The 139862-nt window shown below is 33.1% G+C and overlaps 20 protein-coding genes across 27 annotated transcripts in view; 8 read left to right on the top strand and 12 right to left on the bottom strand.

The window, feature by feature from the left end:
* Positions 1-3098, bottom strand: part of LOC133309889 (iron-sulfur assembly protein IscA-like 1, mitochondrial) — a 4538-nt gene extending 1440 nt beyond the window's left edge. Inside the window, exons 1-2 of one of the 2 annotated variants that reach the window (XM_061510749.1) lie at positions 2827-3098; positions 1758-1895 (exon numbers count right to left, since the gene is read on the bottom strand). In XM_061510749.1, the coding sequence (XP_061366733.1) occupies positions 1758-1895; positions 2827-3038 (350 nt within the window). In that variant the 5' untranslated portion in view covers positions 3039-3098. The remainder of the gene's footprint in view (positions 1-1757; positions 1896-2826) is intronic. The other variant, XM_061510750.1, reaches the window with a different exon arrangement.
* Positions 3099-6213: 3115 nt separating this feature from the next.
* On the top strand, positions 6214-12878 carry LOC133309888 (cell division protein FtsZ homolog 2-1, chloroplastic-like). Its single transcript, XM_061510748.1, has 8 exons — positions 6214-6345; positions 6684-7416; positions 9024-9323; positions 9851-9941; positions 10483-10607; positions 11214-11306; positions 12307-12372; positions 12446-12878. Exons 2-8 carry the CDS (start codon positions 6766-6768, stop codon positions 12572-12574), a joined length of 1455 nt encoding a protein of 484 aa, XP_061366732.1. The 5' UTR covers positions 6214-6345; positions 6684-6765; the 3' UTR covers positions 12575-12878.
* Positions 12879-16488: 3610 nt separating this feature from the next.
* Positions 16489-19523, top strand: LOC133309884 (uncharacterized). 2 transcript variants are annotated; one of them, XM_061510743.1, is made up of 2 exons: positions 16489-17094; positions 19077-19523. In XM_061510743.1, the coding sequence occupies exons 1-2, from the start codon at positions 16580-16582 to the stop codon at positions 19180-19182; spliced, it is 621 nt and encodes a 206-aa protein (XP_061366727.1). In that variant the 5' UTR covers positions 16489-16579; the 3' UTR covers positions 19183-19523. The 2 variants fall into 2 exon arrangements, with proteins under 2 accessions (XP_061366727.1, XP_061366728.1); XM_061510744.1 differs by lacking the exon at positions 19077-19523 and adding an exon at positions 18762-18789.
* Positions 18392-26336, bottom strand: LOC133309883 (protein CIA1-like). Of its 2 annotated transcripts, XM_061510742.1 has the most exons (11): positions 26281-26336; positions 25938-26177; positions 25698-25844; positions 24872-25090; positions 24681-24742; positions 24416-24481; positions 24253-24324; positions 23424-23486; positions 22379-22448; positions 18817-18900; positions 18392-18707 (listed from the first exon to the last, which is right to left on the bottom strand). In XM_061510742.1, the coding sequence occupies exons 2-11, from the start codon at positions 26109-26111 to the stop codon at positions 18636-18638; spliced, it is 1029 nt and encodes a 342-aa protein (XP_061366726.1). In that variant the 5' UTR covers positions 26112-26177; positions 26281-26336; the 3' UTR covers positions 18392-18635. The 2 variants fall into 2 exon arrangements, with proteins under 2 accessions (XP_061366726.1, XP_061366725.1); XM_061510741.1 differs by having other exon boundaries at positions 25938-26288.
* Positions 26337-29376: 3040 nt separating this feature from the next.
* Positions 29377-32371, top strand: LOC133309885 (cytochrome b-c1 complex subunit 9, mitochondrial). The gene is made up of 3 exons (XM_061510746.1): positions 29377-29647; positions 29758-29805; positions 32015-32371. The coding sequence occupies exons 1-3, from the start codon at positions 29525-29527 to the stop codon at positions 32063-32065; spliced, it is 222 nt and encodes a 73-aa protein (XP_061366730.1). The 5' UTR covers positions 29377-29524; the 3' UTR covers positions 32066-32371.
* Positions 32372-34237: 1866 nt separating this feature from the next.
* Positions 34238-37371, bottom strand: LOC133309895 (iron-sulfur assembly protein IscA-like 2, mitochondrial). The gene is made up of 4 exons (XM_061510758.1): positions 37137-37371; positions 36253-36383; positions 36055-36163; positions 34238-34513 (listed from the first exon to the last, which is right to left on the bottom strand). Exons 1-4 carry the CDS (start codon positions 37302-37304, stop codon positions 34448-34450), a joined length of 474 nt encoding a protein of 157 aa, XP_061366742.1. The 5' UTR covers positions 37305-37371; the 3' UTR covers positions 34238-34447.
* Positions 37372-37519: 148 nt separating this feature from the next.
* Positions 37520-38747, top strand: LOC133309903 (glucosamine 6-phosphate N-acetyltransferase). The gene is made up of 2 exons (XM_061510768.1): positions 37520-37589; positions 38101-38747. Exon 2 carries the CDS (start codon positions 38140-38142, stop codon positions 38599-38601), a length of 462 nt encoding a protein of 153 aa, XP_061366752.1. The 5' UTR covers positions 37520-37589; positions 38101-38139; the 3' UTR covers positions 38602-38747.
* Positions 38748-40470: 1723 nt separating this feature from the next.
* Positions 40471-42502, bottom strand: LOC133309901 (pentatricopeptide repeat-containing protein At2g36240). Its single transcript, XM_061510766.1, has one exon. It carries the CDS (start codon positions 42468-42470, stop codon positions 40998-41000), a length of 1473 nt encoding a protein of 490 aa, XP_061366750.1. The 5' UTR covers positions 42471-42502; the 3' UTR covers positions 40471-40997.
* Positions 42503-43860: 1358 nt separating this feature from the next.
* On the top strand, positions 43861-47291 carry LOC133309898 (heme-binding-like protein At3g10130, chloroplastic). Of its 2 annotated transcripts, none has more exons than XM_061510761.1 (8): positions 43861-44159; positions 44253-44339; positions 44434-44504; positions 44960-45061; positions 45208-45312; positions 46375-46510; positions 46788-46897; positions 46998-47291. In XM_061510761.1, the coding sequence occupies exons 1-8, from the start codon at positions 43949-43951 to the stop codon at positions 47070-47072; spliced, it is 897 nt and encodes a 298-aa protein (XP_061366745.1). In that variant the 5' UTR covers positions 43861-43948; the 3' UTR covers positions 47073-47291. The 2 variants fall into 2 exon arrangements, with proteins under 2 accessions (XP_061366745.1, XP_061366746.1); XM_061510762.1 differs by having other exon boundaries at positions 43861-44153; positions 46998-47290.
* A 5825-nt stretch (positions 47292-53116) lies between these two features.
* Positions 53117-53863, bottom strand: LOC133309919 (uncharacterized). Its single transcript, XM_061510786.1, has one exon. The coding sequence runs from the start codon at positions 53813-53815 to the stop codon at positions 53336-53338; it is 480 nt and encodes a 159-aa protein (XP_061366770.1). The 5' UTR covers positions 53816-53863; the 3' UTR covers positions 53117-53335.
* Positions 53864-64152: 10289 nt separating this feature from the next.
* On the top strand, positions 64153-65331 carry LOC133309921 (uncharacterized protein At3g28850). Its single transcript, XM_061510788.1, has one exon. The coding sequence runs from the start codon at positions 64153-64155 to the stop codon at positions 65320-65322; it is 1170 nt and encodes a 389-aa protein (XP_061366772.1). The 3' UTR covers positions 65323-65331.
* Positions 65332-67613: 2282 nt separating this feature from the next.
* LOC133309907 (alpha carbonic anhydrase 1, chloroplastic) lies at positions 67614-69658 on the top strand. The gene is made up of 6 exons (XM_061510772.1): positions 67614-67683; positions 67974-68182; positions 68382-68488; positions 68708-68813; positions 69115-69297; positions 69521-69658. The coding sequence occupies exons 1-6, from the start codon at positions 67614-67616 to the stop codon at positions 69656-69658; spliced, it is 813 nt and encodes a 270-aa protein (XP_061366756.1).
* A 6146-nt stretch (positions 69659-75804) lies between these two features.
* LOC133309902 (uncharacterized) lies at positions 75805-77198 on the bottom strand. Its single transcript, XM_061510767.1, has one exon. The coding sequence runs from the start codon at positions 76993-76995 to the stop codon at positions 76126-76128; it is 870 nt and encodes a 289-aa protein (XP_061366751.1). The 5' UTR covers positions 76996-77198; the 3' UTR covers positions 75805-76125.
* A 10252-nt stretch (positions 77199-87450) lies between these two features.
* On the top strand, positions 87451-91015 carry LOC133309881 (F-box/kelch-repeat protein At1g57790-like). Of its 2 annotated transcripts, none has more exons than XM_061510739.1 (3): positions 87451-87568; positions 88498-89614; positions 90465-90862. In XM_061510739.1, the coding sequence occupies exons 1-2, from the start codon at positions 87537-87539 to the stop codon at positions 89594-89596; spliced, it is 1131 nt and encodes a 376-aa protein (XP_061366723.1). In that variant the 5' UTR covers positions 87451-87536; the 3' UTR covers positions 89597-89614; positions 90465-90862. The 2 variants fall into 2 exon arrangements, with proteins under 2 accessions (XP_061366723.1, XP_061366722.1); XM_061510738.1 differs by lacking the exon at positions 90465-90862 and adding an exon at positions 90875-91015 and having other exon boundaries at positions 87469-87568.
* A 1175-nt stretch (positions 91016-92190) lies between these two features.
* LOC133309880 (heterogeneous nuclear ribonucleoprotein Q) lies at positions 92191-98366 on the bottom strand. Of its 3 annotated transcripts, none has more exons than XM_061510735.1 (10): positions 98244-98366; positions 96834-97856; positions 96613-96729; positions 96221-96361; positions 95914-96087; positions 94295-94502; positions 94015-94190; positions 93257-93342; positions 92894-93078; positions 92191-92679 (listed from the first exon to the last, which is right to left on the bottom strand). In XM_061510735.1, the coding sequence occupies exons 2-9, from the start codon at positions 97287-97289 to the stop codon at positions 92937-92939; spliced, it is 1500 nt and encodes a 499-aa protein (XP_061366719.1). In that variant the 5' UTR covers positions 97290-97856; positions 98244-98366; the 3' UTR covers positions 92191-92679; positions 92894-92936. The 3 variants fall into 3 exon arrangements, with proteins under 3 accessions (XP_061366719.1, XP_061366720.1, XP_061366718.1); XM_061510736.1 differs by having other exon boundaries at positions 96834-97314; positions 98244-98304; XM_061510734.1 differs by having other exon boundaries at positions 96834-98305.
* A 2214-nt stretch (positions 98367-100580) lies between these two features.
* On the bottom strand, positions 100581-102655 carry LOC133309916 (replication protein A 14 kDa subunit B). The gene is made up of 3 exons (XM_061510782.1): positions 102559-102655; positions 101124-101385; positions 100581-100973 (listed from the first exon to the last, which is right to left on the bottom strand). Exons 2-3 carry the CDS (start codon positions 101380-101382, stop codon positions 100909-100911), a joined length of 324 nt encoding a protein of 107 aa, XP_061366766.1. The 5' UTR covers positions 101383-101385; positions 102559-102655; the 3' UTR covers positions 100581-100908.
* A 954-nt stretch (positions 102656-103609) lies between these two features.
* LOC133309922 (uncharacterized) lies at positions 103610-104953 on the bottom strand. The gene is made up of 2 exons (XM_061510789.1): positions 104080-104953; positions 103610-103981 (listed from the first exon to the last, which is right to left on the bottom strand). Exons 1-2 carry the CDS (start codon positions 104212-104214, stop codon positions 103835-103837), a joined length of 282 nt encoding a protein of 93 aa, XP_061366773.1. The 5' UTR covers positions 104215-104953; the 3' UTR covers positions 103610-103834.
* Positions 104954-105159: 206 nt separating this feature from the next.
* On the bottom strand, positions 105160-111247 carry LOC133309887 (signal recognition particle subunit SRP54, chloroplastic). Its single transcript, XM_061510747.1, has 14 exons — positions 110898-111247; positions 110740-110807; positions 110567-110668; positions 110044-110196; positions 109869-109946; positions 109270-109395; positions 109059-109161; positions 108763-108863; positions 107727-107864; positions 107503-107646; positions 107110-107185; positions 106289-106374; positions 106049-106174; positions 105160-105579 (listed from the first exon to the last, which is right to left on the bottom strand). The coding sequence occupies exons 1-14, from the start codon at positions 111196-111198 to the stop codon at positions 105472-105474; spliced, it is 1710 nt and encodes a 569-aa protein (XP_061366731.1). The 5' UTR covers positions 111199-111247; the 3' UTR covers positions 105160-105471.
* Positions 111248-112801: 1554 nt separating this feature from the next.
* Positions 112802-116818, bottom strand: LOC133309890 (rho GTPase-activating protein 5-like). Its single transcript, XM_061510751.1, has 5 exons — positions 116115-116818; positions 115197-115317; positions 114848-114967; positions 114424-114654; positions 112802-113735 (listed from the first exon to the last, which is right to left on the bottom strand). The coding sequence occupies exons 1-5, from the start codon at positions 116531-116533 to the stop codon at positions 113130-113132; spliced, it is 1497 nt and encodes a 498-aa protein (XP_061366735.1). The 5' UTR covers positions 116534-116818; the 3' UTR covers positions 112802-113129.
* Positions 116819-130414: 13596 nt separating this feature from the next.
* On the bottom strand, positions 130415-131960 carry LOC133309900 (probable small nuclear ribonucleoprotein G). Its single transcript, XM_061510765.1, has 4 exons — positions 131822-131960; positions 131693-131715; positions 130854-130975; positions 130415-130744 (listed from the first exon to the last, which is right to left on the bottom strand). Exons 1-4 carry the CDS (start codon positions 131854-131856, stop codon positions 130685-130687), a joined length of 240 nt encoding a protein of 79 aa, XP_061366749.1. The 5' UTR covers positions 131857-131960; the 3' UTR covers positions 130415-130684.
* Positions 131961-139862: the final 7902 nt, after the last annotated feature.

Raw genomic sequence — 139862 nt, 5'->3', positions numbered from 1 at the left:
GACTCTACGATGCCGGTTTCATCAGAGAAATAAACTACACCACTTTGCTAGCCAACCCGGTGCTGGTAAAAAAGCCAAGTGGGGCGTGGAGGATGTGCGTGGACTACAAAAACCTGAACAAGGTATGCTCCAAAAAAGCCTACCCTTTCCTAAGCATCGACCAACTGGTAGACAGTGCCTCCGGTTTCAAAATGCTTTCTTTTATGGATGCATATTTCGGCTGCAACCAAATCCCGTTGCTCAAAAAGGACAAAGACAAAACAACCTTCATCATACAAAATGCATCCTTATATTGAGCTTTCATTATTTATCTGGTTGGTATGCCAACCTTTTATTTTCTAATCAGACATTATACTCGCCTTGTTGTATGCTGAACTTTTATTTGTAATGGAAAGTTAGTTCTTGCTAGTTGAATCTTGACTTGTACTTGCCTTGTTTATGTATGGTTGTTATACGAATTTGTCCGCATTGCGCTTTTGACTGGTTTTGTGAGTGAAAGGTACTAGTTTCGCGACGTTCACTGGGGATGAAAACTTTCTCGTGTGTTAGACGTTCACTGGGGGTGAAAACCTTCCCAAGAGAAACGTTTGGCGAGGGTGAAAACCTTCCCGGGTGTTGGACGTTCACTGGGGATGAAAACCTTCCCAAGAGAAACGTAGGTAACACAAATTCACGCCATACTTCATCAAAAGCTTCATTTAATAATGCATATTCTCACCCTGACAAGATATCTGAGATTTGGAAAATAACAAACTACCCCAAAACAGGAGGGGCAAAATAGTTTCTTCACATGCCGATCAATGCCCGAATATACTATTCCGAAATGGAAGCATGAAGTTAGCCAATGTAACATCCCGATATTTGTACTCCAAATCATTATACAGAAGAGATATGAATAAAATTTTAGTTAAGCAATGTTTAAAAATAATATAATATAAAATAATAAATATGTTTTCACCTAACAGCTTAAGTATTCTGAAAAGTTTAATTTTCATGTTTTAAACCCTAAAAAAAAGGGCTCTTAGTGTGCTGGACCTGTACATAATCCAAGCTTCAATACTATAAGACTATTGGCATAAGGGAGTGTGTTAAGGAATAATATAAAATAATAAATGTGTCTTTATCTCAGTTAAAATTTTTAGGTTGAATTGGTTCTTCCTTACAAAGAATGTTTAAAGTGTTGAAATTGTAGGAACTTAGATAAAAAAGGAGACAAAGAGAGAACCATGTCTGAATAATAGAATATAATGTTGATATATGGTGAGTAATAGTTAGGAACCCATGAATGAAAGAGCCGAGAGATAGAATGGAAGAGAGAAAGAACGATCATTCTAACTTTGATATATGCTAGTATCAAGAATGATCGTTTACGGGATGGGAAGTTGCCACTGCCCGCTAATATGATCGACTGCATCTAGAATGGAGATGGGGCCAAACGTGACAAACACTTTCTAACTTTTCAATTGACTACGGCAATTTTTTAACTTTCTTTATAGTGATTATCTTTATGAAATGATGAATTTCTCCATCCAAAAGAAACCAATAGGATTGGTATAATTTATTAAGATTGAGACAAGAAAATTAATAATCTATTTTGGTCTAGATGGAGCAGTTTTGAGACAAAATATTAAGATGCCTGTTTCCCAATATATGAAATTGTTTATAAAGAGATTTCCTCACCCCATTTCCATGACAAGCACTATAAACAAAAGAAAAATACAAGTTGAACATAAAGAAGGGTTGAAGAAAATACTTACCTCAGTTTGTCATCTACGAAATCCATTTTAGTTCCAATGACATGCATAAGGGCCTTTGGATCAATCAACATCTTAACACCCTTATCCTCAACCAACTCATCAAATTTTCCTTTTTCATCTGTCAAAGCAACAGTAAGTCTAAGCTCAAAAAATCATAATGCATCCATCTCCAGCTCAACACAATTGAGAGGAATAATCAGTAGACAAAAATAACAAATGGTCAACAGGATCAAATTTTTTCAATGTTACTCATATTTGGGACATGACATTTTCGTACGAAAATAGATTTGCACCGAACCAAAGGTCATCTTTGAGTTGTACGTGTACCTATTTACCTTAGTATTTGACTTACATCAATGCATGCTCTTGACTGATGATATATTCATACTTAATGAGTCAAGAGAAGGAGTAACTTCTAAACTCTGAGTTAAGTAGGAGTAAGACAAAGGAGTATATAGAATACAAGTTTCATGAGACACGATTTAACAATGTTTTGGAGGTAAAATAAGACTAGAGTTAGCAATGTTTTGATAGATCTCAATGATGCTGACTGATCCATGTAGCAGACTTCACCAAATGGATTAAAGCCTTCTTGAAGTTGTTACTTAGCTTCTTAAGGTTCATTAATCATTCTATTACTGGGGCTACTTCCTCATTGACAAACTTCAAGGTGCGATTTATTTTATCATCTCAAATGTATTATTCCAATTTTACTACCTCACAAAGTTCTTAGTTCAGAAGATAATGAATTGAGCCCTTGTATATGCAACCAACAGCAGAAAGTGAACAGAAAAATATAGAAGACAGCAACAAGAAAACCATACTCCAAATCACCAATTCATCTAGTTTCAGATTGTAATAAGATATGAGTAAAGACAATAGCTAGAATCTAGCCGAAGCTAAATCAGTTATGATCAACCATTTTCCTAAGCTATATACCTCAGGGATTCCAAAACGAAAAAATCATAACTAATTCAGCTAAATTAAGAAAACAACATAAATTGGTAACTAATTAAATGAATATATACATATTTCTATCAAACACGGATAATAGATGATTACAATTTACAAAGAGTGTGTGAGGGAGAGACCTGCGTAATTGAGGGTGTAGGATAAGCCGTTACAACCGCGAGCCTTGACTCCGAGCTTCAAGAAGGGCCTCTGACGCTGATGTAACAACTGCCGTATTCGCGAGGCAGCTGCGTCAGTTAACGTAACGGCTTGACGTCGCGCCGCCGTCCCCATCTTCTCCGCTGCCGCGGCCATCGCCTTCGAAGCCATTGGTTCCACGTTTATTGTGCAATTCCTTGAATTTGAAGATGCACCGTCTCTGTCCTGTTCTATCCCTTAGCTGTTAGGATAATTTTGTCATTTCATTTGTTTCCGTTAAGTGCGTGGCCACCACGCTGTGACCGAGCTACACGTGTAGAACATTCGGGAATAAACCTATGTGCTCATGTAGTCATGTGGCCGAATATCACACAAGTTCGAGTCTTCCTTGAGTCGAATTGATCAATGAATTTGTAATTAAAAGTAATTTAATTCATGTCAAATTTGAATTAAACTAATTGTCATTTCTTTTATTTTTTAATGCAAGAATAAAATTAAATTTTGATACTTAATTGTATAATGATGCATGGATATTAAAAAAAAAAATCGTATATTACCATTTAAATAGAGCTATTAAACAGTTAAACACACATATATGAATATAAGTTTAAACCATCATAAAGATCTGATCGAGTGTTCTTGTAGGATCCTTATTAAATTTGTCACTTACCATTGGATATACATTATTATTAAACTTTGTTAATCTTTATGTGGAGACCTGTTTTTTTTTTATTATTAAATTTACATAGTGATTATGAGTTTTTATTTCTCCAAACTTTAGTATAATCAGACAAATTCATTCAAATATAGTATTATTTTTTTTGGTAAACAAATACAGCATTTTTTTAATAAGATAAATTTTGTACAAAAAAAACTCATATGATACTGATTTAGTGTTAGAAGATAACTTCTATGACTTTAGCATTCTATTATATGATATAAGATTTTAATGTTTCTAAGTAAATATAGATAAGTTATTTATATTCACTCCTAAAATACGATATTATTTTAGATTGAAAGACTAAAAAATTATTATAATTCTGAAATAAATTATAATTTAGAGTTATAAATTATAATCATAAAAATATATTAATTTTTGTCCCAAAATGACATCATTTTAAACTTAATATAGATAACTTGATAACTTATTTATATTGACTGCAGAAAAAATGAACTCATATGCTATACGTTGTCACACTAACACTACTTGGTATTAAAAACTATAAGATATTATACAATCAGGTTTTTTATGATCCCGCCCGTTCTGTTTTATTATGCATATCAAACATATTCTTAGGTAAAAATAAAAATAAAAATTATATTTATTTCATTTTGCATGAGATAACTAAATTTTCTACACATATAAAAGATTGATGAATCTCACTTCTTCTTTTTTTCTCTCCTCTTATTTATGGGTCTCACTTGCAATCTTATTTTTACAACATAACCTAACTACTTTTTTACAACATAAGAAAATTATTTCTCAAAAAAGTAATAATAAATGGAGATAAAGATTAAAAAATTAATTATTTTTTTAATCCAACGACTTTAACTGAATAAACTCAATTTTTTGTCCAAATGGTTTAGTTTGAATTAACTAAAAATATTTAAAAATTAAATCAAACCATTTGATGTATTTATTATTATTATTGTTATCATTATTATTTTCTCACCCCACCCAGACTGATCTATAAAACTGTATTCCCAGAGTGCTAAGCAAGTCCACTCGTCAAGACTCCCAAGTCCTAATCAGTCGCGGTCGATGTTATCGAAAAAAGACATGCATGTTCTGTATACAACAAAACAAAGAGCGCCAGAAAATTATTTTGTAAATTTAGTTTAGATAAGTTTTATACAATATATTATAAGGAAAAGTGTATGATATTTTAAAAGATATAAAGTTATGTTATTTTTTTTTTTTATAACAAAAGTTATGTTATTTTAAGAGAGAGAGAAAGAGATAGACAAAAGAGGTGAGAGAATTGACAAAAAAATAAAGGTGTGAGTCCTACCTCTTTGTGAGAGTGAAAAGATATAAGTTGTGTCATTTAAACGGATAAATATTTTTCCCTATATTATATATATATGGGTTTATTTTTTCTACAGTGAGCCCAAAACGACGTCATTTTGAAGCGAAAATTAAGGTATTTTTGTAATTATAATTAATTTCAGGGTTATAACAATCTTTTTCATTTTAATTTTTAAATCCAAAACGACGTCATTTTGAGTGTGAATGTAGATAACGTATCTACATTCACTTTAGAAACATTATATATATATATATATAGGGAAATACTACTCTCATTTTACATGAGGTAGTTATCTTCTTTTCTCTCACTTCGAAAATCGTACCCCTTCTCTTTTCTTTTTCTTTTTTGCTTTTAAATAGCGGGCCCTACTTGAATTCTCTCTGTAACATGAGATAACTACTCTCATGTTACATGAGAGTAATATTATCCATATAAATATATATAACGAGTTATTAATCTTATGTAACAAGATAGATATCTTATGTGGATAAAATAAAGTCGTTGGCTCATAATTTTTAAAAAAGAAATGAAAAAAAGGGAACAGATTCAATTACTATCAAAAAAGTTTATTATTCTTATAGTTATAATCAATTTAATCATCATTTATTTTCGTCAATTTAACGGTTATAATCTATTGAAAATTAATAATATTTATTGTGTCATATCTATTAATTAATTATTAATTACCAATAGATTATAACCGTTTGATTGACGAAAATCAATGGTGATTAAATTGGTTGTAAGAGTGTAAATTTTTTAATTGTAAATATATCTTATCCCAAGAAAAAATGGACATAAGATCCCATGAATGTGAAATATAAGACAATTACCTTAGGTGACATAAGACAACTATTTTCCATATATTATACAAAAAAATATTTTCGCAGTTAATGCAAATAAGTTATCTGCATTTACTTTCAAAACGACGTCGTTTTGGAATTAAAATATTAGAAATGACGTCGTTTTGGAATTGAAAGATTAAAAAATTATAATTTTAAAGACTATAATAATCCTAAAATAAATTAAAATTATAAAAATATCATAATTTTTGTCCCAAAATAACATCGTATTGAACTTAGTGGAAATAAATTATCTCCGTTAACAAAAGAAAAAACAAACTCTATATTATATGGCTCTTTTCTATGAGGTGATACCAAAAATAAAAAATTTAATGAAGTAAGTGTGCTTTGCACTTACAGATTTACTGCGACATATAATTAAAATCTAGAAAGAAGAAAAAAAAAAAAAAGATTGAAAAACCCTGACCGAATATTAGGGGTTTCCAATTTCCAATTCTGTCCTGTCTGCAGCATATGTTCATGAAAGGCACCTCACTACAAAACACCTTGCGGACCATTTTCATTTTAATTATCAACAAAAAAAAAAACTGACAGCTAAGAAGCAAGAAAGTGCTTCTTCTGAACAAAAACACATCCTCCATTTCCACGGTGAGGAGATTCTCTCTTCAACTTTCTCAGTTCTCTCTTCTTCTTACCTCTGAAATGTTGTGCATTTCATTTTCCTCTTTTGATCCTTCCAATTAACTCAGTGTTTACATTGTGGCTCTTGTTTTTTGTTGGTTTTCAGCTTCATTATCTACCAATTGTGTATTTCGTTCACTTTCATTAGTACTGCTAATACTATAACATACGTTACGAACTACCCTCTAGCAGTCCCAGTCCCAGTCCCAGTGTAGTGTAGTTCATTAATTTATTTCGCTCAGGCCCTAATATTTTGGGGATTCTTTTTTGTTTTACTTTGTTTTTATTATTTTTTCAATGAACAGGTTTTGAAAGAAAGAATTCAGGTCGAATTGCAACTTTTTTCTTACATACATATCAGTACTCACGAGTTTGGATACTATAAAAATGGCAACATGTTTTACACCTTCGAATGCTAGAAATTCAGCAGGGGTGCTGGCTGTTGTTGGAGGAAGAACATTGGCTGAGAATCACTTTAATAGATCATGTTTCTTGAAAATTCATGAAAACAAGTATGGATTTTCGGGTGGCAACAGAAAGTATGGTTTGTTTCAAGTGAAGTGTTCAGGTTCTCCCAATTCCCACAGCATCAGTCCGTATCATAATAAGGACCCTTTTCTAGATCTACACCCTGAGGTGTCAATGCTTAGAGGAGAAGGAAGCAGTGCATTGAACAGCCCGAGAACAAGAAAGGATATTTCAGGTGGAAATGTTGCTGAAAGCTTGGAAGCCACGTCCACTCCAAGTAATTACAATGAAGCAAAGATCAAAGTCATTGGTGTAGGTGGTGGTGGGTCAAACGCGGTCAATCGCATGATAGAGAGCTCCATGAACGGTGTGGAGTTCTGGATTGTTAATACTGATGTTCAAGCTTTGAGAATGTCACCTGTCATTCCTGGGAACTGTTTGCAAATCGGTCAAGAGCTTACGCGAGGTCTTGGCGCTGGTGGTAACCCTGAGATTGGCATGAATGCTGCCAAAGAAAGCAAGGAATCAATTCAAGAGGCTGTTTATGGAGCTGATATGGTCTTTGTTACAGTATGTTCAACCACTTTTCTTCAATTATAGCTTCTGCAGATTACATTACAGTTTTGCATTATGAATTTTATTTTTGGTATACTTCTAAACATTACGCCAGTTGACATGATTTATATGATCTGTTATAAATACCAAAATATTTGTTTGTAAAATCATAACTCAGAGTAGGATAGGGTAATATATACTTTGATAGAAAAATAAAGGATATGGTAATATACTGTGCAAGGAGGAATAGGCCACAATATTCTGCAAAGAAGTTATCACGGAAGTACACCTGAGGGCGTACACTGGTGTGGTGTAAATTTTTATTTAGCTCATTGTGAAGTTTTGCACTTTTCGCCTGCTGCCTGTACATTTGCTATAGTGGTATTCAAGTGCATGATCTGAGTCACCAGACCTTCATACCTTAGCATATATTGTTTATCTGTCAACTCATACGAATCATCCCTTTGGTCTTTTGCATTTCTCGGTGCTGCTAAAATTTGAGGGTATCTAAATTGTAACTAATGGATCTTTATCACATTCATTTTTCGATGTATGCTCTTAAATATCGTAGGACTGTTGGTTCGTTTTGTTGAGGGGGAACATTAATACGGGATGAAATAGAGGTTTATACTACCAAAAGAAAAGCGTCAACAATGTCAGGTTATCTGTCACTCCACACTCCTTCCCTTACATAAAAAGAATCTCAGCACGTCCCGTGTCAAAACTGATAAAACTTCTTAGAATAAACTGCAACATCTCGTATAATAATATAGCTTTTAGGTATGTAAAAAACTGCCTTGTACATCAACCACCGTACGACATAGTTGCTGGCAATTGGCTTCTCCACTTTCATTGGAAGCTATCATTTTACGATAAAAGGCACTTTGTCATTCTTTCATTTCTTTGTCCAAAAAATAAATTTCATGACGGGCTGCTACCCTTAGATTGTCAACTTATCTGAAAATTGCTATGAAGATATCATTTTCCTGGGATGTTGCTTTGAAATTATAAAATTTATGCCTTTTTTTAAGTAAGGAATTTACAATTTCAAATACTGTGATGGGCTGACACTTTTAGGTATATACCTAGATATTATAAAATCAAAATTTATTCTAATTTTAAAAATAATAAATGCTAGTGCTATATGTGATATTCTGAGAGATTTATAGCCTTCGAGGGGACAATTTTCGTAAACAGATATGAGATATGTATTTTATTTGGAATTTTACCATCAGTGAAGATATAAGATGATAACACAAATGGAAAAAGTATTGGAAATATTTGTCACTATTATGTTGTTGAAGTTCAAAATTTAGCTTATTAGGTTATAATATAAAAAAATTGAAATCTATGCAATTGCAAATTGCATGTATGCGATTGCTTTTTCATAAATTTTAGGAGGAAGATTATTAAAACATATATAAAATTCCAGTCTTTATCATTTTGAATTTTGATATACTAATTAATGCCTACACGAAATGAGGAACCAGCAGTTCTTGATCTTTGAAATCTTCGAATATGTAGATTTTTTGAAATTGGGAATGGGCATGCTTGCAATTCTACTAAATTGTTCATTATTGGTATATTTTGGTAAACTTGAGAATTAAAATTCATTTGTGCAGGCTGGAATGGGTGGAGGAACTGGCACTGGTGGAGCTCCAGTTATTGCTGGTATCACAAAGTCAATGGGTATACTGACTGTTGGTATTGTCACAACCCCTTTCTCATTTGAAGGACGAAGGAGGGCAGTTCAAGCGCAAGAAGGAATTGCAGCCTTAAGAGATAATGTTGATACGCTGATAGTTATTCCAAATGACAAGCTGTTGACTGCAGTTTCTCAATCTACCCCTGTAACTGAAGCATTTAATCTGGCTGATGATATTCTTCGACAAGGTGTTCGTGGCATTTCTGATATTATTACGGTATGGAATCATAAAGATCTTTGAACATGAACGAGTACCTTCCTGTTGTTACTTTGTTCATTCTTTTTTCCATCAAATTTTGATTGTAAAAGTGTAAAAGGAAAAGGATGAATGAAAAAGGGAACCTTAAGTATGTTGTTTCCTTTATTTGTTTTGACAATCCAATAGTTCCTACCTGATTCACTTGTGGGTGTTAAATTGTTTGATATGTCGGTTCAAAATTGTGTGTTGCCATTACTTTATTTTCTAGAATTCATTTTTTTTTTTTTGTTATCAATTTTGGATGCATGTAGACATAACATACTGTGGCTCTCCCACTAATAAGATGTCCTGATTATACATTGCCCATGGTTTAAAGCTGATGATGTGTGTCTGTAAAATCATTAATGCTCATTAACTGTTGGGAGGAGGAGTTCTTAACTGCTCTCAACCCCCAACCGGATTAGTCCTAAAGGATGAACTGGTTAGTAGAAATACTAAAAAAAACAAAATCATTAATGCTCATTAATTTTATTAATTGATTGCAGATACCAGGATTGGTGAATGTAGACTTTGCCGATGTTCGAGCTATAATGGCCAATGCTGGTTCTTCACTTATGGGGATAGGAACTGCAACTGGTATGTATGGAAACTGCAAATGGGGCTGCACTGCTACTCCTGAATCCTGATATTTTAATTGACCCAAATAATTACTCTGAAACCTCTGTTTTGCTTAATGAAAGTTGTATAATACATGTAGAGGGTAGTATGATACTCAAACTATAATACTATATATGTAGAAGGACAGCCGTATATATAAACTTACCATATGGTGTGCATATGTATACGCGAAGGATTGTACAACCAAAATTGTTTTATATGCATACGTAGCAAATCCAAACAATGCAATTTAAAGGTTGTAAAATTAACTCTCTCGAGTCTTGCCACACTGTAAAGTTCTGGAGAAGTACACACATTGATGGGGAATATGCTTTAATGGTCCTCAAAAATAAAATCTTACCTCTACCACACTTTCTGTTAACTTATTAATTATTAGAGTATAAATATATTATCCTTTGATTGGCACCTCTCTTTATACGGGGAAGAGCACATTCTTACCATGGTTACATATATTATTGAGATTTTGAAATTTATCTGGTGGCTTCTTTTTGTGTTGAAGGGAAAACAAGGGCAAGAGATGCTGCATTAAATGCTATTCAGTCGCCTTTACTAGATATTGGTATAGAGAGGGCTACTGGAATTGTATGGAACATAACTGGTGGAAGTGATCTGACCCTGTTTGAGGTAGCTAGCTATCCCTCTGGCGCTTCAGCTTTAACTTCGCTAAATATTTGTTTCATCTGTGCCCATGATATTTCTTTCTCTCTTTTTTTCTTCTTCTTTTAAATTCCTTCATTTTTTCCTCTGTTCCTTTGGAATTTGGATCATCTAAGGGCTATGGGAAATTGGTAGGAGCAACATGTGATGAATTAAGTTAGGATTTTTTCCCCCTTACATCCATGTGCCAAATTCCAATGGAACAGTTTCTTACATGATTGAGGTAGTTTTCCATGGACATGATATTTAAGCAAGGGTAGAAAATCTGAGGTTTATAAAATAATTTGTGAAAGACATCCAGCTCTGTCCAGCAATCCAGTTACTATAATTCTATTGTCTTACTTTCCTGACAAGCAATTCATGAACTTGGTTTTTGCTGCAAGCAAATGTTTGTTGGAGGCATACTTAGGCATCCATGCTGGGAAGCAAATAAATAAAATGAACTAGCCTTCTGTTGTTCTGAATTCTAAATAGCTACCTACTTCATGATCTGCTATCTATTATATTCATCATACTCTTTCTATTTAAGATGGTCCTTTAGTATGCTATAGCTTTTAATATTATCCTTTACAGGTTAATGCTGCGGCAGAAGTTATATATGACCTTGTGGACCCCACTGCTAATTTGATATTTGGAGCAGTAATAGATCCATCGCTCAGTGGTCAAGTAAGTTAAACTACGTAAACTCTTAAATATTATTTATATGAACTTCTATATGTTATGTCAATATTCCTTCGGAAATGAATTGGGCAACATCATCCCAGTCTAGCGTGTTCAAGACGCAGTCGATATACTGCAATCATTCCTGGATATAAAAGTCGGTATGAATGTGCTAACCAATAAGCAATTCATAAATAATTTTAAAATGGTTTCACTATAAGTTATCTTTATAAATGACTAGTCAGCCACCAATTTGAAATTCTAAATTCTTTAGCATATTCCCCTCATTCTGTTGTGTTATTTTTGTTAAATAAATATAACTTGTAGCTTTTAAAAGATCATCCAACCCAAGTAGCCACATTTATTAAGTCATCAGAAGAAGAAAGTGTCCTACTATCATGTTGTGTAACTCAACCTGTGAGTAATATTTATATAAAAGAACCAAAGATAATAATTGGTTGATTCGTAACTGGATCAAGATTAAATCACCATAAATAACATGTTTTTGAATACATAAACATGTATAGTGGCTAAAACCTTTTGTTTCTTTCTAGGAAGCACAGACTCCGTACCCATATTGGACACTTATGTACACTTCATGAACTCCCGACCTGCATTTTGCAATTTTTACTTTTATTTTTGTTTTTAATTTTTATACCATTACATATGGAAATACTACAATAATTAGACAAATGATACTATTTTACTATATCTACAATAACTAATGCTAACTCTTAAAACATTGATTCTGTCATTTAAGATTTGTACATTTTATATGTTTTTCTATAGTTGTGTCGTGTTCTATAATTTCAAAACTTGTCATGTCTCCATATCTATATTATACTGTATCCAGGTCCCATGTTATATCCGTACTTCCTAGGTTTCTGTTATGTTGCTGGCATTTAGGGTTGAATGCTCTTTAAACTACCATTTCTCAAAATTAGTTTATTTATTTGAATATATAGTATAATCGGCATGGTGAACCATGTCATTTGGTTTCATATAGGTAAGCATAACGTTGATTGCAACTGGATTTAAGCGTCAAGAGGAAAGTGAAGGGAGGCCCGTACAGGTATGATTAACTCAACCACCTCTCCCCTTCCTCTGTGATGTGCCCATAATTCTGGTTTTTGTCCAAAATGCAGGCCAGTCAACTCACACACGGAGATACCATTGGTATCAATAGAAGATCTTCCTCTTTCACTGATGGTGGTTTGGTTGAGATCCCCGAATTCTTAAAGAAGAAAGGGCGTTCTCGCTATCCAAGAGCTTAATACTCATTTCCTCAACTTCTTTAATCCCATACATTTCTTCACAATTGCATCAATTTTTATGGATACAAATAACATCGGTCTAGGTATTAGGTCCCCGTTTTGCCGTTTGTTAGTATTTTAGGTCCGTATTGTGCATACAGCTGTTCATGAAAGCCAAGTACTTTCAAAACTGTTTTAAGTTGAGGCTTGTTTGTTGGCATATTTGAATAAGTAGCTTGTATTTTTGTACAGAGAATATATCAGTAATGGTCAGGGCTTATTATAGATGCTTGGCTCGTTACCATCACTTGAAGATTATGATATGACAACCGAAACCGAGTACTCTAAACCACAGGCTTATAAGAATTCGTGTCCATGACTTTTTTTTCTTCTTTGTCCCAAAGGCAAAACCAAGAGCGTTTCAACATTCTCATAAGCCAGGAGAATCTGCCAACCAACAGACGTAACACAAGTGGGTCTGCAATAAAATTTCCCAACCTCGTTACTGATAATATCACGAATTATGACATCCAACTCCCTTGTCCCGTTTAAAATTATGGGCTTTTGATTAGGGTTCTCACTTTATAATAAGTTATATGAGTATGGTTTGATTAAGTTTTCAGTCCTTAAATATCTACTTTATGATTATTTTAGTTTATCAAATTATATTTAATGCTGTCTTTATATGGATTTTCCGGTCAAATTAGTTTGTTAAAAATTGTAGTGTCATGTTGAAAACTTCATTTTTGTGTGTTTCAGCTGGATCTGATAAATATCATCGTTCAAAACCAACCCGAGTCGGTCGAGTGGACTCAAAATCCTAACAAGATTCTCAAAATTTGATTTAAAAAATTCAGAAAGCTGGTCCTACACCGGTTAACCCATCCGAATCCGGTTGAATTGGTCCTTTTCCTATTCACAATTGAAATTCACCAAATATTTATCCTTTTAAATAACACAATTTATATCATTTCACTCTCACAAAGAGGTGAGACTTACACTTTTATTTTTTTTTTGTCAACTCTCTCACTTCCTTTGTCTATCTCTTTCTCTCTCTTAAAATGACACAATTTTACATCCTTTAAAACGACACAATTTTACATCCTTTAAAATGACATACACTTTATCCTTTGTTTAATATCAAATAAGTAACTATTTGTAATATAATAAAGCTTAAATTTATAATAAATTTTTTTATCTCTTTGTTTTTTACTTATTTAATATTAGATTAAAATAAGAATTTGATGTTTGTCCTTTTAAAGGACATAAATTATGTCATTTTAGAATAAAGATAGATACGATCAAATATTTTATATCATTTAAAATGACAAATATTTTTCCTATAAAATAAAGGGTTCGCTTTTTCTGCCGTTACTGCAGATAACTAATCTGCAGTAAGCCCAATACGACGTCGTTTCGGAACAGAAATCATGGTGTTTTTGTAATTTTAATTTATTCCAGAGTTATTATAATCTTTATAATTATAATTTTGTAATCTTTCAATCCCAAAACGACGTCGTTTTGAAAATAAATGCAGATAATTTATCTGCATTAACTGTGAAAATATTTTTTCCTTAAAAATAAATTATACAAATTTCTAAGAAGTCAAGTCAAAAAATTTGGCCACATCCATAATCACATTGGCTGAACACTTCCAAAGTTCTATTCCTAAATTTTCGTCTGAACCCACGTCAATTTGATTCCAATATCTCGCAGGGCCTAACAAAAACACACCATGTGATGTGGAGCGCAAGAATATGGTCCACCACACATTCGTATCAAAGCTTCATCTCGAGTTAACTGTTGATTGACAAAGGGACTTGATCCCCTTGTCAGTCTCAGTTTCCAAAATAAAACTCATTACATCTCAATTTAAAGCATTACGTTTACGCCCCCTAAAAAAAATGCATTGATCTTAGTATGAGATATTTACAATAAGGTTTGATTATCCTCACATGACAAATTATCTAATGCAACACACACAAAAGTGAGTGAGATTTATTAAAGAAAAAAGAAAAAAAATGGGTCTCACCTGTTTTTTTTGTGTTACATGAGATAAAATTGTATCATGCAACATAAGAAAAATATTTACCATATAATAATATCAGTTTATTAATACAAAATGTTGAAATTATATATTGATAGGTTTGTAATCTAACTACAAAAAACCAATTTTAAATATTTATAGACGCATACAGTACTCCAATTGATATAATTAAAATTATAGTGTAACCATTATTTACTTATAATAAAATCAAAATATGTACCTTCATCCTTTTAGATTAACAAAAGAACGTTAATTTTTTTACCAAAAAACAAGAGAACATTAGATTGGATTAAATATTATTTTTAGTAGAAAAAAATTCTACATGTTAGGGTTCGGTTGAAAATAAATGAAAAAATGAAATCTAATCTAAAAATCATATGTATTCTCATTTCTCAGGTCATGAAATGATAATAATTTTTACAAAAAATTTACTATAATAAGAAAATATCAATTTACCATAAACTATTTTTATTTAATATTTTTTAAATAAAAATATTACAAAAAATTAAGTAAAAAACCTCAAGTAATCTAATTACAGTTTTCACTATTACCCAAGCTCGGACAGTTCTTTCATTTTTTTAGATGGATCCACCTTTTGTGAGTAATAGACAAGCATAATGATTTAATAAGAGAAATTAAAATAGATAATTGTTTACCAAAAAAAAAAATAGATAATTAAATGTCACCAATTGGATTTTCTTTTCGGGGGATACAACCTGGGATATTTTATTTGCAAGTTGCTTGTAACTAATGGACAAAAGGATACGATTGACTAACAGAATAAATGTTGAAACAACTTATTGTAAGCTGCTCTCTCTATCTCCTTTTATATATATATATATATATATATATATATATATATATATATATATATATATATATATATAACAAGATCATTTAGTGTCAAATTAAAAATTTAACACATAATCTAATGGCTGTTAGATCAAGGCAAGATTAACTACTCTCAGATAAGATATCAAATTTTTTATTTGACACCGATATCAAATGATCTTGTTCCTATATATATATATATATATTCTCAACTCTAAAACAACTCGTTTTAGGATTAAAATTTATTTATTAAAAATCTATCTTATATTCCTATAAAATATAATAATAAATGTAAGATATTGATGTTCAACAAATATAATCATAGAGTCATCAAGTCATTAATGTTTTCAACTAAATATCTTCCATAGCCTTGTCTAATCATATATACTATTAAAAAAGAGATATGTACCATATGTAATCACTAATATCATAATCGAGACATGCATATAACCATCTAAAACAAGAAACTGGTGCAATTGTTATTTTAAAGGGAAAATAAGAATGGTTTTGCTCGATCAAATTAATCGATTAATAGATGAAATTTAAAAAAAAATAAAAAATTATATAAAAAAATACTTTAACGACCGCACAAAAATAAACAACCCCCTCCGTAAAAGAAATTATGTTCGGGTATTCAAAAGAGTAGGGTGTCTCATTAAAAACATGGAACAATATAAAGTATTCAAATTTTTTTTTTTAAAATAATGAAAATGATTGTAATAAAAATAAAAATCAGACCAACCAATATCACTGGTTGAGAGCCAAGATTCATGTATAGTTACGCATGCAGATCAACATCAACCTCACAATCCTCCAAAAATCAATCCAAGGAATCCCACTGGCCTCACTCCCTTTTTCTTTTTCTTTCTTTTTTTCATTTCATTTTGGTATTTTTCAGTAGTCAGCAAGTTAGAACTAAACCACACATAATAGAATCCCATATCAAACAAGACACGTACGTTTGTCACTTACCATAAAAAAAAGAGACTCTTGTGGGCGACGTGTAAACTAACATCCCACCCATTCCATCCCCTATGCTTTATTCCCCACTCTTCTTTTTCAAATCTGCTCTACACAACAAGATATCAACACACATCACACAGAAAACAAGACCACTCACCAATCCTCTGCTCTCTCTCTCTCTCTGCATGGAAGAAAACAACAACCCTTTCATGACTCACCAATCCTCTTCTGAATCTGATGACCACATTCCTTCTCAGCCATTGGACTTAAACAAACCCCACCCATCTAAAGATTTCAACATGGAGGAGCAAGAACAAGAAGGCCCCTTCAGCTATGATGATAGTGATAAAGATGTTACAAAAAAACCATCTTCTTCAAAAACCCTTCTCTGCAACAAGGAGAAAATAACAATGCATGATGAGTTGGTTTCGGTTTCAGCAGTGGATGTTGAGAAAGAAGGTATTGTGCCTGAGGCCATGGGAGAGGATAGTGGACGAGAGAGGCTGAAGAGGCATGGAGTTGAAGTAGCTGGAATGGTTTTGATTCCTGATATATGGGGTCAAGAGGAACTGTTGAAGGATTGGATTGATTGCACTGCATTTGATGCTCCTATAGTTCCAAGCAGGATTACGATGGCACGAGAGGCTTTGGTTCAAGAGAGTACAAGAGCCAACGCTGCTGGACTACGAATAGAGAACAGGTGTTAGAATTTTACATTTCTGTAATTCAGTTTAACGACAAATCATATGTTGATAATGGGTGGTTTTATTAATCCTGATCTTTATTTATATAATGCTTATTTTTTTGGTTAAGAATTTGATTTTCGTGGTTGTTGATTATACATTTGAAAACATAGCCAACATTTTGGAAATAAAAATGTATGAGAAAGTTCCTACATTTATATTTATGTTTACCGAATACTTTCAGCTCTCATGAATTTTGTTTGTTTGTTCAATCAATTTCCCAAATGTTTCTCCCTTATTTCCACCAAACTTCGACCATAAAATGTCAAATTCGAAGCTTTCAATGCTTAATAATGTTCAGCCTCTGGACAAACAATTCTCGTAGTTTATTAAAAAAAAAAAAAAAAAAAAAAAACGAAAAAACTCTTAGTTCAGATCAAAAGAAAATTTCTCGTATTCTTTAGTGATTAATCAATTCTAACTGGCAGCATACACGATTTCGACAAATGCTAACAATTTTATGTCAAAATGCCAAGGAAGCATTCGCATATTAACCTTAATGGACATCTAACTTTATAAGGATCAACATTGTTATTTATGATACTCATATCTTATGCACTAGTCCTTCATGTGTTGTATATATTGGCCTTCACAAATGACTTACCGGGGGTATATTAGTGATTAGTGAGTATCCTTCCTTTTCATTCCGTATCTATCAATAGGGCTATAGCTGAAGTAATAGGGCAAATTGAAACTAGTAAGTAGGGGTGTTAACGAGCCGAGTTTGTGTTCAAATGTGTCAGACTGGCCTTAGCCTGTTACCTATTACGAATATAATATCAGCCTGTGGCCTGACTCATTTACAAAAGATAAAAGCCTTGTTTAGCCTATTAGCCTGTTTAAAAAAAATAAGACAACAAAAATTTATCCAAACAAAATATACAATCAACAACACTAGTAATTCCATAAATATTCATAAATTTAATGTATATCCAAATAGCATAATATAAAACAAAATCATTTAAAAAGTCTGTTTAATTAATAAAATGGAATGAAATGAATTGAGAAGAGAGAGAGGGCTATCACAAGTAGTATAAAAAAAAAAATAATATATTAGGCAAGCCTGAGAGGCTCTAAGGCCGAGCTTTTGAATTGGAGCCTGAGGCCTTTTTATTAAACGAGCTTTTATACAAGTCCAAGCCTGAGTCCAACAATCAATTTTAGACATGTAAGCTCAGGCCTTCACGAGCCGAGCCAAAGGCCCCTGGCTCGTTTAGCACCCCTACTAGTAAGCATACTAATTCACTCTAGGCTAAGTAATTTTTTGAGCAATTCTTGAACAAAAATGTAAAGTTTAGTTGACGGTAATTACGATTTACAGTCACACTCCTGACTTCCCTAAAAAATACAACATTACATATCTGTTTTAAATTATTAATAAATATATTTAAGAGAAAAGAAAAAGAATATAAGGATGCCTGCATATCTAGCATTTCTACTATTATACTCCACCAGTATAAATTACTGCTACTGATACAGCAAATGTGCAAAAGTCGTATCACCACTGTGATACCAGCTCCCACACCTTGATTGTCCCATCATCGCTTGCAGAGGCTAGTAGCGGCTTCTCCTATTCAGTAAGCAAGAGTAGGCAAAAAATGTTAATTAATGTCACCAATTGCAGAGAAAGTCACTGAAAGCAAAGACAATGCTGGCAAAGTAGTGTCTGAGAATCTTACCCCAGGGCTCCACTGCACAGAATTTATATCCATGTCATGGGCCTTTTCCTTCTTCAGCATCAACTTGTACAGAGGACCACCAGCCTATGTTATAAGCAAGCAGTAAAGTTTGGTCAAATTTAACCTGTTTTCTTGATAGAGTGACATGCACCTACAATCTATAAAGCTACAAACTCAAATATTTGAAAAATCTTTTTGTTCATTTTGGTCATTATTTTCCTGCACAAATGCACAATCTTATATAAGTTTGAATTTTTCAGGGACTTGGATTTCAATGTACATAAGGATTTATCCCTTAATAACAACATTACAAACGTTGAGGTTCAAAACACCCACAGGTTTTCAGACGCCAAGAAGAGCAGCTAAACAAAAAGATCTTTTTCAAGTTCACAAATATACGGAGAAAATGAGAAGGTAGATTATTATATCAAGAAAAACATTGGAAACCAGCTGCTCCAGCTCGCCAGTAACCTTGAACAATAATGCAACTATGCAAGAACATCATGCTAATCTCTTCAAAATAAAACATAGTTCAAATAAAAAATTGATAAAGTTGCAAATACAGTCGAGTATAACTGTGTAGCTGGGTGTTCTCTGCATTTAAGTTGTGTAAAAAGAAACATTTGGCATTGGTTTGTCAAGTCTTTTGCCACTCTTGTCCTAGTGATAGCAAGTACAGAGAGATCAATATATTCTAGGTTTATCCATACGTTCAAATAGCCATTAGAATCATGAAGAGTCCATGATTTAAAGTGAGTGATTCTGCACCTGGAAAAGGAAACTTGTAAACGGAATACAAAGAATCTGATGCTTATCCTTTCTGTGAACTCTTCATGAACTTAAGACTAAAATGTACGAGGATAAAACATCTCATCTGGAGAGAGTGAAAATAATTATAGAGACCCACCCAAGACTAAGGTTACCGTAGGAAGCATTACTGTTATCTAACGCTGAATGATGAGGGGAATATTCCCAATTCTATTGCAAGCAGTGTTGAAAAAACCGGATCAACCGAAAACCGTTAAACCGGTCATATAATTGGTCCGACTTTTATATTGGATCGATCAAGTAATAGAATTGATGCGAATTGGTACAACCCGGCCGGTTTTAATTTGAACCGCATGGTTCATACATTTATTTTTTTTCTAAAAAAAGAAAAGAAACAATGTCGTTAGGAGAGATTATCTGAACCATGGCAATAAAAAACACAGCACGAAGAAGAAAAGGAGAAAAGGCATTGAGGTAGAGGTGGACATGGCGGTAGAGAGCATTGAGGTCAATGCCGCAGTAACCGTTGAACTCTGGGATCTTGAAGTATAAGTGCGAAGAAAGCAAATCTTGCAGCAATTCGTACAGAGAATGAAGCAGAGAGAAGCTGTGATGGCAACATGTTTTGGAGAACTGTGAGTAACCCTAGCAGTGACCACATTTGCAATCATATCTCCATTTTTTTTGGTATTTTGATGTTTCTCTCTGTATTGCTGTTTTGTTTGTGTGTGCTGGTTTGGGATTTTTTTTGTTGTGTCTCTGTTGTGAATCGGTGATTGAGTTTCAGAATTGATGGAAGTGGAAAATGGAATGAGAATGGTTTCTTTTTTGGGGTTATTATACATGGGTTTTCATTTTATCCTTTAACATAACACAACAAACTTTCCTACACTCACAACATTTTGTGGGGCCCACACTTTTTAAAACAAAAAAATAAATAAAAAATTATGGCACGCAAAACGAATCTCTATAACATTACACAATCACTTTTCCTACAACATAACTCTTATAAAACCCATTATACATTGCATAAAAGTTTTGGGTTTGGGATGAAAAAGAAGCATTAAGCATATAGCGGATTAGGAAAAAGTTAAGGGGACGTTTGGTAAAGGAAAAAAAAATTTTACCAGGGAAATACAATTACTAGGAATATGGTGGGAAAGTGAGTATGGTAGGAAAGTTAAAAAAAAGTTGTTTGGTAGGTCGAAATATTACCGGGAATAGTCTTAAATTTCCTGAGTCTATGTTTGGTTGAAGGTAAAATATTGATCGAAAAATGAGATGAAATTACCAAACTAACCCTTGACTGAATACAAAGAAGACTCTCTCTCTCTCTCCAGCTTTCTTTTAGCACGTTTTTTGAGAAGGGATATTTGTGTCTACTGGTTTTTTTTTTCCTACTTTTTGGTTTGATGTGGTAATGAGAATACCACCCTATAGGTGGTATTCTGAAATGGCAAAATTTTCAATTTTACACACAAACTGAGATTGTTCTGCAAATCTGAATGATGGGCAAATTTTTTAAAACCTCCTACCAAACATGGTCAACTAGAAAACCCATCTCAACTTTCCTAGGCACCAAAAAAAACTCTCCTACCAAACACCCCCTAAAGCTAAACTAAAGATAACGAAACCGACCACTTTGCTTTTTTGCTTTTGCTTGGTTTCGTTTGTAGACAATAGGTTTGATTGTTGTTCATGGCCATAGCCTCATCTCCAAAGTATGGGTTACACATACATTGGAAGAAACCCAGTCTTCATTACATTTTTTTAATAGATGTCTTGCATTACATTTGGGTAACTTGCAGAACTGCTGTCCCCTCTTCCTCTTGGTGCCTGTTTCATTCAATCTTGTACAATCTGTCATATCTGTAGTGCAGGCATCAAGCTGAAATATGACTAAGATTTATTGCATGTTATTTTGTTAATTTAATTTAGATACTCTTTTCTAAATGAGATATAAAACAGCTACTTGATATTTTCTTGGACAATCATGTCTGATTTATTGTTTTTCATATTAGAATATTTTGAAATTGGTATCATTTTTTACAGATATTTGAGCATATTTATAGTTTTTTTAATATAAATTATAAATTTATATATACTTATTGGGTCATGCGGTTCAATCAGTGACCCAGTACCTCGACCGGTTCAATAATCGGGTCGAGTTTAATAACATTGGTTGCAAGGGAAATCTGTTAGAATTGGAGGGTGTTGTGGGAGCACACATTCCATGCTGCTTAAAAGGAGGAAGCATTGACCAAGAGGGGGCATCTTTGGGCTTGGGATTGGAACATAGGAGAGACCAGTAGCCTCTCTAATTGCTTGGGGTTATCTTTTCATTCTTCTTCTGTATTTCATTATCTCTGCTGTAGGTCATTTTTCTCATTACCACTATGAAATCTTGCTGGATTCCTATTGGACCAGTATCCATTAATACAATTTCCCTTTTGTTTGTTCATTTCTTCTATTATTTCTTGGTTGGATCCTACCAGAAAATTTTCACCCACGAGTATTCAAACGAAGGAAAAAGGAGGGGCTTGAGGAGAGGGACCAACAGGCAACAGCTAATGATATTCAAGTTAACATTCTCAGCTGTAGTTTGTAAAGTATTCAATTTGTAGACTACTACTAACAGTCATAAATAGCCTGATTTATGCGTGATTATGCAACATCCTAACAAGTTAAATTTATCTATTATGCAATAGGCACACAAATTACATTAATAAGAAGGCAAACAGCTTATATTAGTGGATAACTACAGTAACTGTAAATAGCTAAAAAATCGACATACCTGGCTTTCATCGTCATCCACAAAAAGCCGTATGGCATCATCAGCAGCTCCACTGGCAAAGATACCTTCTCTGTGATACCCGTACACAATGCAGGATATAGAAACATCAAATTAATATAAGCAAAAACTAGATAAGATACATCTGCTATCTTCATGACAGACATGAAGTGCATGAGTCATTAGCTTCATCTTGCTTTCAATTAAGAAAGATAGAAACAAAGGAATAGGTAATGATTGACTCCGGCGTATGCTGCGAAGATTACGTTTACATTTTAAAAACTTTTGTGTGACCCAAAGAATGAAAGAGGGTAAATCATCCACACCGTAGGAAGAATTGTCAGCGATCAGCATACATTCCAAACATAAACATTGACTGATTTACCCTACAAACATAATAGCTCATATTTATTCCATTCTGAATTTTACTTAATTTGAGATCCTTAACAGTGGGAATGGGCATAGATGAAATGATGACGGTTGACTTCTTAAAGGCATACATATGACCTATGTTGCATCGATACCGACACGGGACACGAGACACGATACTCCGACACGTTAATTCTAAAAAGTGTTAAATTTTGACACGTTAGGACACATTTTGATATTAAATAATATTTTTAATTTATGTAGTGTATATTATATTTATATTCAATAATTTAACAAAAAAATAAAGCTAAACTTATAATACCCATCAATTTTACAAAGAAACATAAGATATCTCAAATATTTATATTAAACTCAATAAAATGATAATCACAATCCAACGAATCTAATAGTTGGAACTCAAAACGTAGCGAAACGCAACCTTTAAACCATTTTTTTAGTCTTTGCAACGAGTATTGGAGTGTTGGGGAGTGTCGGTGAGTGTCGGGAAGTGTCGGACACGACACGTCAGGGTTTTTGAAGTGTCAGTGTTTCATAGCATATGACATTGTAAGTGAGTAATGATTAATGAGCTGGTTAAATTTGCAAAGTACTTAAAGATTTACATAAATGACCATAAGTGAAATGCAAACTACGTTTTAATTAACCAAGATGCAACTACCTTGACCAATGAACTGAGAAAATCGTCCGATCATGATACCCTGTAAGAGTGCAAAGATGTCTCCTGAAATTCCCAATATGAAATAAGAAACAATTGTATATTGTATGGAAAGGAAAGGATTAATATGGCATCATTATTAAATGATTTATCCCTCATTTGTACAAGAGCCATAGTAAATAAAAGAATATTAACCCAAACCTATCTAATTGGTTTTAAAAACCTTAAAAGAAACTATACTAAAAAAATAGCAGAACCGACAGCTGGATTGTGACTTGAAAGCCACAGTTGAATCAAAGTATCAAATGCCATAAAAGGAACCAATATCAGATCAGATCTTTCAATATATAGTTGAGTTTAAGATAAGGTGACTGGGAAATGTGAGACATCAGCAAACAAGCAAGGGCTGTGATGTAGAGGAGAGACCACTCCTAAAAGAGAGGATGTAAAGGCAGGAAATCCAAACAAAATCTGGTTATATATACTTATGCAGTTGCACTCCAGATGGTCAAAATGCTACTGGGCACATGATAACATGTTCTCCCATATGCACATTTTCCACCACCTGTTTTTATCACACACAAAAAATCCTCCACCTATTATATTACAAGGCTAATCTTCATCTTAGAAAATCAATCTCGGGATTATGAAGCAACAACCACAATATATGTGCATAAATGACTATGGTTTACGTCATAAAACTTCGCATTAAATATCTGAAACACTGCAACATGTCGAATATCTGAAATGTGAAATACATATTCCAGTATTCTATCCAGAGGACAAAAACAAGTTTAAGAAAGAAAAAGGAAAAAATCTCCATGTTACTTACCAAGATGCAAATCCACCACCAGATTGCTTCTCTATGTTTTCTGTTTCCCATACCTTCAGGGTAAGATCATCACTGCCAAAAGGGGTTGGAGTCAAAATGCCACAGAAGTTCAAGAAAATGTCAAAATAATTCAAGGCACAGACAAGAGAAGTATTTCCCATACCAACAGGTAACCATTTTGTCTCCACTAGCATTGAAGGAGAGGGCCCAAACAGTAGAAGTATGACCACTGATAAATAACACAATCATACGCGAACAAATTAACATTAACTTTTGGTCTAAACAATTGGTCATCCTACATAAACTAGTGTAAAAGATATATGCAAAATACATTTTCCATAAAATACAGAAAAGGAATCATGTCTAAAAGAGAAGCAAACAAACACGCTGTAAAAATGGAGATGGGTGAAGAGATCAAGAAATAGTACTTATTGGGTTCTCCAAGAGTTTGAACACACTGCCAATCGTCGTCACCTTCATCTGCCCAAACCTGGAAGAAAAATTCATCGCATCATAATGTTATCAACCATTCTATCACAAAGGAAGAAAACATAAGGCTAAAGGAACAACAATGAAATTAAAATGGCAAATCCTTTTTTTTTTCTAGTATTTGTATTACCTTAACATTATTATCATAGCTACATGAAAATAAGATATCCTCCGTGGGATGCCACTTCACCATTTTGACATCCTGGGCATGTCCTTGCAGCACCGACACACACTCAAACTCATTGCCTGGCTGCACTTCCCATATCCAAACAGATTTATCTCTACTACAAGTTGCAAGCAAAGTTCCAGATGCATTCCAAGATACACTCTTGACCTCATTTTCATGTCCCTATTAACAAAAGAAATTAGCAATCATCAAATAATTCACACTTCATGACATACTTAAAAGGGGTGTTTGGTAAAGGAGAAAATTGTTTATGCCTGAGAATCACGATTACCGGGAATATTAGCTCAAGTAAATTTCTCAGGAATGTAACCAAAAAGTTGTTTAGTGGGCCACAATATTACCGGGAATATTGGCTCAAGTTTCCTAATTCCATATTTGGTTGATCGTCGAATATTACCGAGAATGTAGGGTGGTGCTGGCGGCGCCATCACCGCACAATTGGCGCAGGAAGAAAGGCAAGCATGGGAATGTTGGCACTAGTGGCGCGGGAAGGAATTTTGCTTGGCGCTGGTGAGGAGATCAAAATATTTTTCCACCTTTCGGTAATCCAAGAATATCACCCCAATGGTGGTATTCTTGGATGGCATTTTGTCTTAAAAAATCAACCGAATCAAAATCATGGAAAAATCATATTCCCGAAAAAAAATTCACAATCCTTATAGCAAATGTGAGTAAAAAAAATTCCCAAAGTCGCTTTCCAGGTAATCTAAAAAAAATTCTTATACCAAACAACCAAGAGAATAAATTGTAAACAGTAGTAGTAGCATACCTCCAAAGTTGATACACACTCAAAATCACCACCAACATTTTCCCATATAGCAGTGGTGGCATCAAAGCTTGCAGTAGCCAATAGCTTCCCGTTCGGTGACCAAGCACAAGATCGAACAGTTCGAGTGTGCGTTTCATCCAAAACCGCCTGCATTTCATTGTGAAACTCTCATATATCATAATTTACAAAGTATTGAACTGAATTCAATATTGATGAATGACAAATTGAATTGAAGTAAACCTTGCAGGACCAGAGGGCAGAGGAGAGGTTCTGCTCCCAGATTCGGACGGTTTTATCGCCGCTGCAAGAAGCAAAGACGAGTGGGATACCGGAATGACCGGTGGCCGGGTTCCAATCCAAGCTCCAAACCCTATCTGTGTGACCTTCGAGTCTCTGAATCTCCTTCAGCTCCATCGCAATTCGATTTTACTCTGCAATCACTTGTTTCTTCTATTTCCTACTCCTACTCTCTCGCAAAGGCTTTCCACGCGCCGAGAAAGGGAAAAAAAAAAAAACTCAATTTTTCCAAAACGAAAAAAAAAACAAAAAAGAAAAGGAAAAAAGTTGGAGACTAATCAATCACCAATCTAGCCGCCGTCAATCGAGGAAAGGGTGTGTGCAAAAAAGATAAGTTAGTCTGTAGACTAAGGACAAACACTTATCTAACACAATGGCAGTGCAATCTAAAAAAAAATTGATTTTTTTTTATAAGTTATTTTATCTATCATTTTTTTTAATATGATTAAATCAAAATCTCAAGAAAAAAAATATTAGTTACGATTTTAATTTAACAATATTAAAAATTAATAAACAAAGATAGACAAAAATATATGTAGATCAACCTATCTTTTTTTTTATAATTGAGTTATTATAAGATAAGATAATAGTAGTTTCATTCTTTTAACACCGACTGCTTAAATATTTGCTATGCTTTAATTTCCCTAGGATTTTTTTTGTTAATTTTTCAATAATTTACACAAATCTGTAAAAGACACTCAATTCATTTAATAAAATATATATATATATATATATATGAAATATGATCAATTTAATCTTTGATTTCCGTATTATAAAGTTATAATTTATTGAGTTAAATTTATTAATTCTAAATAAATTATCATACAAAAACTAATGGATAAAATTTGATATAAGATTTATTATTCATATACCGATGTAAAAAAATCCTCCCCCACCCACCCACACACATATATGTAATTTAATATTTCATGAAAATAATTGAATTGATATGCTTATAAAACATGTTAATAAAATTGTGAGTTTAATATTGGGAATGGCACGGGAGAATCCAAAACTCTTTAATCTCGATCCGAAACATTAAGGTTGTAGATTTATGGGTCTTTCTTAGTTATATGATCCTCACTTGATTTATTTTTAAGTGATATGGGACTTCACCACCATTCACACTTAAATATTTTCACCATTTACATCTTAACAATATATTATGATTTTGTATTTAACACTAAATAATATTATAAATAATTTTTTTATTGTCAAATATGTGGATTAACTAACAAGAGTTTTTATCTAACTAAATTAAATTAATCAGATAATCCATAAATTTGCAAAAAAATAAAATTAAAATTAATGTCATGATTTTCCATAATGTAATTTGCTGAATTTTCAAACAGTTTATTATAAATACTTATTCTAAATGCATTGTGTATTTCAATAAAATATACTTTATATAACCAAATCACTATTTTTAGGATATTGAAGTGTTTTTCTTGTGATAAAAACCTTCCTCAAGTTGCATGATAAATGTTTTCTTATGTTTTCTATTTGATTTGTATGTAAAGTTTTTTTCTACTAAGGGAAATGTATTGGATTAAGATTTTAAAAGCTTTTTTTGAGATAAAAAATCTTTCAGATTTTAAAAGACATTTTAGAATTAGAGGGACTTTAAAAACTTTTTTTACAATCAAGATTTCATAAGAATGTATTTTAAAGGATTTTAATAGAATTTATAAGATTTGAAAGGACAATATGGATGTATAGAATTTTAAAAAATCGTATGAATTTTTAACAAACATTCAAAATTACAAGAGTCAATAAAAAAATAAAGAAATGCAACGAAATTAAAAAAAAAAGTAAAACCTAATATAATTTTTTCAATCCGTAAAACATAATATAATTTTTAACAAATATTCAAAATTACTAAGCAACTCTTCACATATCTAAAGTTTTACTAGTCCTCCACGCATTAACATTTTCTCGTTTATGCTCTTGGATTTGATCAGGGGATTAAAAATTATCTTCTTCATTTGATATCAAAACTATGCATATATAATTATAAAATCCAACTTTTTATTTATTAAAATAATTCTAAATTTGCATATAAAACCTAAAGTTCATAATAAATTTTGGTTTGATTTTTTTTTTTGAAGTATAGGATTTATACTATAGAACCTAAAGTTCATAATAAGTATGGAGTCCACTACTAGTTAAGTCATAATATAAAAAAATAATACTCATACAACGTGAGAAAATCAAAGCATCTTTTATAGCCGAAAAACATTCTAGAAGCCAACAAAGGTGGAGACTATTAGCTAAGGTTTTGGTCCTTATACTATAAAGACGTGAGTTCAAATTTGTTGACCAATGTGAAAACTTTATTGGTGACTGATATACATTTCCTCCCCAAAATCTTCAAAAAAATTGAGGGTCTTCCTTAAAATACTGGTGCCTTCCTCGAAAATGCATCCTGAGCTCCCTAGCAAAATTAATTTTCTATGCGTACCATTATCTGTTAACTGTGTCATATTTTAGTAATACCATGCACACACTTTAAATAAATAATAATAAAATGTCATTTGTCCCCATAGATATATGTAATAAATTGTAAAGATTTTCATAAACATCATACAAGTCAGGTAAAGACATAATCTTATTATGAAATGTGAGATTAATGAGTTAGTTTCGATCTAACTATTCAATATTGCACGTGTGATCTAAAATAAAAGTTTTATAAGTCACAACTTTACGTTTTTACAATTTTTTAGGAAATTATTATTTTTTAACTGTTTTTGAGTATAACTAGAGTATATTCCTTAACTGACAGTCGAAAATTAGTTTTCTCGAGATGTAGTGGATTTTTCCTCTATCTCCGAACTGTTTTTAACTTATAAGAAAAATACTGTTTTCATAGTTATCATGAGATTTTTAAATATATTTTTAAATTATCGTTAATTTTAAAAACAAATAAATGGCTCAACTAAATTTTCTAAAAATAATCGGATCTAATATAATATAATAAATTATTTTTTTGAAAAGTCATTTATTCAAATGATAAGAAGTTTATTTTTCTAATCAAATTGGATATACAAAGAAAATATATAATAGAGTTTTTTTCAGTTTCGTTATTATAAAACAATGACCTCTCTTAACATTATTTTTTGGAATAAATAAATTTTAAAATTAAAATCAAAATAATTAAAAAAACAAATATTTTGGACTCAAATTAACATAGTTTGATGATTTGATCATACATGACATATTGACATGAGAGATTGATTTAAATAAAAAAATAAAAAATAAATACTCCCTTATCACTGTAATTTTATTTTCTTAAACACCTGGAAATTGAATCCTGTGAACGATTGATTAAGCCCAGCCCATTAAATAACGAATGGGCATACAGACAGTGTTGCGGTCCGTTTGAACCGGTCATTGATTTCGATCTTTGTTTACATTTGTGTATGTGAAAGCAGAGAGAGAGAGAGAGAGAGAGAGAGATAGAGAGTGGTAACCCTAGGGTCGAAATCAGATTTCGAAGAAGACTATCGAATCGAATCGAAAGCAGAATAGCGATGGAATCTGCGGCTAGAAGAAGAGGAGGAGGAGGCATTTTCGATGGCCTTTACAAGGTCGTTATGCGCCGCAACTCCGTCTATGTTACCTTTGTCATCGTCGGCGCTTTCCTCGGAGAACGGGTCTCTCATTTCCCTTTCCCTCCTCTCCTCTTATTCAATCGTTAGGTTATATTATTATTATTATTATTATTATTATTATTTTGCTGAGAGATTCATGTTATTGGTTGCAGGCTGTGGATTATGGTGTTCACAAGCTCTGGGAGCGCAATAATGTTGGGGTACTAAATCTACCGTACTCTATCGTTAATCTATCCATTTTATGGTGCATGCGATGTCATCGTATACACTTTGTTTGCTGAAATGATAAGTTTGATCGATCTAATTGAAACGATGCTTAAGATCTTTGTATTTTTTAACCCTAAAGCTTATAAAATGTCTGCTGTTTTGATTGCAATGATAGTTCATGATATTTTTACACTTTCGTATTGAAATTATAGCTATGCTTTTAAATAGATCTCTTTGGGTTATTTTTCCTAATTTTCTGTGAGAATATACTGGATTATTGGTTCATTTTACCATGTTACTATGACTATCAATAGTAGCCGACATAAAATTCGTCTAGTCTTTGTGGCCGACCCTGTAGGGGCCTAAGACGTGGTTGTTGTTGTACTGTGACTATCAATCAACTCATATGTCTTGATAGTGCAAAATAGTGCAAATTGATAACTAGAATATGATGAATGTTATAATCCATTTGGATTAGCTTGGTATTGCTTTGAAAGTTTTGGACACTTGGTTGATATTAAAAGCTCTGTAAGCAGATTCTGAATGGACAATGGAGTATCAACTTTGGAAAGGTCATTTAGGTTTCCGTCACTATGAAGTGTGGAAGCATAAGGATGAATGGTTCTCGTTTGAGTTTCCATAACTTTTTGCAGATTATACTATCTGTGCAAAATTCTAACTGAAGAATTCTAAATTATATAGTTGGTCTGTTAAGTTTTGTGTGCCACAAGACTTATTCATTGATCTTTATTGCTTTGGTGTTTCTTTTGGTTCATTGTTACAAATTGGTACAAATGTCTTGGCATATTTAGGTACTGCCTTGTTTGGAGGTGCAAGGTGCCTACATTCCTTGTTTCCTACATTATGATGCTACTTGATAACACTAACACGTTGCCATTGAATTCAATGTCTATGAATACTATTCAATCAGAAATAGTTTAGCATTACTTTTGCATTCTAGTCATCATGTTGTTTGTGAATGATGCAATTTTGACACATCAAGGGTTTGCTTGTGCTGATCAGTATCAATGGTTTTATTCAATTTTTGTCAGTAGATTTATTAATTTTCATTGTTTACTTTGCTTTGGTAGTCCCCTTCCCCTGAAGAAAAACCGGAAATGAAAATATGTCTTTTTATCTAATATGGGCGAACACACACACATATGCACTCCCTACATCCACTATATCTCTGAGGCACCCATTTCCCCCATCATTTTCCTTGTCTCGAGAACTCAGAAAATTATCAGCGGGCATAAATTGGTCTTCGCTGCCAATTGTCATATCTCTCACTACCTAGTTCTTCACTTGTCTTCCCTCTGGCACTTGCTGGTAAACTCCTTCCATGATTGACCTCTTTCTTAAACAAAGGAAAAGAAAATAGTTGGGGTAATTCATTTGTCATAATTAAGTTATCTTCTGATGTTTACTTTTATTTCAAAGTGACCAAATATAGAGGACAAATGCCATTATTGATTAGAGGTTGAAGGCCAGATTAAAATGTGGCCTTGGTTGACATTATACCCGGCAATAGACAAGCTTGAGAAAGTTAATCAAACTAATAGTTTACAGAAATTATACATGGCAATAGACACTCCTTCTGTTGAGAAGGCTTATCTCTTTTGGAAAAAGCACCTCTAAAATGAGAAAGCCTCTAAAGTGCACAAGTAGGGTTTGTCCACCATTGATTTATATTAAAGTGTCTCATGAACTTAATCCCCTTTAGTTTAAGGGTGAATACTCTCTCATTTGTTCACTTTAGAGCTTCTCATTTCAGAGGAGCCTTATCCATCATTTTTTATTCTTATGAAGTAGTGTGGAATGACGAGGGAGAGGAAATTGTATAGTGCACTTATTCTAGATGTTTAGGGCATGTGCATGTTTCTATATTTTCATTTTTGAATATGAATACTCACAATTTTTTTATGTTAAATGTTTTCCTTGCCCCATTCATACTTTGCAGAATTTAATCATAATTTCAACTTAAAAATAGATTGGAGAGACCCTTGTGTTTAATCATCGGCAGTTTTTGCATGGTCGATCCCATCCATGATAGTAGACAAGTAGTTATTAGTTCAAGTGTTATACTAGTTACCAATCATTAATTTTAATGATTCTGGTCTTTATGATGCAATGATGTTTACTTTTGCTATTAAAGCTTTACACTATTTTGCTCTAGTACTATAATTATATTTTCTCGTGCAGAAACGTTACGAAGACATTCCTGTGCTAGGGCAAAGACCGTCAGAAGAGTGAATTGTCGGACCATGTTGTTAGCTATTTTGAAGTTTATTATATTCATGGAAATTTGAAGTGAATATTGTGAGCTGAAGCAGTTTCCATTTTTGCAATAAGTGTCCTATGCTTGTCTCTTTCAGGATTAACTCATGCATGGTTTCATTTACTGGCCGTTGGAATATAAAATATTGAACTGGTGTAAAATGCTGTATTTTTTCGAAGCGATTGGGTTTCTCAAATCGCTGGCTTTTTAGTAATCTTGTTTTGTGAAAGTTTGTTTACACATGGAAAATTATTAATGCTCAATAATTTCATTTAACATCACTAATGAGTAAATGACGTACTATTCTTGCTCAGACTGGATTCAATGCAGATGTGCAGGGGAGATTGTATTGTGACAATTTCGATGCAAGTAGTGTTAAAAAATTAAAACAATGAACAGGGACAAGCTAAAATAAGACTAGGGGTTAGCCTCAGTCAAATAAGGACAAACGAACTGGGTGAAGACCTATTAGTACATATCCATATTTTTCCTGATATTTGCTGATAGCTGGTGAAACAACGTAACAGCTTGGAAATGCTTATATATGTATACTTGAAATCGGTGTCAATAAAATTGCATATTTCCAAAATATGGTGGTGTTTGATTTTTTATTTTATTTTTTTCGTACAATAAAGGGGCAGGCCCCAAAAACAAGAGAAAAAGCAGGAAAAAAAAAACAGAAAAACAGCAGAAAAACCGACACTAAACAATCTGTAAAGCAGGAACACGGGAAGGGTCTCCTGGGTCAAGGCAGTCTGCAAGGATCAACTGCTCTTGGTGAGAAGAACAAAATTCATAGAATCCAAAGTTTCTCTTGATGGCATCTTTGGCTAAACAATCAGCACAACTGTTAAGAGCTTTGGAACATGAGAAAATTCATAGAACTTGTGCTTTAAAAGCTGAGGAAATTCATCTTCAACGGCAAGCATAAAAGCTGAGGACTTACTGGGACTATTCTCATTGTTCTTTAAAATGTTCGACTACTTTCACTTGAACAGCTGAACTTGTGCTTTTTGCTAGCTTCAGTCGTGAGTTGAACAATGTGAGATCGGATGAAAATTTATTTTGGTATTTTTTATGTTTTTTTTTATAGGCTAATTTTTATGTTTGATTTTAAATGATTTGTTGTGTAAAAATTTTGTATTTGTTTCATAATCTTTTAACATATATTTTTTTTTTTTGTATACACACAAATTTGTTTTTCCTTCTGACATGACTTGCGCTTTTAGGGTTTAGGGTTCTTCTGATTTCAATTTTGTTTGGTATTAATGATATATTTGTTCAATCTAGTGTCTTTGAGGACTAATTTTGCAAATTTTGTTCGTATTTTATTTGGTGTGCGTGCGTCCCAAACTTTAGGTTACTATTCATGTTCTTCAAAACACACGTGGTAAGGCACATATACGTAAGTGGCGAATGAATATCTTTGCCCTCGTAACCTTTTGTAGTCAAATTTTTTGAACGCCACACCTTGAAGCAAAGTTAGAAAAGCGGAGTTGAACATGGCTTCAATTTGGTATGCTTGTGAAATCGGCTTTGGTAGAATCTTATACGCGCGTAGGTAGTAATTTCAACCAGTGGCCAGCTGCCATGTTTGGGTAGTCTTCAACGTTATTATCTCTTTCAATTATAGATTATTTCGTTATTCAAAATTTTTATTTCACAAGTATACTGAGAACCAAGTACGTTTTAACTGCTAACAACACCCCTTTCACCCCAAATTTCGTTCTAGCTATATTAATTACTTAGATCTGAAAAAAAAAGTAGAGTCTTTCAAATATAACTTGTTTAATACGTATAGTTAAATAAGAAATAAATGGCACACCCAAAACAGAGTTCAACGATTTTCATTGCCTAATATTCTCTCTTCACCATTCAGTCCTTCGCTTCGATTTTCATCTAAGTTAATATAATAGTTCTTCCAAGTTCTCAAATGAAATTGGTCAACATTGTATTAGCTACTAAAATTCTCTTCTGTATCAGCAAAATTGTATATTGTAAACAATCTTGTGCTACATCTTTCTGGTTTACGGATTGCATCTGTCCAAGTCATGTCATTACACAAGTACACAAGCAACTTTTTGCATACTGAAAATCTCATTTGCAAGCCTCCCACAGTAGAGTGACGGCAATAAAAAGCTAAGATATTAAAACAGGCTAGACGAAAATGCCTGATAATTTATTGCTTACACAATATCTACATTGATTTCGTTATACAAACAATAAATTTTATCTTCAGTTCAATCAATTGTTTTTAAGGTACAATAATCATATTTCGTAATAGAATCTAGTTCACAAGGACTGAATAAAATATCTGAGCAGAGCCGGAGGGTCACGGTGTACTTCCATGATAGTTACTACTGTTTCACCATGAAGGAAACTTTACAGCTGCAACCACCAACTGCACTAGGGTTTTCTGTCACCTACAAATGAAATCAGACACTAACTGTAAATGTGTACTTAGTAAGATGCCTTAAAGAATACTATTCAACCTTATAAACAAGGGCAGTGATGGCCCAGAATAAATTCTCTAATGTTACTTTTTCACATAGCCTTGCGATGTAAAAATTGTGTCTATTTCTAACTTCATATATAATAAATAGGTGGAGAGAGATATATACAAAATTTAGATAATCTTATGATGTGAAAATCTCTCGTAAGGAGATCTATTTCCAGTGGTAGCCACACGCACATTTTCCCTTACACTCATCAAATACCCATTTCAATGCACCATTAGATTTGCCTCTAGAACTAGAAGGGTGTATAGGCACATCAATAATTTCTGTACATATTCACATACAATCTTGGGCTTTGCACTTGGTTTAAACCCCACACATTGCTTTTAAGGATGTGTGACCAGACCTTTTTCTCTAACAAAAACGATGTCATGAAACATAAAAGACAAAATATGATTGTGAAATTATGCAAGAGTAGTTTTCTGTTAAATAATTACCCAAATACTCGATCACAGCTGGTTATGGCTAATTGTGATTATACAGGATACTTAATAACAAAATCGAAGTCATGGAATGACACTCCTTCCAATTTCTATGCTGCTCTATATATTTTAAGAGCAAATCATACTCCAAGTTGTTTAACGAATTAGAAAACTGACATGTGGCCTTCATTTATGGTGTAGCACTACAGTTCCTCCTCCTGGCCACTATTTTGCTAATGTCAGTCACATTTTCCAGGCATATCTCAAGTTGCAGCTCCAATTTTGTTTGAACTGTCAATGGAGGAGTGCCTAAAAAACATGACTGGTTTTGGGAGAGAGCTGTCCCTAGCAAAAGCTTAGTCAGGAGAGCAACTGCAATATCCACATAACAATGCCCAACATGTTAGTCTGTAATTTGCCATATAGCTTAGAGTATAATAGGGTCCTAAAACGTGTAGAGCACTATACAATCCTCCCTTAAAAATTTGTTATGAAAAGACTTTTAAGAGCATCTAAAGGCATTGCTTGGATGATCACAAAAGGAGTAACCTCTGTTTAGAGCATTTGGAGCAACATGTGCCCTTATGCAAGAGCCTTTTGAGCTTGAAGCATGGACAAATGCACATCTATTATATCTTGTGCTGAAATTCAACTTTTTATAATAAGAATGAGGGCGGTAAGGATTAAACTCTTGATCATTTGGTCATAGAGACCGCAATGTCAACGACCAACTCTCCTAAAAGCTTAAGCTAATAGATGAAGGCTCATATATGGTTTAATTTCAAACAGAACGTCTCAAATGTTTAGGATTTAACCAAATAACAGGATGTGGATTGCTACTATTGTTCATAGAAAACTTTCCAAGTGGAATACATCTTAAGAAACTTTGTTCCCTGATTATTACCATACTAAATTTATAAAAAAGTTGCAGGCTGTAATACCTATGAAGTGCAAAGGAAAGAATGTGGAGATAGCTTGTAATGAACACAACAATTTATACATGGCTCACAAATGTGTTTGACTTACTACGAAAGCTGAACGGATTAGCTCCTCAACATAATCAACAGTTGCGCCTTTCACAAAATCGTATGAAATATTGTCAACAACCAGTTTAATTCCTTCCCTCTCAAAAACTCTGCCAATATATTAAGACAAGGGTTTAGCATGTTCAAGCCCAGTAGGTAAGCACATCATCGGTGAAAATCGACTGGTAAGAGGTAATACCTGTCGTCTGAGTTGATTCTGTCATCCAGATCAAAAGCATACTGAAATCCAGAACATCCACCAGTTTCTACACTCAAACGAAGCATTTTTCCATCCGCTGATGATTCACTGGCTCCCAGTTCCTTCATTCTCTGTTCCATAATCAATAAGTTGCAGAAATGGGATGTTAATGATTACATGTAACCATACATAGCTCCTGAGCTATATGTAAGATAATCACAAGCAAAGGGGAGAACGTCCATAAACCAAACCAAACCTAAATGGATCATACTAGCCAGACAACAGATTTTGGAATGCATTTGCTGCAAAATTTAATTAAACAACCCATGTTAACAAGATGTTTACATTACAAAGAAGGAAACTTGGAACCACCCCTTTAGTTGGAGAGTTAGGAGTGGTTCAGTTTCGTTCTATTTTGTTTAAAGCAGCTTAAGTTTTCAAGCTGAGTCAACCATGCTTATATAACTCCTCCTTGCACATTGCAGAACTATCCATTCAATAATTCGAGGATATTTGCTAAACAAGTAGCCACACCGGAAAACACCGATTAAACAAAAAATTAAAAAAGGAGAAAAAACTATAAAAAAGCACCTTAATAGTTTATTCCCTAAATTTTCACTTATCAAACACAAATCAAGGGACACTTGATGCCACCAAACGAATAAGAATTGAATAACAAAGCAGAAGAGTGATGTTGCATGTGTCTAAGTGCATTACACATCAAAATCCCTATTACTGATTGAAAAAAAGTGCAATTGGATAACAAAAAATTATTGATTAAGATAGAAAAAAGGAGGGAAAAATAACAAGAGGAAAGCGCGAATGAATCATTAAGGTAGGAAAAAAATCATCAGAGGAAGTGATTGAGGGAGAAAGGAACATACTCTAACGCAGTTTTCGGTGATGTGAACGGGCTCAACGGAAGAAGAAGAAGAAGAAGAAGTGGCATGGTGAAGAACAGAAGCAGAAGCAGAAGAGCTTAAAAGCCTCTCGTTTTGTCGGAATCTCGCTGCCAACGACGGAGCCAAGCGTCGAAACAGTGACGTCTGCATCTCTCTCTCTCTCTCTCTAAACAACCATCGATGGCTCGCTACCTTCTTCTCTGCGATTGCGTTTTTCTTACAGAGACCTCAACCCACGTTTCAGCCCAATTCACGGCCCAGATTCCAACACCTCATCAAACGAAAATCAACGGTTCAGAATTTGCCAAGTCATCCGAAAAATAAAAAATAAATAGAATGAAGAGTCACACAAAAAGGGCTGGTTACTTGGTTTTATTTTAGGTACAATGAAATTCAGCTGTTTCGCAGGAACAAGCAGAGACTGAAAATCAAACCGTAAGAGCGTCAATATCTCCGAATCTCTGTCTCATTGCGAATTGTTTCACTTTTCTCTCTCTGTTTTGTTTTCTGATCTAGAATAATTTAAACGATTATTATTTTTATTTTATTTTTGATATCGTTCAACTGATTTTGGATTGAAAGATGCTGAGTTTATAGAAAACATCCGTAACAGAAGTTTTCGTAGCAAATGCGGTCGATTTTTTGGATTTCATTGAATTCGATATTCTCAGATTCGTTAATGAGGCAGTGTTACTGACATTGTTCTTGTTTCCTGCATATCTGTGTTTTTTATTTTATTTTATTCTCTCTCTTTTGGGATGGGAACATATTTATTTAGCTCAAGGTGCTGTGTATTTCTTGAGAAACGTACCCTTATAGTTGTTTTCTCTTAGCAATAATTCCAATTTCCAGTAACTAGGCATAATTTGAATGGTTCTTGCTTGATTAAAACTGTGAACTGCTGATCTATTGATATTTTTCTTCTTGGTTTCAATGGATGGTCCAGTTAATCACTTTGCCTAGTATACAAGTTGCGCTGGAGAAGATGCAAAACAGTGAGGAACAAAAGTTTAGAGTCCGGAAATTGGAGATCTCAGACAAGGGCAAAGGTTTTATAGAGTTACTGCAACAACTCAGCGTTTGTGATTCTGTCTCTGACAAGGAATTTGAGGATCGGTTTCAAGAGCTCAGTTCCCTTGGAGATGACCATGTTATCTGCGTTATTGAAGACGAGCTTTCTGGAAAGATCATTGCAAGTGGGAGTGTGTTTATTGAGAAGAAGTTTTTAAGAAATTGTGGCAAAGTTGGGCATATTGAGGACGTTGTTGTGGATTCCAGCACCCGTGGGAAGCAATTGGGAAAGAAAGTAATCAACTTCCTCACAGATCATGCTCGTTCAATGGGGTGCTATAAGGTGATTCTTGATTGCAGCCTCGAGAACAAGCTGTTCTACGAGAAATGTGGTTTCAAGCAGAAAGAAGTTCAGATGGTTATGTATTTTATTTGAAGACTAGTTCTTCTAGTTTCGCAATGTATCTTTCGGGTGCAAATTTGTTTCTCATATGACTGCAAAATATATATCCCGTTGGTTTTGAAATTTTCCTAAATAAGGGTATGCATGATCATTTCTCGTTTTCCAACTTTTAGTCCACCTATTAGAACTGACGAAAAGAAATTAGGCTCCTTTTGAAGATTCATTTTTTCAATATAAAATACACATTTAAGTATCCATTCAGAAATTCGTATTACCATATGCAGATATGCTTAACATCTTCAATCATATAGGCATAAAAGTACAATCGAAATTTGTACTCAATCCTATCAATATATCCGGCAGAGACAGATAGACGTCGAAACGTATCAGTGAAAAACAACTGATGCACATCCATTTCTTGATCAAACTGTGTGAACTTTTCCATCGCTTAGCTATTTGATTGAACAGGATAATTCATACGGCCAAGTAGATTCATATTTTCAATCATTATAACTTGCATTCTTTTTTGTTCCTTAAAATACAAGCAAATTAGTGTTTGCAGCACAAACGAACTTCCAATTCTCTGTAAGACTAGACATACCAAGACCTTTGCCTATACCAAGAGTACGGTATACAAACTGAAGCTACTGCATGTTAACAAATGAACTTCTTGTAGCATAAATAGATTCCAAAGTATATGGCAGTTCATGAAGCCTAACTTTGTGATTAGCATCTTTGCTATGTTAGCAGGAATCCCATACAGGAGATTGCAGAATGTCAGCTCCATTTTCACCAGGGCCACATATAATTTGCATCCAAAGAAGGCAGCATGGAGGCTGCACTACAGGTGATAATACACAGGCGGCAAGAAACGAGCTTAAACACATTACCGTGAGAATTCAATGCCATGAGAAATCAAACAGTGAAATGACATTACACAATTTGAATTACACAGTACACACGTTGCCGATTTTAAAACATGGCCAGAAATTCACACAAGTATCTAAAGCATAAAAAAGGAGAGAAACGAAAGGGGAAGCTAAGAAAGTAATTGTATGTAACAACATCAAAAATGTAATTATGGACTGTCAATCAAACCAAAACAGCAACATAAGGTTGAAGGATGCTACTTCTTAAAAAAGTTAAAATAAAATTAGATTGCATTAAAACAAGTTTGTTCGCTGAATCCTACTCTAATAAAAACTATGCTACTATATGTCCTATTACAATAGAGATCAAACTATTACTGTTCTGTCAAATGCTTGTGAGTTTCTGGCAATACGAATAAAACCATTTAAACAAACTGTCAAGGATATCAGTCATGCATCCTGCTGTGTAATTTTTGAATTGCTAAGTTTCTGGCAATGAAGATAAAACCATTAAAACAAACCTGCCACTATACAAACTATCTTTACTTTCTCTTTTTCTTCATCCAATATGTCTGCCTTGTCCGATCTGTGAACATGAGCTAATGCCTTTTCTGTACCTCCCATGCATCTCATTATTTATTGAAAAAATAAATAAATTATGCAACGCTTTGATTTATGATACCAAAACATGTGAAAATGTGACAAGGAGATCAATAAACAAGAAGATTGAAGATTAATTATTTTCTTTAGTAAAGCCTATTAGCTCGTGGATTTGGCTCTTCTAAAGTGAGGAGTGCTCTTCAAAGGGTAAAGTGCAAAACTATAACTATTAGAGATTTTAATAACTTCATGGTTTGTTCTACATGTATACAAATTTTATCTTAATTTCAGTCTTGGAGTCTCTAATCAACGACTGTAACTTTGCATTTTACCCTCTAGAGCCAAATTCTTAGCGCAAACATAACAAGATAATAAAGCTCCTTATTGAGAAGAACCAGATGCAAAAAGAATTACAATATATAATCTGGACAAAAATACAACTGAGAACTGTTGAATATTTTATGAAACTATGTCTTCAAAATTTGACACAGTAGTCATTAAATTGACCATACAAAAAAATACATATAAAGCATGAATATGGATACCTTCAGCATCAGTAAAGGTACTTCATTTATCCAAATTCTCAACAACACAGCCGCCTAGCTTGGTTTGACTTTTGAACTTCAGCATTCCTTTTGTAAATAAAGACCATAAAACAACGCGTGGGCCGTGGAGCATAGCTCAAATGATATCTCTCCTGGTTTTTATGAACAGGCTGTGGTTATGTAGTAGGGATGTTCGATCCCCACATACCCATTTCTGGTTCCCTCTTAGGTGCAATAGGACCTCCCTAGAACCCCAAAGTTGACTTGCACACAACCTTCATCTTCGAGTAAGACAACTCTTATTAATCAAAATTCTTTAAGGGTTCAGTTCTCAATCATTCCACGATCAACTTAGCTCATGCAGAGGTTATAATTGAAAACCAAGTTAAATCTTAAAAGTTCGTATTTTCAGCTCTCAAGTTTGTTGACTTGATGGTCGGAAATTAAATAATCCATTCATCAATTTATTATATGAAGCAAGATCAGGTATAAACCCCATATCCAACATTTCATTTACCACTAACTCTCCTTCCTTCCGGCTGCCCTCTCCTGTATAGCCAGTAACCAAAATTTTATATGTCATGCCATCTGGTTCCAAACCCTTGCTTGAAGCAAGTAATCTCAATTTATTTGCATCTTCTGTCCTTCGCAAATTGCAAATATCTTGAAGGACACAATTGAAAGTCACTATATCCAGTACAATACCCTCTTTAAGCATTTTTTCCACCAAACTCCGAGCTTCTTCGGTCTTCCCCAATCCTCTCAAACCATCAATCATCATAATACAAGCAATCAAGCTTGGAACACTTCCTTTGTTCCATAACTCATGAATAAGCTCCAAGGCTCTAATAGCATTTCCTTTCCCACACAAAACTTCCACCAAAACAAAATAATCATACCCTTTAGGCAAAACCCCTCTTTTGGAGAAGTCAACTAATAGGTCACAAGCCTGCAAAACCCTTCCTTCCTTACAAAGTCCACTCACCAAAATCTCGCAAGTCACATTCGAAAGGTGACACCCCAATTCGATCATCTCGTGAGCCATCTCAATCCCTTCATCAATCTTGCGCTCCCTAAACATTCCCTTAATCAATGTATTAAAAGTAACCACATTCGGATGGCACCCCATTTTCCTCATCTCCTTAAAAAGCTCCAATGCCAACCCAAACTGCGAATTCCGACAATAACTACTGATCAAAATGTTAAAGGTAAAGACATCAGGCTTAACCCTATCTCTAACCATCTCATCATAAAACTCCAGAGCTCTATCATGCCTACCACATTTGACAAACCCATGAATCAAAATATTGCAAACAGCGACATTAGGCCTACCATCAATCAATCTACGCATAGTGTGAAAGGAAAAGATAGCATCATCTAATTTCCCAGCTTTAGAGTAAGCGTGAATGGCAAAGCGGAAAATGGGTTCAGCTCGAGGGCAAGAGAAAATACCGTCGGAGCAGGGGCAAGGGTTGGAGGCGATGAAGAGGAGAAGATCACGGAGGTGGCGGAGGCGGTTGGTGACGGCGAGGGTGCGAGCCATCCATTCGAAGGTGGAGTGGTTGTGGCGGAAGGAGTCGATGGAAGAGGCCCAATTGAAGATGTGAAAGTCGTAGTGGGTGAAAGAAGGGTGGTGGTGGAGCTTCGATTTGAGGAAGTGGAGAAGGGTGTTTGGGGTGAAAGGAGGGGCAATATGGGTCTTGAGGAAGTGAAGGAGATGATCGTAGTTGGGGTTGGGAGAGAGCGTAAGAGTAGGAAGAGGGGAAACACATGTATCTGTGTGTGATTCTGGTGGTGGTGCTGGAAGAGGAGGGTTCGGGATCGGAGAAACTGGTGGCAAGGAACAAGGTGGTGGTGGCTTTAAGATTGGTTTCAGGAACTTCTTCATCCCCGTTTTATGCCTATGTCTGCATACACTACCACATGCAAACGGATGCTTTTCTTTTCTTCTGCACTCAACTTACACAGGTGTTTTAAACACAATTTTTGGAAAATAAATTTTTTTAAATTTGTTTTTATTCTTGGATAATAAAAGAAAAATGAGCTTTTTGATCCAAGACATATTATCCAGTTAATTTCTTTTGTATATTATTTATTAATTTAATGTGAGTGAAACGAGAAATATACATAAGTCACTCATCAATATGTGACTTATATATTATGGTATGCAAGATGCGCACGATCAAAATGCACATTTCTGTATGAGTACTACCAAACGCAACCTAGAGTATGATTATCTCAAAATCATTTTTTCATCCTCGGACTCAAATTCCAAAATTATTTTTTGCATTCCGGGACTTGAAGTCGAAATCTATAATTAAAGGGAAGCTTTTTATCAAACTCTCATGTGCATTTCAATAGCATTAAATTAGTAAATAGTTTATCAAAATGATTAAATAAATATATTGATTAAATAAAAACATATTTATGTTTTTGGATAATAAGGTCAAAAAGCAGAAAAATGAAGAACTTGTGTTAAGCCATTAAAATTGGTCTAATAGTAAGAAATTGAATAGTTTATATAACATATTATAGGATAGTTATCTCATGTCATAGAGATACACTAGTGAGCTCTACCAATTGAAAAAATAAAAGAAAAGAAAAAAAGTGGCACATTTATTGAAGAGTGTGTAGGAAAAAAAATTTATGTCATAGTGACATAAAAATAGTTTTTCCCTTTATATAAAGTCAGTAAGTTCAACCCCTTAGGGTAGCTCAGTTGGCAGCTGAGCTCCCAATGGATTGCTTGGTGTAGGGATCAAATCATGTCTCAAGCAGTTTCTTGGAAAATCTTTGGGGGCCAGAAGATAAGTCAAACAATCTTCGGTTGGGGGATTAGTCTCGTCCTTTCTCCAGTTGCGAAACTTCAATAGCATCATTATATCAAAAAAGAATAGACTAGTGTTTTGGGGGAGTAGATGTTAAATAAAACATAATATGATCTTGTTGGAATGTCACAATTATACAAAAATAAATTAATGGTGATGATTTTATAATTGTTTATTTTAATATTATTTCTCTTTTCCCTTATTACTATTAATCCAACTTTATATTATTATAAATTTTTCACATAATATTATCATATTTTATTTAATACGACAAGATCCACTCCATTGTTTTGATGTTTACTCATAACTTCCAAGTGAAAAAAATTTAAAAAAAAAAAAAAAAAACTCGCAAGTGATGTGACACAAAATTGCATTATTGTTGTGGCTAGAGGTAAATATATCCTTTATTATATGACCATTATATATGTAAAATGTAGTTGTGCCGGGAAAAAAATCATAACCACCAGTGGACCAAAATCGCAGTCGTAAACAGGAATTCAAAAAGCAGAAGAAATTCAATTCCCAAAAAAAAAAAACCATGCCTCTTCTTTGCAACCATTGTCTTTCTCTGCAATCGATTCCAAGAAAACCTAACAAGTTCTCATCGACTAACTCTATAATCACCAACACTGCGTCTCCCGGCGAGAGAATCAGTACTCGGCGAAGAACCATGTCAGCCTCTGAAACCCGAATCTCACTTATTTTCGCCCTTGCTTCTCAAGCTAACTCTCTCTCCCAGAGACGTAAATGTTTATAACAAACTCTTCGCCGTGATTTTCTCTCTTAATCTTTCCTTTTCTTCACTCTGCAATCTTCCTTATTCATTTGTTTATGTGCCGCAGTTTTAGCGGACGTGGCTACTGAGACTGCAAAATACATTTTCCCGAAAAGATTTGAAAGCCGCACTCTCGAGGAGGCGTTGATGACTGGTAGTTCATTTTCGTTCTCGAATGTGCAAATTGCAATTCATTTCTTCTTCTTTTCTTTTATATTAATTATTTCGGTGCTTGAGCTTCGTTTTAGTTCCGGACCTTGAGACTTTCAAGTTCAAAGTTCTGAGTAGAAGTGACCAGTATGAGATCAGGGAAGTTGAGGTATATATATCTATATATATTTAGAATATATGTTTTTGGCTCCTTTTTTTTCTCGCATATAGAATATCTGTTTCAATTAAATTTTTTTTTTAAAGGATGGTGTGATTTCTTCATGTTCTGCACATGTGCATGTCCGTGTATACATAGGTGCTTTTTTTATCTAAATTATTGCACTTAGGAAACCTAGTATAAGATGTATTATGCTTGTTGAATTCGAATTGTAGCTGTCACAAGATGTAATTGGGGGACTGTGGGTGAGTGGGTAATATCAGTTTACTTGATATTCTTAGACAGTTGAGTTGATATGCTGTTACTGAACTCCCTATATACTAAGCACTTACAAGTAGTTGTCTTAATGCTTCCATGCAATGCTAAGTGATTTGCCATTGCTGACAAACCATCTGGTCTCAGACTCTCAGGAATGTCGCACCTTGATCTGATAATTATCTTTGCAGCCTTACTTTGCAGCAGAGACTTCAATGCCTGGGAAGAGTGGGTTTGATTTCAACGGTGCTTCTCAGTCTTTTAATGTCCTGGCTGAGTACCTTTTTGGTAAGGTAGTTATATATTTTAGAACTGAACCACATTCATACATTTTAAAAATTTTCTAGGTTGCTTTTGGTCACTACACCTGCTTTTGTTTTCCCCTTCTATTTTAAGAGAAGAAAGAAGTTATAGATGTGTGCTTTTGTTCTCATGGTAGAATGCAATGAAGGAGAACATGGAGATGACTACACCTGTTTTTACAAGTAAGAATCAATCTGATGGGGTTAAAATGGATATGACAACTCCTGTGTTAACAACAAAGGTATTATGATTATTTTCCATGGATTTTGTGAAATATCTGATTTACAGTCTTTATCTTTACTTAATTATTTTCATATGCTTTGCCAGAAAGGTTAGTATAATTATATTCTTTATTCAGTATGAATTCATTTAAACAAAGATAACGATAGATACATGCCTTTTCATATAATGGCTACACTAGTTCGTAGCTAAACAGTCAAAGCTAAAAACCCTGTACACATAATATTCGCTTAAACATTCTTCAAGAAGGGCAGCTAAATAATTGCTCCCAACTTATTTTCATAGTCTGAATTTTTGACCTACCATAATTCACAATTTCAAAAACCAACCTTGTGGAATTCAGGTTTTCTGGAATTAAAGCTTTGCTGATGATTCAACAATGGCTAAACTACCCTGGCTTATTTTCTCAGGCCGACATTTCATGACTTTATCAAAATACATAGCTAACACCTGGAAATTCTTTTGAACTAGAGGTTCTTTAACATATGGGCTAATTAATATGTGAAGTTCAAGCTCTAAATGTCTGAGGTTGGTTTGTAGTTTGGATAAGTAGATACATTTCTTCACCTTAGGAATCAACTATATCTACCCCAATCACATGTCATTATAACTTTATTATCTTCCCTTTTAGATCATGGGTTCATTTTTCATTGTCTTTTTCTTTTTGTTTCCTATTTTATGATATGTTAGAATTATTAGAATTATCTTGGAATATCTGTAAATAATCATATAATTATCTGTAGATATTAGTTTTCTTATTATATTAGGATTTGACTTAGGCTTTGGGTTTCTCCTTTAAGCCCGTTAGTTTCTCTATATATTGTACTCCTTTGTACCTATGGAATAAAATCTTGTAATATACAGCATCCATATTCTAAACTTGTCATTCATTATTCTCAATTGATATATAGAGTGTACTAGTGTCACTTTGTGCTTAAATGGGTGGATTTTGCGATATTATCTTCTGGAAGTTCTATATTTAATACTAGTATTTACTTAGTAGCGATTTCTTCGATATATTTATATTTTATGATGTTCTAATTTATCAGTGATATTATCTTAGATGGAAGATCTAGATAAGTGGAAAATGTCTTTTGTCATGCCCTCAAAGTATGGTGCTAACTTGCCACTGCCTAAAGATTCCTCTGTGAGGATTAAAGAGATTCCCAGAAAAATAGTTGCTGTAGTTTCCTTTTCAGGTATGCCCTTGCCTTAATACTTTTTATAAATAATTTGTATACAAATTTCATTTCATCTCTTTTTTACCCCCCTTTGTATACAATGTTAGTATATCATCTGAAGATAATGTTAGTATGCTTGAGCATAAATCTTGGTTGACTTACTATAAAGTTATAAATGAGTAAATCAGACTCCTCTAAGTATTTGTATGCAGCATCAATGGATAAAGGATTTGATTGAATTTCATTTGAGATTCTCAATCAAACATATAATTTTCTTTCCTTTGTATGGAATCAGGTTTTGTGAATGATGATGAAGTTAAGCAGCGCGAACTGAAACTACGAGAAGCTTTGAAAAGTGACGGACAGTTTAAAATTAAAGAGGGAACTTCAATAGAAATTGCACAGGTGAGTTTCTTATTGCAATCTTGGGATTAAAGGTCACTGAGGTTTACCCGACAATCCCTTTCTTCTTACAAATGTCATTTACTACTTTATTTGGTTGCAGTATAATCCACCATTTACTCTTCCATTTCAACGCCGTAATGAGATTGCATTGGAGGTGGAATGGAAAAATGAATAGGAACAATATTAGCCAATTTACAATCTTGAGGTACTTGTGAATTTTCCTCAGTCATTGTAAGCTGTAAAAGTAAACCTTTTCAATATCACGAATCAGACTCCAATACAAGATCTTTTGTACTCAATATTGATGCTTGTCTTTTTTGTAAATAGTTCTTGTACTCATATTGATGCTTATCTTTTTTCAAAAATGTAATGAGATTGGCAGTTTTACAATCAAATTGATGTCATCTACCAATGTAATGTATGTTTAAATTTGGCGTTGTAAAAGTGTGACATAAAGAAACCACTCCCCGTTAAACCCGACTAGTGAGTGTGGAGTGGAGGTAATCCTTGTACACAACTTTACTCTTGCATAATTGCAAAGAGACTGTTTCCTGGATTTGAATCCATGACCTTTCAATCATGAATGAACAACTTTATCACTGTTCCGGTTCGCCTTCTTAAAAGAAGTGTGACATAGTATGAATATTATTTGAAATTATCAGTGAAGTTACTTATGAATAGCTGGACCTAGAAAACTCCCGTGTGAGTAGTAAGATTTATTTTTTCAGTCATATACTGATAGAAACTGAAGAAACAGTAATTTTATTGATCAAACAATGGATTACAATACTCCAACAAAGGCAGAATTCTCCTGAAATTAAAACCAACAGAAAAATAAAAGCAAATGGGCCAAAACAAGTATAATCAAGTACTGCAGATAGCAGTCCTGTCCTGGCCTCAGGTCACCCCAATCCTTATTCCAAATTCTTCTATATCCCTGTCTCCTCCACCCCTTCGTAGTATAAATGTTTTTCCCTCCCTCTCCCTCAGTCGCACCAGAACCATGCCCCCGTTCTCTGCACTAACCAAATTCCCTACTGTTTCATTAATTACAATTCCTTCTTTTGCTTCATTGCCCCTTATGCCTTCGCTGTTGCTATTAAGCCCAACTTCCTTGTATTCAGAACCCATCCATTTCCTTTTACTTTCGTATACCTGGGTAACGGCCCATCATATACATACGTCTTTGCTTTTATATTTTGCGGTTATACTTGTCTAATGGTGTTGGGAAGGGGGAGGTTGGCCGATAGTGTGAACCTTTGTTTTTGATCTTTTTGTTCGTTACTATGTTAGACATACATGGCTAGGCGACCTATTTTGGTAGAAAAAGATGTTGAGCTGTATTGAGTAAGTTCTCAAGCACACAAATTAATCATATTTTTTGGTAGGTAAATTGATCATATTTTCATTCCACATAATGAAAGTTTAAATAGACAAAAATACAAATTCAACTTAATTAATAACTACCAATTACAACAACTAAACCAAAATATAATAACCCATAAAACATCCGACTGTTATGATGTTTATACTTCAGGGGCCTCGCAGGTTGCCACGGGTTTTATGAATAACCTTACAAGTTTTTTGTTTTATTTAAGGGTTTTATGTTTATCATTTAACATAATATAACTTTACTTTCCTACACACATTAAAGAGGTGGGGTCCACATGTTTTTCTTTCTCTTTCATCATTCCACTTTCTCTCTCCCTTTTGATGTGAGAGTTGGAAACAACACTTACATTATGTTACATAACACTAATAAAACCCTTTATTTAAATTTAAATAGGTATTGTTGAAAAGTGAGCAGTCGAGGCCACAAGCCTGTCAAGTTAGTTGTATTGGTTTAATTATTTGGACTTGAAAATCTTCACTTTTATCCTACAGCCCGCCCGACCCCTCCGGTCCTCTCTCCCAGGGAAAGAAAGTGTGTGTAGATTTTTTTGTCCCCATGATAATTATTTATTTCAGAAACTTTTTTAGTTGAATTGTTTCAAAATCGATGGCTCATTAGCCGTCTCTAGTTTCTTCTTTTCTTTGTCGATTTCCTCTTCCTACTTTTGTTTATGATCTTTTATGTCCTGTCACTTCCATTTTCCTTTATCCTTAGTACATGAATATCAAAAAGCACTGTTTTTTTTCTCTCCCACGAGGATTACTTTTTTGAGTATTGGACTAATCCTCTCTTGAGGATCTGATAGCATGGCACCAATCATAAGGTGCTTTCCATTGGGGTTTGATCTTCTGCACTACAAGCAAAGTCAACCGACATAGTAATTCAAGCTGAAAATTGAGCCACACCTAGTGGTTAATCACACCTCGTATGGGTGTTTGTGTCCTCACTTCTATTACCTTATCGGTATAGAACTTACAGGTAAACCATTGAAGCTATTGCTGCAAAAGCAGCGGAAAAGTTTATGTATTTGTTCATTTATTATTTTGAAAGCATTTATCAAACGGTGGTAGCGTTGATAGTAACAGAGTTGAGTAAGTGGAAAAGAAAGAATCATAGTTCGATCTTCACATGTCAACTTTGGAAGGGATTTAAATATCTCCATTCCTGACTTGTCCTGCACTCTGGATTAGTCCTGTTGCAGACTCAAAAAAGTCAAAATTTGTGGAAATACCAGGAGGAGCCAACTTGACTCAAAGAGATAATTAGAGTTGAGTTAACTAAAAAAACATTTCTTAAGAGATTGCACCTTCTGTTCTATGTTGTTTCTCATCCATTTCAATTGAGCACCCACACCCATGCCCAAAACTAAAAGGTTGCAGTAGATTAATTGCTACGTTGATATATAAGTAGGAGATTTGCTTAATGTATGGTGCTGATAGTTTCAACTTTCAAATAATCTTGCAGAACTAAAGTGGCTAAGATTAAATCTGAATTTACTGTGAAGAATTACATGCATATGGTAGAAACCGACGAGACTTTCAACCAATATAGACGCTTGACTAGAAGTTGACCTGTTTCGTGTATAGTATAGGATAAGGCTTGACAGTATAAGATCTCATAGTATAAGATCTGATTGTATAAGATTTGATTAAATTTTAATACTATCCAGCGTTTGGTATGGTATTGTATAAGATAATATCTTCCAATATTTTAAAAATTAATATATTAAAAAAAATTATTTTAATATATTAATATTGAAAGGATATATTAGTTCTGGAGAATTGTAATTGTAAGCAATATTAATACATCAATCTTTTATCAGGTCTAATTCACCTCCCTTAGGCCAGATTAAGTTATACATCATTTTGATGTATTAAGGGGTTATGCTGAATAAACTTATACTATACGATGGTTACACCAAATAACTGAAAATGTCATAACATATAGTATAAATTTATACTATAAAGCCTTTTACATCACACCAAACAAGTCCTTGGGCCCTTAGTAACGAGAAATTGATCTACTGCTATTAGCAACACCATATTTTCTCCATTAACCCAGGTGTGAATGGCAAACATAATCATATTTTCTCCATTAATTATTTTTTTCATGGGAGAGTTCTATTAGCACTTGAAAATTTCTTGGGAATGCACACTTTACCATCCGTGGTGGCTGGTATGTTCACATGTATGTATTTAATGAAAATCTAAATGATTAAATTTTAATTAATATTTATCAAGCATGCATTTTTTTTTTTTGGTGAACTCAAGCATGCACTTTCTCTGCACCTTATCATTGCTCTTTCTAACCTTTCTTACTGTTGCTCTCTTTCTTTTTAACTTTTTAATTTAAGTTATTTTACTTGGTATATTATTTTACTTTTACTAAATTTTTATTATTTAAATTTTTTTGACAGAATTACTATACTTTAAAAAAATTAATTTTATTTTTACTGGTTAGAAATTTTATAATTAAGTTCTTAAAACATGTAACAACAACACATAAATGTATATGAGAAAAATATTTCTGCAGTTAATGCAAATAAGTTATCTGTATTTATTCCTAAAATGACGTCGTTTTGATATTGAAATCTTAAAAGATTATAAATATAAAGACTATTATAACCCTGAAATAAATTAAAATTACAAATACACCATGATTTTCGCAAGGTCATCTTCTGTATATCTGTAGTAGGTACATCTGTCATTCAACAAGTGACACTTGAATAAAAAAAATATTTTTCTCTTCTTTCCATACAAGATGACAGTCATTCCTCATTTTTTATTGGATAGATGTACTGAGTGAATGGTACAGCAGTAGTACCATAGATATTCCCGATTTCTGCCCCAAAACAACGTCGTATTGGGCTTACTGCAGATAACTTATCTAAAGTAACTGCAGAAAAGCGAACTCAATGTATATATATATATATATATGTATATATATATATATAGGGCTTAACATTTTTGCAGCAGCCGTAAATAGTATTATCTACAGCTGACACAGAAAAGTGGGTCCCACGGCTTCTTAAAAAAAAAAAACTCAGGATCCGTTGCCGTATCCTAGGATTCGGACGTGTATCCTTACTTGTTGTAGGTACAACAGCTGCAGAAATCATTTTGCCATATATATATATATAAAACAACAACACATAATAACTTAATTTAACTATATATAGACATCTATTAACTTTGTTTGAACGGTTTTCAGCAAATAGGACCTATTTAAAAAAAAAAAAAACTTTAAATACTTATTTGAAAACTTAAGTAAACTATGAGGATATGTGATGTAATGTAACCATTATTCTATTTTTTAATTTATTTTTTTTAGTAAATATTAAGGCCGAAACCCAATAGGACGAATGCAATTTTTTAATTCTTTAATTTTTTTTATGCATAAAAGTTTATATTAGGGAAGATTCATCTCCATATAAGGCTAAAGACGAAAGATTCGAGCAACTATGATAATCCTAGTGCAAACTTTAATTTAAAGTGATGAATAAATAAAATTAAAGGTTAAAGGGATTACTCAAGCGATCTTTTCTTTTGAATAAAAAAAAATTATAAAGATAGAATTATAATTATCTTTTTTTAAAGTTAAAATATGTCATAAGTCTTGATAAAACTAACGGTGGTCACGTTGCCAAGAAAAAACCAACAACAATAATTGACCAAGAACGTGGATCTCTCGTGTTAAAAAAAATATGACATGATCATGTGAAAAATTATAACTATACAAAGGTGGATCAATGGTAATAAAAGAACAAGAAAAAATATATATTGAAATATGTAGTTATAAAATCATAACAATTGATTCATCCTTGTATAATTATAATCTTCTCACGTGATCATATCATGTTTTTTTTTTTTCAGATGTATATCCATTTCCATGGAACACAAAGACATTTAATTGTTGGATGACTTGGATCTTATTAAGTCTCATGCTTTTGCCGTTATTTTTTTGTCTCACAGTCTCATATAACGCCTCCATTGCTATTTTTGCTTGCAATTGAAGGCAGGCACCCTCCCCACTAGGATTATATTTGAATGAACAAAAAAAGGAAAACAGAGGAAGATATTAACTGATACGGACCCTAATCTCTCTGTCCGTTGTTCATTATTTTTATTTATTTGAATTGTCAATTAAATGTTGGGAAAAGTATTTCTCCACTGGAGATAATTTTAATTATCGTTAGTAAGTCTAAAACGACGTCGTAAGATTAAAAAATTATAATGATAAAGACTAATATATTCCTACAATAAATTAGAATTACAAGAACCTCTTTATTTCCGTCACAAAACAAGATAACTTATGTTCATTCATTGGATAAATGTTTTACCCTTAAACGTTATACATTTTCCAAGAGTGCATATTATGCTAGTATTTTTATTATTATTATTATTATTATTATTATTTTTATATTTTTAATGATTCATTGAATAATTCGATCGATCGATTAATCGACATGTTAGGGAGCTCTTGGAAGACATTTTTTTTCTGCACGCGACACTTAGAACTTAAAACTTATAATTAAAAGGAATAAATTTCTTTATCACTTGAATCATTAACATTAATTTTTATTATTATTTTTAAGAAAAAATATTTATACTTTTAAAGAACAATTATTTTAGTTAAAATTAATATTTTTTATTTAATATTTAAATTAAAAAAATCTCTGTTTTCTCTAATCATAATTTCTATTTCTCTTATTATAAAATATAAAATATAAAATATGATAGTTTTGACTAAAATAATACAATTGTAAATTCTATAAAATGACATACACTAATTCTTTATTTTTATCATATCTCTTTTGAGGAGCTAGGTTACTTGCAGTTGCAGACTTGCAGACGTAATTTGGTCAGATTCAATGAGTATACAAACTTAGCCTCGAGGAGATGATGCTGAAGCTGAAGAGTGTATATAGTTTTTTTTTTTTTTTTTGCCTATACATATATATCTCTTGTTACACGGCATGTTAGAAAAAGAAGGAAAATTATAAGAAGTGACAAAAAAAGCATTACTGAAACTTAGAATATATATTGCTAGTTAACTTCGGGTATGCTTTCTAATACTGGTTTCCACCCTTGAGAGACATCGTCACTTTTTTGAGACAAATCTTCACCATCGATACCCTTTTCACCGTGAACTAGAGATAACATCTTGTCAACTGAAAACCCTCCATTCTGCAGCATATCCTGCAGTTCTTGCTTACTGATAACCAGCTTAATCCTAACCACGTTACTTTTCTGTACACCTTGGACTTCTGGATTCGCGAACCTCACCTTCTTCCAAGCTTTTGGTGACGGTTGTGGCAGAGGTACTAGGTAGTATAAGTGGCCACTGAGCAATTTGGTGTTTGGGTGAAGATGCTGATCAAGGACTGGTAGTGACTCAGATACTGCATGGCCAGAAAACTCTATCAAAATCTGTTCCACTTTGATGGGTGTTTTGTATTCAAGAATTTTCCCGTCGGTTTTCATGATCTTGACGATGTTTTCTTGCAGCACCAAGCAATTCCCCATGGCTTTTTCTTTTAGTGGTTGTGGTTTGCTTGGTAGGCAAGATGTTAGTTTAGTATATAGCAATTCTCTGAATGTAAGAAAAATGAGCTATGGAATGTGTAATATTTAAACCAAGTGATTGTAGAAACTACCCTCATGGTGTTTCATATATTACGAGAAGACCCTTAGTTTTATTTTATTTTGAATAAATATCTTTTTCGGTTTTCACCAAATTTTACAATGACGTTCGTTTTGGTCCTTAGCAAATAAAAAGGCTATTCGTGGTCTTTAAAAAAATTCAAAATGGACTCATTTTAATCTTTTTGAGAGATTAATATGAATCTTTTTTGAATTTTTGGAGATCACAATTTTAACTAAATTGGTCCATTTTGAATTTTTTAGGAACCACAAATAATTTTTTTATTTACTAGAGACTAAAACAAACATAGTACAATTTGCTAGGATCAAAAATGTATTTCTCTTTTATTTTTTGGAGCGTGGATTGGTTATGAAGTTTTGGAGTGAGTTGACTCGCCGAGTTAAAGTCAATGACTCAGTGTGTCCTACTCGGTTGTAATGCGAGTGGGTTATGACCGAACGGCTCATGGCCCACTTTTCTGTGTGAGGTAGAGCATGCTGGATGGGGTAGAGGCCTTAAAAGCTCAAGTGGTTGACCACTTGTGCACTGTGGATTTTGTTGTGTTGACTAAATCCTGTGCCACATTGACTATTTGCGCCTCTGCCATCCTCTGCTGTTACATCAAAACATGCTCATTAAGGTCGGCACCAAACTTGAATACTTGAATGAATGTTGCAAAGTTTCATACTTTGTTTTGTCCCATGTCCATATGAATCAAGATCATGTTGTTTGCCAAATAAATAAAAAAAACTGAGTTGAAGTAGTGATAAAGATTAAGAGTTCGAATTCGAAAAATAATGGGAGTGATTTGCCAAAAAAAAATATGCGTATATGCAGAACAACATGAAAAGAACAAGGTAGTTGCTTGCATCACTGCCAAAACTTGTAAACCATGCCAAAGAGTTTTTTGGTATAAATTTATTACCTACAAATATATGAAAATGTGTGGAACTCATGTTTTCTTTTTCTTTTTCTTTCCCTCACATGTCTCGTATGTGTCTCACACATTTTTATATATATAAATATAAGAGATAAAATTATCTCCTATAACACAAGAAACAATAATTTCGATAAATAAATATGTTGAAATTTCATCATATGTACTCAATATATTGTTGGGAATTAAAGCGACGGATAAAGAAATCTCGTGTCCGAAAGAAATGGGAGAAGCATAATACATATAAGTGGAAGAACTCATAAACTCAATGTTTTAAGATTTTGCATTGAGATGTGGTGTCGGACACTTTTATTATGGGTTTTGTTGCTTAAATCCATTGATACGTGGATAATATTCTTCTTGATTTGGGCTTCCTCCGGCCGCTGCCCAACAATGGTATCAAGACTTGCCCACTTGGTTAGTAATTCCATGAACACTCGTAAGAAGCTTTTTCTTGAAGAGAAGTTGACAATTGTAGAACTCACAAAAGTAGAGATTGTTGGAAATTTAATTGTGACTGATAAAAAAGTCTCACATCATGAAAGAATAAACTATATATGGTATATATAAGTAAAATAACTTATAAACTCAATATCTTAAAATTTTGGATTGAGATAGGGTTTCAGAACCTTATTATGGATTTGTATCATTAATATGTGGATGTAATCTCCCTTGATTTAGGTTCCACTTGACCGCTGTCCTGTACATATATATCTAGCTTTGTCATAATGCAGTTGTTAAAGCTCGATGCATTTCCAAAAGCGCATGATTATTATGGTACTAGTAATCTTAAATTTTCAGCATAAGTTTGATTTATTTTTATTTTATCTAATTATCAACCATGGGTGTAAGAGGAAGAGAAACTGAAGTTAAGAATTATCCGTACGTAATGAGTAGTTAATAATACTGTCCCGTAGGGTAAACCAGAAGAAATAAATTTGAATTCAAAAATGATCAATATTGAATAATGATTTAGCTGTCTTAATTCGTAACTTAAAATTCACATTTCAAAAAAGAAATAAAATAAATAGTATGTCCTGTCTTTGTCTTCTTTTGTGATGATGGCTTCTCTTGCGTGTGGTGTATATATTCTTATACTGCACGTTTTTTAAATAGCAACTGTATGCTATAGAAATGTTTCTTTTTAGCTTTTACTTCCTTTTATTTGTAAACAATTGGAATGGAATTGGGAATTGAAGACATTGGCATCGTTATCACCAACTATCCCATCTTTCATAAAGATCATCACTAATGGGATAGTTTGGCCCTGTGTCATTTTTGGCAAGTGGTGGTCCATGCTGAGAAAATTTTGAACCAGATTAGTCATTGCCAAGCTTTAACAAGAATACAATTGGCTAGGCTGCAAATTGAGATGCAAAAGGTTGAAAGTTTGACGCTTGAAGTTTGATGACAAAGCAGCAACTCTGGAGCACACTTCAAAGAACGTGGATTGAAGCTTGGGTATTGGGAGTTCTAGACTTCAACTTTTTTTAAAGAAGGCACAGAGTTGATAAGCAAGTTGTATCCAAGAAACGAACTGTTTGGGCCGAAATGTTTTTAGTTCAATTTTTTTTTTTTTTTTGTATAACCTGGAGGTATCTTCATTCAATCCTTTCCGATCACTTTACCTTCAGGGTACGGCTCTGTAAGTTAACCCTTCATTGGAAGAGTGGGTGCATTGAGCTTCGCTATCGAATGAAGGATGAGACTAATCCCCCGTTCGAAGAGGGAGACACATCCTCTCTCCCAATTTTTTTTCAAGAATTTGCTACCCTTGGTAGCTCACTGTTAGGGTTTTTTAGTTCAATTCTTAAGGAAAGCAACTTAAGGTGAGTAATAAAAACCTTCTTTATCTATGTTACGAAGAGGATTAATTTCATTTAAATAGATGTTATACCTCTACAAAAAATTAAAAGGACTAGATTGAAATACATATACCAAAATCAAAGATAAATTGGTGGAAATTGGGCAAATTAATTGCAGAAAGAAGGGCTTAGTGGTGGCTGATGTTGTCAACACGCATGCTGTGGAATGATGAAACTTCTCGCAGGCTATTGTTTGTTAGTGGAGGTAGGAAATGGGACTAATTAATTCAGTTAAAAAATCTATGGAATAAACATTACAGAAACAGATAAAAGGCAATGACTCTCTTATGAGTTACTATATCATCACTGGTGGGGCATATATCCTCCATTGATTCCTCTTTTCATAGATTAAACACAATCCCCCCAAGTTGGAGATAGATTTAAGGATATGTGGGAATATTTCCGTAGTAAAGTTTTATTTCATATGAAGAATGACTACCCCACACACACAAAAAAAAGGAATGACTTGGAGCTTTTACTAAAAATAAAAAAACTTTTTACACTTTTCTGTTTTAAAATATTTAATTTAAGATTATGCATAAGAATTAACAATATCATCAAGATACTCTCAATTTTAGAAAGAAAGAAAAAAGTAATTATTTGACTATATTACTCTTTCCCCCTCCGTTAAATATTAATGTTATCTCATTTTACTTAGTATAAATATCAAAAAGTGGGGGATAAATTTGAAAAAATTAATTAATTATATTCTAATTTTTTAAATGCGAATTTAATTTAAAACAAGTTAAAAATTTTAAATTGGCAATCATTTTGAAATAGAGGGAGTAGTTTGTAAGAGTTTACTTTTAAGTAGTTCATGCATTGCACGAGTATTATAAAATTAAATACATGTGAGATTATATAAAGAAAAATCTTGAATAAAAAATATTTAAGAGAATATTAATTCAATTGATATAATAGTATTTTAATGATACCAAAATATATTAAATTGAAATATAATCTCAAAAATTAATTTTATCGATGAAATATTAATTTTTCTCGTAATTTAATTTGATGATATCCCGTTACATCTAAAGTTAATTAGAGAAATTTGATTATTGATTAAATAAATAAAAAAAGGAAATCTCTTTTGAATGAATAATTAATTAAAGAGAAAAAATATTAATTTGATTTGATATGAAAATAAACATATGACTGTGTAAAAAGGAGAGTACGTATGGATGTTATATCATTCTAAAAAATGATAACTTAAATTTATTATATAAGGATAGATATAATTATAATGTATATAAAACTTTATATATATATATATATATATATCATTTTAAAAACATTGATCCCATTTATATTTAACAATTTTAATTTATTATATTTACTGGAATTTCTGAACGTTGATAGTAAAAACTAAAAAATTGACATCTTTTATTTATTTACCGGGTTACAAAGAGTCTTTTTTTTTTTTTTTGGGAAACAGAATGAGAATCCAGTTGAAGTGTAACAGTATGCTAGCCCGTCTTAATTACTCACTGGAAAATGCTATATATAGCTGGAATTTGAGGAAGCTGCTGCTTCCAATTGCTGTTTTAACTTAAAAGATGTTCATAATCTGCTACACTGTGCTTTAAAATGTGAAACGTTCATTATTAAACCATTAAAGTTCACAAAAAGATTATTTGCTTTGCAAATGCAGTGTAAAGTGAAAGAGGCTTTGGTTAGATATTTATGTTTCTGATGGAAATATCATCAAAATCAACCATGGGAATAGATTTACCTGGCAAACAGCCACTGGTCTCAGCTGGATAACCCACTGGCCAGTTGATTTTAATGCCAGAACATGATACACCACTTCAAGCATATTGAGACCAATACAATTGAGGATATATGAGTCTAAGCCTTTTAAAGAAAGATTTTTAATTATGTTACACACGAAACACAATATCTGGGAGATATTTCCTAAGATGCTCAAACTTAAATTATTGGTTACAATATTGATTTTTAGTTCTGATAAGAATTAGTATATGAGATGGTGTAATTAGTTGCGTCAGCCTCATGAATGCATCTTTTTATTTTTATTTTTCTTATTAGTGCCCCACTTTGATTTTCTTTAGAATGATTGTTGATTTATTGCATTGGCCGGCTAGAAAACGATCATTTAAATAATGGTAAATCTTATCATAAAAAAAATGATAGATATGTTTATGGTATATTTGTGCTCCATGATGGGAGCAAACAGAAAGTGAGCAAGCAACATAAAATTAAGCAACTTGCGAGGGTTATTTTCTCGGATGAGTTGGACCACTTAGTGCATGTTTATATATCACTTCAAAATTAATTATGATTTGAAATTGAGATAGGTTATTCTACTCTGTCTATCTTTGTCTACCACCCTCCAACAGCGTTAGATCAGAATTTCAAGAATAGAGAAAAAAATAAATTTTAGTTAAGACTCTGATCTACTGGTGTTGGAGGGTGGTAAGCAAAGGTAGGCAAAAAAAAATGGTAAGTAAAATAACTTATTTCTTTGAAATTATTTTCTCTACTTGTTATCGATTCCAGGATAAGTTTTTCTAAAACTTTTAAGTTAAAAATAATTTTAGCACTTCCAACCCTAAATACTAATAAAAGTTTCGAATAAATATCCTCGAACACAAAATTATTTATTTATTTTTCAAAATTATTCATTTAGAGATCTTCACACATATATAATTAATAACTATTTATTTAAATAGTGAGAAGCTAATTTTTCTAAATCCTCGGAATGAAGAAAATTATCTTGAAAGAGTTACACCTTATAATGGGTCAAAAAATATTTGAATAGGACTTAATGAACTGGTGAATATATCCAGCGAAAAGAGGACAATCTTTCTATTTTAAGCTTTTATTATTAACATCAATGCTAGACATTTTTAACCATTAAACCAACTTCTTAAATTTATGAAAATATTTTTTTTGAAAATGAGTTTACTTTTAATGTGAATAAGTAAAATAAATAAATAAATAAATATATATATATATATATATATAATATGTAACTTTAAATTTAAATATTTTGAGACCACCGTATACTTTGAATTAAGTTATGAATAAACGCATTTTTTTCTTTATTTTAGCGAAAGCTTATATTAAAGAAACATTATCTTAAATTAATTAACTACTGAACCAATTCTTCGCTTTGCTATAGGGGCTTACGTTCGACACTTTTTTAAAAGAAAAATATAGTTTGTGAAATTAAAATAATATGAATGAACAATTGAATGAAACTTTTATTTGAGGTATACAAAATTGGGTTGTGCATAAGTGTGTAAATAAATCAGATAATTTATTAGGAGTATATTTGGCATAATATACTTATATAAATTTATAGGTTAGCTTATATCATATTATTATTTTTTTTTTTGATAGCCTCGTATTATTAATTTTAAATGAAATAAAAGAAAATAATAATTCAAATATTTTTACATAATAAAATAATATTTTTTTAATTATTTTTTTAACTTTTTCATAGATCTTAAAAACTTTTAATTATTTTTTATTTTTTAAAATTTTTAATATATAAAATCCTTTTTACCTATTTACATCAAAATCCAATCCAACTCAACCCATGGACATTATTGACAATTGTATTGGTATATAGCAATTAGTAAAGCATGACATGATTCTCCGTTGTGTGGCTACTAGCTTTATCCTTAATTATGAATAAAAAGAAACATTATACAGTTATACTTTTGTCGTTATTAGCGTTGGGCCTCAATGGACCTGACTCCACTTGCATTCCAGAAACTATGGACTTCTTTGAAATCTGTTTTAAAAAATAGCTTTTTTATTTGGGTTTGTTGTTTGTCGTTTAAAATTATATAAGTTATGTCGTTTTAAAAGAGAGATAGATACAAGAAATAGAAATTATGAGAGAGAAAGTGAGTGATTTTTTTTAATTTAAATTTTAAATAAAAAATATTTTCTTGTATTTATCTCTCTCTTAAAATAACATAATTTTATGTCATTTAATATGACAAACATTTTTTCATTTTTATTTTTAGAACAAAAAAAACTTGTTTAATAAGACATGTTTTGTAAAAAGAAAATTTGAAAACTATAATTATTTTTTTATTTTCTGTTTGGTTTTTAACTTTAACAAAAAAATTATTTCCATAACTACTCTATGAAATAATTTTAAGAAGAAGAAAAAACCAGAAGTTCTCACCCAAAAGTCATAAAAGCTTCACAACTTGGCTACGCAGAAGAGACCAAAAAGATTTTCTTCAACATTTTCTTAAATAGCTTCTGCACCGACTGAAGATGAAAAGGTGACAAGACCGGAAATATGTATGATACTGTTACGGTACCAGCATCTATTCAATGAAAAATAAAAAATAATTGTATGTTTGTATGAAAAGGAGATAAAATTATTTTTTTATCTAAATATGACTTGTTGAATGGTATATGTATCTACTATAAGAATAAATCTTTGGTACTACTGTTGTACCTAGATTCAGTGCATCTTAGCAATGAGAGCATTATACATCAAAAGAGAGAAAAAGATTTGACAGAAAAAATAATAATTTATCTGACATGTAATATTATTATTGGTGAGATGGACTGAAGCTTTGGTACAGCAATAGTACCAAAAATTTATTCCTACTATAAATGTACAGAAGATGATCTCTACAAGACACTTCCTGACGGTGACACTTGCCTCTCAATGGTTTGACGGCACCGCTTAATAGCACGAGTCCTTTTAATACGCTGGTTTTTCTCATCTTTGTAGAATTTATAACTCCTTCAGGCTTCAGCACTACTTATTATGAATTGATTCTTTGTTGGGGTATGAAATTTTGTGATAAATAATCTACTGCATCATAAGATGGATGTGCCACGTGTTTTTCACACATCGTTGTCCCATTCTTTTCACATTCACATGTAGACTTTAGGTTTGGCCACGGATTTGGTTTTAAATCAACCCGATCTTTTTTAAGGATTAACATAATAAAACTCATATCTTGCTTGTTTTATTTCGCAATTATAAGTATTTTAAATTAAATTATTTAATAATTAATTATAGGGTTCTCTTTTTCCGTCGTCGCTGCAAATAAATTATCTGTAGTAAATTCAAAACGACGTAGTTTTGAAAGTAAATGCAGATAACTTATCTTGAGTAACTGCAGAAATATTTTTCTGTTAATTATAATCTTAAAGTTAATTCATTATCTTTTTTTTTTTTTTGGAGTTACCCAACCCTAATTACCTCTTTCAGGCGAGTTGGCTCCCTCTGGTATCCCCACGAGCTTCGACTCTTTGAGCCGGCTATGGGACTAATCCGGAGTGCGGGGGAGCAGTGATGGCTAAAGGTTCAGCCTTCTCCCCAAGAATGCATTCAGCAGGAATCGAACACATGTCCAACCCCACTAACTCAGCACCAAATTACCAACTGAGCTGCACCCATTGGGTAGTTAATTCATTATCTTATATAATTAAAAAATATTTATGATAAATATAAATTAATAAAAAAAGTTAATATAATTACTTTTATCAATAATAAAATTAAATATAACATTTATTTAAATGAGATCTACAAACATGTTGAAACGTATTAAACATTAAACGCATTACAGACAAAAAAAATTAAAATATTACTATTTTAATAAATAATTACGAATAAGTTGTTATTTCGAACCTATATATGAATCTATTGCACTCATTCACGTCCAAATTAGGAGTGACTCTCAAGGCATTCACGCCTAAATTAGGCGTGACTCGTCTGGTGTTGACACGTGACACCAAAAATTAATAGTTTAACCGTAAAACTTTATAAGGCCATAACTTTTGACTCGGGTATCCGAATGAGGTAATTCTTTTTTTGATTCCACATAAATTTTTGAGATATACGCAATGACATCTCATTTGATGTATTTTATCTCTCACAAACACAATTCAAATTTGCAACAATGATACTATAAAGATGACACCAAAGTGGATTAACTCATCTATAAATAAGGATACTTAATGTCATATTAAAATATATACTTCTACCAAGTGTTTGAAAAAAAATAGTGTACAAGGTTATTTATTTAATTATTAAAATATATACAAATTTATATAATATTCTACCAAGTGTTTAGAATATTTATTTAATTATTTTCTTTATTAATACAAATTTTTCAAATTTATTTTTGAGTTTAAATCACAAATTAAATCTTTATATTGTTTTTCTTATTAATAATAATTTTTTAAATTTTTTTGGTAATACACTATATAATATAATTATTGCAAATTTGAATTGTGTTTGTGAAATATAAAATGTATCAAATGAGATGTCATTGTGTAGATCTCAAAAAGTTATGTGGAATCAAAAAAAGAATTACCTCATTCGGATACCCGAGTCAAAAGTTATGGCTTTTCGAAGTTTTACGGTTCGTAAATTGACTTTTTTGCCACGTGTCAACACCAGATGATTCACGTCTAAATTTGGCGTGAATGCCTTGGGTGTCACGCCTAATTTGAGCGTGAATAATCACGCCTAATTCGGACGTGAATAAGTGCAATAGATCCGTATATAATTTCAAAACAACTATGTATTCATAATTATTTATTAAAATAGTAATATTTTAATTTTTTTGTCACGCATTACCTAATGAGTTTCCAATAAGATAATGTTTGTATTTCCCTAAGTATAATTGCTCTTATATTTAATATATTTTAAGAAAATAGTTATGTCATGTTGTAGGAAAATGCTTAGGTCATGTTATAGATATAATCAATGTGAGCCCCATCACTTTTTCTACAACATGATATAACTATTTTTCTATATTAAAACAATAAAATTAAAGAAAAAAAATGTTTGGATGCCAAACGTTAAGATGGTAAGAATCACAATCATCTCTCTATTGGATATTTCCAAATTGAGCATATCTTTGGTACTATGTAGTATATACTCATTTACTAAAAGTAGAAAATAATGATGGTTTTGGATAAAATAACCATACAAGAAAGGATAAAATAGTAAAAAAATATATTACATTTTTTAAATTGAGTAAATGATGCACGGAGTTTTCGGTACTACTGTAGTACTATAGATATTTCCAAATTCAGGCTACAGAGCCCGTTCTGTTCCAATATGTTTACTGTACTGAGATTGATTGCTGCGGATATTTGGACCTTGATGATTATTTTAATATTCTGGCCCAATATACGGCCCAAATATTTGCTCAGATGAATACGGGCTTTTAAGAAAAAGCCCCTTGACATTACAAGAGATTCGAAATTTTCGACCGTTGGGGTCGTTACAGACAAGGCAACGGTTGGGATCAATGAAAAACTTCCATAGCCGTTGCTGCCTTGACACCTTTTTGCTTCTCCAAAACCTTGAAACAGACAATTATAGATTGAGACACAGAGAGATAAAGAGAGAGAGGGAGAGAGAGAGAGAGAGAGAACCCCACTCACTCATCAGTTATCACCTATGGGCTGCGTCTCCTCAAAACACATCAAGAAAGACCTCAAGCAACAAGTCACTTTCAACAATGGCGGCGGCGGCGGTTACATAAACCATGTGGTTTCTCTCACTTCCACCACCTACGGAGCACTCAGGTTGGACAAAGACCATTCCATCGTCACAGAATGTGTTGCAGTTGCAGAATCCAAGCCATCCCCTCCTCGTCGTCGCGAAGAACCAGAGGTCATCAATGCTTGGGAACTCATGGAGGGTCTCGAAGATGGAGTGCCCATTTCAAACCAGCCAAAGAAAAGCCCAAAGTCCAGTCCTTTTCTTCGTGGGTTTATAGCTACTGACCCCAGAAGTCCCTTGAAGTTCCTCAATCAATTTGGATCCCCCAAGTCCCTGAAGAAGTTCACAGGGAAGGAGAACAAACTTCAACTTAATGTCGTCAGAGGAGGCATGAGACGCTTGGATTATAGTCCCAAGGGAATTCTCAAACCCACCAAATTTTCTCCTAATTCATGTAAGAATAGAAGGAACAGTTTTGGGAGTGACACTGGTTGTTCCTTGAGGAGGAGTCCTACTCCTCTGTTTGATCCGGAGCTTCTTGCTTCCTATGAAAAGGAACTCTCTGAAGAAGAAGAACAGATCAAGAGAATGGTTTGGGCTACGCCGAAAACCCGAAGAGCCAGAAAATCTCTGGACTCACAATCCCTTATTCACATGTTTGAGAACAAGTGCCCTCCGGGAGGGGAAAATTGTGTTGTCATTTACACGACCACGTTACGAGGAATCAGAAAGACGTTCGAGGACTGTAATAAAGTTCGATCCATTATTGAATCGCATTGTGTGCACATGGTTGAGCGTGATGTGTCTATGGATTCAGGGTTCAAGGAGGAGTTGCGGAAGCTAATGGGGACGAAACAAGTTAACGTTCCCGTTGTGTTTGTGAAGGGAAGGTTGGTTGGAGGAGCTGATGAAGTTTTGAAATTGGAAGAAGAGGAAAAATTGGGTGTTCTCTTTGATGGAATCCCGAGGGCATTAGGTGGGTGTGAAACGTGTGCCGGTGTGAGGTTTGTGATGTGCATGAAATGTAATGGAAGCTGTAAGGTTTTGGATGAGGAGCACAAGAAAACGGTGAGGTGTGGTCACTGTAACGAGAATGGAATAGTTCAGTGTCCTATCTGTTGTTAAGGTTGTTGAAAATGGACATGTTTGGTGTGGTGTGTTGGTTTGGATTTTGGGATGGTTTCTGTTCTCAATTTCTAGGAAGAGACAGAACAAGTGCGTGATGTTTATTAAGGGTAGGGTTCTAAAGCGTCTTTTAGTACCCAGTATGTTGATGTTTATTTTACTGTCTTGTATTTGGGACACTAGTTGTTCCTTCACTAATCTAATTCAAATTTACACACATTATTAGCCTTTTTTGATAGAGTAAAATATTATGTTAGTTTTTCCTGCAATTATTACCACCGAATTGTTCAATTTAAGGTTATTGCTGGCTTGAGCAATCTGCCGTCTACTTTATGATACATTTCACTTACCAGCTTTTTTCATTCAATCCAAATATATTTTTATTACTATGTTTGCTGTTATGAAAAAAATTTGCAGGGGCATTGCAATTTGCATTGCATGGTCGCTGTCTAAAATCTAACATGAGAAACAATAAATGAATTATAGTGAGATATGGTGAGTGTTATTGACAGAATTTACTGCTAGATTTTGCTGATTTTATTAACGGTGTGTGAATGAAACAGATGTGTGTTTAGGGAGATTTTCATTGTGTTGGCTGACGGTGGTAATGCTTCAACTTCAAAGGAACTTGGAACCTGTTGTTTACAAAACATAGTATCATGTTACCGAACATACGTGCAGACACTTGATTTCTTTTCTTGTATTTTCTGAACATTGGACGCCTTCCATATTTCAACCAGTTATATATCTATTAATTTGTGAAGTTATACCAAAATCTGATTAATAGATATTATTCACCTCCATCTTAACTTTTACTCTAGAAAACATTAAAACCAACGGTCAGAAAAGTCATATTAAAACTCGAAAAAGTTCTTCTCCAAGTTATTATTAAGAGAATGCTGAATCTCTTTTTGCAGTATATGTTTGTTTTATTGTCCGTTGTGGCCTGTGGGGAATCATTTGTTGGGACTCGGTCCCTCAAACAATCAATTCACGTGGAAGCTTTGCCGGTACCGGTCAGCACAGAGATAGAGAAGAAAGAAAACACACAGCAGTTTTAGCATGAAAAACCTTCTCCAATATTGTGGAGAAGTAAAAAACACGGGATACTAGTCGAGATCAAAATTTTACTATGAAAATGATGGGTTACAAAAAATCAAACTTCACCAACAGTGGTAGTACACTCAAGCTTCACCTACAATGGTGGTACACTCAAACTTCACTTATAATGATCGTTCTCTTAAACTTTACCTACAATGGTGATATTTTCTCAAACTTTTCTAAAGAGATTTCACTTCAAACTTCTCTTAAGAAGATTTTTCTCACACGTTCTCTAAGTTCTCAAGAGCTTTCTCTATATCTTTTTACATCTCTTCTGTTTTTCTTCCAAAGGTCTTCATAAGTATATATAGATGAGGATGAATCTTCTTTGATTAGGTAGATGGGTAGCATTTCTTGAGCCTTGCACCTAAGCAAGGAATGCCTTGAACCTTGCATCAAGGAAAGGAATGTCTTCCACCAAGCATCAAGGAAAGGAATGTCTTCACCAAGCATTAAAGGAAGGAATACTTACCCAACATCATTTTCATTGCATATATAGCTGGTCAAAACTTGAAGAGAAATATTTGCGATCTAGGTACACCGAATTTAATAACTAGCAATGCTTCAACAATTTATTCTGTTTTTTTAGGAGATGAAAAAAGTAACCAAGGTGAATTATAATTTATAAGACGAACATATTTTTATATTCTTTTTATATATATCTCTCAATCTGAATCATATAAAACGGACATATTTTAACAGTTTAACAATATTAACCAATACAAGGTAGATGCTAAAATTGGGCTTTCTATTATATAGATTAATTTAGTGAAGTTATTATTCTTATCCTTCGTATGCTTGATTAATCTCCTCTTTCGTGAATTTCCTTATAATTAAAGATATTCAAATTGATTTTTGGATATTTACGACACCAGAACAAAAATTCCGTTCTGATATCTTTTTTTTCCTCTTTTGATTCGCTCACAAATCTAGCACTCATTAGTTACAACAGAATCAGTAACATGCATAAATAAACACACATCGCAATGGCTCTCCATTCAATTCGAAGTTACCAATCAACCACTGTCCATATTTAGCACATCTCAACAAATTCCATTGTGTGATATTCGAAAACAGACACAACTTTTCACCAACAGATCACCCCTTATATAAAGCTGAGGAAGGTTTTAGATCAAAGCAAGACATAGCTAACATAGTAGACATAGCATAGCCCACGTAAGCCATCCGCAATGGCCTTGCGAATTTCCTTCTCAATTCTTTCCATAGCACTTTTAGCTTCATGCATTTCGGCAGAGGAACGTAAGATTTGTAATTAATCAAGCTTAACTTACTTTGGTTCACTACAATGAGCCATCTCAGTTTTTTCAACACAAATTGTTGTTACACATATTTTGTTTTGCTAAAAAAAATGAGTCGTGTTTTTCTTAAGCTCTGAGAGTTTGGTGTTTGGTTTAAAATTTTCCAGCAGCCTCAATGCTCTGGGAAGTTCTAGTTTTTTTGTTATTCTTAAATTATGAGGATCAAATTAAATTATGTTGGTATTACTTGCTAATTTTTTATAATTGTGGAAATTTTTTCTGTCTCACTAGATTCGGGTGATTTTGGTTATAATGGTCCAAATGGTCCTGACAAATGGGGAAGCATAAGTCCATCTTTCGCAGCTTGCTCAAATGGGAAAGCTCAGAGTCCAGTGAACATTAGGAAGGCTAATATTGTATTGAACAAGCAATTGAAATCCATAGACAGAGAATACCATCCTGCAAATGCCACTCTGGTTAACAACAAAGTCAACATTGGGGTTTGTTCTTGAACTACCACATCACTAAATATTTTGTGACAATACATCATTACATGACAATTTAAAATATTTTTATAATGACAATCCATTAAAAAACCAACAAGCCTGTATGCAAACATTAAATGTGTATATGCCATTTTGTTAAGGTTGTCAAGGAAGTTCCAGTATCAACTAACATGCTTATAATTTCCATCCGTAGGTTCATTTTGAAGGAAAAGCAGGACATGTTATTATAGAGGGAAAAAAATACTTCCTCAAACAAATGCACTGGCATTGTCCATCAGAGCACCGAATTAATGGCAGACAGTAAGTTACTTCTCTTCGCTCGCTCCCTCTCATTCCAGACAGTAATTATCTGGAAAACCTTACAAGTAATTTTTATATAACTTTCATCACCACGTGTGGCAATATAAATTTAACCATTAGATTATATATGTCAATTAAGTTCTAAACAAATTGATTATGATTAACTCAAAAATGAAGATTCCATTTCCTTTACAATGATATTGAGTCTTGTAAATACAGATATGATGCTGAGCTCCATCAAGTCCACGAGACCGAAGATGGAAGCTTAGCAGTTGTGGGAGTGCTCTACAAAGTTGGACGTCGTCCGAGTCCTATCATATCCAAGGTAAAATTGAAGTCACATTCACTCATGTTATAAATTATTGGTTTAACCAAATGATGATAGTTCACTTGGAGTCAGGAAACTGAGCAGGTGGGGATCAGAACATGTGTTCGATTTTTTCAATTATCATCTTTTTAAGGGTTTAAAGTCTTAATCTCGAAACCCGCCCCGAATCAAACTAGTTATGAAGAGATGAACTGATTGGAATATCTAAAAAAAAAAAAATTATTGGTTCAGATTAAGCATAGAATAGTAATTGGAAGCTTGATAGTAGATAACATTAACATGTGATTCATGGGTTCAGATTGAAGACAAGTTGGTTGAGCTGGACAAAGAGAACCGTGCAGGCCATAAAGAGGCCCATATAGCTCTTGGTACCTTTGGTTTAGAGAAGATGAAGGGAAGAACCAGCAAGTATTATCGATATGTTGGTTCTCTCACCACTCCTCCATGCACAGAGGGGGTTAATTGGAACGTCAATGCCAAGGTAACTTCTTAATTATATACTTAGAAAACTATATATATGTAAATTACGAGAATTCAATTCAAGTGTGAGTGGTAAAGTTTCATATATCTGAAAAAAATGTGTAGTAAGAAAAATATAAGTGAGAGGATCATAATACTGTTATTGTAATGCCTTATAAGGGAGAGGGACAAGTTTTCGTTTTTTTGGCAAAAATTGATGAGGCTAAAATTATTTGGGCATGCAGGTGAAATCACTTTCCAAGAAACAACTAGAGCTCCTAAAGGCACCATTGAATCCAGAGTTCAAGTACAACGCAAGGCCAGTGCAGCCACTGAATGGCCGCAAAGTTGAGATGTTCTATCAGTGCAAGCAGAGGCAGTGAAGTCAAGAATCCTGATTAACTAAGTTAATTAGAGGGTAATTTCTATATAAGTATTAATGTAATCGTTGGATATAAGAGTCCTACTCTGATTGAACTGCTTCAACAGGAATGTTAGGACTTTTTTTTTAGTTCTGTACACCATTGGAATCCTCTAGTAATCTAAGATTGAGGTCAATGCCTTTCGTTTTCAGTTGTATGCATTTACTTCTGCTTTTTTGGACTTCATTAACAGTCATCATGTTGATTCAATAGAATCAATCGAATGATTGTACTTAGTAAACGCAACGTGTTTCAGACTTAGTCGTTCTTTGAAGCTTCCTGTCTAACCAGTCAAAACCTTAGTCGTCAACCTCCCCTGGAATTAGTAGACATATGTGGGTGGAACAGGAAATAGGAGCACTACTTAGAAGGTCCAAGGTCACAAAAATATCTTGATACTGTGTAAGTTTAGAATCAGATGCATCTCTGTTGGCTCATTTTCGGTGGAGCAAGATTACCTATTCTTTTGCCATAAAATGAAAAAAAAAAATATGGGATATAAATAAAAAGGGAAATACAAGTCTCGTGTTACAGGAGACTTGTTATCTCATGCTATAGACACAAAGCATGTGGGACCCACTCTTTTTAAAAAAAAATAAAAATAAAAATAAATGCTAGCACAACTTTTGATGTATGAGTAGGAAGGGTATGTTATCTCATGTAACATGAGAAAAACATATCCCAAAAAAAAATAACCATAGAAATAGGAATAATATAAAAGTATTATTTTTTTTATATTTTATAAATGATCTACCAAGTACTCATACAATAGTTGCACTAAAAATATTTTCCTACCATACACGGCACAAAATGTAATAAATATAATATCTTATATTAGGAGTATCCATCAACCGATTCAAATCGTGTTGACTGAACCGAAAAATCAATAACCAAATTAACTGAAAATTAAAAAATATTAAAAAAAAAACCCACATATTTTTAATTGGATTAGATCAATTTTCAGTTTGATTACTATACCAATTCAATCTGTTATGTATTTATTATTTTTGAAATTCCGCTAATGCCTTTTTCCTTAATTCAGTAACTCTTAACTCTTACTTAGTTACTTCCTTCATAGCAAACTATCTTGTTTTAGTTTTTTATTTTCTATGCATCTATTTTTACTCTTTATGACTTTTAAGACTTATTTTAGTTTGAAGACTGAAATTTTTTAATAGTTTGTAAAGTTGTATGGCTTCATTTCGATATAGCTAGTGATTTTGGCTTAAATTTTAGACTTTTTGAAAAATCGAAAATCGATCTAATTCAAACTGAATAAAATTGGATCAAATTTGAAAAAAAATCTAAAACCGAATAGATGATTAAATGATCAAATTAACCAAAGAGATTGAATCAGGTGATTTTTAATTCAAAATTGATCCAATTCAGACCGCGAATAATCCTGCATTTTAGTAATTTTTTTGTACTATTGAGATTCTAACATTCTTATTCAAAATCTATTTATTTTTTTGGTAGACTCAAACTCTAATTTTTTATTTGTTTATGATTTTTTTAATTTGTCTTTATTTAAAACTTTTAAAAAAATTATTAACTATTTTATTATTTATTCTCACCTTGATTAACTTTACTTCTAAAATCCTTCTTTTATCACTTTGTAGAGTTTCTTAAGATGTTTTACCTTCAACATACTAGTGAGTTTGAAAAGTTGCAAAATATGCATAATAAGTAAGGGGAATTGAAACATTAAAAACATAATTGAAGTATCAAACCTACTCAAATTGATAGAGTACAGCTTGTCTATCAGGTCTTATGATGATGTAAGTTGATTTTATTAATGATTCTAAATTATTTGATGAAAATGAAATCAACGATTAAGATTCACTATATATAACTTATTATAACCAAATATTATTGATCTTAAGGTTTTAGGGCATGATAAAAATAGGGAAGAAATAAAGAGGAAAAAGAAAATATCCCTGTATTATCATAAACGATGTCATTTTGGCTCCCTCCAACTACTCTTGCCACATCTGCGTGATCCTTGTCACATATGCGAAAAATTGCCACACCTGTAGTTTCATGAATGTTAATTGTCGCCCTTGAACGAAGGGACGAAATTGATCGATAAATGACATGTTCAAGGACTAAGAGACAATTTCGTTCTTTTAATTCCATATCTTTCACGAACCAATTTAATTATTTACTTAAAAAAGCCCAAAAAAATTCGTTTAGTTGAGTGATGGCCCAAACTAGCTAGTAGCTACGCCTGGCAAACATGATTCAACAGTAACTTACCATATAAACTATGATGTACTGCACTTTAAAAACTAATGTGTTATGTTATCAAAAAAAAAAAAAAAAACTAATGTGTTACGTTTGATACTTTTTAACACTCCCGACATTTTAACATGTATTGTAGAGATTTAAAAAATGTTTGCTTTTTTTCTGCCGTTACTATAGATAAGTTATCTGCAGTAAGTTAATACGACGTCGTTTTGAAACGGAAATCATAGTATTTTTGTAATTTTAATTTATTTTAGAGTTATAATAGTCTTTATATTTATAATTTTTTAAGATTTCAATACCAAAACGACGTCGTTTTGGGAATAAATGCAGATAACTTCTCTGCATTAACTGCGGAAACATTTTTCCCTTTAAAAAATAGTTTAAAAATTGCGTTGCAATATGTTTTTAGTTTCAAATATTAAATTCGTTGGATTACGATTATCATTTTATTGAGTCTAATATAAATATTTAGAATATTTTATATTTTTTTGTAAAATCAATAGATATTATTAGTTTAATTTTATTTTTTATTAAATTATTAAATATAATATATACTACGTAAATTAAAAAAATTATTTAATATCAAAACACGCTTTATAACGTGTCAAAATCTATTATTTTTAAAAATTAACGTAATAAAATATTGTGTTGTATCATATTCTGTGTCACATATCAGTGTTGTGCAATATAACATATAAAGTGTTGCGTCTTGTGTCATGGATTTTGACAATTTAGGTAATTAAGACACAGAAATAAGGCTTGTGTTTCCTTGCTGGCGCCTGATGGGCGACGTGGTCGTACTCTTTTGGGGATAGTGATCATTTTGTCACGCTTTATCAAATTATTTATCAGACTATCACGCAAATAGTAAAAATTTTCGAAATGCCACGCAGCATAATTCATTACACTGTGCAGCGAATTATGTTTGCAAATAATTCGCTACACAGTGTAGCAAAATATGCAGTGTCAGGCTGCACAGTCAGCAAAAATGACACGTGCCAAGCTGGCAGCATAACAGGCATAATTCGCTACACACCCCAGCGAATTACTGTCAGCTTGACACGTGTCATTTTTGCTGACTGTGCAGCCTGACACTGCATATTTCGCTACACTGTGTAGCGAATTATTTGCAAATATAATTCGCTGCACCGTGTAGCGAATTATGCCACGTGACATTTCGGAAATTTTTACTGTTCACGTGGCAGTCTGGTAAATAATTTGGTGAAACGTGACAAAATTGTCACTCTCCCTACTCTTTTAGTGTCAATATGGTTCCCCCTAATACCTTCTACGTCTAATACGGTCATTCCATGATCATATCTTCGAGTATAGGTATAGGTATTTATTTATTAAAAGTTAAAAAACATAGAACTTAAATAATATTAATCATAAATGGAGCGAATAAATAAAATTAATTATGATTTTTTTTCAATTTTATTAAATGATATTTTCGTCATTCTATCATCAAGATCATCAATGCAAAGATTTGATGGTAAGATAGTTCAATTTCTTAGTACAACTTTTATTTATTTATTTTTGGTATGAATTTGGAGGTATTCATTCAAGTTCCTCTGGTCACCTTGTCTTCGGAATATAGTCTCAAAGGCTACTTCCTGATCAGTACAGAGGATGCATGAGACTAAAAGAGCTTAAAAAAAGAAGTTAAAAGTTGTTTGAAAATTACATAAAAATTTTAGCTTAAAAATTACTTAAAAGCACATATTTCAAAAAAATTAGCTCTCTCTATCTTTATCACTCTTCATTTTTTTTAAAAAAAGCACACAATTCAAGAAAAACAGATAAGAGCTTAAAAAAAAGCTCCTCCTAGGAGCTTTTAATTTTCAACTTTTTTTTCATTATAAAAAAAGAGTTTTTCGTTATAAGAGCTTTTTCCAAAAGCTGTTTGGCCTAACTTATGCTTTTAAGTAGCTTCTAGCTTAAAAATAAGAGGATCCAAACAGGCACTAATTCCCTTATCAAGAAGAGAAGCGTTTCCTATGACCTCCAAAGATTTTTCTAGAATTTGCTTAAACCAAGATTTGAACCCTTGGCCCAAGGAAACTCTTAGTAGCTCAATTGTGAATTGAGCTACCCTTGGGGGTTACAACTTTTATTTTTTAATACATCGTACAACTTTTCCAACTCGCATGAAATATATAAGGGTTTGTTTTTTCTGCAGTTACTGTAGATAAGTTATCTGCAGTAAGTCAATACGACATTATTTTGGGACAGAAATCATGGTGTTTTTATAATTTTAATTTATTTTAGGGTTATAATAGTCTTTATATTTACAATTTTTTAAGATTTCAATACCAAAATGACTTCATTTTGTAAATAAATGCAGATAACTTATCTGCATTAACTGATAAATATTTTTGCCAATATATAAAGGGAGTTATTAATTTCATGTTAAATGAGATAAGTTATTTCATGTCATAGAGACAAAACTATAGAACCCGCTATTTGTAAAAAATAAAAATGCTCGTAGGTCCCATCTTTTTATTAGTGTAGGACAAAGAACTTATCTTCTTCAACATAACAAAATGTTTTGCCATGTATAAATCTGCGTACGATGATGCAAACTCTGTTACCTTTGATTTCTAACCAAAATTATAGAATCGGTGACTTACGGGGGCGTTTGGCACATGTGAATTTTTTTTTTACCAAGGAAATGTGATTACTAAGGATCTGCAGGAAAAATAAGTTAGATAAGAAAGTTAAAAATTGTTTGGTTGGGCAAAATATTATTGGAAAAATTGAGTAAAATTCTTGAATTTATGTTTGGTTGAAAATAAAATATTGATGGAAAAACATGCTGAAATTACAAAATAACCTTTTACAAAATAACCCTAATGAAAACTAATGTTGAAGTCATCAAATGGTAGTTTTGACATCTCCCACGTTCGTCTTCTTCACTTAGCTAGCTATAACTCAAATACCACCCTCCAAGTAGGATTTGAGCACCATGTTTTTGGTCCAATTTTGCATACAAAGTTCAATTGCTAGACAAATTTTTAAATAACCTCTATCAAATATGAACAAACCACTTATCTACTTTCGAATACCTAGCAATATTTCAAGATGACATCTAACAAATACACCTAAAGGATATCACATTCCCCTTGCAACCTTCTGCTTAAAAAATATAAAAAATAAACTAAATTCTTAATTTTTTATTTTTTTTTTAAATTAGCATGTCACTAAAATTTCTTGAAAAGGCGCGCTTTTATCTTAGAAGGAAAAAATGCTAATCTCTTAAAAATCAACGTGTCACTGTAATAGGTGGGAAATGCTTTTTCAATATTTTTTCTACTATTATAGTAACTGTTCCTTAGAGTTATAAATCAATATAAATTATTATTTTCTGATTATATTCAAAGTATTGGGGCATGTAAACTTGTTGTCACAAAATTCTCGCATCAAACATCAATATATAACACGCTAGCGTAACCGATGGGATAAATTATAATATGATTAACGTAAATGGGAAGATAGTTTAAACAAAATTATAAATTTAAACTATTGCAATTACTACAATGTCTTTTACATTATAACTTTAGTTAAAAATAAATATTTTTATTTTTAAATTCTTAAAAAGTGCATTGATGATATTTGTTCATTTGTTTTTTTTGTTAATGTACATTAGGAACCTCAAATGGGCCACTACCGTTTAAATATGGATCATTTAATTCATTACAATTTTGTGTAGGCGCAGCTACTGTCTAGAGTTCCAGGAACAGTGAAACCATATTCAAACTTGATTGTTTAGCTAAATATGGAGAAAAACCGGCAAACCCATGCCCAGTGAGAAAATTAATATAATTATTGAAACAAATGATAGCAAATTTACAGCAGCTCACTTTAAAAAAAAAAAAAAAAAAACACTCATTATATGTCTATATTTACAAAACTTTGTTTCTATAATAATAGAATAGAGTGAGAAAAACACCCAGCATATTCAATCACAGAATAAAAATAAATAGGATGTCCTTTCCAACAGTAGTAAGTTATCAAGTCTATTTCGTTGTTCAACGTGCCACGTCACCATGGAACGACTTCTAACGCTATGGCCCCACACATAAGACTCGCCAGTGGCGAGATTTTTATATCGATTGCTTGACCGAATGGCGAAGGGCCCCACTTCGTGGTTGTCATCGCCGAAACGCTGACCTTCACCAATGCTAATGTGCCACGTGGATTTCTGGATCACCTACTCCCCACGACTCAGACCGCCTCCCAGACGTAAACCGCATCATACCACCCAAACCGGGCGGTTCACTCTCAGACACGCTATTTCTCGAGACCGACTCCGCAAACGACATGTCGTTCACGCTTGCCGTGCTATCTCGCTTGACGCTCTTCGTTACAGTTGAATCCGCCGCCGGAGTATCGGTTTTCCGGTCGAGTTTTTCCCTGCGACCGGAGCGAAAAATAGCACGAAAATTGTCGAAGAAACCAGGTTTTTTTCCGCTTTTCGCCGGTTTTTCTTTGGCGACTGAGGCGGCGGCGGCAGTGTCTGTGCCGGCGGAGGACCTTCGGCTATTTCTCAACCTGCGATTTCGATCGCGCTTTGATCTGACCCTCCCCATGCAAGACACCTTCGGCGAGGACGGTTCGACGAGCGAGGACCCGGTTTTCCCGACGGACACGGTCCGCTTCGGGAACAACCTAATGTTGCTGGGCTTGTGGTTACGACGGTTCTTGGCGTCGACGAAAGAAGGTTTCTGAGGCTTAGGCAAGCCAATGATGCCTGCCTTGGACTTCAGATTCAAAGAGAAACGCTGAGAATTTGAATTGGAATTGGAGTTAGGGTTCAAATTGGTGGAATTGGAGTTACCCTTGGTGGACTCTTTCCGCTCGTAAACGGCGTTGCGATCCCACCAATCGTACTCCTCATCCCTCGAGAGCCAAAACGACTCCGGCGGCGAATCGGGGTGATGCTCCGGCTGATCCGTGTTGTGGTCGTCGGCGAGGGTCTCGCAGGCAATTTTCCGATCGCTGGATCCGCCGGCACACGCTGAAACCAGTGTTTCCAAATCCACCTGTAGCATCGCAGTTCTTGAACCCTCAGAATGGCTTATCGAAACAGAGAAAATGTCAAATTTATAGAGAGAGAGAGAGGTGTTATGTACACAAGAAGTAGGCAGGGGTAAAGGAACTGATTTAAAATTTGAGGATTGTGGAGTCGTGAGATGTATGAGGATGAGAGAGAGAATAACAGAGACTATATAATTTGGAGGGAGGGGTTTCAACTTTCAACTTCAACGTGCTTACTCATGCTATTGCGGTGGTTTTGTTTTGTTTTGAATATGACGATTGCCAACTATTCATGTTCAATAATGAAAATATATTAAATTATATTATAACATATTTTATTGTATTTTATAAATGAATGCATATCGCTGATTCGCCTTTTATAATTTATACTTTCTATGGAGAGAGAAAAAAAGAGGGAAGAAAAGCATCATTTTCTTTTTCTTTTTCTCCTTGTAAGCAGCATTCGAAAGCAATTGGGGAAACGGCATAGTCTACTCGTTGTTGGTTTGCAATTTGCATATTTTAAAACAATGGGTTCAAACTTGTTACTTCTTACAAGTTCTTACTTGTTCTTTTTTTCCTTTTTTCTTTTTTTAATTGTTGGTGTCTTCTTTGTCATGGCTCGCCCAAAGGCTTGGCTCTTCAATTTACTTGCTAGTTGGTTCGTTGTCGTCGAACTCGATGTTCCATTTTTTAATGAGTGAGAACTTGCCCATTAACGATGCATAATAGCTAGTGCCTATGACATGGGTGACCTAAAAAAGTGCATAATAATGAGCTTCGTTATATGTTAATGTTGGTGGAAGCTTATAACTGTTTTCCTTTTTCATTAGAATATGACTTCGAGTATGGCTATTAATTACAAAATGGAACTTCGAGTATGGCTATTAATTTTCAAGATTTTATAATTTAAATCAATTGATTGGCATGGTATCTTAACAAGATGGCAATGCATATGCACATGGAAATGTACACACTCGAAATAAATTGTTACGTTGAGGTTTCATTTTGTCACACAAATATTTCTTTCGTTGTTTCTCTCTTTGAGCATTATTTATAGGTATGATAATAATTTTACCTTTCTCTTGATATAAGGGAAAAGATGGAATATATACAAGGATTTGAAAATTTGAAAAGTCGTTTCTCAAATTTTAATCACAAATATGTTTAATTTTGATATCAGTGTAATCTTTATCTTATATTTAATGATATGTTATATTTTTTAAATAATCTATTATCTTATACAACTTATATACAAACATAATCAAAATTGTTTCTTAAATAAAAAAATATATGAAAATTATATCAAAATTAAACTCTTATAAAAAATACTTCCAATTTTATACAAAAGCCATAAAAAAAACCGACCGAGATCATCTGATATGCACCCCGCAATTATTATGCAACATTAATCACCGTGTCTGCCTGATGATTGATGGAAATTGAATGTATGATCGGTCGTTGAGGGGATAATAAAGGCTGTACTGCTTGTGCTAAAACGTTAATCCTATTTTATTTTTAGTCGAATTAAATTTGTAAATTTCTGGCCGACAACCTTATAGGAAATTATTATAACATTGACCTTAGAGAAATCATTTATTTTTATACCAAAGACAATTTTATTTTTATTTGTTTGTAAAAAAATGACTATTGGTGGATTAGGTATTCTTTTCTCTATTGCATTTCGCTAAAGTAAAAATAAGATAGAAGAGAAAACTTTTCCAACAAGTCAACATTAACTTTAGCATACCAAAGATGAGAGGGATTATATTGACAAACTTTTTTTCTTATAAACTTACAAATTATATTAAATAAGATTAGTCAGACTTCAATCAAAAGTGTATGATTAGTCAGACTTAAAATCCGTTTGGATGAGCATTTAAAAAAAATGACTTTTTATACATTGTTTTTTTTAAAAAGTACTTTTCCTAAAAGATAAAGTTATTTTACGTTTGGATGTATGATTTAAAAATCACTTTTATATAAAAAAGTTATTTGGATGTTAAAATAAAAAAAGCACTTTTTATTTATAAAATTACAATAAAAGAGAGATAAAATAGCGCATGATCATTAGAGGTGTGTAAAATAACTAAAAAATTGAACCGATCTAAATCGCCCTTAAAATAATCGGTTTTCAAAAATCAGTTCATGAACCGAACCGATTTTTAGAACCAGTTTAAGAACCGGACCATTTTGAACCGAACAAAACCGTTTTCAAACCAAACCAAATTGTTTTTTATAACTATATTTTTAATTTTTAATTTTTTTCAAATTAGGGTCGACCCCGAACCGAACCACTTTTGAACTGAACCAGTTTTGAACCGAAACGAACCATTTTCGAACCAAATCATTTAAACCAATTCGGTTCAATTTTTCAAAAAATTCGGTTCTGTTCGACCCATGCACGTCCCTAATTATCATGGGATAAAGAGATATAAAATCGGGATTTTACCTAAAATCGGAAGGAGAATAAAAAATCGTAAAACGTAAAATCAGTAAAAGCGTTTGAAATTTCAATAAAATCGTTTTGATTAAAAAAATCGTAAAATCGCAGATTTAAATTAAAATTTTAACTACGTGGGTATGATAAGATGAGGTTAAAATTGTATTTTAAAATTTTATATTATCTTATTTCCAAAAAAATAAATCTATATTATCTTTTTAATTTCTGTTTTTTTCAAAAGCAATTAACTAGTGGCTAAAAAAAAGCAGCATTTTAACTTTTATTTTAAATTTTGCTTTTTTAAAAAGTTGTTATCCAAACATCTAAAAATTCTCAAAAAGACTTTTATTAAAAAAAAACAATTTTTTTTAGGAATAAAAGCCCATCTAAATGGACACTTAATATTATTTGTAAGTTTGTAATAAAAAAAAGTTTGTCAATATAATCTTTCTCCAAAAAAATATAAGGTGTGTTCTGGAATGAACATTAATTGTCTAGCAGTATAGTTAGTATTTGTATCTACGGAACTTATGGTAAAGATGACAGGCAATGAGAAGTCCTGTACCTTAGGCCAAAATCCGATGGTATGAACAAGGGGTGTGTGTGTGAGTCACCTGCGGTGGATAGAATGTGCTCTGGGCACAAGTATGTAGGTTGTAGCCATGGTGGACAGGATAAGTTATCAGATGAGTTCCTAGATGAGTTATCAGATGATCTCCTTTGTTAGCTATAAGGGGTTATATATAGATGAATGCACTAGGAGATTCTACCCCTAGTGGGTAATTTGCAGGTGACTTAATGACATGATGCAATGCTTAATGGGTGGTTATTGATAGTGGATGTAAGTTATGGGAGAGTGATGGAATGAGATGCTCCATGTAGTGGGATAGAAAGTGAGTACCACATAAGTGATCCACAACAAGGTGATTTCTTAAATTCTTATTTGGTGAGTTCCGTTAAGGGTTTTAATTTAAATCCAGACCCACTTATGAATTATGATTAGGACAAAATTTTTGGGTTTGAGTTGTCGATTGCGTGAATGACGCGGTTTACAAAGAACAAACTTATACTCTCCCTATCATTCCGGCAAATTTTGTCTTGTATTACTATTAATTATTATTATAAAGAAGAAGGTACAACTTAGACATACATTTTAACAAAAGCTGAACAAACACAAATAATATATATTATCACTGCATACATATGAAAGTTTGATCTTGTGACAGCGTGTTCGTGTTTGAGAGTTCTACAAATGAAAGTTGTGACTTGTGACAACGTGTTCGTGTTTGAGAGTTCTACAAATGAAAGTTTGCTAATTAGACATAAGGTGGGGTGTATACTAATATCTGAAAAAATAAGAGTACAGATAAAAAATAAACATATCTAAGACAACCCCTTAATATTTTTTTTTTAAAAATGCCCTTAATTTCTTACATGGCAGTGAGATCTCCGAAAAGTTAAGATAGTGAGTTACGTCCGTATTTGTAAATCTAGATGCTTCCTTGGTCCAGAAGTCCAGTAGTATATTTATAAATTTTTATTAAACTAATGTTTTTTTAAAAGGACTACACGTACGTTCAACGGGGAAATAAATCTGAGGTATTATATATAAGTAGAGTTATACTGATAAATTTTTTTTTTATAAATTTACAAACTATACTATGTCTGACCGGTAATATTCTAATCAAGAGTGTATTATCAGACCGATAATACTTTATTCAAAAATGTATTATCGATCAAATATAATATAATTTATAAGAGTTCGTAAACAAAAATTTTATAAATATAACTTTATTCTGTGCAAACAAAAATTTGTGACTGTATTTAAATTTCAATAATCCAGCATATGAAGAAGAGTTAGTTAGTAAGTTAGGTGTCTGCGATGAGTTAGTCATAAAGTTAGGTGCACCTGACCACATACGCCCACGCATCGTCCAATCCTTCTCGTGTATTGATACACTTAATCACGTTGACAATGTCAAAACACTTACTTTAATGCTTGTAAGATAAGGATTAGTTTTACAAACAAAATATTAATAACAAAACACAAGCGCACGACTCCAATCAACAATTCCACAAGGCCCCAATATATACAGCACTATGGAGTAACGTGGTATAAACTAACAGAGTAATACTTTGAAGCTATGTAACCAGTTAGCCTATAAGTATTCACAGAACTAAGTTTAAGGCTGGAAAGTTATTTTATGTATTTTTTATTTTAAATTTATTTCATATTATATATTTCAAAGAAAACTTATAAACATTTAAAATAACTAATTTTTATCGTTGGATCAAAATTAAATTCATGTTTACAAAATAACATCAAGTGAGAAGTGTTAATTTAATATTAATCCAATAGCAACTAATTGATTATAAGAAATTGTAAGAAATTTTTTTATAAATATAACATACTTTTAAAATTACTTTAAAAATATATGTAATTTTTTAATATTAGTTGACTCAAAGCACATAATATATATACTTTAGGTATATTAAGAATAGGCTTTGATTTTTTCGTATTGTGATTTTTTTTTGATAGACTGTATTGTGATTTAATTAGTGGTAACCTCATACTTATTAAAAAAAAATTACATACAAATAGAAGGATCATAATATAAGAAAATATTTCTCATATAATATGAGAAGTGATTTTTCCATTAAGAATTCTCCAATTTGGAAAATTATATTAACTTTATTTATTAATAAATTCAAAAGTTAAAGTGATTGACAGGCTCTATTATTATTCAAGACTAATATATGAAAACATAAATGAATAGACGTGAGATGTAACTGAGGGCATTTTTAACGTTTGACTAGGTGTAACAGGACATTTGATGACCATAATTTTTTTTAATAAATAAATGAGACCAACAACTTTCCTCAAATTGCTGGGCATTCTCGTCTTTTTCGTTATTAATTGAATTTTGTAAATCAGTTGCTAGCTGGGGGGCTGTTAAGGGGTTTCTTTCAAATTATAAGACCAAAGGAAACAACCAGAATGAGGAGATTCTTTGAATACATTTAATATAAACATTAAACCAATTAATAAATAGTATATTTTTTATTTAAAATATAAATATTTATATAATACATTAATATATGTAAATTATTAATGTTAATTTACTTAAGACACATAATAACATAATTTATATACTTTAGGTATATTTAAGAATATCTGAACAATTAAGAATAAGGTGGATTAGTATCCGCCAATTCATTCCAACTAAGAAAAACTAAAATAGTACTTCGTAACCAGAAACTGTATAGAGATTATGGATAAGGTTTAAGTACTATATAGTATATACAAACACCTCTTTATGCTTATGTGTTAAATTGAGAGTAAATAATTGTCTTAAATACTTTCGCATATTTCGTTTAGTTTTTTAAAAATTTCATATTATAATTTTGAAAAAAGCTGTTAGTTGTTTCTTATAATTTTTTTGTCCAAATCTTAATTTTAGGGTTTAAAAAGGTAAATCAAACATGCACTCCTGATTTTTCAATCTTAATACAACAATAATTCATTCTTGATCTAAAAGGTAATAGAAAAACTGATCAAACTTTGTAACTTTAAAAAGTCAATTTAGATTTTCTATTTATTTATTTCTACATTGAAAGTATATCATCAAGCGATTTTAAGAATGTGTTACCACCAATGTTGTTAAAATCGAGATCTTAAGTAAAATCGGAAAGGGCTTACAAAATCATAAAATGTAAAATCGTAATGTAAAAAAATCGTAAAAACGTAAAAGCGTTTGGAATATTAGTAAAATCGTTTTGATGAAAAAAAAAATCGTAAAAACGTAAAAATCGTAATGATAAATCGAGATTTTAACAACAATGGTTACCACATTTGCTTTGTATTCTATGAGAGAATATTAAGAAATAAAATTTTAAAAAAAATATTATTTATGCAAGAAAGCCTAGATATTAACCCAGATTCAAACACAAAAATAATTAATTAGGTAAGGAGTGTGATTGACCATACGCCAACCTCCTTCAATCACCTGAACATAAACTTGATGCTAGATAAAAGAAACGAAATAGCAATTTGATGTGATTAATCAAAGCAAACAATTATTTAGTAATATTAACACGAGAGAAGTTAATTTGCAATCTCGGCAATTGATGTCCCTCTTTGATATTAAATTAAATCAATTAAAATCGACAGGGTAATTAACTTTAATTATTGTGTTATATTTTGGCAAACCGATGCGTCTAATTTTTAAGGTACTAAATTAAAGTGAATAATGAAATGTTGGAGTTACTAATATCCTATTACTCAATTTTATGAATGATTATAATCTAAATCCATAAAATCGAAATATTATAATTACTATCAATATTAGAATGTGCATGCATCGAGTATTTCGAGTCACGCCAAGCTAAATAGCTTGAACAAGCCGGGTTTTTCTTTCTAGAAGTTGTCGCGAAGAAACTGTATAGATTTAAAAAGAAAATTTTGTCTGCGGGGAGTCATCGAGGTCAAAACACGTTGAGATACACACTACGTTAGATATGAGATTTGTTTAACCCAAGGCTGCCATTATCTGCCTCATTGCAGAATGGAAGCTTCATCTTCATCTTCTTCAATCTTAGCTTCTAGAAGTGACTATGAAAAATTATCCCTTTTCTCCGGTATTCAAAAAATATAAATAAAAATATATCCTTTTTCTCTTATACTTAATGTCTGTTTGGATGCTCTCTTTTTTAAGCTATAAGCTACTTATAAGCAGAAGCTAAGTCAAACAGGTTTTGGGAAAAGCTATTATAACGAAAATCTCTTTTTTTATAATAAAGAAAAAAGCTCTAAACTAAAAGCTCCTAGGAAAAGCTTTTTTTAAGCTCTTATCTATTTTTCTTGAATTGTGTGCTCTCTTTTTTTAAATAAAGAGTGATAAAGATAGAGAGAGATAATTTTCTTGAAATATGTGCTTTTAAGTAATTTTTAAGCTAAAACTTTTATGTAATTTCTAAACAGCTTTTAGCTTCTTTTTTTAAGCTCTTTATTTTAGCTTTAGCTTATAAGTAGCTTCTAGCTTAACAATAAGAGGATACATGCTATGCTTCCTCAATATTAAAAATTTCCTTTCTGTTTTTATTCATTTAATTTCCCTCAAAAGTGACTACTTGTTAATTAATAGATACTTTCCATACCTGAAATTATTTTTTCTTCTTCACCAATCTTCTAAGAACACAAATATATTTGTTTATAATTTTTTTAAAGAAAAAATCAGCATTTGAAATATTAATAAGATTCTAAAATTGTTCTAACACATTTTTTTTTCAGTTTTAAAATTATTTTAATAATTTAATTTACTTGGTATTTGTATCATATTGATGTTCGAATACTTCGTAAAAGGAATGTTGGGTTTTATGGTTTTGCATGTGCGCATTTTTTTTACATAATAATGATACTAAAATTTAAACCTGTAATCTCTAAATTACTTAAATTTTTCGTCATTAGACCAAATTATTACCTTTGTATGTGCGCGTGCTAATGTTATGGCCGAACTCTCTGGTTTCAAGAAACATTTCACTCTTGCTTGGAAGTGGGAACTTGACCTTAGAAGGATTTAGGATGTTATGTCAACATGACTCCATGGCATTCGTTTAGTTCAAGTTGCCGATCGATATCTAATTCATGTCCTACCTCAAACCAACCAATGTGCAGACCATTTAAGTAAATGTGATGCCTCTATTCATGAGCCGTGTTTGATTGTTGATTCACCTCCAATTAATGAGTTTCTTTCGGTTGCATAGCGTTTGGAGCAAGACTTTTTTTTTCTTCTTCAATTCATTCAATAGAAAAATAAATAAACCTAACATGGTTGAAGTGTATGAACTAACGAAATGGAAGCCAAATAAAGCATTCTAATTACTAGATAGTTCGATAAAATTAAAAGTCAATTGGTCAAATTGAGAGACACTGTACATGCGAAAAAAGTACAATTTCATTGGAAGAGAAAGTTTTTAGACTTTCTTGTTTGGAAACAGTTGTATACCATTAGGCGTGAGAAATTTTGAATTGATATGAAAAGATAAGGATCCAAAGCGACAGTCGACAAGTTCCGATGTCATCTTCCTTTCTAAGAAGTTGCTCGCAAGTCGCAAGTGACAACCCACACAATCCAACATTGGTAGAAAATATAGGAGGAGAGTAATATGAGGAATAATAAGGGAGTGTTTGGTATAGGAGAAATTTTTATTTGTTCAAAAATTTCGATTTTCAAAAATATGATTTTTACATTCAGTTTACGATAATATCTAAAATTTTAAAATTTTAAAAAATTCAGTTTCTCGGGAATTCGAAAAAAATCCGTGTACCAAATGGCCAGTAATAAAAAACTAAAGATTTTGACAATCACGCTGATGCTGCATTAAATCAAATAAAAATTAAAAACATCAGAGTAAGCCTCGTTCATATGTATGTAATATTTCTTTTAGTAAATGAAAAGTGTAGATTAGAGTTCCATGCAAGGTCACAACCACAACTTCATTGAAGATTTATGATGGGATTACATATTGTTTATCAACGAGAAAATCTAAAATTCAAATCCAAATCAAGCTAATATGGGCAACAAATTTAACCAAGTGCACCATTCCTCATTGATCGTAAGTGTTCTATTAGGTCTTAAGCAAAAATTTGCACCTTATTTTTTTTGTTTGTTTTTTTTTTGTTTTTAGGTGGTTCAACAATGTTTAAGTATTTTTTCTAAGAGATTAATATTTTTCATGTTATAGAAGATAAAATTATATCTTACACACATATAAAAATATATTGAATTCATATTTCTTTTTCTCTTTATTCTCTTCACATGGTTTTAGGAGATAAAATGATTTCAGAAACTTTAATCCTTTTTAATTCCACAAACATGTTAGATTTCTGTTTTTTTTTTTATTGGCCCAATGGTCTTTGCCATGCTTCCAACAAGAGGCATTTTGTTTTTGTTTCTTCAAAACAGGAAAATTTTGGGCCGACATTCATAACTACCTTGCCCATTCAGCATAAAGTCATGGGCCCTCCTACTCTAAATTGCCAAATGCCATTCCCTAACCCAAATAGTGACGGAACGGAACAAAAGAGTATTAACCCATAATTCTGGAAATATAATTTTGAGCCTTGTCATCTGCCCATTATCTCAGCCCATTTTGCTGAATATCCACCTGGCATGCTGTCCAATTGATCATGGTTGACCGAAACTAAATCTTATTGACTAACAATAATAGTTTAATTTTGATGGAGTGTTCCTGCAAAAAAAGTTTACACTATAATTATTTTGAGAGCTCATGCGTTATTAAACTTTTCAAATAATGTGTCACACATCATCATATCATAATTCTTTTTTCACATAATGTATACAAATTAAATTAAAAAACTTATTTATCATGTCAGCCCATTTTTTTATTGTTCTAAAAATAGGTTTTCAATTTATTTTTTCTGGAGTTCACTGGGATTTTTTATTTTGTTAAAACAAACTTTGTCGAAGTAGATATTTTACATAAAATTTAACCAGTAAAATGAACAAAATGGATATATAATTCTGTTATACTCAAATGTATATTACATTACAATTACACCTTGTGTAGTAAATATGATTTGTTGGTGAACTTGTTAACTAATCAATTGCTATGCGCAAAAGATAGGTGTTAGTTTTTTTATTCAAATTTTATTATGCATTTATGATAATTCAACCTTTTTATAATTTTTTATAATTTCAAGAGTAATAGAAATTGAAAAAAGGCCATGGGGGTTGAATAGCTTTGACTTTGACCCGAGTCAAAGTAAACTTGCAGTGTCCAGCCACAGTGCTTGAAGTTGAAAAAGAAGAGCATGGAGGGGTAAGTCTTGTCTGTCTCTCTGTGAAACCATTCACACACTAGACAACAATGTACCGCTAGATATCTGCCACGTCATATAGATCACGTGATGCTTCAGTGGACATGTATTAGTGGAACGTGGAAGGTTCCACAAGTTATTAATGTGCGGTTCACTGAGACGTGTTTTTCTTTTCATGAACCATAATTGAATTCCACTCTCTCTCTCTCTCTCTCTCTCTCTCTCTCTCTCTCCTAATAAGCGCAACTTCATTCGTCAATCGGCTTGGCACGATGTCGGGGAAAAGGAAGAGGAAGTTGAAATTGTAGGTTCCTTTCATCCTTAATCCATAATTGAAGTTTGCATCTCCATATCTCTTTTTAATTTGCACGTTTTTGGAATATGAAACACCTCTGTAGGGTTTCATTGCTGGATCAGTATGGATTTGTAGCGTGAGCGGTTTTTCTTTAGTTCCTTTTTTGCTATTGAGTTTGAATTTCAAAAAAAAAAATAAAAAAAAATAGAGGTTGCGTGGGTAGTTATTATTATAGCCTTAGTTTGTGATGGTGAATGTTTGCTAGGGTTTATAGATCGGATCAGTTTCAGATTTTGACACTTTTGTTGAAGAATGGGTTGCCGTAACTTGAATTGCTTAGAATTGAAACGTTGTAACTTGTAAATATGCTGTAATTGATTTTAATTATCTAAATCTGTTGTGCTTACTTGTAGGTTGTAATTAGTACTTACATGTTTTTTTATTTTCAATGGGATTTAATTTTCATATTTCGCCTACATTTATTTGCCGGTATTTGAAGTTTCATATTAATATGTTGTCTTTGTCTTGTTGGAGCATTTTGATTAGATCTATGAATAACCATTGCTAGGGTTGAGGTTTGCGGATACTCCTCTAGATCCATACTATCAGTATTTTTGGAGTTATTAATGATGGTGGTGTGATATAGTGTACTTGTCATGATATAAACCTGCAAATTTATGTACATTGAGAAATTTACATGTTTTGAGCAATTTGGTTGAATGTCTATGCCATTTTTCCTGTTCATTTTTTTTTCTGTTCTTCATTTGAGATTTTCCTCAGTTGCTAGAGGTTAAATGTGTATACATCTTTGTTGGAATGGAGGACTGGTCTAGTTACAAAATTCTAATTCTTTTATCCTTGTTGTTGCAATGTGAGTTCACTTGTTGAATTTGTTCCAGTTTTATCTTGCACATATATCTCTAATACTTATTATTTAGGTTAAGCAATACAATCATTGACAATAGAAGAGCAGATACTGAGTTGAAAAATGAAAATTTGGAGCTGCAAACCTGGGCTGATCTCCCTGCCGAACTCTTAGAATTGATATTGTCCTGTTTGATTCTAGCGGATAATATCCGTGCTTCTGTTGTTTGCAAGAGATGGCATTCTGTTGCCAGTGCTGTACGTGTAGTAAACCAATCACCGTGGCTTATGTATTTTCCAAAATTTGGGAACTGTTATGAATTCTATGACCCTTTGCAGCGTAAGACCTATTCCCTTGAGTTGCCAGAGTTGAATGAATCTAGAGTTTGTTATACAAAAGATGGTTGGTTATTGTTGTATCGGCCCAGAACTCACCGAGTGTTCTTCTTTAACCCCTTTACCTGGGAGCTAATCAAACTGCCAAGATTCGAGGTGACATACCAGATCGTTGCCTTCTCTTGTGCTCCAACATTACCTGGCTGTGTTCTGTTTACTGTTAAGCATGTTAGTCCTACTGTTGTAGCTATTAGCACATGTTATCCTGGGGCGACGGAATGGACCACTGTTAATTACCAAAATCGCTTGCCCTTTGTTAGTAGCATATGGAATAAGGTTGTGTTTTGCAACGGGCTCTTTTATTGTCTGAGTCTCACAGGTTGGCTTGGGGTGTTTGACCCAGTTGAACGTACGTGGAGTGTTCTGGCAGTACCTCCACCAAAATGCCCAGATAATTTTTTTGCCAAAAACTGGTGGAAGGGGAAATTTATGACAGAGCATGAAGGAGATATATTAGTAATTTATACATGTTTTAGTGAAAACCCCATTATTTTTAAGTTAGATCGGACATTAATGCAATGGAAAGAGATGAGAACACTAGATGGTGTAACTCTTTTTGCTAGTTTTTTGTCATCTCATTCAAGGACAGACCTCACTGGAATAATGAGAAACAGTGTCTACTTCTCCAAAGTTCGTTTCTATGGAAAGCGTTGCATATCATTCTCTCTTGATGACTATAGATACTATCCCCGTAAGCAGTGTCATGACTGGGGAGAACAAGACCCTTTTGAGAACATCTGGATTGAGCCACCAAAGGACTTCTCTGCCTGTATGTGAAGAATTTTAGTGAAACAAGTAAGTGTTATCAAAATCATTATTGTGTAGAGCTATTTTTTAATCACTAAACCTTTTAACTATGTATTATAACTGTTGGATAGAGGCTTTAGTAGCTAGCATAGTAAGACATTTATGGAGCCACTATTTTATGCTTTACTAATTAATTTATGTATATTTGAACATTTCATAAATGTTATTAATCTTTTTGTTTGATTATCAATGCTTGCGACATGCAAATTAATCCAGGGTCCATGCATTCTTATCATTGTTAAGTTATATGCAAATCTTAACTGGATTTTTCCAATGGTTACATGTGCTGAGTATTATTTTACATTTACCGGATCGTATACATACAATTGTTGTATGTACAATTTAATGTGAATTTCTATTCAGAATTATGTTGTCGTGTCTTGTATTTCTATTGTATGTAAATTCAAATGTTCTTACCATGTTTTTGATCATTGACTTTGTAAATGAGAAAGGGTCAAAGTTAGAGTTTCTTTTTGTATACATACATAATACATGAGTAATATAAATAGAGAGCACTAGTTTATTTTGAGAATGAAAGGAGTGACCAATGACCATTGAGTATTGACCAAGTCATGTGTGCATGTTAGAATTTATAATAATTTTTTATAGAAATTAATAATGATTTAGACAAATTTCCTTTATTTGCATTAGGCTTCAACTTTCTTGAAATTTTTTAAAAGTTGGGTAGTGAAAATTGTAAAGTTGTAAGCTTTGCATTGCCTTGTTACCTTCTCATCTAATTAGAGCCAACTTTATTTGAATTTGACTTACTTAGAAAACCTGTTAGTAAGTGCACCATTTTTATTTTGACTGGCCCTCCTTATTTTATTGAATACAGATCCCGTGTACAAAGATGAAAACATACAACTACGCTCCTGAAAATTTTAAAAACATACTTGGTAAACCTTGTCTGGGCAAGTCTGTGCTGAGCCGATCTGTGATGGGTAAATGGTTATTTAGCTGTTTGTCAAAAGTGTTGTCTGTGCCAACCTTACGATTGGTTCCCTTTTCTTTGGGTTGAACTGGTTGGTTGGCCAATCTGTTGATTGATCATATATCTTGTTTTCAAATAAGGGGTGGGGAAAAGAATCTTTGTTTTGTCAAATTGAAATGTCATGAGATTATAGTATACTTTACCTGATCATGTGGAGTATTTATTCCCCTCGATCTTTCACTTTATTGTTTGTTCCTTGTGCATGTCAATGGTTGAACAACATTGCCTAACATGATATCTATGTTTGAATGCAGCATTTTGATTCAGCCTCTTGAATCCTTTTCATACCAGTCCAAATGCAGAATATGTTAATTTTCTACGCCAGAGTTTCAGAGTGCCCCGTTATTGCTCTTTAGCTGTAGCCTGTAGGAATCCATTAGTTAAACTTATTTGGAAGCATGCTTTCTGTATATAGGAGGCCAATATATGCATAGAACGGAAGTTAGATGTGAAGGAATGGACATCTACAAGGGTAAAAAAAGGCTTGCCCCCATGGTTATTTTGTCTCTGCAGATCCTGAAATTTCAACATTTTTTTGTCCGACACAGCAGTGCTTATGTAGAACATTAGAGTTTATATTTATCTAGAGATTTTATTTTGGGCATGATCCATAGATTTATATTCACAATTGTCATTAGTCGTTCCGTTTAATTTGTCTACTAATTCAATTTTAGCCACATTTCGTTTGCTGTAGCATGTCTGAGTGAACTCTTGATGGAAGTTGCGTGGGCTACGCGTTTCCGTTGTGCTTGTGACATTTTATTTTGGAATGTCGTAACTTTGGCCGATGAAGTGAGCTCACCATAAAGAAACAATATTTTTTTTTTATCCGTGTTACTTACTACATTGCTTTCAAGCTACCTTGGAGATTAGTATCAATTAACAGTTGACTCATGCCAAATTATTGTTTAAACCATCCTATAGTTTAATTTGAAGCAGTGGCATCCATATATATGTAGAACTCGATTGTTACACTCACCATCCAATAATTTTCTATTGCAAATAATTTCTTTATTAAACTGTTTTGGTTGTATTGTCCGGCAGATGGGAAATTGCACCCAACACGTTAAATGTTGTGGAACAATATAAACTGTCTCCTCATGGTGAAAAGGAAAAGATTGGAAAGAAATGTTTACTTTGGTATAATCCCTAAAAAATAATTTCAGTGTCAAATTAAAATTTATAAGATTAATTACAGAAAGACACTTTCTTTAAAATCATTGGATCAAAAGTTACAAAATATCATAATATTATATGAAAACTATTAATTTAATTTTAATTCAATGATAATAAAAATGATGTCAAGGAAAATTAATTATAAATATTGCCTACCACATAAAAAAATTAGACTTACTTTATAACCCTTGCTATAGGACTATTTTATTCAAAGTCCATATAGTATCCCAACTTTTTTTAATCTTATTTTGAGTACCAAAATAAGCCCATGATTGAATGTGGATATATTCTGGTGATAAAATGGTGCATAAACAAATGTGACTTTGTACGGATAAAGTATTCTGTACAATCCACTATAGGACCATTTTATTCAAAGTCCATATAGTATCCCAACTTTTTTTAATCTTATTTTGAGTACCAAAATAAACCCATGATTGAATGTGGATATATTCTGGTGATAAAATGGTGCATAAACAAATGTGACTTTGTACGGATAAAGTATTCTGTACAATCCACTATAGGACCATATTCATTCTAACATCGATCTCCTAGAAAGACAATTGGAAGCATAATAAAATATATCAACCACTATCCGAATATACGAAAAACTTGATGAAATTTTATCAACCTTGTAAGATTTATCTCATGTCCTTCCTGTCAATACGGTGTCTCTTTAAGAATTTGAGAATGAAAAATTGAATGACAAGATTTATATAATAAAATATATAAAAAGCTCACATAACTAAACTGAATCTTAGCCTTTAATTTAAGATGTACTAATCTTGCAAGAATTATAACTTCGTTCAAAGCAGCCCCGATTTGCATTAACCGGTTGACCTCCGCGCCTTGAGTCGGTGACACTTTTAAGCCTTTGGTGCAATTGCTGACAAACATAAATTGCACATCAGATAATATAGTTTCATAAATTCTTTCCCATCATGGAGTGATAAAGGAAGAAAATGAAACGCATGAATGCCAAATAATATACATGTATTAACTGTAATTCATTTTCCCTGGATTTGTTTTCCATATTTTTTTATCCATACGGTCACAAAGCTTAATTTTCTGCATTGGAGAAGTAACCAGCAGGAACAAACCTCGATTTCCTAGCTCCTTGAAGTCCATAAGAAGCCAATTACATTAGTAGGGATGATATCGGCCACGACCGCGATTATGGTTATTATCACTACTGCGTTTCCCACCACTTGAGCTACCACCACCACTCCTGCCATGTCGGGATACCGGTTGAGGAGTAGTTGGTTGTTGCAATCCTGGCTGTTGCCTGCAGCACCACCCAAAGAAACTCAACTATAGATGGAGCCAACTGTTATACTAATGCGGAACAAGCTAATACATCCTACCGTGCATGAGTAAAAGAGATAGATTTTTACCAAAAAAAAAAAAAAAAGATAGATTGAACATCCAAAACTAAAAAAAAAACAAAAAAACATGATACTTACAATACATAACCAATCCTTCCATCCGGTAAAAGCATTGGCATCATTGCCATGCCAGCAGGGGATGCTCCCGCACCATACATCAGTGGCTGCATATTCAAGGACCAATACATCAGTAAGACACATATTGCACCATACAAGAAATACACCAAGTATTTGCTGTATTACTTAAAAGAGCCAAAGAAAGGAGTGTACTTCATTTCTTTTAAGTGCAACTCTTGACTAAAAGCTTGTGAGCACAGAGCAGATGTTGTGTTAAACTAGGTACAACAGTTACAAATTTCCATGCATCAATTGTTCAAATATCATATCATACGAATCATCAGACTACTGTGATTCACTATAATACCAATACATAAGATGATAAATTAAAATAGATATCAATACATGAGCCAACTAGTCAAGAGACGCTGAATCCACAATTGAAGTTCATGTTATCCTGTTTCTCCCTGGGTTGAGGGCAACATAAGCCCATCAACAACTAAATTAAAGAAACAACTAACTAAAAGCTGGGAACCATTTCCGCCAGCGAAACTATGCGGGGATTGTTCAACACATAGACCATTCAACTAGATAAAAAATTTCATGCTTTGCAATTAGTGAAGTGCAACTCACTCCCATGCCTCTTCTCAAGGTGAGATAGCATAGTGACCACAGCTTGTTCATGGATACGTATTCCTAATCCAGCCCCCAACCCCCAATTCTTTTAGTATACTACAAGAAAAAAAACCAAGACACTAGCAGGACAAAGGGCAAGTTACTTGTGCGAAGCCAGCAGCTCCATATCCAGCACCAATAGCACCATAGGAACCTCCAACCATACCATAACTAAGACGAGGTGGATAAGTGGGAAGCACAACTGACTTCTGTGGATTTGATGCCCCAGATGACTTCTGATCTGCTTGTGGCTTTGCAAGTGAACACTCCAAAGCTTGGCCTGTCCATTCCAGAAAAAATAATGCTTACCATACGTAATAGTTCACTGCCATTAAAGAAAATGGAGATTGGCAAAAAGGTATTCAATAGGGAAAGAAAAAATACCATCAATTTCATACTTCTCCGTATTCTTCAATGCCTTCATGGCACTTGACCTTTCAGCAAAGTGTACAAAACCAAATCTGCTCTTTTCTTGTCCAGCTTTAGCAGGGGGGAGAACCACTTTTGTGATCTTTCCATGGTGTTCAAACAGCTCCTTAAGACGATCCTGAGTAATGTTTTCTGGAAGGTTCTTTACATACACTGCTTTTACCTGTATCAAGCACCAAGTCTCAGCTATACAACTTTCCACAGTAATAATAATTCAATTCAAGTCGGTATACTAAAATTCCAACCAGCATTTCATTTGGAAGACCACAGGAAAGTTAATTCTATAATCTAACTTATAACAGTTGCAAAAAGACAATATAAAGTACAATAAAATAACCAATGATCCCCCTCTTCAAAACTTGCAAAAAGCAAACAACACTGGCAATAAAAAGAGGATACATGTATCATAGACACAAATTTCCCGAGCCAGTATATTGCTTTCTGCATCTCTGCTTTATGTTCGGGGCTAATAGTATATTTGCTTTCTGTTCTAGGCTATGCTGTGTTCTTCTCTATTAATGAAACATTCTGCTGAGATGTTTTGAGAAGATAGATATAATTTTTTCTCCAGGAAAAGTCCAAAAACATAAGCTCTGTATGAGCACTTTCGTCCTGTAACTTTCAAAATGTGCAAGAAAGTCTTCAAGCTTCCAATCATGAGCACATCAACGCAAAACCATAAGCTCTGTCAATTTTTGGACACAAATCATCACGTGCTGGTTCCATGACATTAAAAATCATTCAAAATGTCAGCTCTTATGGGCATGCAAAGGCAATTTCATCAGTGTACCATTACAAAACACGTGTTAGAGTCTCCCTGGACATGCACCTTCTACCTTCCAAGCCCACCGTCAAGGAGGACTCTCAAGTTGAAATCCCTCATGGCCTCCATCAAGCATTCCCAAGCCAGCCAGTGCCTCCACCTTGACACCTTCCATTTGATGCAAATTCAGCAGCAGCACCTACAGGTGCAAGGAAATTAATGTTGTTTTTTGAGGTGGTTCTAAAGCACTTCATCTTGTCCATTTTAGATGATCCGATTGTGAGCCGGGTCTTCTGTGAAGCTGATTTTTGGAGTTGGGGCATCAAGCTCGCTTTGCTTTAAAACCCTTTATCAGCTCAGCTGCCTTCTCAGTTTTCCTCCTATCAGACCTGATGCACGCCAGTTTTCCTCTACAACTTGGAATCAAGTCAACCCATTTACAGCTTCCTACTGGTGCGGGGAGCAGATGAGAACTACAGGAGGATCATAGAGATTCTCCTAAAGAAGAGCAAGAGGAACCCCTTGCTGATTGGTGTATATTATTTTTTTAGTATGTTTATTTGTATACTGATGTTATTCTGAATGGTATAGGATATATCATATTTTGTTCATAAAATATGAGCCATTTTTCAAAAAGCTGTATTATGCTATGCGCTATAAACTACAGCCATACAAAATTATCAACAATTTATCTAGATTTATATATCAGCACAAAAATAAGCCACACATAGCAACCTACAGGTAATTTCTTCGTTAAATTTTTAAGGGAAGTAATTCATAATTTACAATTATAAAGCCTATAACAGATTACCTGGGAGGATGCAGATGATTCAGAATTCCTTGGGTCAGCCCAGCTCACAGTTGGGGCATTATTGTCTAGTTTAAATTTTGAGTTTGACATTTTCTCCCTTGAATATTCTGCACAAGCATGATTGTAATACTCAATAAAAGCAAATCCCCGATTTCGGCCAGAACTCTGTGGGTCCTGTAACAATGAAACTCATCATACGGCGCAATTCATAGTTTTGGTAAAAGGAAGAAACTTGAAAAAGGAGTTAATAACACATAAAATCAAAGCATACAACATACAATAAATAATATGTCAACAAAGTACAAACCTTCACCAGTTCCACAGAAATGACTCCGGGGCCAATGTCTTCAATAACCTTTTTCATATCTTCTACAATCCAATCTCTAGGAACATTACCAATGAACAACCTATGCTTAGCTTGAGATGTTGAGCACTTAACTTTTTTTCCCTGGAAACGCAAGAGGAAATGGCTTAATTCATATAATACTATAATAGTACTACAGGCTAGCGTGTCCAGTCAAAGAGATAGGATAAAATCAACAACAACAACATCATCACCACCTTTATCCCAAACCAATACAATAAAATATTTAAAAATAAAAACACAAACAAATCAAAAAGAGAGACAGGAGACCATGACTTCATAATTAGTGAACAAGATAACCAGCAGAAATTCCAGAAACAAGTGTACCAAAATACCTTAAATTCAGAGTTGTTCAGCTCCTCAATAGCCTTAGATGCCAACTCCTTTGTCTTGAAGGTCACAAAAGCATAACCTTTTGCTTCACCTGATTCTTTTCCCTTCATGATCCTAACCTGTACAAAATTTAAGAAGTTTATATTTTTTGGTACATAAAATTTAATAAGTTTAGATAGTCATGCAAAGGGGAAAAGGGATAGAAGAATTTCATGTAACTTACCTCCGACACTTCTCCCACAGATTGACAAAAGACCCTCAGATCTTCTTCAGAAACTTTCTGAGGAATGCCTCCAATGTAGACCTCTGACCCATGAGGTGGAAGCGCAAGAAGCTCAGCATGTTCCTTTTTCTCAACTTCATCCTTAGTATCTGGCACACTCATCTCGTCTTCACCATCTGAGAGCCTAGTCTCTTCTTCTTCCTCTTCCTCTTCCTCCTCCTCCTCCTCCACCACCACTTCCTCCTCCTCTTCCTCCTCTTCCTCTTCCACTTCTTCCTCCTCCTCTACTTCTTCATACTCAATTTCTTCCTCCATTGTCTCTTCTTGATCATTGTCCCCATCAAGGTCTACCTGCTCATCAGAATCTGTAGGTTTTTCTGGCTCGCTGTTCCCCTCTGGTGAATCTGGATTTTGGGCTGATACATCTCTCCGTCTTGTCCCAGGCATTTTATGCATCTAGAAAATCAAGCTTGCAGGGCAACTGTGAAGGAAGCAGAGAAGCCAGAAGCATTCATAGAAGAGAGATTGCAAATACGGAAAGGTGGAAACAATATGAGAGGCCAGATGGAATAGCAGAGTAAGAATTTTGATTGAGACTGTGCCATGAGGTAAGGAACAAGGAGTAGCAATGTGATTGGTTCTAAATCCAGGAATCATCATAACATAGCAACAACAGTAAAAGAGACAGGCAAAAGAGAATTCTGAACGAAAATCAAGAGGATTACGATGCTCAACAGGCCAATCAAAGACAAAAAAAAAAAAAAAAATATACGAAGAAATGAATTTCAGAATTCCTCGAAATTTAGATGCAGAGAGTTGCCCAGAAAAATAGTGGCTAGTTTAATTGTTTAACTATTTGTTGGGGAACGATGCACACAGAGAAAGAGGGGGGGAAGAAACAAGAGTAAGAAATAAGAAACTGAACTAAATGGTTACATTACAAAAAAAATATGCATAAAAGGAACATTTTACATATTTTAGAGAGACCAATAAAAAGCAATATATCATACTATGAAGTCCTCCCTGCATAACATTACAAAATCAGACAAAAATAAATAAATAAATAAATTGGATTGGGTTTAATTTGAGACCAAGATATGCCATATTATCTCTGTTGTCTTGAGATAGGAAAAACAATCTTACTGTACCCCAGATAAATCTACAGCCTTTACTATGAAATTTCATATAATGTTCTGTGCAAGAACCACACGTCCACCAAGAGTTTCGCATTCAACAATTTTTTATGCACAATAGCCTAACTAATCTCGTTGAGTATCAATAAAATAAATGAACATGATTCTTCTATTTTCATTGTAAGATTACAGCATAAAAAAAAAAAAAAAAGGTTAAGGTCGGAGTACTACGTTTGTGCATTATTTATAGCAACAGAAATAAAGGTGAAAGTAGTACCTGAATGCGAGCGAAATCAAAAACGGAATAGAAAATGAAGCTCTGAAAATCCAAACCCTAAAACTCCTAATCCCGTCAGTGAGTGCAGGACGCGCGTGCCTTTATATGCTCAATAGCTCATGGTGGCCAAATTCACTATTACCCGCGGTGTCCAGCAGGATTTTGTCTTGGGCCTTTGCACTTTGGCCTTTTAACATCATCAATCATTATTATTATTATTTTTTTAGTTTCGGTTAATGTTTCTGAGTAGTCTAGTTTGAGTATTATCGGACCCTGCAGCTCTCATGTCACTGCAGGAGAAAAAGTGTACTAACACTTATTTTTTTCAGGATACACGTGTAGATCCTGATGTTTTTTTTGCTGCAACTTTTCTCATCAGCAGTGAAAGGAGAACCGACGAACTCATAAAAAAATGGCTCTTTCAAAATATTTTTTCATTCGCATAAACAATAACTGCTACTTATTAATAATTGTTATTTATTAAATAGATATTTTCTTATAAAATATAAATATTTATTTTTTACTAAAACAAGATATTTTCCTTTTCTTTTTTGGATAACAAGAAGAAATTTTTCTAATTCCACTATTAAAAAATTGATTATTTATTTTATATAAAAAATTACAAATATGAATGAATAAAGGAAGGTTATACTTACAATTTTTTTTTTTTTTGCAATCTCTTACAACCATATCTTAAAACCGTCGATTTTCGTCAATCAACTATTATCATTTATTGAGAATTAATAATTAATTAATGAGTTTAATTTGCGAAAATCATAACCGTTGATCGACGAAAATCAATAATATTAAGATATGATTGTAAGAGGTTGTAAAAAAAAAATTGTAAGTATAACCTTCCTTCAATGAATAAGTTAAATGTGTAGCTTTATGGAGTTAACTTCTTTTTTAATTTATCGCTTTTCCTCTATCAAATTTAAACTAAATCCTTTTTTTGCTTGATAGCCATTGATTTCTCAAAATGAAAAACTAATGTGCAAGTATATTCATAATTTTATTATGATAAAATACTTCAGGGTTTTAAATTCACATCTTTTTTACACCTTTTAGCTTACCTTTGAATACTGTTCAGTCATTCACATACACGAAAACTGACCAAGGATAACCTTACTGTACAATAAAAAAGATAAATAAGTGATTATTTTTGGGAAAGGATTTGTTGTAGGGAATCCTCATAGGATCTAGGGGAGAAGAGAAATGAAAATGTGTGACTTGTGTACTCACGCCACATAACTACAACCTACAATCTCCTGATGATTACTAGGGGAGATATGTTGAGTTATGCTCAGCATAGGCTGTGAAGCTAATGTTAGACCAAGATACAATCTATGATGCACGAAAACGAGTACTAATATGATTACAACTTGAAGACACGACATTTCTTTAAAAAATAAGCATACAAGTACAGCAAAATCCTTATCATAATTCACTCACACTAGCACAAAAATTTTAAAAATAAAAAAACTACAAAACCATGAAAACAATATTCAATGATATATAAAGCGTATCCAATAGACACAATACGTATCCACGTAAATGCCGTAGACATTTTGAAATATCCATGCTTTTTAGGATACAAATATATATTTACTTCTTGATCAAATAATAGTAGAGTAAAATAGTTTATTATTAAAATTTAACTGAAAATAACTATATGTGCACTATTGTTAGTCTAATAGTTATCTAACTACATTTTTTTTTTTTTTACTGGTAACTAATATTGTGTTAACTCTGAAGATAAAATAGAAATAAAAACATCACATGACATTACTTTTTGAAAAATATTTTTCTTATGTTGTAAGAAAAAAGTTACCTCATGTTGTAGAAATAAAATTATAAATGGGACCCACATGTAAGAGGAAAAAGAAAAAAAAGTGATGAGACCCAATCCTTTGTGTAGAAAAGTTGTTTATCTCATGTAAAATGAGATAAACATAACCCTTATTTTTTTAGTTGAAAAATCACAATAACCTTTGGCACATGCACAGAACGAAACGAAACGATTTTTTTCTTGTTTCCACCCTTTTTTTAGTGGAATCAAAATATATCACTTTTTTAGTCCCATGTACTGTTCTAATTTATTTTTAAGATATACCAAACAAATAATACAACCCCTATGTTAAGTTCCGTCTGGTTATAACACATTTCCTAAACCCTGATTAACACAATTAACACATCTCCTATGTGAATTACCCGATACACATGTTTCATAATCCTCAGTGACCAGAGATGCATGAGCATGAGTACAAGCTGCATGCATAACATTGAAATGCCTGAATTTTATATGCAACGCTAATCCCTGCAGCACACGGATAGGCTGGATAGCCTTGAGATCTTAATACAGGTCCCATAGATTCGCAACAAAGGATGTCAAAAACTAAACCAACAAATCTATTTCTCAATATATCTTCTGAAAGAGTTTAATCCTGAAGCTAATCTCAGACTAAAGACTGACAAGTGTTTGAAAAACCAGAACATGATCTATATTTCGCAAAAAGGGATCTCTAGATTTCAATTATAGTAAAAATTATTTACCAAGGGAACCCAAAAGAAATTATCAAACATGTTGCTAACATAACGGTAATGTCTCCTTCAGTGTTCCATATGATAAAAGGGCCTTCGTATCATCAGATAAGCTTGTTATAACTCACAGGAATAAATGTTTAAATTCTCCATTTGCAAGCTTACAAAGCTTATCATAGCTGACCATATCTGCCAACAGGGACAAAAAAAAAAATCAGAACCCACAGCTTCATATACTTAAGAAATTCATTGAAAAATATCATAGGAATAAAATCTATTATATATGGTTAATAGTCATATCTCAAAACCAATTTGAGGAATGGAAGATAAAAAAAATACCAATTGCATCACCAAAATTGGTCCATATTTCAGCACGAATGGACTTATCGTTGTCAACAATACCAATAACTTCGACAAATTTTGTGAGAGGAGCAGGTGGGTGTGATCCTTTTACAACTAGCTGCTTCTCATCCGTAGATTTTCCAATGACAGCTCCACTGTCAGATCGCACAACCTGCATGACTGCCCGAACCCTCCTTCCAACGTAATAGTGTAAAAGTTCTGCATTGACAAAGATTGCAGGATTTGATGTATCCATATTCTGCAAAAGATACAACAAGATGGTTTGATTTAAAGACAGAAAAAAAAAAGTGTTGATGGTAAGAAAATGCTGTCTTTATTTTATTTGACAGTTAAATGAAACAACAGCTGCCTTTCATTCACACAAATCCTGTCTCATAATTTATTCTTGTTCAGATTTCAAATATTTCTTAACTGAGTAAAACTATATTGAGAACATACAATACCTTGGAAAATGTTAACACTATATACAGTTGTTGTTCACTAAATAGCAAGCCATGCTGCAAAAGGTGCATATCCTGATACCTCTAACTTCAGGTTGTATATATTAACAGGCACCTTTACTAGATGAATCACTGTTCCAAGTGACCATACCATAAACTTAAGATGGCTTGGACTTTCTTAGACTAGCAGATGCCCAGTACTAAAATTGGGACTAAGTGAGCAATGGTAATTACACAAATTAATTTCGCACAAAAACTGAACCCGAGTCTCCATATGGCACAAGGTTTTGCAGGTACAAGATAAACCACACAAGGAAAGCACTTGTTAGAGAGAACCTTAAGGTTAGTAACCAGTTACGATGATGATGGCGGGATTAGTCTAACAGCAATGTCAATGGAAATACCCCGATCAAAGATAGCAAAAAAATCACAAATACTAAAGAGATTCACAAACAATAATTGAGTTGGTTTTATCTAAGAAAAATAAAGATACTGTATGAAATTAATTCCATCATATTTCATTTCATTCTAATTTAAACAATGATAACTAATGTCATTCTATTCTATTTCATCTGATTCCATCCTTTTTCATCAATCCAAACATTGAGCGAGGGTTTTCCATTTGACCATTAATTTGACTCCATCAAAATCAACTAGTAACATAAACTCCACATTTACTACAAAAAAGGATATGTTAAATAAAACAAAGAACAAACCCTCGCCCAACTTAATCTTATTGAGAATGCAACAATCGTTCAATTAATCACGAGCACGACACTAAAGTCCTGTTTACCAAAACGACATTACGATTTACGATACGCACAACACAAAAAGCCACAGAGCGAAGAGTAGTTGGTGTTTGTGTTCGGTTAGATTTGGTTCGTGAAGAAATTTCAGATATGGAAGAGAGTTTATAGAAACATCAAATATCGTTTGTTCATGCGTTGAAGATGAATTGGATGGGTTGTTACCTGATTGAATTCAGAAGCCAATTGCTGAGAAACAAAGCGGCACTTCAGAAGCACACACGAGACACGAGAGAGGGAGCGCGGGTTCTCCTTTTATTGCGTGCTTGGAATGGATTCAAGATTTTATACTTATTAAAAAGTTTTTTATATTTAAGAAGGGATAAATTATTCTAGTTATCTATTTTTTTTTTTTTTGCCTACATTTACCTATCACTCTCCCTCCAATACCGTTAATCTAAAGAGGAGAGAGAAAGATAAACGTTGATTAAGATTCTAATCTAATGGTCTTTTAGAGTGGTAGGCAAAGTAGGAATTAAAAAAAAAAATTATCTCGATTTTTTCTTAGGGATAGGTTATTCTGCGTATTCTTACTTTGCTTACCTTTGCCTACCCCTCTCAACACTGTTAGATTATAATTTCATCCAACGGTGAATATTTGCAAGATAAAATAATTTTTTTTACCAAATGTGGATATTTATGCCTATTTTTGTCTAACACCGTTAAAATTATGAGGAGAGAAAAGAATGATAAAGGTTAGTTGAGAAAATAAGCATAAAAAAATAGGTATAATTTCCTATCCTTTAAAAAAAACTATAATTATAATTTCGTGTATGTCAAAATCAAATTAAATGGCTCTTATTTAATGTTATTTTATAATTATTGATTTAATTTGATCCAATGATAACAATAAAAAAATATCCATGAAATTTCTGAAAAAAAAAATTCTGGGTAATATATAATCATTTTGACTACACCACTTTTTGTATAAGAAATAAAAAAAATAAAACATATTTCAATACGCGTCTCTTTTTATTTTATTTTATTTTTACCAAACAAGAAATGTGTAGAAGTAATGTAACAATCATGGTGTGCAAGTAACAAGTTTTACATATGCATGGATAATGCACAGGTTGATGAAAATATAACTTGTATCCCAAACTAAGAAAGCTGAATTTGAAAACTGTTACAACGGCTGCACAGAGAATTTACTGACTGAATGAATCTAAAATGCTTGAACGCTTAACTGACCGATATTGGTAACCATATTGCTCATTGAAGATGTATCTAAATACACGTAACTTGCACTCAGATATGAATCATCAGGTACAATTGCAAGAAGCATACATGATGACCAATTCAACATGAATTATGTTGGGGCTGAGGATTTATTTCTGAACCCAAAAATTATGTGAACTAATTTATATAAAATAGACCTGACAATTAAAAAACCAACCTAAACAATCTCTATAATCTTCCACATCTCGTAAGGAATGAGAGGTCATTTCTCTCTTAACTTCTTGGTTATGGCAAAGACAGCACCTGCCACGGCAACAATTATGCCTGAAACTATAATTGCTGATTTTAATGTTTGCAAGGCCTCCTTCTTTTCCCTTTCCTTTTTTCTTTGTTCTGCCTCAGCTTGTTCCTTCAAACAAATAAGCAAATATATACATATAACAATCAGTATTCAAATTGAATGTTCTTTATTTTCTTGTAAATGAAAAATAAAGATAAGAAAGGTACCATCATTTCCTTGGTGGCAGCCACCTCAGATGATATAGGATCAACTTGAACATTAGTATTATTCCCAGGATTCAGTTCCCCAGCAATGTCTGCTGGTGGAAACGTTAGGTCTGAGTTCTCTATTGGGGTTCCCATTTTTATTTTTATTTTGCTAGCCTTCACGTAAGAATACTCTATAACCTCTTTATTCAATTCAATAGTAGGAGAGAAGACAGAGGAGAAAAAAAGAACACATTCATGATCAAGGTTTCATGGCTAATTCAATGCCAAGATGTTGCTCAAACTTCATTGACACGTGCTAGTATTCCAAATATTGAGGTTGTTAGAATTTTTTGGGTCCTTCCTGTTCTCAAACTTACCGAGATAATTGTTCAGACTTGGCTAAACTTTCGGTAATGAGGGGGAAAAAATAAAAGAATTTAGGGATCCGTACATCCGTACAAGGTTTATTCAATAAAAGAACAAATCTGGCAGTGACTCAATTCTGTCTGCTAATTATTGCCCTTAATTTATTTAAAGAAAATACTAGTCTTATGATATAGGAAATTAGTATCTCATATCATTTAAAGAAAATATAAAATATGTAGAACCTACTCATTTATTTATTTATTTAAGTGAGTAGACCCCACATGGGGATAGAGAATTTGAAGGAGGGGTTCAGGGTTGACGAAAAATCAGAAATTACCACAAGCAAAAATTACTATTTATTATTTGTTATTAAACAAAATGATGTAAAAACGTAAGATACACACTATACACAGCACTGAAGTTTATGTATAAAACAGATATTGCAAGTACAGTTTTTCAGCAATATTCTGTTCAAGAGACTGGCCTATGAGCCAAATTGTAACCCATTTCTGCCTGGAATCTTTACTATTTTAGATTCTTAAATCATGTTTTTCACATTTACTTACACCCCCACCCCCCCCCCCCCCCCCCCCCCCCCCCCCCCCCCCCCCCCCCCCCCCCCCCCCCCCCCCCCCCCCCCCCCCCCCCCCCCCCCCCCCCCCCCAACCCAAAAACACATTCGTTATATGCATTCTCAAAACTGCATATAAGGGGACATAGTCAGTCTTGCAAGTTAGAAAAACACACGAAAAATATTGGACGGTCTCTGAATAACATTCCACTTCCTCGCCAAGATACAAAGTTGAGATTGTACAAGGACACTCATGTTTCTTAGATTTGCATATCCTGCATAGTATAACTCATTTCTGTCTAAATTACATCAAACTCCAAATTATATTGGACAAGGATCATTGCTCTATGAATTGATCTACTGATGGAAAATAATTATTTTAGCTGAAGAAAGCTAAATCAAACAAGTTGATCATTAGTGACTCGTTCATCCAAACTTTACATTATATTGTTGAGTGTCACCTTTAGATATTTTCAATTTTTGCTCCCAAAACCACGAGGAGCTGGCCTTGCTGGTGCTGAGTCCGCAAATAGTCTCTTTGCTTCAGATCTCCTCCTCCTCCTTGCAGTACCAGGTGGAGCCTGATATGAGCAGAACGCAGAAACCAGAAAGCATCAAATGTTCTGATAAGTAACATGCATATACAAATACAAGAACAAGATTCGCAATACTGTTTCTGTATTTTGTTTCTCTCTTTTTTCTTTAGACAGTTCCGAAATGCAAATGACCTCATAACTTCAATAGGATATTTTCTGGTAAAAAGATGTGGAAGGTCCCAAAAGACTAGGATTGAACCTCCAACCGAGTGAAAAAAATGCACGGAAATGATATCAAGAGATTAGGATCAAAAACTACTTCAAAATGATCTCATAGATGGATTAAATGTATGACAGCCACACATTTTAAGCATAACAGATCAGACATGTTACGACTACATTCAATTAGTGAATGGCCTGCCCAAAGGATACCTTGCATAAATTTGCTCAGTTAATCCAAAAAAAAAATAACATGAAAATTGCTAAATCTCATATATTTAGAAAATGATATCACCTTTTCCTCTGTTTTAAGCGCTTCCTCAAGATTACTAAGAGTTGGAAGTGATCCACCTTCCATTACACCCATCAGGTTCTTCATTCGAACACGCATTTGGAATAGTTGAGCTACAACTTGGCTTACCTGACATTATTGTAGTACATTCCTCAAAGTTAGGAATTATAGCAGTGGTAAAGAAACCAAAGCTTGGAAGGTAACAAAATAAGCAAAGTTTGAAATAAAATCCATTCTACATGCCTGCTGTTCTGTTTTCCCTGAATCTTGAGCAACTCTTTTCCTCCTGAAAGGGGATTCTGCCAATAGTTCAGGATTTTCCCTCTCCTCTGGAAATAAACAAGAAAGGTTGCTTTAGCAAAATAGTTAATCCAGATTCAACAAATTGTAAGGCAAAACCTCACAATAACAAAAGGCATAAAATTCACATCTTTATCATGTGAGGATATCAAGTATATCTTTCAAATTTGTCAATAATTTTTTTATCTAATGGTCATTTTTTCATAGCACAGGAAGAAGATACCCTAAATATATTATAAAAAAGAAGCAGAAGAAGATACCAAATAACACAACCATTGTAGCCTATAAATGTGAAAAGCACCCGTCTCATTTAAGCTGAAATCTAAATGGAAAACAACAATTGACTAGGAGAAAGCCCTGGGGAGAATAGATGAGTATTGATTGCAAAACTGGGAAAACTAAAGGATAAAGACTGCTCTCAGGCAACAACTTCATGTCTTAGTGAAAACAGGCAATTAAGCAATTGAGTGAAAAAAAAAATTCACAAAAACATCTTCAACAGCTGAGTTTCAAAAGGACAGAAAATTATTAATAATAAAAAATTGAACTGGTAGTAAAAGAGAAAGTGTTGGATTCAAGGACAGAAATCATCAAGGTACTGTAAGTCATTAACATATTCTGCGAGTTACCTCATTCATTGCGAAGGCAAGTTTTTTATTTATTCTAGATAGTCCCATGTTAAGAAACAAAATTAAATTGATAAAGATGATAGAGCAATTTTCATTTAACAGGTATGACAAAATTGATCAGTAGAAATAAAGGACCAGGGGTCATTGCTTCTATCATTGCTTCCATTATCTTCAAATTCTTCTCTGCTTCTCGAATTTGAGCAGGAGTAACCTGTGTTCATGCAAATAAGATTAAATAAGTTTTACAATAACTACAGAATCAAATTCACTTCTGAATATCAAGATAAGTTTGCAATGCTAGCAATGCTCATTTTTAAGGTTCGTAAACCAAAACTGGGAGATTGGCCTCCTTTGTTCCCAATTGCCATGGGAGACCATATGTATAAAAGTGTCGTTTAAAAAAAAAAAAAAAAAAAAAAAACTCCATTTGAAACCCCCCAAGTGTAGGGGTCAGAAAATCCATATATGTAGCATTACCATTGCATTTTTGTAAAGAGGTTATTATTGCATTTTTGCAGGATCTCATACCTTCGCCATACCAGGAATCATTCCAATGACACGAGACACAGAACCCATTTGTGCAACAGCACGAGTTTGCTTTAGAAAATCGTTGAAGTCAAACTTTGCACTCATGATCTTCTTTTGCAGTTCTTCAGCATCTTCTTGACGCATCTAAAATAAATGCGGTTAATAACAGATTATTTTATTTTTGTTTTGTGTCAATAACAATATAGAAATATAACAAGACTTACAACTTCTTGTGCCTTCTCCACAAATGAAAGAACATCTCCCATTCCTAGTATGCGTCCTGCCATTCGATCAGGGTAGAAAGGTTCAAGATCCTCCATGCGTTCCCCTCGTCCTACCAGTTTGATTGGCTTTCCAGATACCTGCCATCATTGAACTATCCAATTAAGCAACATATCAGAGAGGGAAAAGGAGAGATCTTCAAAATGCTGGACTATGTTAATCACTTTACAGTTCCAAATACGCTTCAGAAACATCAGTGAAAATTGTCACTTCAAAAAATCAACTAAATGCAATAAGACCTCCCATAACTTAGGCCATACCAAAATCTATATATTCACAGATTAAATGCAGTATCAGTATATTTTGACTTTTAAATCTTTGAGCCATACAAATTAGGTCTAGATATATGCCATTCCAAAACATAATTCCAAATACAATGTGTTTATAATAAATTTATGGAAACACAGATCCTCCAACAAATCATGAGTTCTCGGTATAAAGCTATGGGGGTTACTGAGTGTATCACCATGAGAAAATCTGCAAGTAACATTTCCCTAGGAACATTCTTTCACTTGATGAGAGGCAAAGGCAGCTGACACAAAAATTTGTCTACCCTAGAAGAGTTATCATACCATTATTAGTCCATTAAATATTTTGAAATACATACCAGGGACCTACTATGTTGACACTTAACAGGATATCATAAAATTTGTTTATGCCATTTAAGAGATAAAACATATGAAAGTCAATAGAGGTTATGCCATCAAACAGTTTCTTTTATGATTTCTAGCCTTGTGTCAGCATAATTGACACAAAGCATCAAGCAAATACAAGAACAGCCAGGATAATATGATTTTTTATCCTCATGCATCTATTATCACATTTTCTAAACTAACTTTCAAGAGCTAATGTTAAAAATTCTGGGATAGATTGGTAAACATTGCTTAAAACGAGAATAAATGCAAGGTAGCAGCAATATTTGAAAATAAAATAACAAATAAAAACACATTATGAAAGCAAAGAGAAAGACAAGCAAACCTCTTTGACACTCAAAGCTGCTCCACCTCTTGAATCACCATCTAGCTTCGTCAAGATGGCACCTGTTATTCCAATCTCAAGATTGAAAGTAGTCACCAAGGCTGTTCACAGAAAATAGTAAAGTGAGGATTTGGAATGGTTATACTTGTAGCATAATAAGCTATGTCAGGCACAAAATTCAGCTTAAGCTAAAGAAAAACCTAACCAACAATATGACAAACACTAATGTAGAATCAGTTCATTAATATGGACAATTTCTTTTTCATGTAAGAGAGTAAAAATTCACTTCTAAATACCTGCTGCTTCTTGCCCTGTCATTGCATCGACAACTAGCAAAACTTCTGTTGGATTCAATGCCTGCTTCACTTCTTTCAACTCATCCATCATAGCTTTGTCTATCTGTTTCATAAGAAATAACAACCATGATGAATAGAATAAAAATGATTCAAAACAAAAATCATGAAATAATTTTTCATTACAACATTTACAAATCCTATGAAGAATTACCTGCAGCCTACCAGCAGTGTCAACAATAACTACATCAATTTTCTTCTTTTTTGCCTCTTCTAAACCTTGTTTAGCAATTTCTGAAGGTTTAACATCGGTACCTGCTGTATAGACAGGCACATCCACCTGATACAGGCTATAACTAATTATAAATATGTGACTAAAAGTAAAAATGACAGAAGAAAAAGCAAGAGATATGTCAAATAATGCTAATAAGAAATTGATGTCCAAAGTCTGAATTTACTTGGTTAAAAAATAAGAACTTTCATAATATTTCTCTTTTTCTTCCATATTTTAAGAGCCTACCAGATCATTATAATAACTACACTGAAAATGCCCAGGAGGGGAAAATATGGCAAGATGCTAAAGCACCACATATCAAGATAAGCATAATTCCTGTAGCCCATAAAACACATCATTTCAACTACAATATACTTTCTTCATCAGTTTCATACTAGTAACAATAAAAGGCTACAAATTTCATGCAACAATTTAAATTTAATTGAAAAATTAAAATGACATTGCTGACAATATTTAAAGGAGGTGTACGTCTCAAGAAATAACAACTGGTCAATTTCAATGAAATGAAATTGCAGTACCTGTTTGCCCAAAATAGCAAGCTGGTCAATAGCAGCAGGTCTGTAAATATCCCCAGCGACTAGCATGCAACTCTTTCCCTGAGATCAAGTTAACATGATTCGTTTCAATAAGGTGAAGGAACTACAAACTACCAGAGAGGAAATAGACTAAGCAGGAAGTAGCATGGAAAGGCACCTGTTTCTTGAGATAATTGGCCAACTTGGCGCAAACGGTTGTCTTCCCAACTCCCTGGAGTCCAGCCAATAAAATGACAGTGGGTCCAGATTTGGAAAAAACCATTTCAGAGACCTCTCCACCCATCAATTTTACAAGTTCATCATGTACAATCTGCAAAACACAATAATGTATTCCCTTGTTGATGTTTCAAGTAATCATACTATCACTGCAATATGATTATTAGATAAATATATCATCCAAACAAGTTCTCTAATCTTCACTGCATGTGAATCATACACAGAAATTATACAAGAAATACACATACATAAATTGTGGTGATTTGTCCACCTATCTACAGTGCAATAAGATTTAGTTGTTACAAACTTCAAATGCAGTCTAAGAATGTTCAATTGAACCTCTACAACCAAAACAATATATATTTGAGCCTAAAATTTTTGTGTCAGACTCAAAAAGACAAAAACTAGTGATAGATATGGTAGTACAGTAAGTTTTGTGTTGAAATGAATGGCTCTGATTTTACCTTAACCAATTGCTGATCTGGTCTCACTCCTCGAATGAGGCCAACACCCACAGCCTGATCACTGACATCTTGCACAAACCTTCTAACAACAGGAAGACTAACCTGCCAACACAATATGAATTACTTTACCTAATTAACTTAAATTACACACAAATTAAAAAATTTCAACTTACATCAGCTTCTAAAAGAGCTCTCCTAATATCTCTCATAGGCTCCACAATATTCTCTTTGGTCAAAACCTCTGCACAGCACAACCAGATGTACTGTTTAAACAATCAATCTATATTCCATACAATACAATAGATTTGATTAAGTTGTGGAATTTGAAAACCTTCTCCTTTGAGCTTGTTCCATGCAGCCTCAAGGCCACTTGTTAATTGCCCGAACATTTCAGCTCTCACAACACCGCGCATCTCCCTTTTCACACTCACACCAACGCTCTTGGAGTTCAACCAACCCCATATCTCTTTAGTGAACAAATTTCTGTAAGAGAAGGAAGCAGTGGGTGTGGTTGAAGCAATCCAAGGAGAGGAAAGCTTGATTGATTTGGCAGAACAAGACCACAAGGTTCGGTTGTGAGAGAAAGAAGGGGTAGTAGTGGAGAAGTGCCGGGACGCTAGTATGGCCTCCATTTCCACTGTGCACAACCTCGACCTTCTTTGCTATCTATCTTTCTTTTATCCACAACCACAACACAACAACATATCAACGTGCCATGCACGAGACTACATAACTATATATATTCAACCATTCAAATTTAATATCATAAATTCATTTTTCTCCCCTTATACCCAATTATTCATATAGTTATCGTTTTGAATATTGAATTAGTAAGATATTGTAAAATAACAAGTTAAAACTTACTCGATGGCCGTGGATAATAATATTAGGAAGTCAATTAATGAAGCGCTAATTTATCTTAGAATTAGGGGATATTATTGACCAAAAAAAAGAAGAAGATTTTAGACAATTAATTCATTATGAGCTTATGAAGAGAATCCAATACTTTAAATACAAAGGTTTAGGAAAACAATCACATTAAGACCTCATTTTTCCTAAGCTATTAACATTTGGTGCAGGGAATGTCTGAGTCATGTTATGATTACTATGGTCATATTTTGAGAAAATATCCCACAAAAAAATAAAAGGGAGAATAGTTTCTCCGAAGAAATTTAAGCTCTGTTTGAATACTGTTTTCAAAAATAATTTTTTAGTTTTTAGAACAAAAAAATAAAAAAACTTGTTTGGTAAGACCTGTTTTGTAAAAAAAGTTTTAAAAACTATAACTGTTTTTAGAATCAAATTTAGAGAACATGTCTGAGTTGTTTTTGTTTTCTGTTTTGATTTTTAACATTCAAAATAAAAAAAACATAGAAAACAACTATTTCCATAATTATTCTACAAAATAGTTTTAAGAACAAAAAAACCAAAACACAATCAAACAGACCCTTATTCTCCTGTTTCGATTTCCGCATTTATCTTCTTCTTCTTTTTTTACCGAAGTGGATCTCACCATTTTTCTATCTACCGGAATGTCACAAGGAGAAGTGTAAAACCCATAAATAAAACACTTTGATTTTATCATTTTCTAAGTAAAACTCTTTCCAAGCTTCAGAATATTGCTCAATAGTTTTCAACATGATACATTTATACGACACAAAAATTTCGTATTCAAGTCAACCCGTTTTCAAAATTATATTGTGTCTATGTCAGCAAAAACAGAATAAAAAAATTTATGTCATCTTGAGTGTTGACCGGCTAACACAATTAAGTGGCATTAATTTTCTTAATAATTATTTGTCTTATTATCTTGTGTCAATTGGCATAATATATAACACAGGTTATTTGTATCGTGTCAACCTGTTTGTTTATGGCAAAAAATTTAACATATTTTTAAATTTGTATTGTGTCCTAATCGTTTCAAGTGAACCCAAATTGTCACCCATGTTACTAGTATTACTTACAAAAATGTAACTGACTGTATATATTAGTTTAAGTTTTTCGGCTTCCATAGCTTTGGCTCTCACACGGTGCTTTACCCGCGTGCATTATATTATGTCTGTGGAAAAGGAACGTTTTAAGGGAGTGACAACATCGCTGGCCTGAGAGGACAAGCATGACTTCAAAGTAAAGACCACACAATCTTCCATACTCAAGATGAGTTGGAACAAAGGAGAGAACGTAGCAATTCTGAATTCGTTAGGAATGAAAAAAAGAAGGGTTAGAAGTCTGAGTGGTTGAGGAAATAGAATGAAGAAACACGGTTAAGAAACTCACCCAGAAACAACAAACAATAACAGAAAAACACGCACCAACGTAGCAAAACCAGTAATAAACATTTCCAAACGTGGAAACACACACACAGTCTTCTTTACACCCTGTTATCCCATCCATTCCACTCCATTCCATTCACAGAAGGAGCTTATGTGAGTGCTCCCACAACATCAATTATGACATCAGCCATTATGCAACTCACAAGGGATCCATAGTTACTGAAATCACAATAGCAAAAACATTATGGGAGTACCAGTTTTCTTCAATCATCAAAAAAATCAGATGCCTTTCAACGCCAAGCTTCAGCCAACTCTGTTCTTGAATTTATACGCCCAATAATTGCAGTTCCCCTATTCTTCTCTGCAGGAAGATCAATCACCACTTTGGAACACTTGTCAGTATCAGAAGCACTCAATTGAAGGCTTTTGCTCTTGCCAAATTTTGCTTGATCCCCATTCCTCTGAACAGTAGGAAGGCTACAGTGTTGAAGTCCAATTGTCAAAGAGCAAATTTGAGAGACAACACTGCAAGGACAACTGTCAACTAGCAACCTACTTCTACTAGAAATAAAATTTTCAGTACAAGTTGGCAAACTTTTGGATCCATTTTCACTTTCACAGCTGGCTTCGTTAAGATGACTAGGGCTTTGTTGAGAAGGTTCTGCAGTGACAAATACTGTATCCTCATCACCACTATCATTTCCATTTTCACTTCCATCCTTGAGAAGCACTTGTGAATCGCTCTGGTGCCCATCATCATCAAACGAATTTAGGTTTGACACAGGATTTGATTTTACCATAGACTCCTCTCTTTCTCTCAGTGTCTTCACCACAAGAGTCTTGAGAAAATTCATGACTTGTACAGCATACATCAAAGCAGTCAAAGGATCTGCCATCTGTAGTAGACATGCCAGAAATGTTGTCATTGCAGCATAGATTAACCATAATCTCAGACCAATACTATAATTTTGCATAACATACTAGAAACAAGATTAAAGGAATATATATATATCTAATCAGAAATGCTGTAATTGCACCATACATCAATCATAATCTTTGACCGATACTATAAATTTGCACAACAAACTGAAAAAGGTGTTGGAAAACCAGAATCCACAACCAAATTTAAAGCACTGAAGAAGAATATTTTATAAATATTCACCAGAATCAAAAAGAATAACCATGTAACAATTAAAAGAATAATATTTTTACCAGCCTAAACACTTCTCTAGTTTGAACATATGCCATTCCTAAGAAACATTCAATCTTCTAAATGATTTTGCATTGTTCCACAACTAGTATGTTTTCCCAGCTCTTTAAAAATCTCCATAACCATTTTTAAGTTAAATAAAAAAAATCTAATAATGTAAATTTTTTATGACTAAAATAGTTGACTACTTCAACAGAAGACAATTGAACTAACCACATGGAAGAAAGGATATAAACACATGTCAAAATGTCTGTTCCACTCGTTGAAGTTATATCCAATAAAATGAAGTTGACTTGTATAAATTCAATCACAAAAACTGGAGCTAAGAGCTCAACCGTATACTAAATAAACAAGAGAACATGATTTTTACTTACTTGAGTCATGTTTGGTGCAAAAACCATTGCAACATTACGTGCATTCATCTTGTTGAAATGTTCCATTTGAGCAACATCCGCCATGAGGTTTATTGCCCAATCTAGCAGAGCAGCTTCTGTTGGAGGAAGAAGCCTCACAAGCTGAGCACATTCTTCTTCTGACTGGGACTGCATCACCTGCTCCGGCGAAAGAGGGTCCAATATCCCAGTAGGAAGTTCTCTGAACCAAGCCTACAAAGGAGCTCAAGTATATCAAAATTAGTGAAATAATCTCTTTAATATGGTTGCCTTAATAAGTGGTCTCAACAATTTATCCACCACTCTCCCATGGTAAAAAGGAAAAGGAGAACAATGAACAATATTACATTTATTAAATTCAAGACAAAGGGGGAGAAAGAAGGGGGCGGGGGGATCGAGTAAATACCTTTATAAGACCTGCCAAGCAGTGCACCTCAATGCCATCAGGTACTACTCCTCTGTTTAATTGTTCTCTCACAAACTCCTCTTGACTATTTTCAGCATTGATTCTGAAGATTCCTTCAGCCTGCATGTATACAATTAAAATTTGAACTTCAGGTCTATTGAAATTAAACGAATCATACAAAAGGTTTCTGGTAAAATCAGAAGCAAACCTAGAAAAAAAAAAGTATAGAAATTGCTCATCAAATAAGTTCAGATTATGTTGTTCAAGACTTCAACTAATGTAATAATTCAAACCACTTTTAGATTCTCACCAACAAGGCAGGGAAGGACATAAGAGCTAGACTAAATACCTGCAGGCCTCCTTGTGCATACAAATGTCTCTGCATTAACAGCAGAATTGTAGGTACACTATTTCCTCTGGCATCAAAAGAAAGCTGCATAGATTCTGTTGAAACCCCAAAAACATTTGCGCTGTGCATAATAAATGAAAATATATCAACGCTCAACAGGATGATATAATTCAGGATGGATTCACCAGAAATTCAATATGAGTCGGGTAGAGAAGAGAGAAGATTGCCAATAAGTAGTCGAACAAATAGATAGGTTGTGAAGTAAGTGCAAATGGTGTGAATTTGTATCAAAGAGGGCTATATGCTTATACTGACAAATGCGAAAATAACACCACCGGAGTTTATTACTATGTGCCATGTCAGTTGCAAGAAACCAATAATGTGTTATGATTATAAATCCAACACCATGGATGATGTGTTCTAATATTTCAAAGAAAGAACTGAAAACAGAACCAACAAGAAAACAAAAGGTATGCATGGCATAATCAGCAAAGATGGAAGAAAGAACCTAGATTAATGATCTTTCCCTGCCTCACATTTTTCTCATATTGTTCACTTGTAAGTTGTTACAATGAACCAAACCCACTTCAGAAGACTAATTTGCAAGATAGACATTATATCAATATGGATAACAAGACAAAGCATAAGAATCTATGAAATTTAAAATTCAATCTCACACAAGTCCACTTGATAAATTTTAGACAGAAAACAAACAAGCTGAACAGTAGAACATAGAATTCCAAGAAAACGCCCTTTTCAGAATCCAAACACATAGAAAACAACAACTCAATGGAATGAATTCGAATGGAATCAAAATCACAAAGCTCGTTAAAAAAGATGAATAAGCTGAATAAAGATTAAGCCATTGATTGAAATTGAAGAAATCCAATGTAAAATTTGTTTGTATGAGAAACAGACCTTGCACTGGGAGGCCTCCTTGGGACTTCAGGTTCAAATTCAACAGGCAAGCCAAGAAAACCATGGAAGCGATCAAAGGTAACATGAGCAACATGTCTCACATTGGAAGGCCAACCAATCTCCATGGATGAAGAAGAGAGGTCACAAGTTGTGGTATTTGTACTGCAACCAATCAAAGATCTCCTAAAAGTAGCAATCAAAAGTGTCAAAATGGAAAGCTGATCTCCCTCTCTGTCCTTTTCTTTCTCTTCTTCTTCTTCTTCAATTTCCTGTGTCTCTGTGACCAAATCCAAATGGGATTGTTGCACCACCCCTTCTTCCACTGTGGTACTGTTAATAAGGGCACTTGGGTGAGACCCATCACCACATGGATGACTCGAACAGCTTGAAGATGAAGGCAACTGAAGCACTTCGGTCATATTTGATTGTTTCTCTTCGCTTCTCACCTCACAAACTTTTTAATAATAATAATAATTTCTATTTCTTTCTATTTCTTTACCAAAAGCCAAGATTTTGATGGAGTGGAGTTTCATTCAAGAAAAGGGTCTTGGAAGGTGAAACGCTATCATCATCACTGTGACTTCACCTCCCCGCCTTACCCGACCCGAGTCCAGATTCTCGCGTGGAAGAGACTTTTGCAGTATTCAAAGAAGAATCGTGAGACAGATAGAGCGATAGAGAGAGAAAGAGTGGGTTGGTTAGGGTGAACTGAAGATGAAGAGACATAATTTTTTAAAAAGAAAAAAAGGTGCCTATGTATTATTATTAGGGGTTTATTAATCTTTAATCCCATAATATAATTATCTATGACAAAATGAATGGATCCCAATCTCGTAAGAAAAAAGATAAAAAAGATAAGATTTAAAAATTGAACTGATAGAACATGAGAGAAGTTATCTTATGTAAAAGAAGAGTAATATTTCTCTTATATTATTATTAATATGGAGGAGATTATATTTATAAATTTTCATTTACAAATTCTTATAAATTATATTATATCTGGTCATACTTTAATTAAAAATGTATGATAAGTAATATTTAATGTAATTTATAAAAATAATTGTAAATGAATTGTTGTTGTTATTATTATTATGTGTATTCAGTATTTTCGAGGTGGCACCATAAAAGAACTTCAAAAAACCTGAGTACCGAAATCATCGGTATTCTTTTTTATTAAATAGAGAAAAAAATTATGACTTAAATGGAAATTATAAAAAAAATGTGGGTTAAAAAAAATTATTTCCCTTTTTAATAAAAATTCGATACTCCCAATTCATTGAAGTTTTTCTCGCAAGTGATGTTTTCCACCTCACAGGACGTCAATTTGTACAATAGTCCTTTCTAATTTTGTTGGCAAGTTTTTTCCTTTCCAAATTTACTTCCACTGATGGCAGAAACGACCCCACAGGTTCGCAAAGGTTTCTACGAGTTTATGCCAATTCTTTTTCCTTTTTTTTTTTAATCTACGAGTTTCATGCCAATTCCATGTGCACCATTTGGTTTGATTTTTATTTTTTTTAAATACATTTTGGTTGAATTCAATTCAAACCTAAGTTACTTGTTGCGAGATTAATGTCAACTTTGCAACAGCAGGAAAATCCATGTGTTTGTTTTGACTTAGTGTTACCAGTTATTAGTAGGTTTTAATTTGTGTCCGTTTCAAAGGGAATGACAAGTAATTGACAAGAGACCAATCTAAGTCCAAAATCCAAGGTGATTAATCCATGGTCATGACATGTGGTGACAATGAGATCTGAGGTGTAGACTAACCATTCGCTGTTCGCGCGCTACCCTATCCATCCCTTACCTTTTCAGGGAATTGTCACTTTTTTATTCTTCCCTCTCTCTTTTTCCTCTTTTTTTATGACCGATTTTTATTGTGCATGATTTTTTTTTTAATTAATTCAACCCTAATTACTTGAGTTGACTCTTAATTGTATTCTTTGATTTTTTAAATTGGTTATGAAACTAATTCAAAGTATGAGGTTGGTTATGAATGTAGATATTTAAACCTCCTATAAAAGTGATATGTGAAAATTGAACCGAAACTTTTTTTCTTTTTACTTACTCAATTCTTGCTTTATCAATTGAATTACCATCATTTGATTATTTTATTTTAATATCATTTTAGTGTACTTGCTAAAGAAGCCCTATGCATAGGCTTTGTCATACAAAACTACTAAAACAAATAATGTAGTTCGAGTGTGCGCACCTAAGTGGTCCACATGATTCCCCGCCATGTAACATTAGAGGTTAATCAGCTCAAAACTCCATAATGTTGTCTCAAGGAGTACCTAACTTCGTTATCATTGTTTGAGTGTTAGGGCCACTGTTAGCGGAAGAAAAATGAAAAGGGAAAAGTAAATGAACCCTTTAGTATATTCTTTTATCATTTATATTTTTTTATTTTTTTATCAATTATTTTATGATTTTTTTATTGAAATCCGCATTTAATATTGTTAGTAATTAAAATATTTTATCCTTATTTTATATTTGGAGTTTTGTTTATCAAAAATAAATTATGGCTCTAAAAATAAATAATGGGGCAAAGTCTATTTGATTATAACTAGAAAAAATAATACGTAACAGATGAGAGAATAATAATTGTTGGAATGGGGGTCTGCAAAAGTTTTATACCTGTGTAAGTTACTTTTTTAATCAGTGTATATATATAGAGAGAGAAAGAAAAATTTCTCAAGCAACCGGAGATACATTTATTTTTATCCACGCAAAAACTACGTCATTTTGTTTATTTATTTTCTTATATTAATTGATTTACCTTTCATGATTTCCTTTTTCTTTCTCTTCTTTTATCACCATTGATCTATCTTTGTACGGTTATGATTTAGAAGTCAGAAATAAAGTTATCTCAAACAACTTGAGAAACGATAAGTTCATATATATATATATATAAAGGGATTTACATTTCTACAGCTGATGTATGTGCAGCAATCAAATACTTGTCATATATATACTTGAAAGCATTAAATGCGGGGAATCATAACCATACAAAGGATGAAAGCATTAAATGTGGAGAATCATAACCATACACATGTCGTTGTTGTACGTAAAGCGGCTGCATAAATGATTTTACCATATATATATATATATATATATATATATATATATATATATGAGGTAGGATCATTTGACACCTCATCTGAGAGTCGTTAGATCAAAAAAGATCAACGACTCTGGTTTGTAAGCATGTGACACCATTGATCTTTTTTTATCTAACAGCTATAAGATGAGGTGTTAAAGGATCATGTCTATGTGTGTGTGGGTGGGTGGGTGGGTAAAGGATTTATCCAGTCAATGGAGCTAAATTATCTCTGGTGAGCAAAAAATGACGTCGTTTTGTGACAGAAATCAAGGTATTTTATAATTCTAATTTATTGCAGGATTATATTAGTCTTTAATCATTATAATTTTGTAATCTTACAACCCAAAATGATGTCGTTTTGGTCTCAATGGAGATAACTTTATCTTCAGTCACTCGAGAAATATTTTTCCCTATATATATGGGGTAGGTTCATTTGACACCTCATTTGAGAGCCGTTAGATAAAAAAAGATCAATGGTGTCGCATGCTTACAAATTAGAGTCGCTGATCTTTTTTGATCTAACAGCTCTCAAATGAGGTGTCAAACTTTAAATTTGAGCTAGTCAAAGTTTAAATTTAACATTGATGTTAAAGGATCTTATCTCTCTCTATATGTTTGTGTGTGTGTGTGTGAGTATATATATATATATATATATATATATATATATATGGGGTAAACATTTCTACAGCCGCTTTAGATAAAGTTATCTACATCTATACCAAAAACTACGTCGTTTTGATTAATGGAGGGTGTTTATGTAATTTTTGGTGAATTAATAAAGGATATTTTCATAATTTTGTTTATTTTTTATCATATGTATTTTTCCGAAACACCCTTCATTAATCAAAACGTCGTAGTTTTTGGGTAGCTGTAGATAACCTTATCCAAAGTGGCTGTAGAAATATTTTTTCCTATATATATATATATATTATTACTTAAAAATGTAATATAAAGTTATAAGAAAATAATATAAGTGACATGTAAAAAATAATGTTACAATAACATAAAAAGAATAAAACGGTAATTGCTTGCCAAATAATAAGGGATTAGTTCAAGAATAATAAAAGAAAAATCCATTTGTTTAAAATTGATTACATTTCAAATTTTGAATGTTAACATTTTTTGTGATCTTTTTAGTGATGTTCTATCTATTATGTAAAACCTTTGAAGGGAAAGGACACATGATTGTTCATCATGTCTTTATGATCAACCTAAACTTCCTTTATTTACTGCTAGTGCCCAAACAATTTATATGGGATTAATTAACAAGTAAAATAGGGACAAAATAAGCAAAATTAGTTTAATTACTAACAATATTAAAGACATGATGAAAGCAAATCGATGATCAAGATTTTAGGGATGTTCTATGTAACGGTTCTGATTTATTAGATATTTGAGCCGTTAGATGCAAGCAAGTCGATGATCAATATCTTGTGTAAGACTTCTTAATCTTACGTCGGAGTAATAATATCATGCCATATATATATATATATATATATATATATATATAATCATTTGACATCAGTGTCAAACTTTAAAATTCGACATTAAATTCTAACCGCTAATTTTTGTCAATCTCACAGTTATAATTTATTGGGTCAAACTTATTAATTAATTAATAATTCAAATAAATTATAATCGTCGATTGGCGGAAACCAAGTGTTAAAATATGGTGTCAAACATCTAAGTTGACATTAGTGTCAAATGATCATATCCTATATTTACAGAGAGAGAAATATTTTCCAAGTCACTTGAGATATATTTATCTCTAGATACTCCAAAACTACGTCGTTTTGTTTATTTATTTTCTTATATTAATTGATTCATATTTGAATGGTTATGATTCTATTTTTCTCTCTCTTCCTTTATCATCATTCATTGATCCATCTTTGTACGGTTATGGTTTAGTGGCTAGAGATAAAGTTATCTCAAATGACTTAAAGAAACAATAAGCTCATTTATATATATTATTCTTTCTCTTTACTTTAGTATATGAATTCTCCACATCCACTCACTTAGTATGTTAAAAAATTAAAATTATTGTTATCAAAAAAAAAATTAAAATTATTAATTAATATATTATTACTATTGATTATTATTAGAATAATAATTCTTAAGCAATCGTAGTTATAAATTTTTACTAATTTTCCGATCCGTTGTATAACATAAGTTGTGTAACTGTAAATCTATTAATTGATTATATTTTATTTAAAAAAATTAAATCAAATAATTAATAATAATTGATAAATAAATTTTTCGATGACAAATATCCTATAGCAGTTTTTGTTGTTTCGAATTTTGACAATATTATAATTATTATAATATTTAAAAATTTATTTTATATTTTCAAGAATATTTCATCAGTTATAATAACTTAATGAATTTATGAATTAATTATAATTAATTAATATATTAATAATTTTACATAACTCAGGTTGTGCAAGAGATTTGAAAATTAGTAAGAATTCATAATTAGTATTGATTGAGAATTATTATTATTATAGTATTTAATAATATAAATAAAATATTACCTAATTATTTAAATTACTTTGAGTATGAAGAAATAAGTATTTTATAATAGAGAGCATTGGGAATTTTCTTTTTGCTTTTTTAAAAAAATGGTATGAGCCAATCAAATTGTGCCATATAGTGCAAACTTATTGGATCATACCTTTTTTCTATTCAAATTCGACAAAAAAAATAAAAAAATAGCGTCACTTGCGTGATCGCAACACTCACCACCCCATTGGGAATATTATTTCCATTAACCCCGTATTACGATATTTATACTGGTTTGACCCTAGATGAGTTAAACAAAAAAATTTAGAAGCATGACCGATTAAATTAGATGTTAATTATATTATCACCTCTTACTATCTCTACTACGGATCGATCAAATTTAGATCGAGTATATGTAACCCCCTCTATTGATTTAATGGTAACAGAGACGATAGTAATAGGTGATAAGTATAAATTGGTAATAAATATAGGGAAAAACACTTCTCATGTTGCATGAGAAAGTCTACTCTCCTACCACTCTCATTTCGATGTCTATGTCAATCACTTTTTTATTTTTTATTTTTTTCTTTAAGGTGGGCCCCACCCCTTTCTCTCTGTAGGAAAACATGAATTTCTCATGCAACATGAGAAATTGCAAGCCCATAAATATATTGGTTTCGTCAGATAAAAGTTAGTTATTTTTTTAAAGGGAAAAATATTTATCATTTTAAATGATACAACTTGTGTCATTTCACTCTCACAAAGAGATGAGATCTACATTTTTAATTTTATTTTGTTCACTCTATCTCCCTGTCCCCCAATGATTTATCTCTTTATTTCACTTAAAATGACACAACTTTACATCCTTTAAAACAATAGCGGACCTAGAAATTTTTTTTAATGTCTGCACACTTAGAATAAAAGAATAAAGAAAAAAAATTTAAAGAAAATTTTAAATATGTTAAAATACAAAAGAATATAAAAAAAAAAAAACTTTACCTTAATATAAAAAAAGTAATAAAGAGTCAACTAAACTATTACTATTAGAGTAGATAAAGGTGTACAGCTGTATAGCTGTACACAAAGGTCATTATTGTAATTAGCAACCGTCTCAGTTTTAGAAAACTGATTATAGTTGTAACTGAACTAGATGACGTGGCAATATTTGCTGTGTCTATATAGTCTATCGTGTAACACCTACTCATTTCAAGAAATACTATTCATTCTCTCTCCCTATGTACTCTATCTTCATCTCTTCTCTCTCTCTCTCTGATTTCTTTGATGGTATCAGAGCCCTCTCTCTGAGGGCCTGATACAGATCGATCCACTGAGATGTCTTCCGCTTCGCAACCGCCATCTCCGTCGTCTTCAGCTACCAGAGCAACCACCGGAAGTGAAGCGACAGAGACTCGATCGTCTTCTCCGTCACTGTTTACTCATCAGATCTCCGTCAAGTTGACCGAAAGTAACTTCCTCATCTGGAATCAGGTTGTAGAACCTGTAATAACTTCTCATCAACTTCATCACTATCTTGTTAACCCGAAAATACCGCTCTAGTTCGAGTCTGAGCAAGCTCGTGTTGATGGATCTGTTAATCCATTGTACACTGACTGGTTACGACAAGATCAGATGCTCCTGTCATGGATCCTCTCTATTGTTTCTAAAGAAATTCTAAATGAGATACTCGGTGTTAGTCATGCGTATGAGGCCTGGGAGCAGATACACAAATTTTTTCAAGGTATGATGAGATCCAAAGCTCATCAACTCAGATCTGAACTTCGTACCATCAAGAAAGGTGGCAGATCTGTTGCTGAATATCTCAAAAGAGTGAAATCTCTCTGTGATGAGTTGAAAGCTATCAAAAGTCCTATCTCAGTTGAGGAACAAACTGAACTGATCTTAGTTGGTCTTCCTCCTGAGTTTAACTCTTTTGTTACTTCTATAAGAGCTCGTGAGAATCTTTATTCTCTCACTGACCTACGAGTTGAGTTGATGTCATATGAGATGATGCTTGCAAGGCAAAATGAGACTTTACTTTCAGATTCCATGACTGTGAATGTAGTTCAAAAGCTACCTACTGATCCAAAGGAATCTTCAAGATCTGAATCACCAGCTATGAGACCTCCTCTTGAGCCTATGCACACTGTTCAGAATCAACGATCCTATAATTCCAGTTATGAAAGAGGTAGAGGAAGATTCTATGGTAGAAGCAATAGAGGAGGCAGAGGTAGAGGCCGCAATAATATTCAATGTCAGCTATGCTACAAATTCGGACATGGAGAACAAAGTTGCTGGTATAAGTTTGATGAAAACTTTGTGCCTGAATTCACCTCACATGATTCTCCTCAATTCCTTCCATCACCTCAGCACTCGTATCAAAGGTCTTTCCAGTATAATAGACCACCTAACACTAGTCAGCCTCAAGCACTATTGACTACAAATCTTCCTCCTCATGCAACTTCACATGTCACTCCACAGCATTGCAATGTCACTCTACAGTCTCAAGGACAAGGTCTCTTACCTACTCCCACAAATGTGCAGACCATAGAATGGTATCCAGATTCTGGTGCCTCTTATCATGTCACTGCCAATTCTCAAAACATGATACAAAGCACACAACTATCAGGTGCAGATCAGGTGTACACAGGAAACGACCAAGGTTTGCAAGTGAATGCTATGGGTCATTCCTCTTTCTCTTCTCCACTCCAACCACACACCTTCCTTCACCTAAACAACTTACTTCTTGTTCCCTCTATAACTACAAATATCATCAGTGTGAGTCAATTTGCTAGGGATAACAATGTGTTTTTTGAATTTCACCCTTTCACTTGCTGTGTAAAATCTCAGGTATCTCTTGAGGTGTTGCTGGAAGGTAATACTATTCATTCTCTCTCCCTGTGTACTCTCTCTTCATCTCTCTTAGTCCTTTTTCTTCTTCTACTTCTGGGTCTGAATACATCCCTTCTGGACCTCTCACCAACTCACCTACTCACTACCCGGTCTATGACTGCTCACAACCCACAAGTTTTTTCCACTTCCCTTGAACCTGTTACAATCAAACAGGCCTTGGCTAATCCTAACTGGCTGTCTGCTATGCAATCTGAGATGAATGCACTGCATGCTAATTCCACTTGGTCCTTGGTTTCTCTTCTTCCCAACTGCACAGCTATTGGTTGCAAATGGGTTTTCAGAGTCAAAGAAAACTCAGATGGCTCTCTAAACAGATATAAGGCTCGGTTGGTAGCAAAGGGTTTTCATCAGCAGGCTGGTTTTGATTACACAGAGACCTTCTCCCCTGTTGTAAAGCCCATTAAAATTCGGACCATTCTCACTATTGCCATCTCCTTTGGCTGGACACTGAGACAACTTGATGTCAACAATGCCTTTCTCAATGGCACTCTTGAAGAGGTGGTCTACATGCAACAACCACCTGGGTTTCAGTCTTCCAATAAATCACTCGTGTGCAGACTTCACAAGGCCCTTTATGGGCTCAAACAGGCACTAAGAGCTTGGTTTGATAAGCTTAAAACTTCTCTGCTGCATCTTGGTTTTGTTGCCAGCAAATGTGATCCCTCCTTGTTTATTTACATGAAGTCAGCTCTTTGTGTTTTTCTCCTGGTTTATGTTGATGATATCATCATCATTGGTAATGATTTAGCATTCATTCAGTCCCTCATACATAAGCTGCATTCTGAGTTCGCCCTTAAAGATCTTGAGATTCTTGATTTCTTTCTTGGTATTGAAGTACAGAGAGCTTCCTCTGGTAAATTGCTTCTCACTCAGACCAAGTATATTAAAGATCTTCTTCATCGAGCTCAAATGGCAGAAGCTAAGGGAATTTCCACTCCTCTTCAATCTGGATGTAAACTTTCAAAATATGGGTCTAACTACTACTCTGATCCTTCCTTCTATCGTTCAATTGTTGGGGCTCTCCAGTATGCTACACTAACTAGGCCTGAAATAAGCTACTCAGTCAACAAAGCATGTCAGTTTATGGCTCAACCTCTTGAAGACCATTGGGCTGCTGTCAAAAGAATTCTACGTTACTTAAATGGCACTTTACATCATGGTATGATGTTACAGCCGTGCAATCCCAGTCACTTGTTCTCCATCACTGCCTTCTGTGATGTAGATTGGGCTAGTGACCCTGATGACAGGAGGTCTACTTCAGGTGCATGTGTTTTCTTTGGTTCTAACTTGGTGTCCTGGTGGTCCAAGAAGCAAAATCTGATTGCTCGCTCAAGCACCGAAGCTGAATATCGCAGCCTTGCTCTAGCTACAGCAGAGGTTCTATGGCTCAAGTCTCTTCTCACTGAATTTCACGTTCCATTTACTACCCCTCTCATTCTTTGTGATAACCTGAGTATTGTCTCTCTCTCTCCCATAATCCTGTTCTGCATGCACGGACAAAGCATATGGAATTGGACATCTTTTTTGTTAGAGAACGTGTTCTTTCCAAAGATATCAAGGTCTGTCACATTCTAGCTTTGGATCAAGTTGCTGATACTCTCACCAAGAGTCTTTCTGCCACACGGTTTGCTGTATTGAGGGACAAACTCATGGTGGTTGATTCTTCTTCTTATCTTCATCCACCCTGAGTTTGAGGGGGCCTGTTATAGTAGATAAAGGTGTACAGCTGTATAGCTGTACACAAAGGTCATTTTCTCAGTTTTAGATAACTGATTATAGTTGTAACTGAACTAGATCACGTGGCAATAGTTGTTGTGTCTATATAGTCTATCGTGTAACACCTCATTTCAAGAAATACTATTCATTCTCTCTCCGTGTGTACTCTCTCTTCATCTCTTCTCTCTCTCTCTGATTTCTTTGAATTACAATATAACATTTTGGGTCCTCAACGAAAATTACGGGCCTCAATTTTATCTCTTTAGAAAAAAAGTCTACTCGTGATCCTTCAGAATTCAAAAATAGCCCTAGATAATCAAAATCATAGTCTCTGAAATTCAAAAACACTCACATTAATCCCTCAAAAGGACTAACATGGGTCTATTTTAGAATTTAAAGGGATCACGAGTCGACTTTTTTTTTAAGAGATTAAATTAAGTCATGTAATTTTTGTTGATGACCCAAAATACATTCTATTCATTTTTTTCTCCAAAAATTTTTTGTGTGCACCTGCACACACTAAAACATACGCAGGTCTGCCACTGCTTTAAAATGACGTATACTTTTTCCTTTTAAAAAAATTCTGGTATGCCGTTTTTTCTTCCCTAAAAGTTTTCATTGAAAGGAAGAGAATTATCAAGCAAAAGGTTGAAAAGTGGAATTTAACTTATTTTAGGGACCGTTTGGTACGTGGCATTTTTTAGGATTTTCGGAAAATTGAGAATGGTAATCATATTTATCCATGTTTGGTACAAGTTTTTTAAAAATTTTATGGGAATGTGATTTTCCCATTATTTTATTTTATGTGTAAATTTTTTTGAAAATACCATCCAGGAATACCATACAGGGGGTGGTATTATAGGATTTCTATGGGAAGAACAAATTTAATACAACTAAACATAGCATTAGTAAAATTAACCCAATATTCATGAGAATATTTTCGTCTACCAAACACATTTTTTGTAACATTCCCAGAAAACTCCTCCTCCCATCATATTCCTGGAAATCGTGATTCCCGGATAAAAAAAATTTCTCCTCTACCAAACACACTTAATGTTGCTTTTTTCTCTTCTTTTCGATCAATGGGAAAGATAAATTGCTGGGACAAAATAAGAAAGGGATCCAAACCTTTCAAATAAATAAAATAAGGAAGGGATCCACTTATGCCAATATATGAATAAGAACTCCTGCGTTCATCCATAACCGTTGATTTTATTTATACATTATCAAAATGAATTTTTGTCTTCTGATAACTTTGTTTTTCCATCTTCTTGTCTTTTTCACTACGTACTTAATCTCATTTGCAAATTCATTTTTCTATGGAGATCTAAATGGTGCTACATGTGGCTGCCCAGAAAAGGTAATGCCAAACAAGTTTTCTTACCTAATTGTTTTATCTTTACAATTTTTGCGATTATGAATGCAAAATACTTGTACTTGTCGTTTTATCAGCATCTAATAGTAACATTGTTTCTAATACTTTGGTACAAGACACGACAAGAAGCTATCTGCTTGATTAGCTTGTTTGAGAAAAGCAGCATGCAACCGTCCATGACAAGCTGTATTTTCTGACTAGTTCTCTCCAAACACATGCTACCATTTAATCCTTACGGGAGCGTTTGGTTGGAGAGAAATTTTATGAATAATAAGAAAATGTTATGCATAGAGAAATAGTTGGAGGATTATGTTTGATAGGAAAATGTAAAAAAAATTATTTGGTTGGAAAAAATTTGGATGGGCAAATTAAGTAATTTTTATAAAGTCAATGTTTGGCTATAAGTAACATATAGATAAGTAAATGCAGTGGGTATTACAAAAATACCCCTGACTTTAAATATTTTTGAATTCATTTTGAAGACACGCGTAGAACTGGGGTCATGCCTGGTGGCCCTTCATTCAAAGCTAGAGCAGCATGAAAGCTACTGCAATAGTCTTGACACCAGTCCATCCCTTGCGCAGGCCTTGGACAGTCCCAAAGTGCACATTTTGGACCTAAGAAAGCAGAAAGAAGAGGGCAGATGCTTGGTAGATAGCTAGATATATGAGGAATAGCATCCTCCTCAGAATAACCTGTACCATTAAAACTAGTATAAAAGCTGTGATTGAAGTCCTGATGCCAATCAAACTGATGATATCCTAAAGTAGCCTCATCTGGGTTGTTAGGCGCCACAACAACTCTGCAACAAATAGATCTAACCAGATAGATATTTTCAGTTTCGTGCACAAGTGGTGGGTACGCTGGTCATATGCCTCTTGCCCATTCTGAAGATTTACATAGATAACGTAATATACCACATCGCAAATGGGAAAGTATGGCCGGGTTTTTGGATCAAAAGCACATGCAAACTGTAAAGATGGGGTAATGATTTAGGTGGACTTTTCTTCAGAAAGTTCCAACCAAACATGGCCACCGACTAATCCCATCTTTCAAATGCCTATGCATCTTCAAGGAACCCTCCAACCAAACACCCCCTACAAGAAAGCACATTGGCTGATATTTGATAGGGGAAATCAAATGTAAAAGAAGAAAAGCAGATTCTTTCTGGGTGATAGGTGGGCTATATATCGGAACCAAGAAATAACAAACCAAAAATTGCAATGACCTGTACGATTTTCTTGTCCCGCAAAGAAGGCACCCATGAACTTTTTTCTTAACGGATATAATGCTAAAGCAAAGTTAATCCATGGCTCCGTGCAACTTTGCAGGAGTCTTTTAAGGCCCAGACAGGGTTCTGTATTTAACAACATCCTAGACCTCTTTCCCGTTGCTTAAAGTTAAGAATCAAGAAGAATAATAGAAAGTGAAAAGGAGACTTCATATCATAAGCTTATGTGGTGGGCCGAAAAACCAATTTTTTCTTTTTTTAGATTAACTACAGCTATTCTTCATGGAAGACAATCTTATTCGAGATGAGTAAAAGATTAAAGTTTTAAATCTCTCCTAAAGATAATACTAACTAGGATCAAACACATACTCTCACCCCATTATAATTCAGAAGGTCAGAATATTTTTGTTTCATGTTCAGATTCAAAGTGGCAGGCACAAACGTGTTTTTAGCCCTCCAAGTGCGAGCGGACTCCCCAAACATGGTTTAACGCCTTTTTATGTGACTTTGACACTATGGTTCTCATACTGATAAGTGCATGCAATACGTGAGGCTACAACGCTCATACCCCACTGCAGCAGTAGGAATCCTTCTGCAAGACCGATTAAACAGCTAAAAATTTAGCTAACTGTTGCCAGAAATTGCACATCAGAGAAAATTATTGGTTTGATATGATTCTCCCTTTTTATCTCAAAGGTTATACTTTCATGCATTATGTTTCAGAAAGGCAGATCCATGCATCATCCATGAATTAAACTGCAAAGGTATCACGACCAAATTAAAAGACTTCTAAGTAAACAAAACCAGACAAGATGATTAAGTATTTGCAATTGCTATGTAACAGAAGCTTCAGGGGACATACGCACTGCAAAAAGAACGAGAAGAAACTATTTCTAGCAAAGGCAACATTAGACAACGCAATTTACGTACGGGACAATAGAATATTTTAAAAAGTCATTGCGAGAGCAACGAGGCCTTCTAGAGTATCATTGATTTGAATGCGCAAAATGAACACTCGGGGGAAAAAAATAGCAAGAATATTATTACGTGTATTAACCAGCAATGTTTTTTAAGGCTATGATAGGAAGACCACACATTCTGCCTTTCCAGATGGACATGAAAATACTTCTGGCAGGAAAATATATAAGCAAAATAACAATTACTTCCCCTTAGTTTAGAAAAAAAATTCTCATTTCCACAAACACAAGATCCGAGTAAGGCTGAGTTTTACAGATAAAAACTACAAAGTTTAAAGTTGTAGAAATTAATTAAAAACAAGGATTAACTACCTCAATTAAACCGGGAGTATTCAAAAATGATTTGAGAGACCACATAGAACTTCACTTATTAAAATGAATTAGCCAAAGTGATGTCCTTAACAGAAAAATGATTCCTTAAACAAAAACAAGTAGTGTAAACCTCTAATAGCTCCATAAACAACCCCATGATTAGACTTTATAGCATGGAGGGAAGTACCATGCTAAATGCAATAGAAAAAGATAAGAGATGAAATTCAACTAAAAGGGATATATGCAAACATCAATTTAATTAAGTCAAGTCACTGCAATGCCACTAAAGCCTTAGAGGTATCTTGCACTGACAAATCAGACTAAAAACAACCCCGAATTAGTGGCTAACATGACCACAATTACATGTTACTCTCCGCAGCTACGTTGTTCACATACACAGCCGTTGAAACCTGAAAATATACTTATAAAAGTTTACAAGAACAGACATCAGCTCCTGTTCACGGGTTCAAGTGCCTCAACAGTGACCACACTATTTCCTCTAATTACCTGCAGTAAGTGGGTAAAATTATCAATTTCAAAACCGTGTTCATACTCTATTAGTTGCTATACCATGATCACTTATATTAAAAAGATAATGCAATAGATGAGGACTCACCACCATCCCTATGTCATTTTTTTCATTGCCATTCACTTCCACAGTATTGTCAACAACTAAATTCATGAACTGGTCAAAGCCCCGGAGAGTACCAACAATCATGCGATTTGCATTCAGCTTGACTGCAAGGAAATACCAAGTATTTCAGTACCCCTCCCCCCAATTGTAAGAATTGTTTTCAAATATTATAGGTTTAAGTGCTTAACCCATATGTGCATAGATATATACCAACAAACAAACAAACAACACAAGCAGAATTCACAAATAATAAAAAACAACAGCTACATAAATAAGAAACAAAACAAAAACCAAATTAAAAAAAAAGGACCTAATGCATCCTTAATGACTAATGAATAGGTGAAGCAATAACTAGTATGTATTTCCCTGCAACTCAAAAATAAATAAATAAACAGATAAAAGCGTAATGATACTCTCACTATCACACTTGATCTCAATAGGCTCGTATCTCTCACACCCGAAGTGAGGCAATCATTATTCAACATAAAATACAGAAACTTAAGATAACAGATATTCAGAACATGAACCAAAATAAAATACCTGTTGAATTATCAACCAGGCTAAAACATTCTCAGTTCCACGTAACCATCTTCAGCTATCAAATAAATAAAATCAAATTTCCCAACACTCAACCTCATCACCAGAAAACACTGAACTATAATGACAGTGAAAAATGCAATTTAAGAAGGATATTTCCATGGCCTCAAAAAATAAAAAACTCAATTAATGTAAAAAATAAAAATCCTAACCAAACAAGGAAGACAATAACAACATCCAAAATACATTGTTTAGAAGAAGCACAGATACAGAATCAAACTTACTTTGAAGCTTCTTGTCCATGTACCTGCCGCATCCCCAAAAGAAAAAACAGGAAAACGCATATTAACACCGACAAAGTGTAGCAAAATTAAAAAAATAAAATCGAAGTGAAAAATGAGAGAAAAACTTACTTCTTCAAATCTGGTGGCTGCCCTGACCTGCTCATGGTGAAGAGTTGAGATGAGAAGGGTGAACAACACCGAAAGAAGAAGAAGAAGAAGAAGAAGAAGAAGATTTGGTGAGTGAGAGTACAAAAATCTCAGCTCCAACCAAAACCCTAACTTTGGAGGAATTTGTTGGAAGGCAGCAATCGAAAATGGGTCTCGGTCCATGTTCAAAGGCCCATGAAAATGAAGCCCACATTCATGGCCCAAAATTAAGGAAAGCCCATTTCAAGAAAATGTGAGACGCTGAATACTGCAGGTTTGATACATAATATAAGATAAGGCTTGATAGTATAAGATCTAATTGTATAAGACCTGATTAAATTTTAATATTATCCAGCGTTTGGTATGATATTGTATAATATAATATCTTCCAATATTTTAAAAATTAATATATAAAAAAATTTATTTTAATATATAAATATTGAAATGATATATTAGTTCTTGGGAATTGTACGTGTAAGCAATATTAATACATCAATTATCATCTGGCCTAATCCATCACTCCAAGGCAGGATTAAGTTATACATCATTTTAATGTATAAAGGGGTCTGCTGTATAAGCTTATACTATATGATGGTTACATCAAACAACTGAAAATGTCATGACATATAGTATAAGCTTATATTATCAAACCTTATACATCACACCAAACAGATCCTAAATATTAGCCATTAGGGATGTAAATGTGACATGTGATTTATCATAGGCATGTGGTTCACCTTCACCTACATCAGAATAAATTTATTATATTTAGTAAAATATAACAGGTTTAATTCTTAAAAAAACTTTATTTAGAAAGGAGACAATTAGTTTTCTTTTTACAAGGTTTGACCAATAAATATAGAAATTGACCTATATCGTATTATTTATTTTAAATAAATTATATAAAATTATTATTTAAATAATATATATTTTTAATTTTTAAATGCTTAATAGACTTGCACAGACCTAAACCAAATATTTTGTTTTTTAAATATAAATTCGTTGAAACTTATAATTTAGCCTACATTAACATATAAGATCAAGTCAAATTCAAATCGCGGCCCACCTTTTTACGCCTTTATTGACTATCTATCCGGTTGAAATCTGATCGGAACGAGATCGTGGCATTCATACAACCTTTTCAACAAAATTCATAAGACATAAGACAAGTTCGCATCAGAATATTTACTTTTCCTTATTATTTTCCAACTTCAAGTTACGTGAAAACCATCATATAGAGTTTTTACTTGATGAAAATGACGAATTTATAAATACCTTCCAAGTAAAAAGAATCTTATCATCACTTTCCGCCATTCCGCTAGTTGTAAATGAGCAATGGTAAAAGCAAAAAATGCCTTAAACCTTTTTTAAATGTCAATCAACAAACATTATGAAAGGTAATGGCTGTTGTTTCCATTCATTCGTACACGATTAAAACACAAAAGTCACCTGTAGCCACTGTTGGCTATATATCGCTATTCAAACTTGGCAGCTTAGAATTTGACTTCTGGAGTCTAGTCGTGAATTGCTTGGTGTTGCACGTCAATTTTATATATATGTTTTTTTAAATCAGTACTCATATTTATTTAGCAATCATTTGCTTCTATTACAAATAATAGTAACTCTAATTCTTTATTTATTTTCTAACTAATTTTTCGTGTGTCTTGAATGAATGTGAATCACTAAATTATATTTTGTACTAACGCATCAAAAGTTTGTGTATACACCATTTGGGAAATGAATACTGCGCTAATTGTTGAAGATTGAGACGATTAATAACTAGAAAATATCTTAGTGTAAGGTTAAATATTAATAAGAAATATAATCCTACTTATCTGAACCAGTTTTACAATTGGACTGATCATGTAATCTTCTTCTACACAAATGACCTGAAACAGTCTTGAATCATAGCATCTTGCAGTTGGAGCAGCTTTAACTCATATGTCTTCAACGGAACAAGATGAGGTTGTACCTGCAAGACACTCCGACGCTCAAGTTAGATATGGTTCAAGCATTTTTTATTATGTAAAAGAAAATGTATACCTTTGTGTTAGCATATATGTATTTATAGTAGAGAGATGAGCAGCTTGCAAGTGGTGAAGCGGCAAGTCTTCTAATTGGTTACTGTAGGTGGTTGAGATAAGTTTTGCTTGTCTTGGTGCCAAAGTAATATGGCTATAACGTTTAATGTTGAGGAGCTTGCTGAGATAAGCTTGGGAGATGGAGAAGAGGTAACATCCTTTGTTGACCAAAGCTTTGTTTAATGATGAAGACCTTGAATGTGGGCCTCTTTTATGTGGTCCTCATATTAATATTCAGATCACCTACGATTATCAACGGGTAGATTCAAAGCTCCACCCTTTTTGGTTTTTTATAATTGTAGAGGATCCTACTTCGTCGTTTTAATATACCCAAATTAATTATTAAATAAATATGTTTTTAATCACATTATTTGGCACACTAATTTTATCAAACTAAATTTTGGTATCCTAATTTTAATTTTTTTGATATTAATATTTACCTCATTAAATTAAATTAATACTATCAAATCGAGCTTGTCTCCCTGATGACATATATTTCACACATACAGGAGGAGTTTATATATAGAGAGAGGGGCGGGGGAGAGATTTTATATTTCTTATCATATTAGATGAAATCATTTTAGAAATTCCAAAACCATGAAAATTTGGGATTTAAGAAAAGAAAATGGTATTTTGGACAAATTTAGGTTATATAAAAAAAAGTAAAATTATCAAAATATTTTTTTATTTTACTCTAAATCTTAAAATTATGTCTTTGGGGATGGTAAGAGATAATTATTTATAGGAAAAAAGGTTTCTCAAATTATTTTAGATAATCTTATCTGCAGCGCGCGCAATTTTAAATATGTTTTACCGGTAAGATATAGTTATAATGAAAAAAAATTTCTTCACTACGTTAACCAACAATGTCTAAAAAGAGAAAGATAAATTTTTTTTATTATTATAACTATGTCTTACAGGTAAAACATAGTTAAAATCACGTGCTACAGATAATTTATCTAAAGTTACTGTAGAAAAAATTAACCCTTATATATATCAATCTATAACAATAAATACTTTTATTGTCTTCTTTTTTAAAACTACAACATTCTATATAGTAAAAAAATATAGTTAAAACCATGTGCTACAGATAATTTATCTAAAGTTATTGTAGAAAAAATTAACCCTTATATATATCAATCTATAACAATAAATACTTTTATTGTCTTCTTTTTTAAAACTACAACATTCTATATAGTAAAAAAAAAAAACTAAACTAAACCTTTATTTATATGAGGAACCAGAAAGTATGGTCGTGGAAGTTTCAAAAAGTTGGGTACGGTAGTAAATGAATTTAACCATCCGTGAGAAAACAAAAGTTCTTGAAACTTTGAACGAGTTCTTTTTCATACTCATTATAATATTTAAAGAGTTAGCCTCGTGACAATGTTTATAAAAGTACTTCTTTGAGGGTAAAACAAAAATGCATATATTTTTTAAAATAATAGCTCGAGTTTTAACTTGGTAAAAAAACAGTCTTACCCTATTTTTTAGGTTCAATAAAGACACTTAACCTGATTTTAAATTCACTAATTATGTGGGTCTCATTTCTTGATTTTTTTTTCTCCTTTCTTCTCTCTCCTCTCTCTCTTCTCAATTGTGTGGATAAATTTGTTAAAACCCTTACTTTTTACTAGATGATAATTTTGGTGAACGAGTTACTTTATTTGCATATTTGTGTATTTATATATTATCCAAGATTCAAGAATTGCGAAATGGTGAGTTAAGAGAAATTGAACATCAAACATGATGTTTTATGGACGCCATAGACACCGACCAAATAAGTGCTCAATTTTAGCTACATGATATTAAATGTTTTGATTATATTAATCTCTATAATTTCTCTTAAGTTATTTTATGAATATTGTTCATAAACCATTACAAATACAAAATATGATTTTTTTTTTTTTTTACTAATATTCTAGGCTCATGAGTGCCGTCTATTTTCTAGCTTATCTTCTTCTTATAAATAAATATTATATCAAACAAGTTTTTATAAAAGTTCTAATTATAAAAAAAAGTTTATACAGAAAGAAAGAGGTAAAAGCTAAAAGCTATTAAGAGGAGCTTTTTTAAAAATGTATATTAGCATTTTTTATTCCTAGTTTATTTTTCAATTTTATTCTTATTAACTTATTATATATATAAATTTTATCATTTACCTTAATAATTCATTTTAATAATAAATCATTTTATCTTCCCACATTCAAAATCATCCTACTAACTTTATATAATCACCAAATAACTTTTCTTTATTTTTTAAGCTATATTTTTTAACTTTAACTAAAAAAAAAAGTCAAACAACCTCTCAATAAACAAAGTTCCAAACCTCAATCCAATATTCTCCAAGCAGGTTTATTGGTCAATAGTATTCTGGTATCTCTGCAATTTTACTATGCAACCATGTTAGGGGCAATAAAAAAAACTTCAAAGTATAGCCCCCACCTACTATAAATAAGATACTCAAGTTTGAGGAGGTGTATTGTATTAGAATTTTATAAAAAAATTGAGATAAAAAATGTTAGAGTAAATACTCTTTTTGGTCCTCAGTAAATTTCACGATGCCCATTTTAGTCCCTAGCAAATAAAAAGGCTCATTATGGTCCCTAAAAAATTCATAGACTCATTTAGTTAAAATCGTGGTCCCTCACAAATTCAAAAAAGACCCATACTAGTCCCTAAAAGGACTAAAATGGGTCCATTTTGAATTTTTGGGACCACGATGAGCCTTTTTATTTGCTAGGGACTAAAACGGGCATCGTGAAATTTGCTGAGGACCAAAAAAGATATTTACTCAAAATCTTATATATTTTAAAAGATTATTTAGAATTGGAGAATTTTTTTAAAAAAATATTCAAAATACTTTTTTTCACAATCAAGATTGAATTTTTAAGAATTTTAATAGAATTTATAAAATTTGAAATGACAATATAGATCTATAAGATTTTAAAAAGTCGTGAATTTTTAACAAACATTCAAAATTACAAGAGTCAATAAAAAAAGGGTAAAGAATTTCTCTAATCAATGGAGATAAGTTATCTCCGGTGAGATCAAAACGACGTCGTTTTAATTTATTTATTTTTTTGCAATTTTAATATATTGCAGGATTATATTAGTATTTATCATTATAATTTTTTAATCTTATAACCTCAAAACAACGTCATTTTGAGCTCAGTAGAGATAACTTTATCTCCATTGACTGGAGAAATGCTTTTTCCATAAAATAATAGCAAAGAAATGCTATTTTAACAAACATAATAAAAAAAGTAAAACCTTATACAATTTTCTCAATCAGTAAAACATAATATAATTTTTAACAAACAATCAAAATTACTAAGCAACAACTATTTACATATTTAAAGTTATATTAGTCTTCTACGCATTAGCATTTTCTCGTTCATGCTCTTTGGTTTGGCCAATGGGATGAAAATTATCTTCTTTACTTGGTATCAAAGCTATGCATATATGATTTTATGACCCAATATTTTTAATTTATTGAAATAATTCTAAATTTACATATAGAACCTAAAGTTCATGATAAAATTTTATTTGAAATTTTTTGTAATTAATCTTGGAAGCCTTGGATTTTTTGTTCTACATGGTGAGAGTTTTCTAACTATATATCATATGTAGAGGTGGCAAACCGGGCTGCCCGCCCCAGCCCGCCAAAAAGCGGGTTGGCCCACCTCGCCTTCAAAGATGGGCTAGATATCTCAGCCCGCTAAGCCCGTGACATTTTACACTAAAAATTAAAAAAAAAAATCAACCCGAGCGGGCTGGCGAGCTTGGCGGGCAGCGGGTTTGAGAAACTCAGCCCGCCCCGCCCCGTTTGGCGAGCGGGGCGGGCTCTGCCCTTTTTGCCAGCTCTAATCATATGCATGTTTTCATTGAGTATTCTTAAAAAAATTCGAATCTAAATTTCTGGGTTTTATTACATAAAAGTTTATAAAATTTCTCAAATTATTTTCAATCAATACATTGAAACCTTAAATTATTTTGGAGCTTTCGAAAAACATGTTTTTAGTTATCTATTGATACAAAAATTGTTTGAAATCGTTTCCAATAGTGAAGGAATTTCTTTCATGAATGTATTTACGAAATATAAGGTTCATATTATTAAAGTTTCAATCTTTCTTTAAATTGATATTATTTTATTGATGTAAAACTAAAATTAGTTTGAGTGTTTTTGTAACATCCTCTACTACTGACTAGCATAGAGAATATCACATATAGTCTTCAAAGTCTTTAGCCATAGTGCTTTATCCTACTGCAAAGCTACATACACTGGTCTGTTTACTCTGGAAAGGTTAGCATAAAAACAAACACACGTGAGATAAATCTCAGTAATATTGGGTTTTCGAACTATAACCAATCCAGCCACTTTAGTGAAAAATATCATTCTCACAGAATAAAATTTTTAATATAAAATTAATATCATAAACAATAAATATAAGCCCAATCTTTGTGGGTTCTTCATTCAGTCATACCCAAACCTTTGTGGGTTCTACCCAAACTCTGTGGGTTCTAGATACATATATAGGAACGTGTAATATTTAACTGAAATGACTAATGCTCGATTCTGGAGCGCCCAAACTCTTGTGGGTTCTGTCTGTGAAAGATTTTGTATGGCGGAGCTCAAGCCATGATAAGGCGTCCCTTACCCTATAACCATTCTCATCCCCTTGCGGGTCAGTCACATCAGAATCATTTAGTAAAAGATTACACATTCCATTAGGTCAATGGAGAATTCAATTTCTCTGTTTGGGGGTAAACCTGTAATTTCATCCGGAAAAACCTCTGAGTATTCAGAGACAATAGGGATACTGGTTACATCAAGTTTAACCTTTGCTTCTGAAAGATTAAAGAGAACATATCCTTGTGTTCCATTTGATAAACTTTTCCTAAGTTGGGAAGTTGACAAGAATAAAGATTCATTGGGAAGTTCTGACTCTTTTGTGAAAATTATACTTTTATTATGACAATCAATGACCACACAATTAGCAGACAACCAATTCATACCAAGAATCACATCTATTTCAATCATAGGCAAGCTAACTAAATCTACCTCTAACAATTTCTCTTCGAGTTGAATATGACAATTTCTACAGACTTGAGATGTGGTTATCTTTTCTCCAGTAGGAAGAAAGATTTCAAGATAAGAAGGTAAAATGGAAATTGATAATTTTAACTTTTGAGCAGAAGACAAAGATATGAAAGAATGAGTAGCCCCGAAATCAAAAAGTACAATTATAAGAGAATCTTGTATTAAGCCCGAACCTTGAACCAAGTTTGAAGCTTGAGCTGCTTCCTGACCACTTAGGGTGAAAACTCTTCCTCTTGTTGTAGGTTAGTTTGATGAATTCTGACCTTGATTCTGAGGACAATTCCTCAACATATGTCCAGGCTTCCCACACTTAAAGCACACACTTCTTCCTGCCAAACATTCTCCAGCATGATTTTTCTTGCATTTTGGACATACCTGAATCTGGAAATTCGTCTGACCCGCATTCTGCTTCCCTCCATTGCTAGCAAAATTATTTCCCAAGTTTTGCGCCCGTGGAAACCTTCCTTTGTTGTTGTCCTCATTCCTTCTCCGATTTGAGGCTTTGTCTTTCTCTCTTGCATCCTTAGCCTCCTTCATACTTGCTTCAATATCTCTGCACCTGTTTATTAATGATGAAAAATTCGTTATTTGGTGTCCTATTATCATGCTTTTTAGTTTAGGTTTTAGTCTAGATTCAAATTTAGTTGTCAACCATTCCTCATTAGGTTGATTTTGTACATAGTTAGAATATCTGGATAGTTCTTCAAATTTTGTCACATATTGTCCAATGGTCATGTGTCCTTGTTTTAGTTCAAGGAATTCTATTTCTTTTCTGTTTCTTATACTTTGAGGAAAGTATTTTTCCAAAAAGGCATCTTTAAATATTGTCCAAGTAATT

Source organism: Gastrolobium bilobum, unplaced genomic scaffold (assembly GCF_033153095.1).
Source record: "Gastrolobium bilobum isolate Gb01-03AN ecotype WA unplaced genomic scaffold, APGP_CSIRO_Gbil_v1 utg6679, whole genome shotgun sequence".
In the NCBI taxonomy this organism is placed as follows: domain Eukaryota; kingdom Viridiplantae; phylum Streptophyta; class Magnoliopsida; order Fabales; family Fabaceae; genus Gastrolobium; species Gastrolobium bilobum.
This window is presented reverse-complemented; position numbering and strand designations above follow the sequence as displayed.

What these genes read in the sequence shown, in the direction of transcription:
- LOC133309884 (XM_061510743.1), top strand. Translation starts at nt 16,580, where the DNA reads ATGGAAGAAAACAACAACCCTTTCATGACTCACCAATCCTCTTCTGAA. An exon ending in GGACTACGAATAGAGAACAG is followed by an intron (nt 17,095 to 19,076) that starts GTGTTAGAATTT and finishes TGAATTTTTCAG; the next exon opens with GGACTTGGATTTCAATGTAC.
- LOC133309902 (XM_061510767.1), bottom strand. Translation starts at nt 76,995, where the DNA reads ATGCTACAGGTGGATTTGGAAACACTGGTTTCAGCGTGTGCCGGCGGA.
- LOC133309916 (XM_061510782.1), bottom strand. Translation starts at nt 101,382, where the DNA reads ATGGATACATCAAATCCTGCAATCTTTGTCAATGCAGAACTTTTACAC. An exon ending in CAATTTTGGTGATGCAATTG is followed by an intron (nt 100,974 to 101,123) that starts GTATTTTTTTTA and finishes CCCTGTTGGCAG; the next exon opens with ATATGGTCAGCTATGATAAG.
- LOC133309890 (XM_061510751.1), bottom strand. Translation starts at nt 116,533, where the DNA reads ATGACCGAAGTGCTTCAGTTGCCTTCATCTTCAAGCTGTTCGAGTCAT. An exon ending in AGGAGGCCTCCCAGTGCAAG is followed by an intron (nt 115,318 to 116,114) that starts GTCTGTTTCTCA and finishes TATTATGCACAG; the next exon opens with CGCAAATGTTTTTGGGGTTT. An exon ending in TTGCACCAAACATGACTCAA is followed by an intron (nt 113,736 to 114,423) that starts GTAAGTAAAAAT and finishes TGTCTACTACAG; the next exon opens with ATGGCAGATCCTTTGACTGC.
- LOC133309903 (XM_061510768.1), top strand. Translation starts at nt 38,140, where the DNA reads ATGCAAAACAGTGAGGAACAAAAGTTTAGAGTCCGGAAATTGGAGATC.
- LOC133309887 (XM_061510747.1), bottom strand. Translation starts at nt 111,198, where the DNA reads ATGGAGGCCATACTAGCGTCCCGGCACTTCTCCACTACTACCCCTTCT. An exon ending in GAGCTCTTTTAGAAGCTGAT is followed by an intron (nt 110,669 to 110,739) that starts GTAAGTTGAAAT and finishes TTGTGTTGGCAG; the next exon opens with GTTAGTCTTCCTGTTGTTAG. An exon ending in CAGATCAGCAATTGGTTAAG is followed by an intron (nt 110,197 to 110,566) that starts GTAAAATCAGAG and finishes TGTGTTTTGCAG; the next exon opens with ATTGTACATGATGAACTTGT.
- LOC133309883 (XM_061510742.1), bottom strand. Translation starts at nt 26,111, where the DNA reads ATGGAGCTGAAGGAGATTCAGAGACTCGAAGGTCACACAGATAGGGTT. An exon ending in AGTGTGTATCAACTTTGGAG is followed by an intron (nt 25,091 to 25,697) that starts GTATGCTACTAC and finishes TTTTGTTAATAG; the next exon opens with GGACATGAAAATGAGGTCAA. An exon ending in GGTGGTGGATTTGCATCTTG is followed by an intron (nt 23,487 to 24,252) that starts GTAAGTAACATG and finishes TGGGAATTTCAG; the next exon opens with GAGACATCTTTGCACTCTTA.
- LOC133309900 (XM_061510765.1), bottom strand. Translation starts at nt 131,856, where the DNA reads ATGAGCAGGTCAGGGCAGCCACCAGATTTGAAGAA. An exon ending in CATGGACAAGAAGCTTCAAA is followed by an intron (nt 130,976 to 131,692) that starts GTAAGTTTGATT and finishes ATTTCCTTGCAG; the next exon opens with TCAAGCTGAATGCAAATCGC. An exon ending in AAAATGACATAGGGATGGTG is followed by an intron (nt 130,745 to 130,853) that starts GTGAGTCCTCAT and finishes CACTTACTGCAG; the next exon opens with GTAATTAGAGGAAATAGTGT.
- LOC133309888 (XM_061510748.1), top strand. Translation starts at nt 6,766, where the DNA reads ATGGCAACATGTTTTACACCTTCGAATGCTAGAAATTCAGCAGGGGTG. An exon ending in GGGGATAGGAACTGCAACTG is followed by an intron (nt 9,942 to 10,482) that starts GTATGTATGGAA and finishes TTTGTGTTGAAG; the next exon opens with GGAAAACAAGGGCAAGAGAT. An exon ending in GTGATCTGACCCTGTTTGAG is followed by an intron (nt 10,608 to 11,213) that starts GTAGCTAGCTAT and finishes TATCCTTTACAG; the next exon opens with GTTAATGCTGCGGCAGAAGT.
- LOC133309898 (XM_061510761.1), top strand. Translation starts at nt 43,949, where the DNA reads ATGCCTCTTCTTTGCAACCATTGTCTTTCTCTGCAATCGATTCCAAGA. An exon ending in TCTCTCCCAGAGACGTAAAT is followed by an intron (nt 44,160 to 44,252) that starts GTTTATAACAAA and finishes TATGTGCCGCAG; the next exon opens with TTTTAGCGGACGTGGCTACT. An exon ending in TGCTGTAGTTTCCTTTTCAG is followed by an intron (nt 46,511 to 46,787) that starts GTATGCCCTTGC and finishes GTATGGAATCAG; the next exon opens with GTTTTGTGAATGATGATGAA.
- LOC133309880 (XM_061510735.1), bottom strand. Translation starts at nt 97,289, where the DNA reads ATGCATAAAATGCCTGGGACAAGACGGAGAGATGTATCAGCCCAAAAT. An exon ending in GGAGAAGTATGAAATTGATG is followed by an intron (nt 94,191 to 94,294) that starts GTATTTTTTCTT and finishes TGGAATGGACAG; the next exon opens with GCCAAGCTTTGGAGTGTTCA. An exon ending in GAGCTGCTGGCTTCGCACAA is followed by an intron (nt 93,343 to 94,014) that starts GTAACTTGCCCT and finishes TTGAATATGCAG; the next exon opens with CCACTGATGTATGGTGCGGG.
- LOC133309895 (XM_061510758.1), bottom strand. Translation starts at nt 37,304, where the DNA reads ATGCAGACGTCACTGTTTCGACGCTTGGCTCCGTCGTTGGCAGCGAGA. An exon ending in TCACCGAAAACTGCGTTAGA is followed by an intron (nt 36,384 to 37,136) that starts GTATGTTCCTTT and finishes ATTATGGAACAG; the next exon opens with AGAATGAAGGAACTGGGAGC. An exon ending in AGAATCAACTCAGACGACAG is followed by an intron (nt 36,164 to 36,252) that starts GTATTACCTCTT and finishes ATATATTGGCAG; the next exon opens with AGTTTTTGAGAGGGAAGGAA.
- LOC133309901 (XM_061510766.1), bottom strand. Translation starts at nt 42,470, where the DNA reads ATGAAGAAGTTCCTGAAACCAATCTTAAAGCCACCACCACCTTGTTCC.
- LOC133309919 (XM_061510786.1), bottom strand. Translation starts at nt 53,815, where the DNA reads ATGGGGAATTGCTTGGTGCTGCAAGAAAACATCGTCAAGATCATGAAA.
- LOC133309885 (XM_061510746.1), top strand. Translation starts at nt 29,525, where the DNA reads ATGGAATCTGCGGCTAGAAGAAGAGGAGGAGGAGGCATTTTCGATGGC. An exon ending in GCGCTTTCCTCGGAGAACGG is followed by an intron (nt 29,648 to 29,757) that starts GTCTCTCATTTC and finishes TATTGGTTGCAG; the next exon opens with GCTGTGGATTATGGTGTTCA. An exon ending in GGGAGCGCAATAATGTTGGG is followed by an intron (nt 29,806 to 32,014) that starts GTACTAAATCTA and finishes TTTCTCGTGCAG; the next exon opens with AAACGTTACGAAGACATTCC.
- LOC133309907 (XM_061510772.1), top strand. Translation starts at nt 67,614, where the DNA reads ATGGCCTTGCGAATTTCCTTCTCAATTCTTTCCATAGCACTTTTAGCT. An exon ending in ACAACAAAGTCAACATTGGG is followed by an intron (nt 68,183 to 68,381) that starts GTTTGTTCTTGA and finishes TTCCATCCGTAG; the next exon opens with GTTCATTTTGAAGGAAAAGC. An exon ending in CGAGTCCTATCATATCCAAG is followed by an intron (nt 68,814 to 69,114) that starts GTAAAATTGAAG and finishes TCATGGGTTCAG; the next exon opens with ATTGAAGACAAGTTGGTTGA.
- LOC133309922 (XM_061510789.1), bottom strand. Translation starts at nt 104,214, where the DNA reads ATGGGAACCCCAATAGAGAACTCAGACCTAACGTTTCCACCAGCAGAC. An exon ending in CTGCCACCAAGGAAATGATG is followed by an intron (nt 103,982 to 104,079) that starts GTACCTTTCTTA and finishes ATTTGTTTGAAG; the next exon opens with GAACAAGCTGAGGCAGAACA.
- LOC133309921 (XM_061510788.1), top strand. Translation starts at nt 64,153, where the DNA reads ATGGGCTGCGTCTCCTCAAAACACATCAAGAAAGACCTCAAGCAACAA.
- LOC133309881 (XM_061510738.1), top strand. Translation starts at nt 87,537, where the DNA reads ATGTCGGGGAAAAGGAAGAGGAAGTTGAAATT. An exon ending in AGGAAGAGGAAGTTGAAATT is followed by an intron (nt 87,569 to 88,497) that starts GTAGGTTCCTTT and finishes CTTATTATTTAG; the next exon opens with GTTAAGCAATACAATCATTG.